Consider the following 135228-nt stretch of genomic DNA (forward strand, 5'->3'; position numbering starts at 1 on the left):
CGACACTGCGCAGCCGGACCCAACTGTGCCCCTCACCCCACCCGCCCTTATTCTCCACGTTCCTTACTGTCCGTCCTGCCCTGCATCCCAGCCCTTTGCTCCGTGCTCCCTCTGTGCTCCTCGCATTCCAGGTACGCAGTGAAGACACTGACCCGACTGCCATCAGCACAGGGATGGCAAAATGACAGCCTCACCCCAAAGAAATCATCCAACAGCCGCTCTTTCACCCCCACATCTAATGCCTGAACCCTCTCCCCAGCTTCTGTAGCCATGCACTGCTACCCCCTCAGTTTGAGTCAGTGCTGGCAATTTTGGGATCCCCAGACTCCATCCTCCAGGATGCCCAGGGAGTTGGGGGGCACCGGGCTGCTCCCATCCCTGCCCCAGAGTCCATCACTGTTCCCAGAGCTGCTCCTTCCGAAGGCCCCTGGGCAGACTCCAGGGCAGGCAATTTTTTCACTATCAGCTATTTATACAAATACTGGAACTTCTAAGACGGGCGCTCTCCAAATATGGCATTTTGAAGTTTCGGCCAAATGGGGGAATGTTGACAAAGAAGGAAAGAAAATGTGTAAAAAATTATCCAGTTGGCATTTCTTCCCATTCATGAGCTAGCAAAACAGAGCCTGCTTTTTTACAAGCTTCATCTTTACAAGACTGTTTGGGTTCTTCAAAGCAGTCAGATGAACTCTTAATGCAATCAACCCCTTCAGCTCCAGCTCTGGCACCAATTGCTGGCACGGGCTGAGTCCTGGGCTTACTATTTCCAGTGTGAGGTGTCACTGTGCTCAAAGGACGCACGGCATGAGCAAAATGTGCACAGGGAGAGCCACAATCTTCTTAGTGTGAAGGCACACGTAACCCCAGTGTGTGTTGGCACGTGGAGCCATAGTGAGTGTGTCTGAAAGAATAAAGAAGTGCTGTGGGAATGGCAATGGATAACAGAAAATGGAGGCATTTGGGTGTTTTACTGCATGTTCATGGCACGCTCTGACCACCTGCCTGCTGCCATGTGGACACCTATATGAGATCCTTCCTGCTCTGAGGGATCACTGGGACCCCTCCATTCCCAGCATGAGCACTTTGCTGGGGAGAGAAAGGGAGAGTCTCTGTTGTTTTATTAATGCAGGGGAAGTAGTGTGGCTCAGTGTTTTCATCGCACTTCTGCAGCTGGAAAAACTGAAGCCCAGGTGGCTGCTCCACCAGCACAGCATTTGGCCCCTTGCAACGAGCAGGAACCCACCAGCAAAGAGGCTGGAAATGCCTCCTGCAAAGCAGAGATCCTGCACGGCTCTCTCTTGCTTTCTCCTCCTGCCCCTTTGTCTCCCCGCTGTCTCCCTCCAGGCCCAGCAGACCATGGGATGTGTCCCCTCTGCCACCTCTGCCATGTGCCACCTGCACAGTACTGAGCAGTGGAAGCCCTGCCAGCCATGGGGACCCATGGGGTCAAGTGGCTGTTTGGAAAACTCTGGGAAAATATGTTTATGCCACAGATCAGAGCAGCTCCCTTGGCTGTTGCTGCAGAATAAACAATGGACGTTTTAAAAATACATCTTTATAGATAGAGACAGGATGGATTAGAGTAGATCCCTTCTTGGAGAGAGCAGAATTGCAGTGGGAACAGGCAGAGCAGCACAGCTCTGTGCTCTGGGAGCTCCCAGCACCCATGAGTGTGTTTGGAGGGGGGAAGCCCTCACCTGGTCCTGACAGTCTGGGCACACTGGCACTGCTGCCTAAGGGATCTAGAGCCAGTTAACTCCTGTCCTGCAGCCTTCCCCATGCCAAGGAGGCAGCATGCACACAGCAAGCCCTAACAATGTGTGTAAGGCCCACAGGGAGTGCTCAGGTCCTATTAATCCCCTGAACCCAGCGAGGGGATGAGGTGTACAGCAGATAAGCCAGTGCCTGGCACAGTGCAGGTAAGGGGGAGCACTCCTGCGAGCTTTAATCCTCCACTTCTCATGTTCAGTTTGTAACTGCACCCATGAGCCCCACAGAGCTGGCTGTGCCCTGGCTCTGAGGCATGGGGGAGGCAGAGAGGAGGGAAGGGAGCATAGAAATGATGGGCACACGCCAGCTTCTCTTCCCAGCATCATTAAAAGCAGCAGACTGAATCCTGCCAAGCCTGAGTCAGGCTGATGCCACATCAGGATAAAACAAAAGCTTTTTATAGCTGGGAACTCTTGCTCTCCCCAGCGCGTTGTCTGCATGCTTGCTGTTACAGAACAAGTGATAAAAGCAGTGTGAGCCACAGCAGCATCACCACTGCTACTGCAGGGTGGGACACAGGCTGGGTGCTGCCAGTTCCTCTTCCTCATCAGGACAGGAAAAAGAAGAGCTCTGCACAGAGCAGGGCAGAGCTGCACCCAGTTCAGCTTTGCACCAGTAAGGGATGGTGCCAGAGGGCTGCTGGAGCCAGGGCTGCATTGCAAAGCACAGTGCATCCCCAGGGCCACACGGCCGTGCTGCTAGGGCAGGAGTTGCATGGATTTACCCCAAACCCTACGGTGTGGCACTGGGATGGAGCACTGGGGTGGGCAAGGGGCCGGGCAATGGCAATGGCTGTTGGCAGTGGTCCCTCTCTGCCTTTAATGTTTGTGCTGGTAATTAGTCTGGGGCTCGCCGTGCTGAGACATTGGGAATAGTTTCCATATCGGATTCCCAAATCTTTCTTTGAAGTTGTTTGGGATAATCTGTCAGCATGTTTCCTTGTCAGCACATAAACAGGCTGTGAGGGAGCATTAACCCCTGGGTACTGCCTGTCCCAGGAAGGCCAGAGGAAGCATTGCATAAACTCTGAGCTCTCTATAAACTCTCCTCCCCGAGGGCTGTCGGATGGGCTCAGACAGCTGCAGGAAGCGAAGCATTCTCTGCACCAAACAATTAAAACTAATAAAAATGGGATGTTCTGCTGGCTTCCATACAAGCAGTCATTTTTAGAACCAAGTTGACCAAGGCATGCTCCAAATCCACCATATCTGCAAAGGATGCACGGTGTGCTCCTGCCCTTCCCATCCCAGCCCTGTAGGGTGGGCGGATGCTTCAGGTGGGAGTGCAGTCAGGTGTGGAACATAGAGCACATGGCAAAGCTTCCAGGGCATTTCCATCCCCTGGGCTGAAGGGATTTGCTCCCTTTTATGTGCTCTGCCAAGGCTTTGCAGACAAGTGCTTCTCCCTCGCTCCTGCTGACTGGTTTTCCAGCAGCTATTGCTAAAGAAAAACAGAAGTGGAGGGGAAGGAGGGCCAAGTCTGCAGTAACAGTGGCACCGATTTCACACACACACACACAAAAATAATAGTAATAATGTAGAAAATTCTGTAAAAAAAAAAAAAAGCAGCAAAAATAACATCTGAAAGCAGCTGGGTTTGCACACAGAGAGGGCAAGAATCCTTCGGGTGACAGCAGGGTGAGACCAGGCAGTGTCTCCAGGCTGGGATTGGATCCTGCTGCTTTCAGATGTCCAAAACCCCAACGCAGCGCCACGCACCACCTGTGCCATCCCCATTCCCATCTTTATCCCATCTACCACAGCCCTGCAGCCTGCCCATGCCTGTCCCTGCTGTGTTTTCTCCATGTGCAGAACAGGGAAACAACAGCAGCAATGGCAGCGGCCACATCAGGCTCAGCGCTCCCATGTCATCACGGCTATTTTTCACCCCTGGCTCTGGGAGATTTCTCAGAAATGCACTGCAAATGGGGAGAAGGTTCATTCCTGAGGGCTGTGCTGCTGGGCCCAAGCAGTGGACAGGAGTTAGCAGTAGGGATGCTCCAGTACCTGACGTGTGGCTGAACCCCACTATTTTGTGCCAAGCAGCCGTGAGCATGAGACCTGAAAACACTAAAATATCTGCCCACGCTGTGCCATTCCCTGCCATGCCCAATTCCTCTGCAGAGCACGAGCCAAGCAGCACCCAGGGTTCATTTAAGGGTGCAGAGCATCCCCTGCACACATCGTCCCCAGGATTTCTCCCTCGCAGGGCGGAGGCACTTCCCATGGGCAGGATGGGTTTGTTTACTGGGGGCAACTTTGATCTGCACAAACAGCCCTTGGGCGGGCAAAGTGGATGTGGGTTTGGCGTTATCTGCACTGGTGATCAGAGAGGAATGTAAACAGGGATGGGGTGGAAATGCCGCAGCACATAACACCCCCAGCTGCCTTCCCCTTGGCGATGGGTGGGTGCCATGGGGCACCCATGAAGAAATACCCAATATTTCATGACCCGTGGGGTGTGTTTTCTACGAGCCATAACAGGGAGCTGCCTCCAATGGGAGCCTGCCGGAGGAGAAAGATTTTCACAGCACCCCATCCCTGTTCCACAGGCAGCAGTTCCCATCGGTGGCCAAAACAGCAGTTGCTGGGGAGTGTGCAGAAAGGACAAACACCCACAAGTGCATTTCTGTTCCCAATTTAGAAGGCAATAAGGTGATAACTTTCTATCACATGAGGATGATAAAAGCTTTCCAGCTCTTTTGAAAAGATGAAATGCCCCGGAGTTGAGCACGTTGTCACCAATGGGTGCTGCCAACATGAACTGATGCTCCCAATGTAAATGCCTTATTTCCAATGGAACTACTGGGAACTGTATTGCCCACAGTTGGCTGCTCCTGCTTTGGTCCAGGTGACTTCTCCCCCTTCTCTGTGCTTTTTATCTTCAGTTCAAGTGGGAAATGAGTGGCAGGGAGGGATGAGGAGGAAGGGCCATTGTTAGGACTGTGCATTCCTGAGGCTGCTCAGTGCCAGCTCCATCCCTGATGCAGAGATGTTATCAGCACACATGGGAAGGACACTGCTGCCAGCCCAGGGCTGTCCCCTTACCCTCTGTTGGGGCTGGGGCTCCCAGTAGCCCACAGTCCTGCAGTCCTGTCCCCCCTGACCTGAGATCCCATGGGCTGCCAGACACTGGGAAACAGTGCCAAGATAGCACAGAGACCACGGCTCCCAACCCCACCCCAGCCAGGATGTGCCCCAACAGACGACCTCCCTGCAGCACCTTGACCCCATAATGGTCTATTCTCTGTGAGCAGGAGGAGGAAATGGCCCCAAGCCTCGTTAAGCTATGCTTGGGCGCCTTGCTGGGTCGGGGGTCAAGGCTGGTGTCACCCTGCATGGCCGGACGTGGTGTTTTCCTGCCCAGTGCACGGTGATTGATGCAGCAGACAGCGAGGAGAGGGGTTGGGCACTGCCACATGCGGAGACCCTGGGATAGGCAGGAGGCACTGGGAGAACTGGGAGCATTGGGAGCTCTTAAGTGGACGGAAGGGTTACTGGAAGCACTGGGAGCACTGGCAGCACATTATCCCTGTAACACCGCATTGGTTTCGCGTCCTGCAGGACCATCAGGTACCGGTAAGGGGCACCGGGAGCAGCGGGCACAGAAACCACGCGTGTTCCGCCTCTCTATAAGCCCCGCCTCTTCATTAGACCACGCTCCTGACGTCACGCCCCCTCATTGGACCACGCCTCTCACTCGACCACGCCCTCAACAGCCTAGGCCACGCCCACGAGGTATGCCCCGCCCCCTCTTCGTTTCCCATCGCACCGCGCGGCGGAAGGGGCGTGGCTTACACCGGAAGCGGCGGGCAGGCGGCGGGGCGGCCGCAGCAGCAGCAGCCCGCGTCCCGGCGCCATGTCGGGCCGCTGCTGCCAGGGACAGACACCGAGCCGCGACATCCCGGGCCCCGGCAAGCGCCTTGCCCTGCCCGACGGCGCCCCGCTGCCTCCCGGCGATTACAGCACCACTCCGGGGGGCACCGTCTTCGGGACCACGCCGGGCGGTGAGCGCTTGGGCCCGGCTGTGGACCTGGACTCGAGCGGAGGGGTCCGGCGTGGGGGGGGTGCTGTGCGGTGGAGCCGTGGGTTGGGGTTTTTTGGGGGGTTTCTCCTTAGCGGGGCTCCTCGTGGCCCAGCGGGGCCGTGCGGGGCTTCTTGGGGCGGCCCTCCAGCTCCCAGGGCTCGGATTTGTGTTTTTCTCTTTTTTTCACCTCTTATAAAATCAGTCCCGCTGCTGAAAAAGGTTTGATGTGAGGAGCGTGGATGATGAAACCGTTCTTGAAGCTGTGCCAGGAGAACAAACCGAACAGAGGCAGAGCATTGTGTTTTGTGAGCCGTTCGGACGTGCGTTTTCTTTACAGCATAAAATGTTCCCTAGGGTAAAACGTAGAGAGAAAAGGGAAGTCGGTGCTGCTGGTGCAGGCGTGTTTGGGGTTGGGAAACTGAAGGGTTTGTGTTATTTCTGCCACGTCCTCCCTCCGATGAAAGCAGCAAATAGCTGAAGGCACTTAAATAGCACTCACAGTAATCATGTCATGGAAGAGAGGAGAAACAGAATGCTTCTGAGGCGTGCTCCGAGTAGCTGAATGAGGTGGATAATAAGGCTGCAGTGCTGCACAACGAAGCCTCCAGGGTTATCGCTTGTTTTTCTGTGCTGCAGAGTTAATGAATGTCCAGAATGTGGAAGGAAAGCACGGAGCTGTTTGCTATGAGGGTGTGCACGCCTGGCAAAGCCCTTGGCTCTCCTGTGACAGCGCAGTGCTTTTGTGCCCTGGTCCCAAAGGAGAGCAGTTCTGAGAATGGTTTTCAGTTCCTTTCACACCAAACTGCCTGTGTTGAAACATTAAAGGTGCTGTGAGCCAGCTCGAGCCTGGAGAGCACCAGCAAATGTCTGCTGAGAGAAGCCTGAGACTTACTGCAAAGTTGCTGAAGTCAGAAGGAAGAAGCAAATCGTTGCCGTGCCAAACCTCGGCTCGAAATAACTGAGCACAGGGATCTCTGAAGCCCCCTCTGCCTGCAGGCAGCGCTCAGCTGAGGGGTGCAAGGAGGGCTCAGTGCCAGCCCCAGAGTGATCTACGGCTCAGCAAAGATTTGGTGGGGTGAGGAGAGTCCCTGATAGCACAGGAAAAAGCTGGTTTTCCTGACTGTGGGCAGCAGAAGTTAAAAACAAGTGCAAGGGAACGAGGAGCGTGTAAGAGGTGACGTGTGACCTCTCAGCATAAGCTGTTCTTTGGTATTCCCTTCATGCTTGCCTTGGCACCACTCCCTTTGCTGAGGGCACACTTTGTCTTTCCCCGAGCCCACGTGTGCCTGAACAACATGCAAGCTGCAGCAGAGCTGCTGTGTGCATCCAAGCCCCGTTTGGAAGCTTGAGCCCCTCTGACAGCCGCTGCTCTGCTTGCTGTGGGTGTCAGCTTTCAGGAGCGCTGGGCACGTGAACCAGCAGATGAATGCATGGGAGAGAGAGCTGTGTCTGCCCGTTATGGACTGTGCTCCTGATACTTGGTACATGAGCTGCAGTTCTAGGAACTGCTGTCCTTGCTCTCGCAACCTCCCTGTAATTTAACACTTAGTGCTCAGGCTGACAGTTGTCCTTATCGAATCCAGGCCAGCTGCCACGCTGCGGTTCTGAATTGGATTCATTCCCCTCCTTGATCAAGCAGAATGGCTCAAACTCAAAATATTTTATTGGAGAGTAGTTTCCATTGTTTTGGGAACTCATTAGCAGGGCGTCCTTGAAACGTAATATACTGTTGTTTTGGTTTTTTTTTAACAGTGCTTCAAAACAAAGTGAGTTTAATGTTGCTGGGCAGATGTTATTGGAGTTTGTTTTCCTGCATTTGTGTACTTGTAGCTAAAGCTTTTCAGGCAGTACTCAAGAAGTTGCTTTTCCCTTGTGCTGGGAGGGAAGCAGCAAGGCGGTTTGCAGCATTCCTTCTAGGGGAAAAAAGATGTTTGTCAGTAATTCCTGAATTAGGGCTGTGGACTGTTTGGTGGAATCCGTTTTCTGTGTGTGGTTTTGAGCTTTTTCCAGCACCAGTTCCTTTACTAGGAATGTGCTGTTCGTTCTGCTGTTATTCCTAGAAAACAGCACAGAGTCCCAGCTCTGCAGCTCCCTCTGTGCCTTGCTGGAGGTGCATTGCTCAGGCAGGGGGGGCAGGACTTCCTCTGGTTAAACATTCACTCTGTTTTCTGTGGGTTTTCCTGTGCTCTGGACCCTTCCACCTAACATGCAGCGTTGGTGGGAGTTTTGGAGCCCTGTGTTTCCTCTTTGCAGCATTAGCTGGTGCTTGGGAGATGACACAGATGTCTTTCGTACATCAAAATGCTAAAATCTGACCGTGTTGTTTTTTCTCTTTCCAGGAACCAGGATAATTTATGATCGTAAATTCCTGATGGAGTGCCGTAATTCTCCGGTTGCCAAAACACCACCTTCTGACCTTCCGGACATTCCAGGTGTTACCAGCCCAATTGTGGAGGAGTTAAAGATTGAGAACAACCATGTCCAGAACTACGATGAGAAAGCGAATGTAGGTGGGTACACAAGGACAAGTGAGTGTGCAAAGTTTCCTAGAAATACAGAAGCTTACATACATGGAGCCAGGAGATCCCTGTAAACCACGGACAACACTGATAAGTTCTTAATCATTTCACTGTAATTTGTGATGTTACTACTTTCCTCATTAATTAAGCATTTGGGATCTGTCCTGTGGTGAGAGAACGGGTGCAGCTGTTTTTGCCCATGTTTATCCTCTGCCACATCTCAGCTGCTCGCATTTTTTTTAATCAAATTACAATTCAGAGTAGGAATTGTTTGGGAGTTTTTGGCTGCTTTCTGCAGAAGCTTGCAGTTGTGCTTGAGATTGCAGGGTAGAAGTTGGTCCACGGTAGAATAGAGGACATTGACCACGGTGTGCACATGAACACATCTAAAGTTACTTGAGCAAAAAGAGCAACTGCTGTTCTTGAGATTGCTTCTTGAAGGAACCTGAACCTGTGATTGATAGTCCTATCCCTAAAAATAAAGGTCTGAAGACTCATTAGCTGGCTTCCCTGCTTACTCTAAGCGAAATCTTTGCAGGGTCAGTATTGCTTAATGGCTTTTTTGCACACTTGTGACCTTTAGTGGCTCACTGGACTCTGGCAAACTGAAGCACTGGCTGCATGCTGTGTGCCTGCTTGGCTGTGCCTTTTTTTTTTTTTTAATCCAGAGAAGTTCTGTTTGTCAGAAATAGAGTACTGCTATTCGTGTTGGCATCCTATCAGACTGCATGACAGGTGACAGCTATACAGGTAACTAAGGTAAAATGTACTCTCTTCTGTCACTGGCAACAGAAGTCTGTAGCAGTGAAATCCAGGTGTAGGAATTACACAAAGGGCATTTCTTCTCCTCCTGGCCGTCTGCCTGTGCTTCACTCTGAGCAGAGGGCCTGTATTCTGCTTGCACAGGCTGTTCTTGGTGCCAGACTTGCTTCCTGAATGCAGAGCTGAAGTCCAAACAAATACTTTTCTTAGGTACAGCTGAACGTTGTTTGAGTACAATATTTGCTGTTTAATTTGAAGCTTTTAGGACTCTCGTATGTTTGCTCTGTCTCAACAGGTGAAGAAGAGCAGTTTGACATGGACATCTAAAGCACGTGCCCTGAGAATGCTTCTCCAATGAAGAACCAGGACCTTGTTTGAGGATTCCCACCAGCCAGGCTTACAGCAGCCCATGCCTTGAGTGCCTTCCTGTTTCTTGGGAAAGGCAGTTTATTCCCTTCTGAGAACAGAGTATATCCTGTTACAAGGACTGAATCTCAGCCTCTCTGTGTGGGTGTGAATACACAGTGCAGTCCCTGCTGATGATGGGCCGTGGGGTGCCAGGGGAGACAGTCTCAATGATTGTTTTTGTTTCCAGTTTTATGCTTTTGTTAATCATTTTAATACTGTAAAAGTTACAGAAATGCAATATAAGGGAGAAATAAATCATTTTGACTCTCCTGGTATGCAATAAATATTGTTTCTGGCCTGTATTCATTCCAGGTTATGGAAACTAGCAGCCTGTTGCAGAATGGGGGTGGTTTTGCAGACAGCCTTAGGATCAACACCTGATGACTGCAGGAAATGTGTGCTCTGAGTGTGCTTCCAGAAACAGTGATCAAAAACTCTCCATCGTGTGCTTTCAGATCATTCTTTTGCCAGGTCATGGTGCAGATGTCCCTGAGTTTTTCTCCTACTCATCCTCTCCAGAGGGCAAGGCTCAATCAGGCCATAGGTGAAGTGTCTCACCGAGTTCAGTAGGAGCCACCTGCAGCTGAGCAGTGCACAGAGTGCCCTGACTGCTCTGTGCTGCAGCTCCTGCCCTTCCAAAACTGCCCATCTTCTCCAGCATGTGAGGAAACTGTCATGTTTCCTAGGGTTTCTTTATGATTCATGCTGAAACTCGTGTCTTTACACATTCCTCTTCTTCTTAGCATGTAATGGGAAGGAATTAAGACTTGTGAGTTTAACTGGGAGGCTGGAAGTAAGTTTGCTTGATTTTTTGAGGGATGAAACTTCAGCTCTCCAAAAAAAATGCATTTACATTTCTGGTCTCCGTGCAGTTTAACGAATGTGAATTATGCAGTAGTCTCTAACATGCTGCTGTTTCGTTGCTTTAGAGATGGTGCTAATGCCTGAGGAGGTGTTTCAAAGGAAAAGAAAGCGTATTAGGACATGGCCTGAACTTGGGACTTCCTAAAAGACAATGAGTGTCTCTTTAAATCAGTCTTGGACGATAATACTTAAATATCTGCTAATTGAGCTCAATGGTGGCATTATGATATGCAAGCCTTTAATAACAAGTAACAAAAGAAACAGTCAAAGCAATTGATGCAGATAAAACTTGCATTTCTTAAGATAAGATTAAGTGTTTTTTGAAGCCTTAATGGGAACGCATTCAATCTCGCTGCCTTCAGTGTCACTATCAGTCTTGCAGCTCAGCACCAATTGCTGGGGTTTTTTTTCGAGCAGCTGCTCTTGCTGTGTGCTGTGACCTGCAGCTGGGCCTGACTCTTCTTTCCAGCTAAATTCATACATCCAGAGAAATGGCACTGCTGAATTGCTGACAGCGCTGTGCAGCAGTTGTGGGTTCACGTGTGCTTGGAGTTAACCTGCTTTCTGCAGAACCAGGGCAGTTCCAGCTGTGCTTTCTGGTCCAGATGTTGATTTAGAGGAGACCTCAGCCCCGTGGTGTTAATTTGTCTGATCTGGTTGCTTTGGGGTAGACCAAAGAGCTGGGACAGGCTCATGAGATGAAGCTTGCAGCAGTGAGGTGCGTGCATTTGGTGCTGGAGCTTGCTGTCCTGCTGTGCCCTAACCAAAACGTTTGTCATTCATCACAAGCACGACTTTACAGTTAAAGTAGTTGCATAACCTTTGAGATCAGGCGTGGTAGGAAGAAAAAAAGTCCCTATCTTGAGGTAAACAGATGTACTTAGTTATCTGTAAGGTACAGAGATGGGCAGAGCCCTGCCACTTGCTCGTTCCTTTGAGTGCTGCCTGCTGGTGTGGCCGTGCAACGTGGTGGGTTTCTGTATCAGTACAAAAGCAGCTCTGAGGGGTTTTTTTTGAACAAGTGACAGCTATTGCAAGTAATTCCTCTAAACCCTGTTACCTTCCCCCATGCTCAGGGGGTCACAGTATGCAGCAGCACGCATTTAGGTGCTAAGTATTTTGTCCATGCCTGAGATAGCTATGCATCGGTGTCTGCGTGCATATGTAGATCTGGGGGAGCATCAAAGCCCCTGCTGCCCACCCCAGCGATGTGGGGCAGAGGGAGGAGCACCTGGCCAGGTGTGAATCGGGGTCTGTGCAGGTTGGGATTCCTGCAGGATGAGCAGAACTGGGCCCTGGGGCCATGGGCACATCAGTGCCCTCAGTGCTGCACCACACAGCTGTGGAAGGTGGTGTGGAACTGTGCATCCCCGGCACCCCTTTGCAGTGCCACATCCTTCAGCCAGGCTTTTTGGGTTAATCTCCTTCGTGCCTGGGGCTCCGAGCCGAGCAGAGAGCAGCTTGGTGCTCCCATGAAGGCCCCTTCTGGGTCAGCGTTTGCTCCTCACCCACTGCTCTGCACCAGGAGCGGGGACAGGCGGTGGTGTCGGCACTGCTGTGTGCACAGTGGGAGGTGAAGTGGCTGTGGGTGGCTGCATGGCACAGCTGGGATGCTCCAGGGTGGTATAAGGGGACAAGTGTTGCTTTTGTCACTGCATTTTCCCTCCCTGCCCCTTTTGTCTGCAGCGGAGAGCCTCCGTCCCGCTCCACGTTCCAGTCATGGGATTGGTGCTGCCTGCCCGACCTGAACAGTGCCTTAATCAACCCACTGAGCAAATATTGCCCTGTGCCTTTGATAAGCCCTTCCATCTGTTTGTTCTCACTCCTTCTTTCCCCATACATCCAAAATAAACTGTGCTTATCATCGCCTCCTGGGGTGCGTGCACCCTTGGGCTCCACAGAGCAGAGAGCAGCACCTGGGTACAAAACTTGGGGCAGGAGATGGTGCCACAGAGAGCTGTGCCCACGGGAGGGCTGCGGTGGGATTGGAGCCATTGGGCTCCTGCATCCCCTCCACCCATCCCTGCCATGCATTGCCCCTGACGGGCTGCTGAAGGGTTGACACTGGGTTAGGGTTGGGTCTGAGGTTAGAGTTGGTGTTGTGCCCCATAAGCACAGCGTGGCCGTGCTCCCTGGAGAGCAGGACCCCACAGCAAGCAGCACCAAAGTCTGCTGCTGCCCCTACAATTTGACTGTCCTGAGTCTGTCCTGCAGTTGATGTGTATTGGGCAGAGCAGCTCGCAGATCCATCCCCATCCCCAGCGCTGGTACCTGTCACGGCGCAGCTTTGATGTCCCCAGCAGCCACAATCCCAGTCTGTGTTTTCCCCCCCTGCTCTCACGGGGCCGTCTGCCCACGATAACTTTTGAACCCGAGGCTGCCCTCAGACAGAAGTGATGGAGGGGCTGAGATGTCGGAGATACGGCTCCTGGAGAGGGTCTGGGGGCCACGAGGGGCTGCGAGGGGCAGAGGGCAGGGAGCTGGCAGGCAAGGGAGGGAGATGCTCTGTTCCCTCTCGGTGCAATAGTACCTAAGAGCCCATTCCTAAAATGCAAAGGAAGGGTGAAATAATGTGGGGCCCATCGCAGGCAGAGCGCGGAGCCCAGACCGCGGGTGTGTGCCCCCCGCCGGGGGTTAGCAGCACGGCCGCCCTCTCCCAGCGCTTAACAGCTCCCGCAAATGACCCTCTAATGACGGAGAGGGGACACAGACGAGCTTTGTTTCCCCGCCGCCGGGATGTGGATTGGAGATGTGGAATCGGGGCAGGGGGTCCGACGGGGCAGCGGTTCAGCCCCATTCCCCCCCACCTTCCCTCCCCGCTCGAGGTTACCGCAGTGAGAGAGCGCAGCCCTGCCCTTATCTCCGAGGGGTAAATAAATGGAAAATCCACTCAGCCGTCCTTTTCCCTTCAAAGGCTGCAGGTGCTTCCCGGCTTGCTGTTGAGCAACCCGCAATCTGCGATCAGGGTGAGGACACCTCCTTCATCATCCTCGTTTTCCCGTTCCTGGAGCAGGCGGGGCGATATTTATTCCCATGGCATCGTTTGGGGGGGTTCCTTTGTTCTACAAAACCCTTCGTGTGCTGCACACAGGGAGCCCCCAGACCCCCCCCCCCCCCATGCCTGAGGCTGTGCCTCGTGGCAGAGCACTGGGGGGCTGCGATTGTGCATTGCTCGTGGGAGGTCGGGACACCCATTTGCTGCCCAGCTGCTCGCACCAGAGCTCGGGGGGTGCATCCCAGAGACCACCCAGCAGCGAAGAGAGGAGGGGTGAGAAGGTGGGAAGAGGCACAGATTGAGCAAGTATTGCTTAAATACATAATTTATTGAGGGATTGTACAAACATAGCTCTTTCTCTACCACCCGATCCAGCGAGGGGCTGGGAAAGTGTGAGCCCAGTGCAGATGGGAACAGCAAGGGGTGGGGACCTGGGACAGGCAGGAGGGCAGGGGGGCTCGGATATGCTGCTTCCAGGAGCACCCAGCTCACCTGGAAACTTTTAATACAAATCTGATAGAATTTTATTCAAAGTACAGTAGAAAACATCAAAGAAAATGCCCAAAGCCTTGAGGAACGCTGCAAATCTCAGTTCTTTGGATGCTGAGCGTGGATGGATATCAGTGCTGCAGGTGTCCCTCGGAGATCCTCCAGCACCAGGAGGTGTTCATGGTATGCAACACACAGAGCCCCGCACAGCATTAACCAGGAGAGAGCTCAGGGAGCTCAGACTTCTCCAGCAGAGCAGCGCCCAGTGACCTCCCCACGCATCACCTGGGTCTGTCTGCGCCCTGCAGCACTGCCTCTGCAGGGGACGTTCCCTGCTGCATCCCTGCTCCTGTCCCAGCACAGCCAGACCTGCAGGCGTGTGGGATGCAGAGGAGCTGTGGGCTCGGCGCAGTGGGGGCTGAGCTCCCTCAGTTGCAGCCGCACTCCTCGATGACCATATCCTCGTGGTGGCGGACGACGATCTCACCCTTCTCGTAGTACAGCATGGAGAGGGGGCTCATCCTGACGGGCGAGCAGGCAGGGCACGGCACCTGGCTGGGCTTGTAGAGCTGCAGCAGGCTCTGCGGGACACACGGGGACACAGCATCAGCTCCCATCCCCGTGGGGCACAGGGAAGGTGGAAGCACGGGGCAGCAAGATCCTCTTACCTGCATGTATGCGTGATTGGTGGGCTTGAAGCTCTCGTCCACAGGTGACGGGCACAGCCCCTCGCAGCGGTAGGCGTTGTACTTTTTGGGGTAGACGATCCAGCTGCCCCAGCCCGTCTGTTCAAAGTCCACCGTCATGTCCACCCTCCTGCACAGGGACCTGGCCTCGTCCCCCTGGCTGGCAGCAGGAGCATCGTTCATCCTGAGCCTCTGCCTCTCCTTCCTGGTGCGGCGGTGCCGACGGTTGCCAACATCCCTGGGACCATCACGCATGACGTGCTTGGAGCTCTCCACTGCCCTGAGGAGGCTGTGCTCTCCAGGTGCTTTGTCCTTGGAGAAGATGAGCAGCAGGACGCTGTCTGCCAGCTCCTGGGGCACTGCTGTCTCCTGGGGGTCCGGTGGGGCAGTGAGCGGGGCGGCTGCGGGATCAGGAGCTGTGTCCTGGTGCAGCCATGCCCTGAGGGTGCTGGTGATGTTGAACACTGCCCAACCGGCCTGATGGGATGAGGGACCACCAGCCACGGTGCCCAGGAAGAGCTCCTTGGTGCCCCGGCACGGCGGCCGCGGGCTGTGGTAGATGTCCATGGTGATGTTGTGGGACAAGGACAAGGACAGAGCATGCGGACGGATGCGCAGCTCAGCCAGGCTCACCTCCTGGCTGCCAGACAGGGATGTCATGTCAAAGGAGAGTGCCCAGCGGGAGCCGTTCTGCAGGGAGCCTGGAAGGTAAGTGGGGACAGTGAGCACCCACGGGGCTGGGATGGGGATACTCAGGGATGGGGAAGTTTGGGATGGGGATGTTTGGGACGGGGATGTTTGGGATGGGGATGCTCGGGGTCAGTGCCTGTCCTGAGACAGGGAGGCATGGGGACTGTGCTGTCCCCATCGCCGGTCCCTGGATAGGGATGCTCAGGAACGGGGGATGCTCACGGACAGCGCTGATCCCGCGGTAGGGGAGCTCGGGGAAGGAGATGCTCAGGGATACGGCATCGGGAGAGATGCCAGTTCCGGGACAGGGGTGTGTGTGGGCACAACGCCGTCCCAGCGTAGAGGGACGTGCAGGGACAGCGCCGGTCCCGGTCTCACTCACCGTGCGGGGCGATGCTGAGCGCGGTGGCGGAGGCTGCGCGGAGCGGTGCGGGGGGAGCGCGGAGCAGCTGCAGCATCAGCGGGGGACAGCGGGGGGGTGCAGAGCGCAGCAGGACGGGGCCGCAGAGCAGCAGCAGCAGCGCGGGGCGCAGTGGGGTCGGCATGGCTGCACCGGGACGAGCACCGCTCGCTATTTGTAGCGAGGACCCGAGCGCCGCCCCGAGAGCCCCCTCCCCTCTTTCTCCCGTCCCTATCCACCCCCCATCCCTCCTCCTCCCCACCCCTCCCCGCGCTCCCGTCCCTCTCCCGTCCCTCCTGGGATCCCCCAGCCCTATTCTTGTACCCAGGGCTCAAAAACTCGTTAATTATTATTAGTAGTATTTATTTATTTATGCATTTCCGAGCAGACCCCCTGCCTGGCCATCTTCTTCACGTTTACCAACACCAACAGATTTCTCCTCTGTATTTTGCTCTCGGATTTAGGCCAGTGTTAAGCAGTCAGTGTTCTTTGGCACAGTTCATCTGCTCAGCTTTATCCCCTGCATGCAGCACCGGCGCTGGAAGGAGCCCGGAGGGGCTCACAGATCTTCCATTGATTCCTCCCAGGGAATGATCGATCCCATCCATTCATCCACAGACAGTTTTGTAGACACACATCCCTTCCTACCCTAAATAATCTCTACTGGGGCTGCGGAGCCCCATGCAGTTACGGGGTGTTGTGCTGTGGAAGGCCATTGATGCTTTCCTCTGAACTCTTCCACTTTCACTGTCCTTACGAGAAGAGGGGTCCAGAAGAACCCGCAGAACCCATGTGGGACTCTCAGGCTGGTCTGCCTTTCTCTGCTCCTTTCTTCATGATCTCCGACACGTGATTTACTTTTTTCAGCTGCTTCTGGGCTGTTTTCATCAGTTGTAACTGTAACTACAACAGTTACAGCAGGACAGCCCGCTGTAGGTGTCCTTTCTGAACAGAGTTGTTGTCCCACGCCACCCCCGATGTCCCTTCCAACCTCAGTTGCTTTGTGATCGTTTTGGCTCTTCGTCCCATTTCTCTACCTCCTACAGGATCTGAAGCCCCGCCCGCTGGCCGGCTGGCTGCGTGACGTCACTGCCGAGCATGACGACGTCACATCTACGCGGTGACGTCACCTCCCTCTCTCCCCACCGGCCGCCGGTAGGGGGCGCCGCCGCCCTCCTGATGTGGGTCCCACCTCGAGCATCGCCCTTTTAAGCCGGGAATCTCGTGAGAGCAGCTCTTGGGAACCACGAAACCGGGAATCTCGCGAGATCAGCGCTTGGGACCAACTCTCGCGAGAGCGTCCACAGCAATGGCGGCGACGGCGGCGGCGGCGATGGCGGCTCCCGCGGAGGAGAGCGCTGAGGCGGCTCCGGAGCCTCCGGCCTCTGAACCGCCCGCCCCGCCCGAACCGAGCGCAGCCGACACCGAGAGCGGGTAGGGGGGGACCGAACGCGGGGCTGGGAGGCCGCGGCCTGGGGTTGAGCCGCGCTGAGGCGTCGTTTGTGTCCTTGCAGGGGGGAGGCCGTGCCGGGGGACGCCGCCGCCGCCGCCTCTGCTGTGGAGACCGAAACTGCGAGCGGGAAGGACCCGATGGTTCGTGGGGTACTTAGCGGGGCGGGAGGCTGAGGGCTTTGACGGCGATAACCGGCGCTGTGCCGCCCGCAGGAGGCCGCCCCCGACGGCCCCGAGGCCATGGACACACAGGCGGGGTCGGTGGATGAGGAGAACGGGAGGCAGCTGGGAGAGATCGAACTGCAGTGCGGCATCTGCACCAAGTGGTTCACGGCAGACACCTTCGGCATCGACACCACGTATGTGTGCGGCGTGGGGCTTGGGTGGCCCTCAGGTGCCCCACTGGTGGCCTGCTGTGTGGCTTTTGGGTGTTGATGGCCCTCAGGTGCCCCGTTGGTGGTCCTCTGGTGGCCCTTGGATGCCCTATGGTGGCCCCTTGTGTGGCCCTGGGATGTTGATGGCCCTCAGATGCCCCATTGGTGGCCCTTGGCTGCCCCTCAGGAGGCCTTTGGGTGCCCTTGTGTGGCCCTTGGATGATGATGGCTCTTGGGTGCCCCATTGGTAGCCCATTGTGTGGTCCTTGGATGTTGATGGCCTTCAGGTGCCCCATTGGTGGCCTTCAGGTGCCCCATTGGTGGCTCCTTGGTTGGCCTTTGGATGTTGGTGATGCTCACGTGCCTCATTGGTGGCCTTTGGATGGTCCTCAGGTGGCCCTTGGGTGCCCTACGGCCCCTTGGATGGTCCTTGGATGTTGGTGATCCTCAGATGCCCCATTGGTGGCCTTTGGGTGGCCCTCAGGTGCCCCACTGATGGTTCCTTGGGTGGCCTTTGGATGTTAATGGCCCTCGAGTCGCCCATTAGTGGCCTTCAGGTGGCCCTTGGATGCCCTACAGTGGCCCTCTGGTTTGGCATTGGCAGCCCCCACTCTGTTCTTTCAGAAACGAACCTCCTCCCTGCATACCACATGAAGAGGTTTCAGTTGGTGCTGCCCTTTCCCCTCTCCTGTCAGAGCTCACGGGTTGCTCGAGGCAGCCGACATCCACGCAGACACTAAAACCCCATGAAGACAGAAGTTTTAATGTTGTTAATGCGCTCTTTGTGCTTCTGTGCAGCACTCATTGGAGCACTGCGTGTGCTGCTCAGTGAAATTCAGTTGTTGGGCAAAGGGGTGGGGGAGGAAAGAAGTTTACTGTGTTCCAGCGATAAACTTTATCTGATGCAATTATCACTGACCCAAGAAAGTGTTATTTATATAGAGAGGGAGCATTCCTTTCTTACCTGAGGCAGCACATAAGGCATGCAGTAGAACTTACAAGCTGATCTGCTCTTTTCCAGATCTTGTTTGCCTTTCATGACCAACTACAGTTTCCATTGCAACGTTTGCCACCACAGTGGGAACACGTATTTCTTAAGAAAACAAGCAAGTAAGTGTAAGAGCTCACTCATGGAAGCCTTGCACAGGGTAATGTTCTGCTGAAGCTTGCAGAAATGACCAAAGAAGTTAGCAGCAGGCATGGGCAGCTTTGTCTGAAACGTTGCTGCTTTGCTGCTGGCTTCATAAGGTATGGAAACGCTGTGTGTGGTGTGGGCTGATGGGACAAGGCTGGGCTTGGTGCTGTGCTTTCAGTGATTGCTGTGCTTGTGTTTGTGTGCTGATCTTCTCCGTGGAATGTAACTCGAGCTTTGGCCCTATCTTTGTTTTGAAGATCTCAAGGAAATGTGCCTTAGTGCTCTGGCCAACTTAACGTGGCAGTCAAGGACACAAGATGAGCATCCAAAAACCATGTTCTCCAAAGATAAGGTACTTCTGTCATAACAGTCATCGTGTGTTCAAGTCAGCTGTGCTTTCACTGAAGAGCAGTTTCAGCCAAATGTTGGCTTTCAGACTCACTGTTTAAGACTGGATTTGGTTTTTTTTAAACAGGATATCATCCCATTCATTGATAAATACTGGGAGTGTATGACCACGAGACAGAGACCAGGGAAGATGACTTGGCCTAATAATATTGTCAAAACTATGGTACGTAGTTGGGGTTCATGGAGGGTTTTCTGTGAGTGAGAACTGCTGTCTGACACTCGAGGAGAGCAAAATGGGGAAGATTTGTTAACAAATTTGGTATGATCTTATTCTGTTCTCTGTTTCAGTGTAAAGAAAGAGATGTGTTCTTAGTGAAGGAGCACCCAGACCCAGGGAGTAAGGATCCTGAAGAAGACTACCCAAAGTTTGGACTTCTGGACCAAGTGTGTGATGGCAGATGGAAGGAGAGCATCCTGACTGGGGGGGGAGAGGAGGAGAGGGAGGCTGGTTTTGCTGGTATCTTTATGCTCAGTGAAATAAGCATAGAGCATCCGAGATGAGTCTATAAGCCAGTGTTGTGCCAAGTGGTGTGCTGGAGGGCTGCAGCATGTGGAAGTGCTGTTTGGGCTTTGTGGGAAGTTTGTCTGAATCTCTGCATCTGCTAAGTTTTGTTTCTTTCCTTTTTCAGGATCTTGCCAATATTGGTCCTGCGTATGATAACCAGAAGCAGAACAATGCTGTATCCACAAGTGGAAATTTAAATGGCAAGTTCTTTAACGAGACTTTTTATGGTTTTTTTTCCTCAGTGTTTGGGGCAGAGCTGCACTTCCCCAGTCCTGCAGATGTGCAGCTCTGTCAGTGGGTGTGCAGCAGTCAAACCCACTGTGAACTGAGGTTCTGTGTCGTACTTTCCAAACACACCCAGCCAGTCTCACTGTCCCTTTGCTTCTCTCCTCACTCTGAGACTTGCAAGGAGCCAGGGGAAGTATTTGTGATACATTTCCTTAAGCTCCCTGCTTGCATTTTGCTGCTGTTCCATTTTTATGGAATGACAGCTGTGCTAAGAGCTTTGCCTCACTCATTAAGGTTAATCTTAGTCATCGTGCTGTATAGGAAACTTAAGAGCTGATGAGGTCTCTTTGTGCACAAGGCTGTGCCATTCAGATTGAAGCCTACTGTTCAGTAGCTAGCAGGAGGTGGCTGGGGCTTTTAACAATAGGGTTTAAGCTGCACTGTGTCCATTTCATGCACTGCTTGTTGTTTTCTTTAATTACTGGAAGTTTGTCACGTGGTGCCACTTCTGTTCTTACAGATGGAGCCTCTCTGGGAGGTGAATATTTACCTTTCAGCTTCTAAAACTTAAGTACTGCTGTGTTTTTGGAAAGCTTTTGTGCTCAATTGTCTTAAAAGCTAAACTGAATTAAAGATCAGAGGCGTGTCCTGGTGTGACTGTGAGAATAATGCAAACCAACCATTTCACTTCCTAACGTTTAACAGTTAGAAGCTTTTAGTGCATCATATTCTGCCCCACTCGACTGGCTTAAGGTTTTGTTTTCAGTTATGTTGATCTTTTACTCTGTAAGATTTGACCTGATATCTTTGTATCCAGGCATTACAATTTTAAAATGATGAGGACTGTAAGCTGGTGTGATATTTGGATTGCTTGCATAAAGAAGTGATGAGAAACTGGAAAGCCTGAATAATTTTTTGCTGAAGTCCATAAAGTACAGCTCAGATTGTGTCACGTGTGTGCAGAATATGGCATCCCTTCGAGGTCTGAATCCCTCACAGCACAGGGGTGGTGCTGATAATACAAAAGCTTGCTGTAGTTACAGCACATTGCGTGGTTCTTAAAGGTGTTTGTCTGCAGTACACACACAAATCCCACAGTTCTCCTTGTAAATCAAGAGATTTTTTTATTGAATAGTGTCATGAGAAAATGCACATGCCATTTCACACATGAAAACATCAATACCTGTGTTAGCTTGATGAGATTTGACACACAGCTTGTCCTGTACATCAGCTGCTGCAGTATGAAGTGACACAGTACCAATTTGGACCATACTGAAGAGAAACACCTGCATTGCTTTTCTGTTTTATACGACTTAGGTGCATTTCATTTTAGATTGAAACAGAACATCAGTGTCAGTGTTTCTGCAGCACAGCATGTCACTGGGATGACACCTTTGCTTCAAATCAGGTGGTGTCGTGCTGTGGAGTGGGTTTTCTGCTGCTTTTGCAGAAATAATCCGAGCTGTGTGACTGGAATCTCCATGAAAGCAAATAACAGAGCTGATGGTGGGGGGTGTTGCTGTGCTCATCCTCCTTTTTCAGTCTCATAACCGTGTAGGAGAACATACGTGACCCAATGGGCTGATGGAAACGTGGCTTTTTCTGTCCTTTCTGTTTGTGGAGATTCCATGCTCGCAGGCTCTCCCTAATCAGCAGCTGCCTAACGAGCTGTTGTTTCTCTTGGAAGGAGGAATTGCTGCAGGAGGCAGCGGGAAAGGGAGGGGAGCGAAACGCAAACAGCAGGACGGATCGACCACTGGAACAGCCAAGAAAACCCGAAGGTGAGGAGGGATGGAGCAGCACAGTGACTCAGTCGGGTTGTGAATAAACTGTAGCCACGGTGAGATGCCAACCTGTAGCTTTTGTGTTTCACAGCGACCCGTTGTTTTCTGCGCAGCGCTTACCACCCCACGGCTACCCCTTGGAGCACCCCTTCAACAAGGACGGCTATCGCTACATCTTGGCTGAGCCAGACCCCCACGCACCTGACCCAGAGAAGCTGGAGCTGGACTGCTGGGCAGGAAAACCAATTCCTGGGGATCTCTACAGAGCCTGCCTGTATGAACGGGTCCTCTTGGCACTGCATGACCGAGGTATGGGGTTTGCTGATCGTGTGCAGGTTGTGCTGCCAGCTCTTCCTGGCAGCAGGAGACTCCTGTAACCCCACGTTACCACTTATTGAGCTTGCAAACATTGGCTTAAGAGGTGAAAATGTGAAACCCGCTTCTTTACATTCACTTCCTTCTGGTATCGTTGCCTGTTAGGAGTCACAAATGAGCTGTGCTGTGTATCCTCTTCCCTCGTGCAGCTCCTCAGCTGAAGATCTCAGATGACAGGCTGACTGTTGTTGGGGAGAAGGGATATTCCATGGTCCGAGCCTCGCATGGAGTCAGGAAGGGAGCGTGGTACTTTGAGATCTCCATGGATGAGATGCCCCCAGACACAGCTGCCAGATTAGGCTGGTCACAGCCACTGGGTAAATAACTTCACCAAACATTTTTAGCAGGCCTTGGGTTCTAACTAGTTGGTATGTTTTTTTTTTTTTTCTCAACAGTTTAAACCTAAACTATTTAGTGATGTCTGTCTTGCCCCTTGCCTGGGATAAACTCCTTTCATTGGTTCTCTAAACTTCAGTACTGGCAGGTCCTTTATGCTGTTGTGTGCTTGGCACTGCTTAACACTTTTGTGCTAATGACAGCTGTATTTAATAACTGAGTGTAACTGTTAGCTCAACTCCTGAAGGGACACCTTTTGGGGTCTTCTATGCTTTGTGTGTTCATGAGGAAACACCGGTTTCTGCAGGGAACCTCCAGGCACCTCTGGGATATGACAAATTCAGTTACTCCTGGCGCAGCAAAAAGGGAACAAAGTTTCACCAGTCCATAGGGAAGCATTATTCGTCTGGCTACGGACAGGGGGACGTTCTGGGCTTTTACATCAGTCTTCCAGAAGATACTGAGACTGCCAAGTCGCTGCCTGACACTTACAAAGATAAGGTGAATCACTTTGGGGCACTGTTACCCATCAGGCACGCCTTTCCCAGGGCAGGACCCCTGCAGGTTTGCCATTCTGTGACATATCACTATTTCTGAAGCAATCATTTCTTGATATTTCAGGCTTTGATCAAATTTAAAAGCTATTTGTACTTTGAAGAGAAGGACTTTGTGGACAAAGCAGAGAAGAGCCTGAAGCAAGCGCCGGGAAGCCAGGTGAGCTGAGCACTGCTCAGTGGGGTGGGAAGATGAAGAGCTCAGTAACGGGTGGAGAGCCTGCTGAGACTGCTTTCTCTTTCTCTTTATTAATTGATTCCATGTTGCCCTTGTTGGTAAGCTGCCTTTTGACATTGCCTTGTGAATCACGAGCAATGTGATGAAGGAACCAACTAAAAAAACTTCTCATTTTACTTTTCAGATCATATTCTTCAAGAACGGTGCCAGCCAAGGAGTCGCTTTTAAAGACATTTTTGAAGGAGTTTATTTTCCTGCTATTTCTTTGTACAAAGGCTGCACGGTAACAACATACTTTCAGAGATAATGCCCAAGTCCAGCCATAGTTCTGGTAATGCAGAGTGTGTGCATGCTGGGAACAGGCCAAGCAAGCCCAGTTAAGTGAGCAGAGAGGAGAGGCAGAGCTATTGTGGTGGAGCCAGTCCAGAACAATGCATTTGTTCACCTGTGTAATTTAACTTCATCAAGCTCCTAATTAATACTGTCCTTTAATGCAGAGATGTATATTTACAGGTATCTGTGCAGGGTGCAGTTATGCTCAGGAGTGTAAGAGGGTCTGGGCTGAAGAATGGGGGGGAAAAAAAAAAAAGCAAAATTGTCCAGCTTTGTACTGACAAATGTTCTCTGTAGGTTTCTATCAACTTTGGGCCATATTTCAAGTATCCCCCCAGAGATATCACGTACCGCCCCGTAAGTAACAGCACACATCTCCCCTCACAGCACAGTACTTAAACAGAAGGGGACTGGCAATTTGCTACTGGGAGGGGAGATTTACAGCAGGGCTGCATCTATCATCATCAGTTCTTGTACTCACAGCTTGATTGTGCAGCCAAAAGGAATGTATTTAAAAATCTTGCAGAGGCAATAGCTTTAAAAAAGCAGAACAATGATGAGAAAAAACTTTTTTCCTTCCTGCCTGTACTAACTTGTTGGTTAGACCTGGCTTTCTGTTTAAGGAAACGTATTTTTGTCTCCACTGTTTTTTGCTTTTTTTGGAGGGACACAAACCTTGAATGGACACAGCCCAGCAGGGCTGCTCCCCCTTTGAGGTCTGTGTGCTGTGCACTGAGCTCACTGCCTGCCTTCTCTGCTCCCTTTGTAGATGAGTGACATGGGCTGGGGAGCTGTTGTGGAACACACGCTGGCAGACGTCCTGTATCACGTCGAGACAGAAGTGGATGGAAGAAGAAGCCCTCCCTGGGAGCCTTGAAGAAGCACAATAAGGCAACAACACAGTGACTCAAATCAGGTGGATTTTATTCTGGAGGAACGTGCATCACTCAGAACAATCCGTCAACGAACAAACACCATGAAGCCAATGCAGCTCTTGGCAGCAGGTGCAGCGTACGTGTGGTCCTTGCTGAAGATTGATGCACTGCCACTGTGCTGAGTCCAAGTAAATGCTGTTCTAATGTGTATTGTGCTATTTGTGAGCATCTCTTGGAGTCTTCAGTAACTCACAGTGTAGCTAGCTGAAGAAGCAATGATTGTGTTGAGATAACTTCCCATCTGACATTCAGGGCTCATAACAGTCATCGTTCAGTGGGACCAGGTGTGTGGTTGGACCCACCTGCTGTATCCATACCTGCAGAAGCAACTCTGACACTTCTGCTTAGCTGTGCTTGGCTAAATGTGAACAGTTTCCATCCAGAAGGATTGTGTTGTAACAAGACTACTGCATGTAAGACTGAAATTTGGGCTTCTGCCCAAACTGTATTTTTTTGTTTTTTGGTTTTTTTTTACATAAACTGGCAGCCAGTTTAAACATAAACTCTTCTTTTAAACTTTCACATTGTTTTTGTCTTGTGATTTTTGTTTTAAGTATCGTAGTTCCCCTTCATAACCTGCAGACTTAAAGCACCTACTTTAAAGCTGAAGCTATCTGTGTCTACGAAAGCCATGACAAGTTTCCCAGGGACTCCTGCTAATGATAATCATTGCAGAACTTTGAATAAATAATCTTCCTGTACAGGCATGCAAAATTACATCAAATAACTTAGAGCTGCTTCACTAGGGGAAAGGAGGGGAATGCGTTTGAGGTTAAGTCTTGTGTTCTGCAGCACTGGCTGGCCCTGCCTTCTGAATGAGGCTCCTGGGACTCTTCCCTAATAACTAATTAGCCAAGGCCTTTTTACTGTAGACTAATAAAGCTTCAAGTAATTAGCTGGGAGGTCCCAGCAACATGCCCCTTCAGGTAGGGCATTTGCTTGCACACACAGAAGCTGCTGGCACTGCCTTCTGAATCAGGCTCCTGGCTAATTAGTTAAGCTTTATTAGTACAGCCTACTATTAAAGGCCCTTCTTGTTAGCACAGGCCGGAATTGAGTTGTATCTGACTTACCTAAGGACAAGATCCCTACTGTTAGCCCTGAACAAAGCACTCAGTAGCAGTCTGTGCACTCAGCAGCCCGCGCCATGCGCTGCCGGAGGTGCTTGGCAAAGTCCACCTGGGTCTGGGACAGGACTTGATTGATGATGGTCTTTGGCAGCCAGCCCTGCAGAGGAACAAGCAGCCCATCAGTGCATCTGCCTCAAGCACAACTCCTGCCTTTGCTTTGAAGTAGTTCAGTGCAGGACTTACCTTCAGGTCAATGCTAAGAAGCCACGTTAACTTGGTCTGCGAGGGGCTGCCAGCCAGCGGGCGCAGCACCATGCATGTGGGGCCGTTCTCAGCTCTGTTGTGAGGACAGCAGTGCACAGTTAGACAGCAAGAGCTGACCCACACCCTCCAACACTGCTGGAGCCCTTTGAGCTCCTTCCCAACTTTTCCCAAAACGCAAACTGACCGCTTTTAAAAAGTCGTTACAACTCTGAGCCCTCACTGAAAGCCAAGGTGTGAATTTGGAGTTCATTAAAAACCCCAGGTGGTAATTAATTACCTGATAAATCCCGGCTGCTCGGGCATGGCTCCGTGCTTGGTGGACATCCCTGCCAGCACGCAGGTGGAGCCGCGGCGCCGGGAGCACCTCACACTCACAAAGTCCCGCGGTCCGACGATGTTCCCAGGTACAGCAGCTGCTGTCTCGTGGGTTATCAGGGTGTCCTTCCCAACCTTCTGGAGGATCTGAGCAGTTCAAACAACGACATGAAGGATTTAGTGCAAAAAAAAAATCAGCTGGCTGGCTGCAAGCAAAGATTCCCCGCGTGTGTGATCGTGGCTGTAAGTCTGACATCTCCAAAGGAACAGGTGGGAAAATCCCTGTGGCTGCAGCAATGCACACAGCCATTCTTTGGCTGTTGTAACAGCACACAGAGCGGTGTGAATGTGTATCAAACAGCATGGCAGGGCAAGCAGGATTCTGCTGTCCCCACCAGCACCCCGTGCCTCCTACCTTCACCTCTTTGACGCTGGGATTCCAGTCGCCCATCTGCTCCATGTTGTCCACCAGCTCACTGTACACAGCATCCAGGGGCTGATCCACCACCACCTCCAGACGGAACACCTTGCCCACGTCCGGCAGCACTTTGCTCAGCACTTTGTCTCCGTTGTCCTGACAGGGAAAGGCAGATCAGCACCGCAGATACTCACAGGAAAGCCACAGCATCACTGCGCGGCCACAGGAGGGCTCACCACCACCGTCTCCGTCTTCCAGCCCTCCTGATCCCCGAGGATGCTGAGTGATTTCTGGAGGGCTTCCTCTCCTTGTTTGATGTAGGACATCTCCATCTCGCTGAAGGGCTTCTCCTCCAGCCTGGAGCCTGAGAGAGAGAGCAGGCAGAAGCAGGAATAAGAATGCTACCACATCACAATACCAGCCAGCTCTACCTCTATCAAACAAACCTCTCCGTGCCCCACGACTCGGGTGGGAGCTCAGTTCCCACCACCCACTGCATTTCCATTAGCAAAGCTCACGGCACCACGAGCAGATTTCCTCCCAAGCACTGACCTGGAGGAGGCAGATCCTGTGAAAGCAGCACTTACTGAGCAGAGAGCTTCGCCTGCGGACCTGGCTGATCCACGTGCTGGGCCCCGCGCTGCGGCACGACAGCTTGCTGAGCTCCTGGCTGATGGCCACTGCAGCTTGTCTGCGCAGCCCTGAAATCAGAGAGCACATCACAACACAGCTGTGTGGTGTCAGGTTGGAAAAGTCTCCCTTGTCTGCTTGTACCCAGCCCCTCTGTTGAAGTCCCTATGAGAGAAGCTTCCTCCCATTGCGATACTGGAGGATGGAAGCAGATCCAAGTAGCACATGGAGAGCATGCAACAGCCTGAGAGCAGCTGAAGAGTGACTGCCCGCTCCAGAGCTGCAGCCCCACTGGAAACATCATACAGCCTCCATCCCCCAGTCCAGAAAGAGCAGAAAGGAGTTGTGCAGACAGCAAAATGCGTGGCATGGGGCTCTCACCAGTCACGTTGCGCAGGTGTTGGTAGGAGATGGCAGCACACAGCTTGAAGGTGGCAGGCAGCATCTCTGCAGCGCAGGGGAGCTCAGTTCTGGTGACTGCTGCAAATACTGCTGTGCCTCAGCCCCAAGGCTCAGCCTTAAATCCACCAGCTGAAGGATGCTGGCTTGTCAGCACCGAGATAAGGGCCATCACTTACGGCAGTGCCCCGCGGGCCAAGGGCAGCCCCATCTCCCCGTGCATCTGCTGGGGGCTGTGGGTCACTGTGGGTGTCAGCAGCAGAGCATGCGCACATCCTTATGCAGCTGCTGCTGCCCAGATACGTGGGGCAAACTCTGCTGTCCCCCTGTGCTGCTGCACGGCACGTGGGGAATTGCACGTGGATGCTCTGTGCACGTTATGAGGCTGAGAGAATTTTGTAGCCAGCTTGCGTGGAGCTGCAGCTGAGGGCTGTGCATGCAGAGCAGGGCTGCAAGGTGCATAGGGAGGCTGTGGGGTGGGGGTCCCAGCCACGCTCTGCTGCACTGAGGGGGCAGCCCCACATCTCCCTGGGGGTGGAGCAACAGCAGCGATAACGTTCAAGGCTGAAATGACATCTGTGGAATGAGTTACAGCCCCAGCGCTGAGCGCTCCCCAAAAGCTGTGAATCACAGCTGCTTCCTTTGACGTCAGCTCCTGCACTCTGCTGCGGGGATGCTGACCTTGCTCCTCTTTGCTGTCGCAACAGTTTGGTGAGGGGGGAAGTCACCCACTCACTGTGGTGCTGAGGGCACACGGGGAACTGCAGCACAGCCCTGTGGTGCTCAGCCCTACCTGTGCCTGGGAATGGCTGCACTGCTCCTGCCCACACCCCCCAGGATGGATCTGGATGGATCCTCTCCAATCAGACTGAGCACAGCACAGCACATCTCACCTGCAATGGGACAGGGTATGGAGGGGCCACGGGAAGGCAGCGGCTGAGCATCTCCTTCCCAGATTGCTGCCCTGGCAATGCAGCAGCAAGGCACAGCTCTTCCCAGCTCAGCGATTTCCAGCTCTGCACTGCTGTTATCCTAATGGAGCAGCAGCCCCGAACACATGGCCTCGGAGCAAGGACATGCACTTGTTTTTGAGAGGAACTGAACTGCTCCCTGACAGAGCCACCCCTTCAGCTCCAGAGTGCCCCTATTCCAGGGACACAGCAAAACTTCGGGAGACCTGAAAAACTGAGATGCCCCTGAATGCTCAATGACTCCACGGTGTCACATCAGCACCTCCTCAGGTGTCCCACACCACCACCATGCCCAGGGGCTGCAAGGGGAGGTCCCAGCCCCATTCCAGCCCCCTCAGCCTCACTGTACACCCCTTACTCATCCAGGGACCTCACATCCCTTTTGACGTTCAGCATCTCAATGCACTGCCTGCACCTCACACATTGCCCACACAACGCCCTGAGCCCTTTTCTACACCCATTCCATATCTCAGTACCCAGGAGAGGCTCCAGCAGGGGAGGGCTGAAGCTGGGGCCCTGGGGTGCCCCCCCACGGTCCCAAGGCTGCTTTGATGCTATTTGGAGAGCAGAGATAAACCCACAGCCCCCCCCCCCTGCAGGGAGCAGGTGATAAGATAACATGGGCACTGCCCAGGCTGAAAGGCAGCAGCGCTGCAGAAACAGACACCAGTGGGAGCCCAACAACATCAGAGAGCAGAGGACATGTGGCAACAAAAGGCCTCAAGCTCTCCTTTTTCCTGCCTTGCCTCCAAGTGCTGGAGTCTGCAGCACCCAGTTCAGCTCAACCCTCTCAGCTCCTACCTGCCTGAGCCACATAGGTGGTCCTCCTTCAAATCTGGAGGTGCTGCAGGAGGATGAGGGGTGCTGCTGGGCAGCACGGACAGCCAGGTGAGGCAGCTCTGCTGTTCGTGAGCAACCCAGCTAATTAGTGGGCACAGCAATAGGCAAACAGCTGCACCTGGGTGAACAGGGGAGGAGGCACAGCACCTGAGCTGTCCCATGGGGACCTCACTGTGTCCTGGAGAGTCCCGCTGTGCTCAGCACCACACAGAGCAACACCCCAAACACAGGCAAAGCTGTTGCTGCTGAGATCAGGGATTTATTTACAGGTGAAGGGAAGCTCTCACTCAGCTCCACGCGAGGAGCCAGAAGACACAAACCAAAAAGAACAGAGGTGTTCATCTCTGAACAGAAACTGCCACACTCCCCGGAGCGTCCGGTTACCTCCGAGGGCGCCCTGATGTCATCTCTCCTCCTTTTCCTCAAGGAGGAACAGAAACCACGATTTCAGTGGCTGCACCACGCAGCACAGTGCTGAGTTCCGTGGGCAGCATCCCCATCCCATCAGTACTCATCCAACGTGTCAGCCCTGGGCACCACCAGGCCACGTTCCTTCAGCGCCTGCACCTTCAGCTTCTCTGATTCCTGCTTGGCCTGCAGCTCCACTCGCTGCTCCTCCAGGATCTCCTCGATGGATACTTGCTGCAGCAGCGTGTCGCTCTCCTTTTCCAGGTCCTGCAAGCAAGGAGCTATGTTAGCAGAGCTGCAGGGTGTGGGGCTGCAGGGCATGGGGTTCACTCACGATTTCCCCCAGCAGCACCACGTTCTCTCCTCTCACAACAAAGATCCCTCGAGGGATGTCTCCATACTTCTTGCCCACGTGAATGCGCTCCACGGTTTGATGCAGCACCAGATTTGCTGTAGCAATAAAAAAGAAAAAAAAACATCTTATTTTTAACTGCTTTTTCACCAAACTGAGCATCTCACCTAAATCAAACCATAGCTCAAAGCATGGGGAGCAGCTCCTGGACTGCATCAGCGCACATCCCACATGCTGAGCAACCCCCGAACCCCACAATCCCCAAACCCTGCAGCCTTTCCAGCCCCTACGGGACCCCAAAACAGCCACGACCCAGAGCTGATGAGGGCATCCCCGGTGCTGGGGGGCGTGGGGCAAGGATTGAGGGGCTCAGCCATAGACGCAAGTGCTGTCCCCATGCACTGAGGGGGGAGGATGCGCTCAGACGGTGCCGCCCCGGGGTGAGATCATAACATGGGATGGGGGAGGATCATAAATTGTGCTCCTATCGCTGCGCACGGCCACGTGGGTTCCATCAGAGCTCCGCTCCGATGCCGTTCCCGGTGCTGCTCCCCCTCCTTCCCCCCCAACGTACCGAACTGATCGATGCTGCGCAGGAATCCGATCAGCGTCCGACCGTCCCGCAGCAGGACCAGGTGTTTCTCTGCGGGAAACGGGGAAGGGATCAACCCAGGGAACGAAGGGCAAAACCGCGCCCCGGACCCGGGGAACCCCGCGTCCGGGGCGCGGTTTTGCCCTTCGTTCCCTGCTGTACCAACGGAACCGCGGTCGCACTCACTGTCGATGTCCTGGATGAGGCTGGCCGTACCCGGCATGTAGTTCATGGTGGCGGAAGCGCCGCCGCGCACCGCGGAACCGCCCCGGAACCGCCCCGCACCGGGCGGATAAAGGCGGCGCTGAAAAGTGCTCTGCCCCTTTAAAAACAGCGCCGGTCGTGCGCGCAGAACGGCCTCCTATTGGTTGAACCGCGGGGTCCTCCTATCCTATTGGTCGCTTCTGGGGGGCCTTTCATCCATTCGTCGCGCTGCGGGGTTGGCTCAGCCGTGCCGGGCGGCAGACATGGAGCCCCGCGGCCGTACCGCGCCCTGGGGCCCGGCGGGCGGGCAGGTAAGGACGGGTGGAGCCGAGCACGGCCCGTTATACCGCTGCTCGGGGACTGAGCGCACCGCGTAACGGCGTTTTCCCTACAGGAGCCGCCAGGTCCCGGCTATTGGAACCCCGCGCAGCCCCGAGCGTTCGGCTTCGGGCGTTTTCCCGGCGGAGCGGACTCGCAGGGGCGGCAGGTCGGTATGCGGGGCGGGGGGTTGCGGGTCCAGTTCCACCTCCCTCCCGTTGTGCTCCGTCCGAACCGAGCTGTGCGTTGTTTCCATGCCGTGGGATGCGCACCGAAGGCTGCTGTGCCATAAAACCCCGAAGTTGCGATGCAGTCTCCTTTCATACAAACGTTTTAAAGCCCCGATTTCATGCGGTGGCTGCAGCTCGGCGGTCGAATCCCAGCAGCTCGGGTTTGGGGATTGGAAAATCTCACCTCCTTGCGTCGTTTGTAGATTGGAAAAGGAAATGAACTTTCCTGGGGTGTTTCTCCCCCCATCAGCCACAGTCAGGGACTGAAAGAACCCAACTAACGTGCATCCCAACACATTTCCACTCTGTTTTCTCCCTTTTCTCCTTCCCAGGGCATGGATTCTCACTACACCAACGGATCCTACACCACCCCGTACCCTCCGGCCGCTCCGCATTACACAGCACTGCCACAGACACGAACCTACAGCTGCTCGGGGCCGTCCTACAGCACTGACAGCACGGCCCCGTACCGTCCTCCTCCTCCTGCCCCTCCCTGGGGCTGTGGAACACAGGACTGCCCGGCAGAGGGCTGCTCACTGCGCAGGCAGCAGCCTGCTGGGTACTCCCCGCCCCAGGTGAGACACCATGAGGCACCACTGTGGAGCATTTGGGGTGTGCACGGCACAGCCAGAGCTCCTGAGCTGCCCCACAGAGGAAGAACCTGCACTGCACACCTCTGCCGGGTCCAAATGGTTTCTAAACCCAACCGGCTCGCTCTGCGTGCACTTGGAAAAACTTGGAATTGCCCCTTTCTGCAGGGAGCTCTGAGATCGTGGGGGGTAGAACAGAAAGCAGACAGCAGTGCCAGTGCTGGGGCTCTTCCCAGAGCTGACTGGCACAGAGTAGTGGTGCTGGGAGTGACTTGGGATTAACGCCTGTCCCCCCTCTCCCCGCAGACCCCAGGGATGCCTGTTCCACAATATCCATATGGAGACCACAGCCCCGGGGCCAACCCACAGCCCAGGGCACAGGAGGAGGCTTGGGCTCCCCCCACCTACGGGGTGCAGCCACAGTATGCGTGGCCCACAGCTCCAGCACATGGGAACCCATTCCTCTCTGAATCACACCCGCCCTGGACTGGCAGTGGGGCTGCATCTCATCCTCCTGCGTGGGAATCAAAGGTACAGTGATGCTCTGGTGGCTCTGACACACAGGTTCTGGTTGCAACCAGAGCTCAGATCGTGCTGCCTTTCCCAGAACATGCATGCAGCTCCTCAGTGCTCCTTTCTACAAGCAGAGTTGACTCCCAGGAGGCAGAAACAAAGCAGCACTTCTAAGTACTGCCAGCAAAATCTCCTACTTATATATCAAAACTGTAATTCCAGAAAGCACTGGAGATAGCAGACCCTGAAGGGCAGGTCTTGAAGTGGGGCAGATCTCATCTAATGCCTCTGTAACATAGATTTTGTTTTTTTCCCCCCTCTGATTGTAGGAATCTGCTTATGACAAACCTGAGCAAAGTGCAAACCAACACAGCTACTATTCTGACAGCAATCACCAGCACTCTGGGACAATGAATGACCACAAGCCACCCACTCTGCTCAATGCCAAGTCATCTCCATCCAACCCCAAGGTGCAGTACAGTGCACAGCCTCAAATGTACAACAGCACAACTCGGAGGCAGTTGGCTGGGAACCAAGAGGCAGGCTGCAAAGCTGGCAACCACACTTCAATTAATTCTGCAACCATCCAGCCAGAGATTCAGAGAATCCTACACGTCACAGAGCAGGCTGAACAGCTAGAACAAGAGGTGGATGAATTTGTAGGAAAAAAGACAGATAAATCCTACCGGCTGCTGGAGGAGATGCTGACCAAGCTGCTGTTAGAACTGGATTCCATTGAGACTGGTGGGCAGGACGGCGTCCGGCAGGCCAGGAAGGAAGCTGTCCACAGGATTCAGGCTATACTGGAAAAGCTGGAAAGGAAGGGATTGTAAAAGCATATCAGCCACAACACAGCCTGTTGTGGAGGTTCCAAAGAGTTTTTCCACATCTCAGCTCTTTCTGCTAAGCACTATTGACAATGAAAAAGCAATAAGTCCTGATTTGAAAGAAAAAAAAAAAAACAAATAAAACCCAAACCCACAGGAAAGCCCAGCCCCAACCAACAGCTTGGCAGTGGACCAATTAAGAGAAGATGAAAGCAGCAAACCGAGTTGTTTGTACTGGGATGTGAAGAAGCAGCACCACCTGAGGTGCTCAGCGCTGCAGGGCCCTCTGGGGGTCTGCATCCTTCACTCAGCACGAAGAAAATCACTGCACAAAGTTCCCCAAACCAGGCCCAATCCATGGTACTGCAGCACTTGTCACATTCGTCACCGTGCAGCCATAAATGAAGGCTCTTGGTTGTCCGTCACTGCGTGTGCTTTCAGCTTCAGATCCCTTGCCACAAAAGCTGGTGCGTGTCATCCCAGGGTTCTTTTTGTTTCCAGTGCATTCCTGTGGCTCTGCTGATGTGCTGCAGACAGCAGCTGTTGTGAAGCTGTCCCGTGATGCTATGTGGATGTGGGAACACAGCCTGGAACTCTGAATTCTTCACCTGGAAAAAGAGAGGTGCAGGCAGAGCTGTGCAGCAGCGCAGCCCTGGACAATGGGAGGTGCAGAAATGCTTTTCAGGTCGCGTGGGTCAAATCCACTTTTTAATTGTTAACGCCTACTGTTAACCTTCTGGTTACAACATGTTAAGCGAATCATTGCTGTGTGTAATGAGATAATAAACCCTGATGGCTTTTAAATGTTATTTTGTAATTAAGTCTCTCAAAGTCTCTCTTTCTTTTTTTTTTTTAAGGGGAAGTTGTGTGCAGATTGCTCAGCTTAGAGCCTGGCAGAGCCCAGCCAGGCTGCAGCAGCAGGTGGAGCTTAGGGGTGAGTGTGGCACACGAGCACACGAAGCCCTCGTTGGGTGCTGCTGGGGGGCTCTGGGTGCTGCAGCCCCACTCCAGGACTGCTGGCTGCGTTTTGGAAGGGATTTCCTCTTGGCTGCCACCCTCAGGGCTGTGGTGGAGCACATGCACGGATTGACCTTTGCAGCCCTTCGGATGTGTCTGAGATCACGTGCAGCAGTCGGCACACTGGGGATGGGAAGGAACTGGAATTACCAAGGAATTACCAAAGCCAATTTCTTCCTCCATTACCACACTTGTTTTCTATTGGACTGGCACAGCTGTTGATACCAAGCTTCTCATTCCTTTTGGGTAGGATCTCAACGAGGACTGGAATTTGCTCTTGCAAAAACTGGTGCGTGTGAGTCACACTGCAGCCAAGGGGAGCAGATGTGAGATGGCTGCAGTCGGCCCTGCAGCATCCCCTGTTGTCTGTCGTGTGAGCATCAGCCGGGCAGGTCCAAATGCCACACGGGGCTGACAGTGCTGCTGCTTCCAGGGCTGTGAAGGCAGAAGCCAGATTTGATCACTTTAGAATCTGAGGAGCTGGGTGAAACTATTTTCTTACATTTGTTTCATTTTCAGCAGCCAGGATCGCGTTGGGAACATCATCTCCCGCATCCTCATTGCTCCAACGCTCGCTGTCAGATAAAGAGGTCGGTGGGTTCTACCCGTGCAGGGAGACACGTGGAGCAGCCCCGGTTATCTTGGAGCGGTGACACCGCAATGCAGGCAGGCAGAGCAGAAGAGCTGCGCACAAACTGCCGCGTCGGCAGCGCTCCGTGGGTCGGGGCAAAGGTTTCCTTCTGCAGAGATGTGGTAGGAAGGGTGTCTGATACCTGATACGCGTTTGTAGAAAAGCTGGGCGTGTGTACACGGCACTGGGGGGTAGGGGGGGCTCTTTTGGTGCCAAACTCATCCAGGTAACGAATTCCTCTGCAATGGCTCCTCTTCCGGCGCTGAGCCCCCGCTGCGGGAAGGGTTGGCTGAGGGTGGGGAAGGGGGTGATGTTAAGCTGCTCGAAAAGCGCGACGGGCACGGCGGCGTCCCCGACCACGCGAGAACCCCGCAGGGACCGCCGCCCCGAACCGCGGCCGCGCATCCGGCTCAGGACTGTAATTAATTAACGCCGGCCTTTAATTAACGCCGGCCCCGCAATCGGGCGCGGCATCATCGCGGCCCCCGCGGGGTGAAACGGCCGCGGTACCCACGCGTGTGCGGGGCGGAGCGCCCCGACCCCCGCCCGGCCCCACGAGCAGGCGCAACGCGGAACGGAGGCAGCGCCGGGGGCGGGGAGGGGAAGCGCCGCCCCGAGCGGGCGGAGAACGGAGCGGAGCGAGGAGCCGGGCTGGGAGCGGGGCCGGGAAGCAGCGCCGTGCCGCCGGTCGGGCCGGGGAGCCGCGCGGTGCGGGAGCGGCGGACGCAGCCGACGTTCGTGAGCGGCCAACGTCGGTGCGTCCGTCCGTGGGAGCGGAGAGAAGCGCGGACGCGGTGGGGAAGCGGAGCGCGGCCTCCCGTTGCGGAGTGCGTGCGGGTGGGCGTAGAGATCCGCGGCTCCGTCCATCCGTCTGTCCTTTCCTTTTGTCCAGGAGCGTCATGTCTGCTCAGGAGCAAAATCCGACGGTGCCCTCGCGGACCGCTCCCGAAGCTGCGGAGTGGGACGCGGGGAACGGGTACGAAGCGGTCGCTCCGCATTGGTTTTACTGCAAGGTGACCGGCGGGAGGGAGCGGTGGCTGCCGTTCAGCATTCAGGACTCGGAGCGGCTGGAAGAGGCTCACGGTGCAGGTAAGGGAGCCGCCCGCAGCCCCGGCTGCCTCCATCACAGCCTGCACGCGGCTAATGCGATCCGACACGGGGATGGTGCTGCAGCCATTGCCTTCAGCTGTCAGGGCTGTGCTTCTGCTGTAAACACCTCATCCCCTGCATGTGTGATGGGGAACCGGCCTGGTGAGGTTCAATGGGAAGCATCAGGTGCGTGCCCAAGGGAAGCAGGGTGGTGATGCACAGGGAAAGCCCACAGCTCCTGCCTGTTGCAACATTCTCCCTTTGGAATTTGTAAGTGAGACTTGTGTTTGGTGGCAGTGCATCCAATGCTGGAGCTGTAAGTGAACGGAGAGGGAGGATGGAGGAGGGAATGTAAGGTCCGGCCTCGTTAATTTGGCACGTGCTGTTAATTATGCATCGCTGTGTTGCAAAGCACCTTTGAAGGAGGGACAAAAACATGAGCAGGAGGGCAGAAATGGCAGTGGGGAGACCTGTCCGAGGAGAAACTGCTGCTTCACAGGCAGGGCATGCAGTGGGGGCTGTGCTGGGATCTGAGCAGAGCTCTCAGTTCTGGACGGGAACACTTTGAACGTGGAGATCTGCAGCTCTACAGGATCCCAGGGCCACGATTTCACACGTTGCCAACCTCGGCACAGGCAAGGAGAGGCCCTGAAAGGCTGTGCCCAAAGCTAGAAGGGAGGTGGCTGCTTACAGCTCAGTGCTTTTCCTCTCACCTGCTGCCCCTGGGGATGTTTGGCTTCGGGCATCTCCCCCCAGGCTGTATGGGCAGCGCTGATGGTTGCTGCTGCTGCTGCTGCTGCTCTTTCACGGTGTGCACCTGCAGAGCTGCTGCAGTCTCCTCTCTCTGGTTCAGCTCGACTTTTGATTCGTTCGGTTCCCTAGGGAAGGATAAAGGAGATGTGGTTGTCCCGACGTCGGGCGGGAGGTACGACGTGCACCTGAAGCAGAGGCAGCGCCTGGCAGTGTTCTGGGAGGAGGAGGCGTCCGAGGTGCGCCGCTGCACCTGGTTCTACAAAGGGGACAAGGACAACAAATACGTCCCCTACTCGGAGAGTTTCAGCCAGGAATTGGAGGTAAACACACCCGGGAGCACACAGCTCACCAACAACAGCCCCTCTGCTTCTCATTGCCAAATGCTGCCCTGCATCCCAAACTCCACATGGGGCCACTGGCGCTGCCGTTGCACCTGAGGACATGAACTCACAAGAGGCTTTGGCATGCCTTGGCACGGCATTTTCACGGCTGATTAACATAACTAAATACTCCCCTGCTTCCCCTTCTGCCCCATCCCAGAGCGTTCTGCTCAATGCCCGGTTGTTCTTTGCCAGCCATGCAGCTCTGGCCCATCCTGCAGCCTCTCCCCGCTGCCTTTGTTCTGTGTTTCCCCCCTGACCCTGCCTGGTACTACTGCGATTCGGTTCTTGCTGTCATAGGACGGTCACCCTCACCCTGCTCGCAGCTTTGTAAATGCAAGAAACAGTTCTTACTGCTGCAGGGACCCACGAAATGCTTGCTGGTCCCCGTTGTAAAGGCTGGGGGCTTTCTCTGCTGTGATTACAGTCATCTGTATTCTAACGTATGACAATACATGACTCTGGTGGGGAAGCTTTCTGCTTCTATTCCACAACAGCAGCTTTCTGGAAACTTTAGCAGGCGATACACAGATAATCCTGCGGCCTCATCAGTTTGGCCTGGATGATTTCTATGCCTCTTTCACAAAGCAGCACTTAAAATGGGTGGGAAATGTCTCAGGTGGTTGAATATTCATAGGAATACCCTCAGCTGACTCAGAGAGGACGTTCTTTTCCTCAGGAAGCGTACATGATTGCCGTAACCCTGGATGAGTGGAAGAAGAAGCTGGAATCCCCAAGCAGAGAAGTCATCATTTTGCACAACCCCAAGGTGAGCGCAGCCTGGTGGCTGGGCAGAGACAGCCTATGGCCACGAATGCCTCCTGCTGGCCCTCCTGGGAGCCCGGTGATGTTCTTGGCTCCAGCACACGGTGCAGCACAGTGATCAGCCCTCCTTGCTCACAGCTGATGGTGCACTACCACCCCGTTGCCACCTCCGACGACTGGGGCTCAACTCCTACGGAACAAGGGCGACCTCGGACTGTGAAGAGAGGAGTGGAGAACATCGCTGCTGAGATCCCCAACGGTGAGCACGGCTGAACTTTGAGCCTCCCTTACAGCTATCCAAAGCACGAAGGGAACACAGCTCTCAGCTCCAGGCTGGTGGCTGCCTGCTGCTCGCCCTTTCCCTGCTCTGCAGCCGTGACCCAGCTTTGCGAGCTGCCCTGGCAGTGAGGACAGGCACGTCTTCCTGTCTAACCCCTTCATTTTCCACTTGGGAAAGTACTTATGCAAACTGAAGTGTGTGGGAAGTAGAGAACAGGATGTTGCCCCACCTGGTGCCTGGCAGAGCTGCAGGTGGGGTCACTGGCTCAGTTCCTTTCCAAGCCGTTGGTCTCTGGGGCTGAGCTCCCACCTCTTTCTACCTGCAGGAGAACCTCTGCAGATCGACCACCTGGTTTTTGTGGTGCATGGGATCGGCCCAGCCTGTGACATCCGCTTCAGGAGCATCGTGCAGTGCGGTAGGTGGGAGCCAGGCAGGGCTGCTCCTCCCATCCCCACGCTGCTTTTAGCTGAGGGTAAAAGTGTAGACAATGAGAAACGCTGTCAGAGCGCATTCAAACCATCGTGACGCTCAGCTGGGCAGGCTGCGTGGCCCCATTTGCTGACTGCAGTGGGGAGCGTGAATAAATGCTCACTAACCCATTAAATCCCACTGTCTGGAAAGGTTTGGGCAACTGCTTTTCATCACTGCATTCTGCTGCTGCTCAAAAATGGGGTTTCCCAAACTAGATGTGGATTTTCCAGCTGTCTAAACCTGCTAAGCTACGACACAGGAACTGATTACATCTGCTTGAACGCAGTCTGTTCTTCCACACGTTCATCTAGCACAACTGTTTCCAAGGCTGCCCAATTAGAATCATGGAAATCGATCTCTCTCCCTTCTCAAAACGGAGTGATCTCTTCTCCCTCAAGCTTCCCCTTGTAAAATAGGCATCTTCACAACGTTTGGTTTTTTTTTCCTTTACGTTCCTAAGAGTGCTTTTCTTGCCCCGGGTGCTGTCTTAAAGCGTTGCACGTGGGGCAGGAGGCTTGTCACAGATGGGGCAGCAAAATCCAGTAAACACACATGTAAGGACATGGAGCTTCCCTTGAGCTTGTAGTTAAAGATTCAAGGTCTTAGGGTGGCAGCAGCAGATTAAAGACCCTGCTGGGATTTCCCCCGGTAATGATCTTTTCTTTTATCTTATTAAGCGTTGTTGATGCAGAAGCCTTGCCCTGCAGCCCTGCAGCTTTGCTAAGAGTTCATGCCTTTTTCCAGTCAACGACTTCAGGAGCGTTTCCCTGAGCATGCTGCAAGCACACTTCAGGAAGGCACAGGAGCAGCAGCAGATTGGCCGGGTGGAGTTCCTGCCTGTCAACTGGCACAGCTCCCTGCACTCCACCGGTGTGGACGTGTAAGTGCCCACAGCCCTGGGAGGCTGCTGCCTTCTCTTTGCTGCCATGGGGAGGGAGGGGCTCTCACACTCATATGGGGGCTCTTGGGCGCTCTGCTTTGGTCTCCAATGAGAAATTTCAGTATCAGGATGGCAGCGGGCCTCCTCTGAACTTAAGTTTTGCCTTAGAGATGTGGTAGGGCTCACGGGTATTTCTGACTGCAGTTTCCTCTCCTCTTTTTTGCCCCCCCCTACCCCCCAGGGATCTGGAGCGAATCACTTTGCCGAGCATCAGCCGCCTGCGTCACTTCATCAACGACACCATCCTGGATGCTTTCTTCTACAACAGTTCCACCTATTGCCAGACCATCCTGGACACGGTGGCCTCGGAAATGAACCGCCTCTATCTGCTCTTCCTGCAGAGGAACCCAGACTTTAAAGGGGGGGTTTCCATTGCAGGTCACAGCTTGGGTAAGTCCCATGGATGTCCCCGTCGTGTTGAGCAGGGACCGTCCTGGTCCTTCCAGTTCAGAAGGGAAGCACCTCAGGTTTTTCCCTAACGAGCCACTGATGCTCCGGTCCTGGTTTTTAGGGTCCCTCATTTTGTTTGATCTCCTGACGAACCAGAAGGCTGCTCCTGAGGATGAGCACAGCAGGGAGGTACGAGATCTGCAGCTGAGCACGGGTGTTCCCATGCACCTGCAGGGCAGTGGGGAAGGCAGAGAAACTCCGAAATGCACCAAGAGAAAAAAGCACAATCCCCGTGGGCTTTGTTTGCAGGAATCCAAGGAAACTTCAAGCAGCAGGGGTGCTGAGGAAGTAAAAGAAATCCTGAAGAAGTTGGATCTGTCTGAGTACTGTCCTGCTTTTGAGAAGGAGAAAATAGATGGGGAAGCGCTGGTGAGCAGCTCCGTTGTTTTGCTGTCTTTACGTTTCTTTGTTTTACATTCCAGTCCTCACCCACCTGGGTGCATCTTCCCGGTATTGAATCACCTGCACACAAAATGCCTCTTAGCACAGCAGGAGCAGAAGGTCAAAGAACAAAGGTCTGACTGCACAGGAGCAGAGCGGTGCGTGCTAATATCTGCACTGCTTACTTTCTAGCTCTTGTGCGGAGAGAAAAACCTTGAAGAAATGGGAATTCCCTTAGGACCACGAATGAAGCTCCTCCATTACATCAGCTCCAGGAGGGAGATGCAGGTATGGCTTCTGCACAGCTCAGACTCCTTTTTCCCAGCCACATCACTCAGCTCAGACTTGTGCAGGGTCCCCGTGCAGCCCAGTGCCCGTTTCCACCATCCTGCAGGACCTGCCCTCACCGGGGCTCCTCTGTTTTCTGCAGGACACCAGAGAACACAGCACTGCCAGGCAGCACAGCACCGCTGCCAGCAGGGACAGCCCATACCCAGACATCAGCCTGGGGCAGGTAACAGCTGAGCTGGGAGCAGCGGGACCACAGCAGCACACCAGCACAGAAAGTGTCTCGTGAAACAAAACCCAACCCCCTCCTCTCTCTGTAGGTCTCTGCCAACTACCCTCAGCTGCTCTACAAGCCCGCCATCTTCTTTGCTTTTGGCTCTCCCATTGGGATGTTCCTCACGGTGCGAGGAGTGAAGCGAATCAACCCAGATTACAGCCTGCCCACCTGCAAGGGCTTCTTCAACATCTTCCACCCCGTAGGTATAAGAGCTGCAGCCCTCCGGTGCGAGGCACCGCGCTCAGCCCGCGCTCACTGCTCACTGCTCTTCCCACAGTTTGACCCGGTGGCATACAGGATTGAGCCCATGATTGTCCCAGATCTGGAATTTGAGCCCATGCTGCTCCCACACCACAAAGGCAGGAAGAGGATGCACCTCGGTAAGGAGCACGGCCACCCCTCAAGCCCAGCCAAAGCCGCAGCCCCGTGCCTGAGCACAGCCCTTGCCTTGCAGAGCTGAAAGAAGGGCTGACACGTATGAGCGTGGATCTGAAGAACAACCTGCTGGGGTCCCTGCGGGTGGCCTGGCAGTCCTTCACCCGCGCCCCGTTGGCAGCTGTGGAGGGAACAAGCAGTGAGGGGGAGGCAGAGACAGAGGCGAGCACAGAAAAGCAGCCAGGTCAGCGGGCACGGGGCTGGAGGAGCACCAGGCAGTGCTTTGCTGTGTGCTGCTGCTGAGACAAACTGCTGTTCCTTCCTCCAGATCCAAAGCCAGAAGAGGCCCCGGCGCCAGCAAAGGATGATCCCTCCCTCATTAACGTGGGGAAGCTGAACGGGGGGAATCGCATCGACTACGTGCTCCAGGAAAAGCCCATTGAGAGCTTTAATGAATATTTATTTGCACTGCAAGGGCACCTCTGCTACTGGTAAGCTCCTGCCTAACTGTCATCAAGCTTCAGATTCGTGTCTGCTGTAGGCAGAATGCTGCCATTCTGAACACCAAGGTGATGAGATGCATTGCCTGCTCATGCCTGTGTCCCCACCTCCAGGGAGTCAGAGGACACTGTTCTGCTGGTTCTGAAGGAGATCTACCAGACAATAGGTGTTACATTGGACCAACCTTTGCCAGGAAGCCAATGACCACCCCGTGCTGTTCAACCACTTCTTGTAAGTCACCTTATATGCCTACACTTCCAACTTTGCTATGTCCAGAGGACATACAGCCCATTTGAGGGAATAATGTTCCTTATTTACAGCACTGGCTGGGCTTTCCTTTGGCCTGTCAGCACACAGGGCTTCCTTCCTCTTTTATCATGCACAAAAGCACATCAAGACACAAGATTTACTCCAGTGTTCTCCCTTTGCTTTCTTAGATACAATTGAATTGAGTACTCACCAGGAAAGTTCAGATTTCTTCTCTGCCTTCCTCTCTCCTCTGCTGCTGTGCCCTGCATGCTGCTTCCCCAGTACTTGCTGCTGCCTGGAGATAAAGATGGTTTTCCTCCATTTTGGGTAGGAAAAAAAAAAAACAAAAAAAAAACAACAACAACCAAACAAAACCCACTTCTGCTAACACACACACACAGCACTTACACTGTGACTCCCTGCGGCAACACGTGCTGTCAGCCCTGAACTGGTCTGCCCACCTTGTAGGTTATCACACAGGCTTTGCAGTACTGATGCAGACAGCTGCTTGGGCTAGGAAATGCGATACAAGGGCCTGAACCCAGCTGTGGGCTTCGCAAGGATACTCTTAGCTTGGGACCTTGAGAAACAAAAGCCTTAAAACACACAGCACGGAGAGAGCAATAGCAGCCTTGAGCAAAGGAGATGCTGACTTCTCACGGGGGAAGGATGAGGCACTGCTCTCCTGCTGTAGCACTGGGTTGGAGTGCTGCAGATAAGGACTATTGCTCACGGCCACACGCACAGCACCCCAGGAAAGCTTTACCTCCAGATCCAAACTGGATTGGGGAAAGCAGCTGCTCCAGGCACCGGGCCCTTTAGGGACAGCCCTCCTTTGCTCTGCAGGAGCACGCAGCAGTGCTGAGTTCAAAGTGGCTGCAGGGATCTCATGCCCATCAGGCTCCAGCCAGTGGTTTTGTTGGCAAATACAGCAAATGCTGCCAGCAAAGACAGAGCCCAGATCTGTTGGGTCTGGGCACTGCCTCAGTGACTCCACTGAAGAGATTCAAGTAGTCCAGCAAGCAGCACAGCCTGCAGCTTGCTGTCTTGTGTTAGCTCTCCTCCAAGGGCAACAGAGAGCCTCAGGTTCCCTGTGACCCAAACCACTGCCAGACTGCAGCTGGAGCCTCAGAGCAGGCAGGGGGAAATGTTTCAGTGGCATGCAAGTTCACTGCAGCCTTTGGAAAGAGCCACTTCCCTCCTGCTGACTTCAGCCCTGCATGGGGTAACAAAGCCTTGTTTCCATAGCATCCATTTGTTTGTCCTCTGTTGTATTTCGTTATTTGCACTATTCAAAAGGTGTTGTTTGCAGCCTCCAACCTCCTCCCAGCCCAAAGGAACTGAAGCTGTTCATTTACTTGACTGCAGAAGCAGACATTCTGCTCCTTCACAGTCTGAGTTACCGATTGCTAAACGCCTCCTATGGGAGTAAGAAAAGGAACAGTCTTAACATGGGACACTCGTGACCAGCTTTTTAAGTTATGCACTTTGTTTAAAAAAAAAGGATTAAATACGTTTTAAATGTTATTTAATGTCTTTTCCAGTAAAAGCCAAAACAAATAAACAGATGACTGTGATGCATTTGGGGGAGAGGGAGAGGAGTGGGTCAAAGAATTTACGTTTGCATAATTTGAAGGGAAAGAAAAGCAACGTCTGTAAGTTCTTCTATGGCTGCAGGGTTACGTGGGGCTGATGGGGCCCAAACTGATGACACATCAGTTACTGTTGTTCCCTGAGCTTGAGAGGCAGAGGCACGCATCTCTCGCTCTGCTGGTCTCACCTTGCAGTTTGCACACACACGTGTGACACAGAACACTCCCATGGATGGTGGAGGCTCCTGAGAAACCATTAACCTACAGCAGTCCTGCCAGAAAGCTGTGCTTAGATTCCTCCTTACAACTGTGTTAAAGCTGCAAGGAGAAAGAAAGCAAATAAGCACCTGCCTAGGAACCTGTGCAGACGTACCAAGGCGTATTTGCTTATATGGTCCCAGGCCCAGCCACTGAAGGAAGCTTTTGGTACCACAGCTCATTAAAATCTAAACTCCTTTATTTGCCAAATTAAGAAGAAAAAAGAGCCAGCACAATAACACAAATAACAATCATGCTAGTTGCATCTTCTGTCTCACCCACTCAATCCACGGTTAAAGGCTGTAGCTTTGCATTCATTACTCCAAATTAGTTCATCTCTGACTATGAGGTGCACTTAACCCCTGCACCACAACAGGTCCTGCCCTTCCCTTCGACACACCCATCCCACGGGAAGGGATGGGGCAGCTCAGCTGCACTGAAGGGAGACGTGAGTGTGCTTTGTTGTGGATTGACCCAGGAACACCCACAGCCACGGCACCCCACATCATCATCATCACATCATTTCTCCAGTTTTCAGTGTAGGACCTTCTGAAGCTGGGCTGTCCTGTAGTCTCACGTGCTGAGGCTCGGCTCGCTTCCCAGCAGGCCCAAAGGAAGGGACACCTACAGAACTAATTGAAATGAAGCCACGCACCCACTGAGCGGCACAGCTCACCACCTGAGACACGTCCTGTGGGGCACAGCCAGCCTTCCCCTGCCCCGATACTCACGGTGCAGGAGAGGTGCCAGCAGAATACAGCGACATCACTAAACGTCCAGGTGAAAGCTGGAAGCTGCAGGCTTTTCTTGGTGTGCTGGCAGTTGTTTAGATATAGACAGAAATGGTTTGTGGCACGCGGAGTCCATCAGAGGAGGGTAGTACTGCCTGTAGCAGAGGTACGCCAGCACAAAGCCCATTGCCGAGCCAACCAGCACATCTGCAGGCAAGGCCAGGAAAGTTACCTTCCTCCACCTTCACAGCCCCAGAGCACAGCAGGTTGGCTCCAGCCCTGGGCACCACAGCTGACCCACCTTGCCAGTGGTGCTTGTAGTCACAGGTACGGGACACGGCGATGAGTGTGGCGATGAACAGGGGGAGGAGGAAAGCACAGAGCTGCAGCGCTGAGCCTCGCCGGCCAGGAGCAAAGCAGTGCAGCTTCCCAGCCAGGTAGAAGGCACAGAAGGCGAGGCCAGCAAAGGCAACTGGAAGGAAGGTCACAAAGTGGTGTGTGTGACAGCAAAGCCACGCTGCCTTCTCTCCCCAGGCTCCTGCTCGCCACACATTGCTCTCTGGGCACCCAGAACTTACACGAGGAGTGCCCACTGGGGAAGCTTTTACGTCCTTCAGCCACCAGGTCGGGGTCACCCGTGCAGGTCAGCTCTGTGTTCACTCGTCCGTCCGGGAAGCAGCGATAGAAGAAGTCTGGCCGTGGCCTGGGGCAGAGAAGCAGAGCAGAGCAGTTTGCCCCACACTCTGTGGGATGCTTGGAGCCTCAATGTCCCCTCACCAGCCCGGGGCACATCACTGCACAGTCTTCCAAGGTACCGTTTTGCCACCCCAACCACAGCACGCAGTCACCCCAACCCTTGTGCAGGCCTCCATATGCCCTCCAAATGATGCCTGGAGAACAGCACTGCTCTAATGCTACATCTTTACAACTACAAAAAAACCTTTTGTTTCAGGCTGAGCACGTCCAAATTCCAGCATCCAGCCCTTCCTCCTCCTCTCCTACCTCCAACGCTGCACATCCCAACCCACACAGCCCGGAGCTCCTCACCTGCCCACCACGAGCTTCAGGCTGTTGGTGAAGACCCCATTGAGGACGAGAGCAAGGCTGGCAGCTGGGAGAAAGCAGAGAGCTCACATCAGCCCCACAAAGGCTGCCTGAGCTGCTGGTGCCTCACTGCTTATCAGACACATCCCGTGCAATACTGAGGTCCACGTGGACAAGTTGGAGCCGGATCGCTCAGCTTTAACCCAGCACAACATCTGTGTCCTGGCAAGGTCTCACCTGCGAGACCCCCCCTGGGCTCCCCAACCCCCCCAGGCAGCCCTGCTGGGCCCGGAGCTGCTCACCCAGGCAGGCCTCCCGTGTGTCCTCGTGGTCAGCACCCAGGAACAGCCGGGCAAGGATGATGAGCAGCACTGGAGACAGGAATGCGATGAACTGCAGCGAAGGGGGGAAAAAAAAAAAAAAAGGTTAGCAGAACAACCAAAACACAACGGTGAGAAGTTCTCAGGGGTATTTGTAAGCTCAGCTCAAACCCAAAGGGCAATCCTGGATGGTAGGGGCTAAAAGGGCTACAAAAATTGGCTGTGTTGCTGCAAGAGCGCTGCGCTCGCAGTGACTTCAGACGAGAACTGCAGGTATCTGCAAGGCTTTGTGCTCGCAGCTTCGCTTTAAAGCAACAGCTGACAAACGAAGGCAAACCGAGCGCAGGAACCGCGGCACTTACGAACATCGGCGCCGTGGGAACGCGATCCGCCTCCACGTAGGGATTGCGATAGAGCCACATCTCCTCGGGCTGCACCACGCGTTGGAAGGGCGGCAGCAGCTCCATCACCCTGCGGAGGGAAATTGCGGCTGCGGGCATCTGCGGGGCAGGGAGCGGAGCGGAGCGGCAGCCCGCAGCCCGGCACTCACGCGCAAACCGCCGCCAGCATCGCCCGCACCGCCGCCTCCGCCGCCAGCCCCGCCGCGCCCGCCCGCCGCATGGCGCCCGCCACGTGACCCCGCCCCGGGGCGGAGCGCGGCGCCGCGAGTTCGAATCCCGGCCCCGGAAGAAATGGGGGAGGCGGCCGGTGTTGGAACATTCAGAACGATTTATTGAAGTCAACCTCAAGCAAAAAGTTCAAATCGGTGGAATGTCATTTAAAAACCTTTCCAAATGAATCCTCACGGAAGCAAAAACACATCTGAATTCCAAAGTATTTGTAAAATAAAAAAGGCAACATCTCAGTAAATATAATGTACAAAAATTATATGTTCTACCATCACACACATTCAGTAAGAAGCTAAAATATTACAGGCAAGGCTAAGTACGCTAGAACCGGCTGACAATAAGCTACCTATGTACAGGGTAACCGAGCTTTACAGGCTTCACACTATGCAAGAGAACGTAGGCCGAACGACACAACCCCCAAAAATGGTATTTCTCAAAGCCTATGTGGCAAAACACCAACCATGGTACAGTAACACCCCAGAACAGCACCCGGAGCTCCGGGTCGGCTTCCCAGCTCTAGAGTGACTTCGGTGACTGCTGATGCATTGCAGGTAAAGACTGAAAGTGATTTCGTTAAAAGAACATCTCACAGAACCTACGAAGTTTGGTACAGAGGAACAAAGTGGACGGAAATGACGACGCTGTGAAGGTCGGCGGTGAGGCCCAGGATCCCCGCAGGCAGTCGTTGCCATTCCCTTCACTTTGCGAGAAAGGAGAAGTGGCACCAAATGGACGCAGAGCATTGAGTGCAGGGCTCCCATCCTCACCTGGAGAAGGGACCAAGGGCTGGCAGCCGGCACGGAGCCACGTGTGCCCTTTTGTTTTCACATTAATTACCCGTGCAAAGGAGATTAATTCCCACTCATTCCCATTAATCTCCTGTGCAAAGCTCAGATCTCCACTCAGTTCCCCCCTCCTCCAGCAGTGAGAGCCCCTCGCTGGGGCAACGAGGACCCAAGTCCGCCGCTCAGCAACACGACACGACAGGAAACAGCTTCTTTTTTTTTTTTTCCTCCTTAGAACAACATTGTGAATACATCCGAAGGATAGGAGTGTATCAGAAGTGCAAACCATTTTGCTACGCGAAGGTAAGGCAGGGGGAAAGCTGAGACCAAACACAAAACGGCCATCGCTGCTCAGGAGGCACCGCAGAGTCCAGTGCCACAGGAGCAGAGCTGACAGCAGGGAGGTGAACACATCTTCAATGCCGTATACAAAACGAGGGATGTATAAATAAAATAAAATTAAAAAAAAAAAAAAGCTGTATAAGGAATGCAGAGCTTCAAGTACATTAAACCCTGAATTCAATGAGGCAGAGGTTTCATGTTAAAGTGACCACTTCGTACCAGCGCTGGACGTCCCCCTCCCGCCCTCCTCCCCACCCACCCCATAGTTCTGTAAAGTCTCAATATATACAGATTCTATGCTCATTGTTAATTACATCTAGTAATTGTGTCTCTCGTTCTATCCTGAAACAAAGATAACAAGGTTTTAGAAGAAAGGCCAAAATTCTACATTCCAGCCCTATTACTCCATTGTAACTCTCTCAGACCGTGGTGGTGACCAGAGAAGGGAATTTGCCCATAAAAATCATCATCATGCCATCCTTCCTGAGCTGCAAATAATGCCTTTGATACTCACAGTCCATTGAACAGGACAAGTCTGATGAATCCGAAAGCTACAATAATTAATGCTTGTGTCACGTGTGCAGGAAACTGCAGTAATTGACCATTGCACCATTTGGTTGTGATCTGCAGAACATCCACACGTGCGTACTGCAGAGCACAGAGTCCAGTAAACACCAAAGTCCTGCTAACTTAGCAGAGCAGCTCAGATGCTGCACACTACAGAGAGCACGGGCTGCAGATCTGGGGTGGGCTGTGCACCTGAAGCACGGCACCCCCTCCAAAAATAAGACAGAAGTAAGGGAGAAGCATGATTTTGCACGTCCCAGCTAAGGAACAGAAGGTTGCACAGCTCAGTGACATCAGCAGCAGCTCTGGGGATTTCCTCCAGGCCTTTGCATGGCCAAGCTGCCCAGCACTGCTCCCCTCACTCCTGAGACCACACAGATGGAATCCAGCAGCTGATGCCAGTTCATCACAACACAGATCTGTCACATCTTTTTCCCCCATACAAAGGAATCGCACTCTTTCTTCTCCGTGAACCAGGATGTGGTTGAAAAGGTGTGTTTTAAAGCTCTGCATTTGGCACACAGACCAAATTCAACACAACCATCAAGCTATTCTGAATTTACAGGTACTTTCTCATATCACCCTTGCAGATTTTAGATTCGCCTTCTCTTCAGTAGCGTGACATCCAGTTCTGACTTTTGTTCATGAGCTGCACAAGCTTACAAACCAATTTCCTGCTTTCCCTTTTGAGTCCAAGCCCAGCTGCTGGCTATCATTATTACTTTTTTTTTTTTTTGGTGGAAAAAAAGGAGCACCTGTAAGAAGTTTGAGAAAAAAAAGTTAACCCGGAATCAAATGGCACAGCACAGGAGTAGCAGCAGGCCCCAATTCACAGCATTTCAGAGGTTTTTAAAGCCTTTTGCAAACCTTCACATTCTGTGCTATGCAGCATAGCAGTACATCACAGCAACAGGTTTCAGGTGGCAATTAATGCTCACCAGCTGTGTTCTGCTCACTGCCATCTCCAATAGCTGTGAAGGCTTCTGGCATCAGCACACCTCAGCACGTCCCCACGGACACAGAGTGAGGTGCACCCACACTACAATACATTTGTAATCATTGGAATGCTCTGACTTCCCGAGAGAAAAATCATTTCAACACTACCAAGACTAATAAATAAAATAAACACATCAAGCCTTACGGACACCGCAGCAACGGCTGCGTTTGGAATCTCTGAAGAGGTCAAAAAACCCCAGCAAGAGCTTAAAAAGAAACATTTATCACACAAAACGTTCAGAAAAATAAAATTCTTTCCGTAAATATTTTTGTAAAAAATATTTCAAGCAAGATTAGCGTTTGAGACATTCACTGTAGCATGGACCACGAGAAGTGCTTTATATTCCCACCAACCCCCTGTGCCATCAGCTGAGCCCAGCAGCTCTGGCACTGCTGTGCCCCCAAACACCCGCAGGCTGCAGGAAGGCTCAGCCTGCTCAGAGGTGCACTGACAGATCAGCTGCTTGGCACCAGGCTGCTTCGAGGGACTGTAGTGTATTTTGTAACTTCACAAGTGCACAAACTTTTTTTTTCCCCCCCTCCCCATACATACGTTTGAGAATGAGAAGGACAGCAGCCAGAAGCAAGACAAGCTCCACAATCCCACACGTGCCTTCCTCGCCTGTTTTCTCAGGCTGAGAAGTCACCACGTTCCTGCAGGTTTATGTCAGCAGTTTCCCAGAGACAGGGCTCTTGAGAATTCATTCAAAGGCTCGATTTAGCCAGATGCCAGCAACATTTCAAATTAATTCCTTTTGTTCAGGGTTACCTCCAAGAGCCATTAGCAGCAAGCCAGCGCCAGCACACGGCCAAAGCACGCTGACTGCAGCACTTGGAAAGGCTGCAGGCTAGGGGAGGAGATTCACCAAAGACCAACTTCAGCCTGGAGATACTAATCCCTCTAAGCTCCTTGCTTGAGGGATTGCAGGGTAGGATAGGTTTGCAGAAGAAAATCTGGAGCAGGAGCCTACCTAAGCCAACTCAGGAGCCTCACTGAAGCAGCCTGCTCCCCTGCAGATTAACAAAGGGAATACAAAACACAAACACCCCACCAGGCTGAGGGTGGCTGCTGTGAATCTCATTACCTAGCACAGCAAACACTCTGTTATGGATGAAGTGCTGTAGGGGACTCGCTTGCTTTTCTTAGCTCCATTAACAGTGAACATTATAAAGTCAGCAAATCTTTCTCACTGAAAACATAAATATTCAAATCAAAAGAAACACGAAGATGGGTTGGATTCCTTAAGCACTCGAATTTCCTCCGGAGCCAATGGGAGTCTGAGAAGAAAGCAATAAAGATTCACAATAACATAATTGCCATAAAACAAGTGCAGAACTTGGCAGATGACAAATCCACACACAGAACAATCCTCCACCAGAAGCAGTCAGAGGCTGTGCTCCCAGGGCAGCATGCTGACCTCAGTTCTGTGTGCTGCAGTGCGACCAAGGCCAGGAGCTCTCCTAACTAGGAAGGTTTTCCTAGGAAAGAAATGACCACTGTGCAATTCAGCTCCTTCTGAATTTCCACCTGTCTGCAAACACCACCAATTACAGCTCTCCAGCAAGCGACTACTTCCTTCCTTCTTAAAACATTAGCACTTGTGTTACAAGCACTCCCAAAGAGCCATACACGTTATTTCTCACAGGAAAAGCTTTACAGCAATATTCACAAGTTAACATGATATACAACCTGCCTTTAAAAAGAAGTACGGAATGGAGGCATTTCAGTCACCTGGTCTGAAACCCACATTTGTCTTCACGATACCTGAATGTTACACAGCGCAGGGAGGGTTTGTCCTTTTTGTAAACTAGACGTAGGAGTTATGTTGGCTTCTCTGTTTGTTTGTTTTGTTTTAAAGACACGCTGACTGATCCAAACCAGATCTTCAACATCCTTTAAAAATTAAATAAATAAATATGTTGCTATGCTTTGTTTTCTACACTTGAACATCTTTAAACAGAATATTCTTTTCACTGTCAAAAGGTCTCCTGTTTGCTTTAGAAGGCCGAGACGTTTGTTTTCCCAACAGAAAGAGCTGCTTGTAGCACATTCAAGGGTAAAAGACCAAACAATAAAAAACAAACACCACTGCCTGCTTCTGCTTGGTAAGGGTAAGTGGTCCCACTCCCAGTTCACACAAGACAGCGCCGATGATACAGACTGAATGTGTCACAGCAGTCTCTTCAAGTTCATCGCCTATTCGCCCCTCTTCTTCTTCCCTCCCTTCTTGTTTCTTTTGTTTGTTTTTAAACAAAAATTCACTCTTTTGCTTCTTCTACAGGACTCTGAGGTTCCAATTTGCATTTTATCTTGTTCCAGTACTCAGGTGCCACGGGAGATTTGGGGTCATGTGTGGAGCAGCAGAGACGGCCGTCCAGTGCCGATGCCACCAGGGCTCCTTTCTCGTGATCCTTACAGAATGAATGAGGGCAGAACTCACAGAACGAAACTGCAGGATTGCTACAGATGTCACACTGATGCCACGGACATTCCCACTTTCCTGAAGATAGAAGGGGAAGGGAGAAGAGCTTCAATGAGAAACAAAGAACGGGAGGCTGAGCTTCAATGAGAAATAAAGAAAAACACTGAAAACTCGAATTTGAGTTGCTCTTGGTGTTAAGACACTGTTTACTTCTTCCTCCAGCAAATAAGCTATTCTGAGGAAAGCTTCCATGCTTACAACATAAAGGCACATAACACATGATCTATCACACATTTGCGGGTGGTGACCCTGGCACATCAAGATGATGGTTGTACTTCAACTGAAAGAAAAGGAAAGTTGATCCAAGGAACAGAAGCATCAAGTTAAATAACATTACAATGCTTCCTCTCTCCACAGGTTCCTGTTGCAGGGGACACTGCTACCTGATAGATTTCTAAAGCCACACAGCACTGCAAAAACAGCTGTGCTTCATGTAAACAGATGCCACAATTCAGCTCCAGCACTGTCTCACTGCAGAAAGGAAAAGCAAGTGACAGGAATGCTCTTACCAAAAGGTGGTTGAGTCAGGTTAAGGCATAGGAGGTGGTAAGCTTTGGGACAGTCCTTTTTATCACACATGACAAGTTCTCCCCCATCTCCACACTGGAAACAGTTGTCTTCGTGCATCTGCTTCTGTTCCGTTTTTATTTTCCGCTTCTTCTGCTTTAATTTTGCATTCTTCACCTTCTCTTCATTTGCTGTTGCAAATGCTGTCTAGCAATTACCAAGATAACAGCAGTCACTTTATAAACCCCTCGCATGAAAATTAATTTAATCACCTTTGGCTGTTATTGGTGGGAATTACGCTCACGTTAAATTTGCTCAAAAAAGCTTTTAAGCTACGGAAGTCAGGAATGCACATCCACATGAATTTGAGGTAACCAGTTAGTAAATTAACTTTAACTCGGAAATGGCAGTACTACAGTTCATAACTAAAATCTCTGGAGACTTTCAAGGGAGGAAAACAGATCCAATTTCCACCCACATACCTTTGGACGCACTCCTAGGAAACCACTGCAGTTTTCTGCTCCGCAGTGACACTCAGTCCTACCATTCCCAAGGCAATCCAAATTATAATTAAATGTTAACTCCATTCCTAAAATGTAAAGAAGAACAATTTGTCTGACACTGAGGAAGACAGGTTTGCAACAGTAACATTTTACCTCAACAAGTGACCAAGTTCTGATAAACGTCACTTGGATTAAGCAGTTTCCACAAAGAAAACTGGGTGAAAGTTAGAAGCTTTGGATTTTAACAGCAGTGCATACACAAAACAGAGCTATCCCTCTTACCTGCAGGAATGTCACAAAGAGCAAACAGCCCAACTCTGATGTCACCATTCACTGTCCATTTCTGTGTTTCACAGTTTGGATTACAACTATGGTTCATAAAGCGAGAATAATTCCCCTTTGGACCAGCATCTATTATCCGATCCTTCAAATGAAAAGGCAGAGAAATAGCACAGATTATGTTTAGTACTTACAGCAAAAAAAGTTTCCTGCTGACAAGTAACTACATGCTAAGAAGGGAAAAAAAATATTCTAGCTCAAATTAGTAAGAACAGGGAAGTTTTCCAAAGCCAGTCCTACAGAAAAGGGCTCATGAAATTAAAATAGTTTCAGCCATAAACAGCTTTTATTGAATGAAATCATAGTATTCACCTTTGTAACTGTTAACATATAAAAATTGGTTACACTGTTTTCATGGGCACGTTTAATTCGCAGTCTGCACTCTTCTTCATCAATTAGCTCCCCAACGTATTCATTCACAAATTCACCCTGAAAAGGCAAAGAAACCAAAAATAAAACCACGTGTAAGGTGACTTATTGTGCCAAATCCCTACGGCTTCATCATCTTCATTGGTGTTATTTACAGAAAGAAATCATTATTCGGACTACTTCTCCAGACTGAGCTCTCCCTTTTGCCCAGCAGTCACTGAGAAAACAGATTTTTTCCTCCTAGAAACACGAGACAGTGACCTCATCCCCTCCACCCATGGAATCTGAATTCAGTCACCTGCAACTCACTTTTGTTCTGGGAGTAAATATCAAGTTTATGACAACTCTGTCAAAACAGCTGAACAGATTTCACCATTAGTGCTGCACCCACACAAGTTACAAGTGTCTTTTAAACACTTGAAATATTTCACTTGGGAGCAGTGAAACTTCTGTGTGTGTTTCCTTAAGTTGCAGCGCTCTCACTTAAGACCACACCGATGGCTACCTCAGCTTTTGTTCACTTGAATTCTACCTTTTTAATGTTCCTTTTTGTCCTGAGACCCCATCCACGTCGATCGGTTTTGATGATTTCAGCATCAGGGTAGAGCCTTTTGGTGAAGCACTGGTTCTGACACCTCTCTCCTGCTGGGCACACCTGGGGGTGGCACTCATACTGCAGCATCCTGTTCAGACATTCTGACTCCAGACCACACGGGTTCTCATCAGATGGCTTGCAGTTACAGCGGGGGATTTCTGACAGGTCAGCCACCTGAATCTGAACCTTCCCTATTACCTTGTTGGACTGCAGAACAGAGGACAAGAAGAATAAAAGCTGAGGACAACGCACAAAGATTCTGAACAACTTTTTCCAAGTACAGGATTTCTGTGCAGTAAAATTAAAAACTTCATATGAAAAATACAAAGCCTGACATGTCCAAAACTGCTGGCAAGAATCAGACTCCACAGCTCTTAAGTAGGCTGAGTGGTCAAAAACAGCCAGCAGGTAACTAAGAGGGATGAGAGCAGCTTGCAAGCAGCAAAGCTCTACCTTAAGTAGAGCTGATCTTCACCTGTTAACTTGGACTGATACTCTGCTAAAAGAATGTTTTTTGGTGCCATAAGAGAACAAAAGATTCCTGAACTGAACAGCAGAATGATTCTCGTGCATCTCCTTAAGCTGAAATTGTTGCAAGCGTGCAATTAGCTTACTCATAAACAGAAAAAAGAAAAAGAAAGAAGCCAACTCACTTTAATGTGTTTATATGGTGGAGGTTTCCTTGAATTTCTTTCAATTTCTAATGCTTCTTTGCTTTCTCTTTGTGCTTTCAGCTCCTGGAAACGCTTTGCTGCTTCTTCAAGTGCTGTTCAAGGGAGGGAGTTCAAAATAGGGAGCAATTAACACCAGCTGCTGTTAATCAAATACAAACTTTTTCTTTAAGCTAAGAACAGAAATACATATACAAAAAAAATCCAGAAAGTTAAAATGAGTTATTGCAGTACATCATGAATCTATCTTTATCAGATACTTTTCAGCAGAAACTGAGATATTGAACAATGATCCCATGCAGCTGAGCCCAAGCACCACCTTCACATTTTCCAGACTGTGAAAGAAGTGAACCTGCCCACAGCAATACACAATGAGCAGGCACTTAAATGCTTTTTATCTGCAGTTAAGGGATCTACACAATGTTTGCAGCTTTATGTGTGAACACAGAACACCAGTCACATAATACTCCCATGCAGGTTAAGTGGTGATGGAGACACAAACACGTGGAATTTTTGTCATAAACCACTATAAACTTTGTTTGATTTTACCTTTCTTGAAGGTCTTGTTAATACTAGTTTGCCCCTCAGCAAAGCTTTTATCTCCTTCAACATAAGGGAAAACTCTGCCCTGGTGTACCCAATAGTAGTCATGTGAACCAAAGAAAAATACTGGGAAGTCCCCGATATCATGTTTGAGGCCCTGTATGTTGAGAGGCACAGACCTGGGATTGCAGATCTCTGCTGGCCACCACCTGGAAGCACAAAGAAAGGATGCACGTAAGTTCTGGGAACCACAGCCTAAGCCTCCAAGCTTGCTTTGCTCATTGGAGAAATAAAAGCCACTTCTTTCCCAAAGAAATGATCTCCCTTACAGAACCAAGGCTCCTTTTGGCAACATTGCCAAGTGCCACACAAAACAGCAGAAGCCCTTTGTTATTCAAGTTCTTGCTCCACATTTTGGAGAAGTCTTGTGAGAAGATGACCTAAGAATGGATTTTTAAGACCACCTACAAATGCTTTTATTCTTGCAGGTGACAGAGTAAACACAAGCTAAGACATCATGGCTCTGTAAGGCAGTCCCTGGTTTTCCATACTGCTATTGCATTTTACAGAGCCAATGCAAGTGAAGTAAGTATCCTTCAGTGCCTGGAAAAGCAGGAGAACTCAATTTGAAGAGAAACACTGACGCCTGAAATGAAATAAATCAATCGTTATATTTCAAGTTCTTGCTTTCCAAGACTGAGCTACTTTGAGTCACCCTCCTGTAATTGCACAGGACATTAAAACAAAACAACAAGAAAAGAACAAAATGGGAAACATGCCTGTAATTTCCAAGCTTGACCCAAACAATCTGCTTGTAACGAAGCTTCTTGCCAGCTTTACAGTCATTGCAATTCCAACATCCTTCAGGCATGTCTATGTTGAGACACTCAGGGTGAAAGGAAGCTGGGCAGGACTCACAGCACAACAGTTTTCCACCTTTAAACAAAGAAACCCTGTCTGGTTTATAGAAGTAAGGATTTGCCTCCTCTTGTGCACAGCAATTGATATCAATTTTTAGTCATATATTCTCAACCTTTGCTTGCCTCACAGCGAAAATATGCCAAAAGAAAGGGATCAAGTCAAACTTACAATGCTGGATTTAAAAAAAAAAAAAGCTGCAGTGCACTTCTCCAGTGTGCAAATCGTGGCTCTTAATTGCATCAGCCATAAGCTACAAAGCAAATGCTTTTTCAAGGTGAGCAAAGTTGGCAACAGAAGCAACACTCGAAGGAAGCACTGCAGATGGAAGCAGAGCCATTAACTTTAATGTCTTTGGTGATGGTCAAAGCTTTAACGGTGACAAAAAACCGAATTCTAAGAAATACTTTCTCATTCAACATTGTTATGACTGAATCCCTTAGCAATCAGTTAGTGTGCATTACAAAAACCCAATCCCACAGCCTATAGGTCGATCAATGCTTTTCTGTAGTAGTGGCATCACAGAAAGGAGTTCTCATTACCAATCTATTTCAGAAAACAATTAAGTGTTTTGAGTAACGTGAATTCAATTACATAATGCAGTGGCACCACAGATGTTGTCCTTATCCCAAAAGTTCCTTCTGGGTGCAAAGGAACTCTCAGTGCAGCGTGGTTAACCTGCACAAGTTTCCATTTCTTTGGACAAATGTGTGGGCAGATGCATTACACATGGAGAGCCACAGCACATCTCTAAGCCATCCTCAGCAACCAGAGCAGCTCACGCAATGAGTCTCAGTAAAACACACATATATATTTATATAAAATACTACAATATATACATATGTATATATACATGTGTATATATATGCATTTAAAGAGCAGAAAGAAAATCATCAAACGTTTGTGTCCCAGGGACCAGAAATCTGGGAGATACTGAAGATCTTTTTGAAGGAATTTTCAATCACAGTATGGAAAAAGAAGTTCCAGAACACGTACCAGAAAATCTTGTCCACCTATAGACTTTCCAATTTGTCGTTACGTTAATTGATTGTTGAATGTTGCAATAAGCATTCCTTAAACAAATAAATCACACAACCAATACTGTATTTCCTCTGCTACGGACAGCAAATTCCAACTACGTGGGTTTTCCAGAGTTTCCCCCAAAGTCAAACTTCACCTTCAAGTAATTTTAGCAAATGTTATCTCAGAGGAAATACAGCCCCAGTGTAAATCATTATCCAACACGGTAAAATGCCAGGAGATGCAAAAATCAAGCAAAAAAAAAAAAATCAAACAAATCTTTCAATGCTAAGCAAGAAAAAAAATTGCTCTCAGGATGCATTAGTAAGGTATTGCTCAAGCTAAGCAGAGGGCTCAAAATAATTTTTGTTTTCAGGACTTACAGAAACTACTGAAAGCCATCAGTCTAGCAACACTGATAATAACCTAACTTTAGAATGGTTAATTGGGCACCATTTCTGTGGGGAATAAAATATAACATCTGAGTATTTTACAGAGACAACGTGTATCTCCCCATAAGGTATCCTGAGACACTCCAGCACCTCCCACGCCAGCATGAAATGAGCTCTCTCTCCTGGCAATAAACCCTGCAGTTTTCTCCACAGGACAAAACCCCTCTGCTGGAGGTGCAGCCCCTCCTGCCACTCCTGCCCAGCACAGCAGCAGTGCCAGGAGCAGCAGCAGGAGAGGAACAGCCCAAGGACTGCAACACACACAAACACAGCACGACCTCAGCGCCTTCCCCTCTGCATCTCCTCTGGAATGGCAACAACCCCCAGCAATGCTCCACCTGAAAAATCCTCCATTCCCTTGGGCTTGGCTTAGCCTACCTACAAGATCTGAAAGAGACTTCCCCTCTTCTTCTGTATATAAAACCAATTTAAGAAGTTGTTGTTCTGCACGCCATCGAGGTAAGCACTGAACTGCAATGGTACCAAGCTCTGTTTGCCTCTTCTTCCTATAGCTGTGTGAACAGCTTCCTGACAGTGGAGTAATCTAGGCCAGATACAAAACGATTTAGCCTCTTCCAAAGAGAATTTAGAGACAGCAATTATTTTAAGCCCTTTTGTAATAATAATAATAAAAAAAATTGCCAACGACATGAACACACGCTCACAATAATCAATGAGTGAAATTTACTGAAAAGCAGTAAGTGATGCTTGACAAGCAGACATATCTTGTTTGATTTAAAGATAGAGAAATAATAGAAAAAGCAAAAGTAAATTAAAGAGAAAGAAACTATTTTGGTTACCTTTCTCACATTTCTTTTTGGAAGCTGACGAAGGAGGAGGAATCATAGGTAATTTCATCAACTCAGCACGATTTGATTCATTCAGTAGGTAGTGGGATTTATAGGCATATGAACTGAACAGGGGGTCTGAATGATCCTGCACTACCAGCCCTATACGAAACAAACAGAAAGAGATGAGTTGCAATGAAACTACCCATGATTCCGTAAAGGAGAAAATAAAATAAAGCAAATGAACACCTATAATGCACATACGTGTGAATGAAAAAAAGAGAAAATGAAGAAAAAGAAAAGTCTGACAAAGCTTCTTCACTAAGAAAGAGGTTATATGTCAGAGAGACTAAATTCAGTTGTAACTGGAAAAACCTACGGTGAATAAGCTTCTCCTAACTGGAACTTCAACAGTGCTTTTACATCTGTGCATCTCCAGGAAAGCACAAGAAAAGCAACCCTGTGTCATCCTGTGCAAACCACCCTCCCAAATGAGCAAAAGCAAGCTGATGTGAAGAGCTGGGTGATGGCAGCCACTGCTTCTAAGGCAATACCAGCAGCTGGGGCTACAGACTGGAAGAACACAAACCCTCCACATGGCCCCGTAGCTGCAGAATTCACCATCCCACATCCTAGAAAGCCAAGATCTTAGCTATGGAAGCATTTTGCCTTTAGAATTGGTTTAGAATTAAAAAAAGTAACAGGAGGGCTCAGTGACCCTGCAAGCAGCAGAGGAGAAAGAATGGATGAAAATTCTGCCCTACACCCACTGTGTTTAGGTAAGAATTGCACTAACAGCCTCCCCACAGCTGCCAAATCAGACATTTTGGAGCAGTCGAGCACCCTGCTCTGCTAAATGCCTTGATTTCAAATGATGCCTGCATGCTTTTTTTCTGTCTTCCTCCACTAAGAAGAGTTTACCCACACTGCTCCAAGTCAGGCAGCGTAGGTCAGAAAGCCAGAGGTACAGGTCAGAAGCATTCAACCAATAATTCCGGGAAGTGTCACAGCTGAGATCCAAAGAAGCGTGGAGGATGAGCCACCAAGATAACCACCAACTCCTTCCCCTGAGAGAGGGGCACAGAGCTGAGTGCCGAAAAGAAGTTTTGGAATTGCGGTACCTAAAAAAGTGGTGAGATCAGAATGGTGTCTGCCTGCCTGCAAAACACAGCCTCAGAACAACTCCTCAAGCAAGGATGACCTACATGCAGTTACATGAACTATGAAGTGCTTTAATGAAGGATATTTCAGGAAGGTGAATAAGAAGACTTGAATGTTTTCTTTAAGTACCTCATGATGAATAAGTTTTAATGATGCATTTTCCCACCTCGCTCATGTTTTGCATCTAAACACAGAGTATCTCCTCCTAACATCAACTAAAATTAGTGAAATTCTCACACAGATGCCTATTTCTAGCTTGTTCAGCTCCCCATTTCCTTCTGAGCAGTTCTTCTCTCACAGATGCTGTCCTTATGTCCCTATGCTCACCACATACGATTAGACAGAACTCAACCCAACCCACCCAGTGAGTTTGCTCTTGTAGCCTCAGCCTTTCACCAGAGAAAACAATGTTTCTGCATTGCTTGAGTAACTGGTGTTGCTGTAAGTTAGCAGCTTGCTGTTTGGAACGACACAAGTGACAGGAGAGCCAGAAACTTAAAAAAATGGAAAGAAAAAAAAAGGAAAAAAAAAATATGGACACATGGAAAATCCTAGCATGGAGCTTGTTTACATGGTATTGAAAATGCTTTCTTTTCAAAGTTCTCAAACATGATGGTACTTTGAATTTAAAATGATTTTTTTTTTCTAGCTCATGAGTAAATCCTCACCCCCAGTCTTAAACACTTGCTTATATTTGTGAGTGGTGAAAGAATCCCCCTTCTGCTTAACAGACAGTGAATAATAAGTGTTCATTCTCAGCTTGCAGTGACTAGAACTGGGGGCTCAGCATCTATTTTCTTCTGGCAACAGAAGCACGCCTTCTGAGTGAGGGACCAAAATAGCATTTGAAGCTTAACATGAACAGCTGACTACACCAAAAATCACAGAAAGCATTAAAACCCCTCACAGCCCTAAGAGATGTTTCCTTCACATCATTTTTATCATTCAACTGCACAAATGACGACAGAAGAACTATAAAACAGAGGGAGGAAAAAACAGTTGTGCTCACCTCTTGCACAAACGAAACAAAAGCCTACATTTACAGCTGATGAGGAGTGATTCCTTTTGGAATGGTTACTACAGATGAGAATGTGGGATGACACAAATAAGCTTCCTGCAGCAATACAGCCATCTCCTGAGTGATAGGCAATGGGACATCTGAAACATCTCACCATGCGACCTGTTTAATATAAATGCAAAAAAAAATGCACCATGTCACCCTGGAGTCGAGATACGGTACAAGATAGCACAGACAGACGCAGGACTGACTTTTATTCCACGTGGAGAGCTAGATTACAGACATTTACATCTTGGAAAAAGTTTCACAAAAGTTAGCTTTCACTTCAGAACCCTGTTGGGAAAAAAACACATGGTTGAAACATTCTAGAGTTCGCTTTTTTGCTTAATTATTTTAGTTGATTTCTACAAGGATTCTTTGTTCCCTGAATTGTTCTAGCAGCCACTCCCAACCGTCTTCAGAAAAAAATGAACTCCTCAGCCTCGTGCCACTAACCCTCAGCTTACATTAAACTCAGCAACAGAAGACAAGGTCAGCACTGCAGATCCAGGTGCGCTCAGACCAATGGTCTCAGGCTGCTAGCTGCTTTCCCACCCACAAAGATTCAAAGACCTCATTAAGAACGAAGCCCTTCTTCCTCGCTGCGTTACTGGGAGTCAGACTGATTGCGGTGACGCATCTGACGTTTCTCCTGCCGGTCAGAGTCAGCTCTGCTCTCACCTTTGCTTGCTTTATGGATGTCCTTATCCACGGAGCAGGCAGAGCAGCAATGCTGAGGGCACCGAAATCCTCGTGATTCAAACAGAGCTGTGGCAAACTTGCGCACGCACGCCTCGTGGTAGAATTTACCGCACGCGCTGACAGAGCAGCGCTTCACATCTTTGCCAGGAAGCTTGCAAGAAAAGCACGTGTGTTCTCCTTGTAAAAGAAGGAATAAAAAAGCCCAAATGTAAGCGTCAGTACTTCAGGATACAGATGCTGTTAAAAAAAACAACGTCCTGAAACGAACAGAACTTCGCTGCTCTGATCAATGCAGCTGTTTGTTTGCTGCTATAATTCACAGGCTCTACTGAACTACTATTAACCTGAACTGCTTTATGCTGAGTACTCTTAACAGTTTGTCACCCTTTCTCTCCCATAGCAAGGTACTTGCTATGTGGAAAGTGAAAATCTGGCCTCAGAGGTTGAGAAAAGTAACAGAACAGACCAAACTTTGAAGGTTCTGTAAGTAAACCCTACTTGTTCTGATCAGGACAGAGCAGGAAATGTTGCCCATTTCTCAGCCATGGGAACACACTCACCATTTTTACACTCTGTGCAGAAGAACTTCTCCTCCGGCATCGCCTTCAGGCCCAGACACTCCATATGAAAGGTGCTGCAGCACTCGCCCTCACAGGACACCAGTGACTCACCAGAGCTCTCACAGATCTTAAACAGAGATACAATAAGTCAGGAGAATTGCTTTACATCCCACAGCAGACTTGACAAAATCTATGGGCTGAAGACAATCCCAGAATTTACGGCAGCTTTCTCTTATAACAGTGTGAATCTCTCCAAAATAGAAGAAGTTCTACAGGATCCACTTGGAGTCCTAGTTCTCTCACACTTAAATAAAAAGACGAGTTCCTCCTTAATATTCCTAATCCATAAGCTCTCCTAGGAACTATTTTCAGATCACAGAGTCCTGGAAGCCTTAATATTTTAAGATATGGTTAAAGCAAACTAGTATGATTTGCTAAGTTCATCACCTCAAACTAAAAGGAACAGCCAAAGCATCTTAACAGTTCTTTCTACAGTGCCATCATTTACCTGACAAACGGTGTCTTTTTTATTTGTTCCAGTTCCTCTCCTGGATAAGCTGGAATCCACTGACTGCACATCAGAAGCATCAGCATCGACAGCAGCTGATGGGCTGTCCGAACGCTTTCCAAAACTACCCTACAAAGAGGGAAAGTCCAAGGCACTCAAACAAGACACTTTCAAAGGACAATCACACTGTGAAAAACAATATTTACATCACCACTGATTAAAAGATTATTCAGCACATCAAGAGGTTCAAACATCTTTGAAAAGTTGTTGGACTTCACTGCAATGACACAAGAAACGCTGCCTTTCTGACACATCTTTCACCTGGACGAGAAAAAAAATTCGTCTATTTCACTCTTTCCAGAAACCTCTTTGTTTCATACTGGCATCCCACAACTCCCAAGGAATCCAACGACTTTTCAGAGAGCAAAAGGAGTCAGTGACCAATTTGTTCTGCCAGATGATGTCAGGTGCAGGTTTAGAAATAAAAGGTAATTTTAAAAAGCTTGTGTTTTACTTTTTAGACAATAAAAGGCAGAACTTGAAGGAAATACAGTTCTCATAATTAGCAACAGGCAGCTGAAGAGACTGAGATATTGATCGGACACATCTGTGAGAAACAATATGCCTTTACCTGTAAATCATTGAGTCCTCTTGAATCAGAGTCAGAAGCATCTCTGTAAGCTGAGCTCGTCAGTTCCACATCAGTTGAGGCTCGACTCCTCTTCTTTAAAGGTTTACAAGAATCTGAAATCTCGCTGGCACCTTAACACAACATGCTAAAATTAGTCTTAGTGTTTGTTTCTTCGTTTTCTTTTCTCAGCAAAGGAAAATGAAAATGAGACAACCTGAAAATGGACTCTATTTGCTATTTTTAATTCTCAGCTTGCAACTTTGATACTAGTTTAATCCTCTGTAAAGACCTAATTAACTGGACATCACTTTAGGAAGTCCTCGTAACAATCTTCTGGATATGCTGACATAGCAGAGGAAGCTATAAGTTGTGTGTAACAGAGGATAAGCCCTTAGGAGATTATCTCTTCATCATTCATCTTTAAAATAGGGCTAAGCAAAAGCATCATCTCATAATCATACTAAGTGCTTACAGCACATGAACAACATAACTACCTTCCAACCAGCAATGCAAAGCCAAACAAACCAATCGACCAAACCAAGCCACGTTCATCACTAGAAAGCTTCAAGACCTCTGGAGCTCACACAGGATGAAAAGCACTGCCAAAATGTGATGAAGAGCCAGGAATTTTCAGTGAAGTTTAAGTGTGTGACTCACCTTTCTGCAGGCCTGTCTTCACTGCTGCCAGTGGAACCATTTCAACCTGTTTGAATAGGAAAATCCATAGTTAAAAACAAAGGAATTTTTTCCCCTAGTATTAAAAAGAAAACATTAAAGTTTAAGCAGTTAGCATCTCTGAACTCATGTGCAGTCTGCCATCCCCTCCTCAGTGCAAGCCTTCTTGTCCTGTTGGATTTAATCCTAGCTGCCTACGCTGAGTACCAGGAGACAAGGCAGCCACGTGTTTGCTAGCAAGGTCCTTTCCAGTCGCTCCCTTTCTGCATGAAGACGACAGAAAACTTCAGCCGTGTCCAGCAGGCAGGAGCGGGGTTCAGTGTGGCAGCCAACCCTGATTGCTCTGTACAACCCCACACCTGTGTAAGCACAAGTTTACCTTAACAGGCATGACACTCAGGTTAGCGAGACACTTAAGGTATCGCCACTTAAGGCACATCCACCAAGCATGCACTCCAGGCTCCTGGGAACACGGACCTTCCCTGTATAGAGTGCTGCAAGGCCACAGGGATGGGGGTATGGACTTGGCACAGAGCATTGCAGAGCTCTATACAGCTGGAAACTCAATGTCAGTACACACCTAAGCAGACCAAGTTTACAGTCTTGCAAAAGTACTTCAGGCTCTTGATCCTCTATCAGTAGGGCACGTTTAGAATCTGCTCTGCCAATGTACATGTAACATGAGAATTTGGTGAAGGGATAATAATTAGAGAGAGGAAAGTCGTTGCCTTAAATCCTGCTTTTAAGGTTAAGGGTTACAAGTTACTGCTTTACAATGTGGTTACATATGCATGTAGAAACACATTTAGTAAATATTTAAGGATTATTCTATAATTTTTTTAAAAAATATTTTATTTTGTTGTACAATAGGTAAAAACATACAATAGAAGGATTTGTATAGGATACATTTCATAATACAAATATAAAATCTAAACAATCACTTTTATTTCTCCACTAGTCACTGTAACAGTAGCATTAACATTTTGTTTTTCCCATTAATTGTACTCGTTCCAGTTATAACTTTATACCAAGTCGTTGCAGACTAATTTGGGAATCAGTTGCAAGAAAACTTGACTTTGGGTAACAAATATTGTTGCATAATTGTAAGGAGTAATTATTATTTCTTTTTTAATATAACTTAATACATTCAAGGTTACGCGCATTACAGTGCATCTGTGTTTAATTTTTAGTCACACACTTTTCCTGAGAAAAGCACTTTAATGTTCATAGTCTTAGTTAGCTAAGTAATATAAACAAGCAAAGCTAACTGGGATCCATGAAATTCATATTGTTGGTTCTTAAACCTTTGTTAAATTAAGAAACACTTATAAATGTGAAATAACATATGAAAACACGGAGGCTGCAACACCCCCAGACAAGAGGCTGAAAGGAACGTTGGGTGCTTCACACCCAACATTTCTGTTGCTTTCAAGTTTCTTTCTGCAGTTTTCCAGAGTTAGAACACTCTTCTGCTGAGCACAGGTGTAAATGCTGTGGCACCAAAAGAAAAACATGAAAAAAAAAAAAGGTCTGGTCTGCCTTCAACCTCTGAATGAATGAAGTGCAAAACAAGGTGTAAAGGGCAAAGAATAAATTAGAATAAAAAGAGCTAAAAACCCCCAAATGTTCCCCCTTCCCATATAAAATCTGTAGCCCAATCACCCCTTTTAAGAAATCCTCACTGGAAAAAACTATCCTATGAAACATTTCACATAGAATTCTCTGGTTTCAAGAGGAAAGCGGAGAGTGAAAAGTGACCACGTAAGGAAAAGAACCAACAACTTTGACAAACTTGTTAAGAAGTATTCCGTTTTTAACATTATGTCCATTCACTGAACTTTCCTATTCATTTTCACGCAGAATTTTGTTTGTTTGTTTGTTTTAAAGCAACAACATTTGTCTGTCTGACATCCAGATTAAAGGAATGCCCTGTACATGTTAGATCTAGTTAAGGGGGGAGAAAGTATATCCCAGAAGAACTGTTCTGCTGACGTCTGCCAACACAGAAGTCTGACTATTAAATCATTCCCAGAGTCCATTTTCAAAAGTGGTCAGATTAATCAGTCTAACTTCATCTGAAAAACAAAACCTCAATACAAACCAGCAGCTAAATCGAGAGCAAAAGGAAGGAACCTGGTGGTAATTCCATCAAAGAGAAGTTACTGAAACAAAATCATTTTGCTCGTAACAGAAATCTCAAAGAAAACATGGCAGGTTCGTTAGGAGTCTTGCATCATTGAGTTCCCATTTTCCATAGCCTGACTGATACTGTGAAGATGCCAGTAGCAGAGTCACAGCAATGGTATTGACAAGGGGATTTCATGAAGGATAGTCCAAAACGAAACCCGATGGGGAAAAAAAATGGAGAAAAATAAAAAGGCACCAATATAAGCCACAACATTTATGAATACAATATATTTTAACTCTCTACATGGAGGAAGCCAACCTGCTCCTTTTTGATCTTCTTCTTTGGCACAACTTCGGTGGATTTCTCAGACTCTGAGCGGGTTCGAATGGATCTTCTCTGTTGCTTCTTTTCTACAGAACCTGAAGAAGGAAAAAAGGTTTCTATTACACTATTCCTCCTACCTCTGTGCCACAGCAACACCTTCAGCACCAAATCAACAGCTGAATTAACGAAGCCAAGACCTTGTCCTCTTCTGAATGTTTTATTTTTCAATTCAGTTCCGAGCTATTTGCCAGCTGGTGCTGTGGTTTGCAGATAGCATGTTCTGATTCCATGGACAGAAAGAAGCATTGGTGACAGTACAAAATAACAAGCTGGCATCCAGGTCAAGGGAATGGATTTTCAAAACACACCTCTCAGTCTTCGCTCTGGTTAATTTTTAACCAAACAGTCCATATTTTGGTATTTATGGAAGGCAGCCACAATCAATTTCTTCAACTAAAACAAGCCAGAAACCGAAGATGCAAAAATCAGGTTCCAAGTTTTCATTCCCACAGATAGCTGTGTGCCCTACAGGGGTGTGAGCCTTCACCCAGGACTCTGGCTACCACAGAACAGTAAAGCAAGAACCCCTCTATTGCATGTGCTATCACTACGAAATCTAAATGCTCAACAGAAAGCACAGAAGCAGCACAATCACCATGCATTACTGCAATTAATGAAAGCAAAAACTAAGCTTTTGAGAACTATTACTACAGAAAAGAAACTCGGATTAATGGCAGTGATTATGATATTTCAAGAGAAAGTATGAATTACTTTTTTTTTTTTAAAAACAGGTGAATTCAGAAGATCCCTCTATGCTACAGTATCTCCAAAAAGGTCATATTGTGAAACAGGTACACAGCATCTGATCCCACGTACAGTTTGTTTGTTTGTTTTTGACACTTGGAGCTCTTTAACAGAGAGCTGAAGTTTGACATTTCACAGCTTTTATGAAGCATTATTCTTGGTTTTCAGTTTGGGTGTTTTACCTACAGAAGCAGCAGTGTAACTTCTGGCTGCAATGAGAGACATCCAGAATAGTTCTGGATCTCAACACTGAAGCCAGAAGTCTTTTGTCACCTCTGCATTAGGCTGAAATTCTTTGAAGCAGCTGAAAGTCAGTTTGGGCAACTGTGACCAGAGATTTGATTTAATCCATCATGCCTTTCCTCCCCGTGCTGCCTCACTGTGAAAACAGAATTAAGATGCAAGCCCTGTATCAGAGAAGAAACTCTCAAGTTATTGCCTTCAGCCAATATTAAACTCACTATCAATCAAAGTAACAGGCACTTTTTTCCTGTCCCTGCTCTCCAAGGATGCAGCACATCACCTCCACAATGCTCCTACCCCATCTGCGTGTCTGCTTTGATCCAGAGTTTCAGGACAGGTTTCAGCCCAGCACTCTACCTCACCCTGACAAGGTTAGGTCAATCCTGTTCCAGCTGTAGGTGGAAACCAGAGGCACTATGAATTCTCACGGTTGTTCTCTTGGTAGCAGCTTTCAGGTTACAAAATTATTCTCCCAGCACTATAGAATTCTGTATATCTAACTGCAGGTTATTATTAAGGATTCCCAAAGTCATTCTGTAAAATATTTAACATAAAGGCACCCTGAAACTCCAGTGACCTTAAATCTGAAAAAAGGACTTTGTAGTTATGTTCCATGAGAGGCGACCAACAACTGTCTGGACTTTGGGAACAGCTTTGAAAGTGACTGCATGCTTTAGTGTGTACAGAAGGAAAGCCCATGCACTGTAGCAGGTGTTATCAGGTGGAGTTTTACATTTCCAAAAAGCTATAGAAGTGAAAAAACGAGAGGCTCAGAATTCTCACCAACCCCTCCATCTGAAGAGCCACTGTGAAGGTGAAGCTTTTAGTTCCAAGGAAAACAAAACAGAGATCACCTCTCTAGCTATAAGGCAACCGAAGTCACAAGTGTTTCAAAAAGCTGAAGCAACTATAGCAACTAAAATTGGAAAAAAGAACCACTGCCAAAACCAGCACAGGAAACCCCGCTCACACTGGGAAATCCCACTCACACCAGAACATCTGGTCTGCTCAGCCTGCACTGTGAAGCCCTACACAGCCCAGAACACAGCAGATACTAAATAAGCTTACCTAAAGGCTAAGGAAGTACAGAAACTGCAGTAAGTATGCAGAGGAAACTGTTCCCACCAATGCTGACCACTGAGGCGTTTGACCTGGAGACTCATTTATATCCAGAAAATACAAACAGTTAAAGCAGAAGTGACACCAAGTAACTTCACAAGATTTTCCCAGCATGTTTTGTGGTTGGGTTCCTTTTTGTGTGTTTTAACTGCAATGAGTCCACCACTTTTTTAGGGTGTTTTTTTGGTCCGTATCACGAGCATTTGCTCATCCTGCTACGACAGCAACTCAGCATGCTCTTCTGCAACCTAAAAATTCACTTCTACACACCTAATGTACAACTGTTTGAGGCTATAACCAAGGCTATCACTACTAGCACACTAGCAAACAAGCAATAGCTAATGGACTGTACAAAAATGATGAAAAACAGAAGACACTACAGGGACTGAAGGAACCTGAAAATCTCTTGGTTTAGAAAGATCTGAACTACATCTTTTCAGGAACTTCCATTTGCTCTCCAGAGGGATACGTGCCTCCTTCTGATGATGCTGAGAGAACACACTGCTGAATGAAATTCCTGCTGGTGGGGAGGAGATAAAACCGTTTGGATAAATTCCCATTAGCTATTCCTCAGAATCAAAACAAAAAAAAAACACCACTGGTTTTCTGTTCCAAATCTAGGAAGCACTCAGTCCGTTTTTCCTCTCATTCTTCTCTACTACTGTACTACAAATTAGGCTGCAAAAAGCTTGTTCCAGGCTCTCCCTTTTCAGTCTCAAGTTTCATTATTCGCTTCAGTGGTTTTCCTCAGACAGTACTTCAAAAATATCATCGTTTTATGATGGGGCCCCTAAAACACCTTCAGAACCAAGCACTGCATCATTCTGCTGCTGGAGTGAGCTGAAGCAGTTAGGGGAAAAAAACAAAACAAAAAACACTGTCCTCTACAAAGGTCATAATGAAATTCATCAGCAAAGTTTGGTAAAGCACCCAGCACATTTCAAAACCATTCCTTGCTAAATTATGTCACCTCCAGATTGTCTTCTTTTGATCTCCACTGTCATATTTTACACGCAGTGCCAAAAGCCATTACAATACTCTAACACATGCCTACTATGCTGTCCTGTCTTCTAAAACAACTTGCCATCTGCTCCCCACAAGGCATCCAGCCTTCTAATAATTTGACTTGGATACTGCAAGCTGCAAGGGCTGAAAGTTCAGAGGCTTAACCAGCTGAAGTGCATCAGAAAGACATCCTGTGCTCCTCAAACACCTGGCCTCATCGTGTACTGTGTTTGGTAGAGCTATAACGTAAATGAAAAGACGTTCAAAATCATTTGTATCTAACAAGAAAATGCCAGTTTTCACATGTGAATTTAAATGCCAGACTGTTAAAATTCAAAGCCCCTGCACTTTGCCTACCTGCTGACCCAGAAGTTGTTTCAGGAGAGGATGCGTTTTGCACATTGCACGTTGCTTTTTCATTCCTCTGACTGGATGAAGAATTAAGCTTCTCTTGTCCTTTGACGCTTATTTCTGCTTTGTTACCAACTCCCTTAGGAAAAAAAAACAAACCAACAACACAATACAAAAAGATTTTGTCAGCCTACTTCAATGCATTATGGCTTCCAGGCATACTAATCTATCTGCAGTCAGAACAGAAACCCTTCAATGCAACACATGTGATCTATACTACTGAACTGCTTCTTTGCAAAGCTTTCCATCCCTCTCCATCTCCCCTTATATACAAGGAAAAAAAAAAATCCAGCGACTTTTCTAAACATTACCTTCTCTATAATGCTTAGGATGAAATAAATACTCTCCAGGTAGAGAGGCAGAAGAAGGAGGCAGAGAAATAGTCCTAAACCTTTTCCTTACACTGACTGCGAGAAGCTGCTGTGCACCTGAAGGAAGCTAGGAGGCAGAACTCATTTTAGAAGTCTGTTATGCAAAATGTAATAATTAGTTCTCAATACTTTAAGTAACACTTTTGTAATTTCATCTGCTTTCCCCAAATAAACTGATTTTTAAGGTTTTCAGAGAATTGCTCTGTTATTTCAACTAGAATTAAACAGCTTCAGTATTTTGAACATCTCATCAGCAAATGTGACCGTCTGCAGGGAGCTCCTTGGCCAGCAGTCAATACAGTCACAGCCAGAGGCTTTGGGATGCATTGAAATTAAAAGCTGAATGCAACAGAAGACTGTTGGAGCATCCTGTCTTATGTCAGATTTCATCTCTCCAACCAAAGAAACGTGCACTGTGAAAGTATGGCAAGTGCTGCTTTAAGCTCCACAACAAGAAAAACTTGGAATAACTTACGAGAAAAGGAGTCACTGCACAAAGTACATACCTTAGTGGAATAAACAAACTGATCGATGAGTTTTCCATCCCCAGCAGCATTTTGAAGAGCAAAAACCTGTTCAATTTTAACAACCGGAGACATGTTACATTTTTGAAGATCCAAGTTGTGCATGGTTATCGAGGCTGGTAAGGATTTTCTAGCTGCAGCTGTTTTCCATGCAATTTTCACAGGTGGTGGCTCCTCCTCTTCCGCACTCGACTGCCTCCGTTGGCTCTGCCTTCGCAGCTCTGCACTGGAAGGTGATCCTGTTATCACATTGCCATGCTCTGCCTGGGTGTTCAACGCTGGCTTTGGACGCCGGTTCTTCTTGGTCTCCGATTTAGAAGCAGCAGTCTTTTTGGCTTTTGACAAAACCTCCTCTGGCTCTTTGTCTATATAAATGAAGGTGTATTGTTCTATCCTTTCTTCCCGAGTCATTTTCAACGCTTTCTCAGCGTGGGCAATACCAATATCCCACTGAGCACGCTCTCTTTGTGGCCTTGGTTTGCGAATCTTAAGGAACAAAGACAAGCTGCTAATTACACTGAAGCATCCTGAGGGTCCCTACATCTCTAAGGCAACAGATATAAGTTTGCTTTCCATTTACGGGATACATTTGAAAGGTAGACAGCGAACCCCGTGCTCGGAATATGAGCAGACAGTGGTTGGATTGAATGACCATCACCACTGAAAGTGCCTGCCCTGATCTATAAACTCAGGAAAGACAAGAGCAGACAGCATTCAAAGTCCAGATTCTGCTATGAGATGAAACCTAGTTTATCTACATTTTAAATCCTCTGTATTTTTCCATACAAATCCTTCTCCTTCCACAACAGTACTCTGATTAGCATAACTACTGACTTAAGTTCTCCGTCTACACAGAAAAGCGGTTAAAAGTGAACACACAGATCCTACTTTTATTTAATATTCTCACAAAGATGTAAAGTCACCTCCTCGCCCAGGCTGACAGCTGTCACAAGGAACAAAGTTGAGCTATCAAACTCCTCAGCGGAAAAGAAGGAGCAGGGTAACATTTTTTAGCTACCTCCACGAGTAACACTTCTGCCAGCAAAATGCAGACAACCCTTTACACAATAAAGCACTGCTGTTTCAGAACTGCCCCCACGAGTTTCACTTTCACAGGCACCGCAGATACCCCTCTCCACAATTAGTGTTCATCATACCTTCTGTTTCTCAGAATGGTTGCTGGCTTGCTTAGCAGCCTCTGCCAATAACTGCTCGTATTGTTTGTGTCCTTTGTACTCCCGAACTCGCTTCTCGTGCACCCACGCCCGTTCTGGCTGGTTGCTAAAAAACTGAACATGGTATTCACGGGCACCTGAAATTGAAAAATGCTAGTAAGCAGTTTTATGAATGCTTCTTTTGGTTTAGTTTACACTTTCCTCCTCCGCACCGCTCAATTGCTGCAGTTGGAAATACCAAGGTTAGTTTGGAAAGTTCAGAAATAAGACAGGCCTAGACTCAGAGTAGTTCAGGATGGGAAGATAAATGCACCCTGCCCACACTGGATGTTCTCAGACTTACCAGATGTCTTCTCATAAACATACTGACTTCAGAAAAGTGCTCACACCTGGTTTGCATAGGCTCCTTTGTGGAGGTAATTTTAAAGGCACTATTTTTATGCATTACAGTAATAGCCCTGTTTAGCACACGCACCAGCAGACTCCATCCCACAAAGGAAATTGAAAGATGAGATTTTCTTTTAGTGCAGAAACAACCAGAGACACCTGATGTATTCTGGCAGTGACCTTTCTCCCTTACCTCTTGTATTGATTTTGGTATGAACATCAAGCTGTGGATCACATGAAACCATGCAAGGCCACCATGGGTATGTTCCCACCTTGGACCAAACCAGATCGCCAACCTGAAACTTGATGTCATGGCTGGCTTGTGTTGGAAGAGAAGGCAAGAACTGCTGCACCTAGAGAGAACAAGACAAGCTTAACAGCTCGGATTTACACACAGCAGTCACTGATAAAACAAGACAACAACAGTGGAAAAAAAAAACAAAACACAAACACCAACAATCCTAAACAAACAAACAAAAAAACCCCACGACAGAAAATCAGAAATAAAGGTCTCCTCTGTAACTTGATAAAGAATGTTGCTTTTAGGAGAAAATAAGACAATAAATATGGCAAAAGAGAGACTCTGACACAACAGCAACTAAAAAGCACTTCAAGGAAATGGTGGCTCATTTATCTGACAAACTAAAGAAGCCATGGTATAATTGGTAGAAAAACAGTGATAAACCAGAAAGTGTTGATGAGTAATGTACTAACCGGGGCTTCCTCCAACACTGCATCTTCTCTTGGCCTTTCAGACAGCATGCTAAGCCTCTCATTTGGTCTCTAGGAAATGGGAACAATGAAAAGGAAAAAAGGAAAATAAACACCAACAGCATAAAGGGCCAGTAAAACCAAAACAAGCACACGAATGAAAACAAACAGGAAAAATACATAGCAAGGAGAAAAGCAACCACAAGCCCAAAAACCAAGTGTGATGATTCCTTATTCCAACTTCAAAGTAGCCCTGCCATCCAGAAAACACCCTTCCCACCCCTGCAGAGAACAAGGTTCTGCTTTAACAAGCAACAGAAAAACATACAGATAGTAAACCCAAATAACCTTCCAGCTTAATAAATGTGCAGCCTCAGAGAAGCAGGGAAGGACTGATGAAGGATATCCACAGAAATGTGACAAGTCCCACTGCGTGTTGGTTATTTGCAGAGACCGCATTACCAACATCATGTTAAAAACACAACACGAAAATCATCAAACTTATATCTAATCACACATAGACCCAGAAGAGAGGAAAAAACACTGCTGAAGAAGCATACTCCACCAACAATACCAGGCATACAGATGGTTGAAGCTATTATCACACTTACATTTTGTTCCTCTGGTTCTAATTTTGGAATTTTGTGCGACTTGCGCTCTTCCGATCGGGAAGAGTCATGCTTGCTACTTTTTTTCCTTTTCTCTTTTCTCCCTTCATGTTTTGCCTTAGCATACTCACTCGCTTGTACTTCATTTAAAAGGTCCCCACAAAGAGAGGACTCAAACAATTCCCTGCCGTTCTGGATAGTTTTGGTTATTTTTAGTTTGATTTCTGGTGAGCCAGTCTTCTTTGGAATCACCGTCTGTGAAACTGAAGGTGGTGGTGGGGGTGGCTGCGGAGGGGAAGGCTTTTCCAGAACTTCGTGTGGCCTCGCATTCGAGTTTTCCACGTGGTAATACTCTGGGGGACTAAAGTTTCTAACTGTACCAAAACCATTGGCAGAACCATTGGGATATTGACTGTACGTCTGGAATTTGGCTTGAGGTTCGTACACGTTGATGGTGGCCGGGTAGCCGTTAGCAATGGGGGGCAGATCCTCCGCCGTGGGTGTTGGGTACTGAAAGCCTTGCTGTAGGGCAGCTTCGTATGGTGTCTGTCCACCATCTTCAGCAATGTCACTGCTGGCATCAAAGGCATCCTCCTGGCGGATGTTGGCTGAGTCAATGAGCTGAGGTGGTTGCTGAATTGTGTTTCCCATGATCCCTTGCATGAAAGAGAAAGAGAAATCCATTGTTCTGCTCCAGCATCCTTAGCTTTCCCTTTTTCTCATAGGGCCTAGAGTCAGGGGGAAAAGGAGTTCAGTCAGTGTAAAAATGATAATTGAGCAAATTAAAATGTTGAGAGAAAGCAAATGTAACGACCAATTCCCCCCTCTCCACTCATGCATTTAAAGAAGACTGGTATTACAGAATGTGAAGGAAAAAAAAAACTATTTACCTATTTACTCATTGTTGCAGAACACTTTTTTTTATTTGACACATCCACTTCTTCCTTTTTTCCCCCCCAGTACACTTCAGGAATCAAGATAAGCACCTCCAAACACTAAGAAGATTATGAGCCCAACAGCTGCAAAGTCAGAAAAACAGTGCTAAAATTCAGACCATCCCCTCAGCCTCCCTAGCGAGGCACCAGGAAGCAATGCTCTGATGTGCTTCCATCCACAAGGATCCCCCAAACAACAGAGAAACAACTTCCTCCCCCTCCATGCTGCCGCAAAGTGGGGCCACAAGCAGCCCGTCAGGCAGCTGGGGACCAGAGCCATGGATCCTCCCTATGCTGGGACCACTGGGAGATGATGTGACAGCCTCAGGACGACCCTCCCCACCCCTTCTCTCAACAAAAAGGCAGAGAAGAGCTTGCCTGGGGACAGTTATTTTCCTAATATCAAACATGTGGGGTTCTAACACTATAAAGGTTTGATTCTGAAAGCTCAGCTACTGGCTCAAAGTGTGGTAATAACCTCAGTGTTCAAGAAGGAGAAACATACAGTGACTCAAACTACAGCTAAGAAATACAAATTTGCAAGGTCAGTTTAGCCCTTCCAAAGTAAATACAGCTTTGTGTTTTTTATCCCATCCCTGTGCAGGCACAAAGGAGGGTTACTATGTCCTTCTGGTCAGGGTTTGAAATGACACTGACACAACCCATTTTGTACTTATTACAATCTGCACGTACTCCCCTACCCCCCACGTTTAATTCTTACCTTACAGCGCATCTCAATACCCTGAAGTTGCAACAGCAAAAGGATTTGATCAGAATTTTGTTACAAATGCTTTGCCAGCTTCGTCCTTGAACGATACTCACGTTTGTGTCCATCCTTGCTGCCCAGTGCTATCAACCACAGGCACACCTGTCCCCACAGTGAAGTGATTTAGGGAAACAACCCAACAGCACAATGCTACGCAGCAATATTTGCTAATTGCAGCAACTTTTAAATCTCGTGGCACTAAAACCATCTTTTTCCCCAGCTGCTCTCTGCTTATCAGCCACAAAAGCCAACAAGAAGTGCTGCTGCTGATGGGAGGGACACACGTGGTGAGCAGCACTGCCTATCAGGGTCAGCCAGCCTCAAACCACCACCACCCATTCTAGGAAGAGGAAGTGGAACTGTTTGTACTATCTACAAATTAATTGCTCCTTTACATCTGCCAAACCGAAAAGCAAACAACAGATTTCTCCCACTAGGAAGAAGTTTCACCCTAGGCTTTTTTCGTTACTAAAATCAGAATCAATTTCTTTCTTTTTAAATACCTCAAAAAACCCAACAACTCGCCTTACAAACCTGCGACTGTGCTTCAGTCACCAGGCACATCCAGTGCTGGATGAACAAAGCAGAAATGCTTTAAGAAAGTTTAGAATGGATCAATTTTCAAGTTTTGTTTTCGTTTTAAAGAAGAACTAATTCACTGTCTGCTATCCAAACACTCCAAAAGTACAATCACCCATCGAGTTTAGAACTAAGGACCAGAATATCAAACAGGACACCATTCAGAATGCTGTGCTTCACTAAAAACACACCGTGCTTTATGTCAGTATAATCATGCTTTATATTTTGCTGCTGCTAAGTCAGACTAAGAATGGAAACTTGAGATGTTTTGGGTTCTGCTGGATGATACATATTATAAAATAGCAGTAACACACTCTGCATCTCTTCCTTGAGAAAGAATCCCACTGCCTTTAGAGGACATTTTCCCTGGTGCAAGTCCTTTGTCCTCACAGTGTCTGATGCCAAAAAATGCTGCTCGTCTCAGCACACAGCACAGCTCCACTAAGCAGCAAATATGCCATGGAGTAAAGAGGGGAAAACAAAGAAGGACCTCTCTGCACAACTAATCCTCACCTGGCCAACATCGCCAGAACCAGAGAACCTCACCAGCCTTCCTGTCCTTAAATCAGCAACGCTGCCCTACCCCTTACCTGTTAAATAAGACTGTTCCCATTACACTGGCAACTCTGCTTTTTCTTGTAAGACCATCCACACTTTCAATGATGGGCTATAAACCAAGCCATGCCGTGCAGCATTTCAGCCACCACCACACCAGAGCTAGGCAGTGATGCAATACCTGATCAACACAGCCAGCAGGAGCCCTTACCCACACACAGCCGAGGAATCCTGCTGCCAGGACAGCTTACTTTGCTCAGAAGGGCTGACATAAGGTACAGCAGCACAACTGCAGTTTGCATTGAGAAGCAGAAGCTCCCTGCTAACATTTCCTTAAAGCCATCTCACCCAAGTGATGGGAAATGAGACTCAGATGCAACACTGACAGAATTCAAAGCCTGCACGACAGTGCCTGGCCCTTATCTCCTGCACACAGAGCCCTCAGGTCAAAGTCTGCCCATGGTGCAGGGAGGAGCTCCCTGTATCATCCTTCACAGGGCATTTAGGGCTGGAACAGGTCCCAGAGCTGTCACCAGCCTCCGCAGGCACAAACTGCAGGGGGTGTGTGCATGGGAAGCTATCAATGCACTTTATCTTGTTACCTAAAAAAAACTTGTGGCTTGCAAACTTCCGAATGCCACTTAAATTGGATTTAGGAGGAGTCAGTAAATACATACACATAAACTTCCTTTTCTTTAAGCACTGCTTTTCTGGAGCTCACCTGCATAAAAACAGACCTTGATTCCAGTCAATGTTTCTCAATGGGGACAATTTCTACACCTGCTTCATTCTGTGCGGGCTGCAGAAGCTCCTCTCAAGCCTTAAAGCCCAAACAGTTCTTCTCCTCCTGCAGAGCTTACAACACCAAGAGCTTCCTCCTCCCCAGTCCTGTTCTGTCACCACCATAACACACCCAGCTTTTCCCACCCTTCTCCCTTTCCACATCTCTGTATCAGCCTGCTCATTTCTGAGGCTGGACCGTCAGAGCAAACCTGCAGCCACTGATAACAACACAACGAAACCTAAACACGTCAGAATCAGAATTTAAACCTCAGAAAGGATTACTAAGTAGAAGTCACTCAAATGCTGCAATGCAAAGAACGTACCACTGTCCACAGAATACCACCAACAGCCTGGGTCTGGCTCTCCTGAGCACTTCTTAACAGAGCACTGCCTAAAAACACAAGAGAAGGCAATTTGCAGTTCTGTGCGTTCAGCTCACAGCAAAGCATTTCAGGCAGTGTACATCTTCCTCAGTGGCACAACTGTTACATTATCAGATGCCCCATGTAAACATTTAGCTTCTAAATACAACCTGCAATAGGAATCGCCCTGATACGATGCTGGAAGTGGGCCAAAAGATAAGAATACAACATAATTATTTCAAGCAATTCAGGTACGAAGTGGATACTTTTTAGTAGTATTGGAAAAGAATTTAGAAACAGAGATACCTTCAACACTGCAATTTAATTTACTAATGAGAGAACAAGAGTTTGCTCCCCAGAACCGTGCAGCCAGCACTCCCCATGTGTCCTTTCCCAGCAAGAAGGAAAACAGGACCTGTCACTGATAAGGGAACTGCAGGCTGTTCACAAATGCAGACTGCACACGGCTCTGCTCGTGTAAGTGCTTTCATGTTGCCTGCAGGAGAGTCAGAATGCAAAGAATCTGAAGAAAAAAGTAAACAAAAGAAAGGTTTCACTGCAAGGTGAATTGGGTCAGCCCAGCACAGCTCCTACAATACATTTCCTTATACCCAACACTGTGTGTTTCGCTGCCCATCCGCTGAGTGCTGCTCAGAAAGCTCTGCTGCACACATTCCAGCAGTCATGGGCTGACACTGGGAGTCCCTCTGAGCTCAGTGTTCCACCAACAAGCACAGCAAGCGAAAGCTGTTTTTGTGATGAGCATTTTGCATTTCCTTAGAAAACAACGTTCTGAGATGCTGCTACCATGCTGGAGAATAGCTGCCATCTGACACGACCAAACCGTTCTGAATGCTGCTCATCACATTTATTTATTACTCAAGGAAGTTTTTCATCCTTCCAAAAAGAGTTCTGCGGGTTTGTATAAAACACAGCAACTTGTGGGCTTGCCCACAAAACACACAGACGTGCATCTACTCACTGTATTATTGCTCAATCAGAAAGAGCTCGAAAACAAGCGAGAAAGGATTGGGTCAGTATGCAGCACACAAAGGAAACTCCCAAGCATCAGAAAATCCCACTGCTACCTATCAGCAACCAAAGCAGCCCCGAAAAGGACCATCTCCAAAGGAAGGGGTTTCAGCCAATCACAGTGGGCCACAAGTTGGACACAGGGACATTTCTCTGTGCCACCAAACCAAGGAGAGGCAGCAGGCACCTGCTGACGAGGCCCCACAGCAATAAGTGGGGGCTGCACGCACTGATAAGAAAAACAGCATGGCACGCAAAAACTTTCAACAGTTTCCATAAATCTTTTCTGAATTAAGGTTACACTCTGCTGACAAGCACCGTGCAGATAACCCTGCCTAAAAGTGGTTCAGGAGTTGTTGAATTTCAGGCATTGTTGAATTTGAAGCATTAAAGACTGGGCGCTACGCAGAGATGTGGAATGTCTGCTCTGAGAACAGAAGCTGTCCTGCTGGCTCACCAACAACCACAAGCAGCACTTTGAGTCAGCCCTATGTGCCACTGCCTCGTCAGCCTGAGCTGGGCTTTCTGTCACAGCCTTGAAAGCAGAAGTTCCAGGCTGCCTGCACAACCAAGCCTGCAACAATCAAGCTCCTCTCTGCACATATATAATCAGAAAGATTCTCAGATCTGCTCGTGTCCTACAGCCCCTTAATTACCTGAGTCACCAGACGCATTCACTCTCATTTTCTGCACTGTTCCATTCCAGTGCGTGCCTGCATCTGCGCTGTGCTGGCACTGCTCCTCTCAAAGCTCCACGCAGCAGCCACCCCAGCACATGCTCACTGCTATGTTTACAAACACAGCTGCTGGGCTGAAACAGACCAGGTCGTTGGGTTTGAGCGATGGAAGATGAATTCTGTCACATTTCCACACTTCCATTCAAAATACTCTCCTGCAGTGTTCAAATGATACGGATTATAGGCAGAAGTAAAATTCACATTTCTGCATCCTGTATCTGTAGTCTGCTTTGTCCCACTTTGTTCTGAACACCCCAAAAACCACAGGCGTAAACTTTTACTTCCATCCATTAGGACAAGGCCCAGCTTTCAGCTGCATGCAGATTCATTAGCAAAGAGAACTGCAGCCTGGGGATTCCTCCTGCCTTCAGTGGGCCTGTGCCAGCAGAGACTAGATGGTGAATCAGAGGCCTCTTGACAAACTTGCCTCAGTGTTTTAAAGCATGTGGTAAGGCTGATCACTTCCCTGCGTACCTTTCTAAGGGCTCTAAGTGCCAGAAGAAACAGTCATCTCTGTCATATGGTTTTGATAAAGCAGCTCTTAACAAGTTTCCCACGAGGAAATGGAAAGAAGCAACTCGGAGGGCAGCAGTAAAAATCCTATGTACTAAAAAAGCAGTAAGCTGAGTTTAGTGTAGTCATTTGGTTTTGGGAGCCTCAGGGTTGAAATGAGAACATGGAAGAAACTCTTTTGTTCTTTGAGGAGGCTCAAAAGCTGTTGTTCACATAAAACCAAAGTCAGACCCTTGTCAATTCCAAACATTGCAAGAACAGTGACGTGTCACACAACAAAGCCAACACAATAGCTGTAATGCATCTCATGTGTACCGCTTCAAAGTGAGGCAAAGCTGCAGAACTGAGAAATGCACAACAGTTGTATGGAACCAAAAGATGCACTCCTTGATCACCACCCCGTCTGAGCTCACACAGCACACACCTGCTTGCTGGAGCAACCTCCTTTCGAGCAGCTCTTTAAGAACACCAATGTATCCAAACCACCACAACATTCTCCATGCATCCCTACCAGCCACGGGAAGACGGGAACGGGCACCAGGACAAACTACAACCTCTTCCTACAGCTGCGATCGCACGCTGCCTCCGGTTCAGCACACACAGAACGAAGTTATCGCTGAAATCTCTACTGAAGAGCTTCAGGCCGCCCTGACAGCTCCCGGGAAGCACGGCCGGACCGGAGAGCAGCGCAGGGCCCGGATCTCCGGGTAAGGCACGACCGCAGCCTCGAACCCGGGGCCGCTCGGGGGCGGCAGCGCGCGGTGCAGCCGGGCCCCGCGTCCGCCGCCCACCGCCTCCCGTCCCCTCCCGCCCCGGGGCCGCGCCGCAGCGCCGGCAGCAGCAAACATGGCGGCCGCGGACCCTTTAAAAGCCCGAACGAACGGCTCGGGCCGCCCCCGCCTCCCTCACCTTCAATCTGTTCCATTCTAACTGCCCCCGCCGCGTCCTCCGAGCCCAGCGGAGACAAAGGCCGGCGGCGGGGGCGGCGGAGGCCCGCCCGCCTCCTCCCGCACGGCAGGCCCGACGGAGCCCCGGCCTCGATTTCCGCGCCCCCGCCGCTGGCGCCGGGCTCCGCCCCGGGAGGCCGCCCGCCCCCCCACCGCCCGCTCCCAGCCGGCGCGGCGGCCAAGGGGAGGCGCTCGGCGGGGCGCGGGCGACCGCTGGCGGCGGGGGAAGGCGGCGCTCCGTGCCGCTGGGCCCGCGTCCCGGCCCCGCTCCGCGCCCTCCGCCTCCTCCCCCCCCACCGGCCGGCGCCTCCGCGCATGCGCGCGTCGCCACCGCCCCTCTGCTCCCCATTGGCCGCCCAGAGCGGCGCCCGCCGCAAAGCATCACGGGGGCTGTAGTCCTGCCGCAGCGTTCTGCGCGAGCATCAGCCCCTATCGATTCAACAGCAGCCCGCTCTCTGCCCGTGCAAACCCTGCAGCCCAACAGCAGCCTGCTCTCTGTGAGGGCACACTCGCCATCAGCCCGGCTGGAAGCACAGCAGCCCATCGTGTCACTCATCTGTGCTGCAAAACCAGCACAGCAGCTGAGATGCATTTAATTACTACTACTGGATGGTAACGAGGCCTGGCAAACAAACACCAGTTCTGCTGGGGAGATTCCAGCGTGCCTTCACGATTCTGGGTTGATCTCTTGAGGTCTGGCATGTGGGTTGGATGGAGAAAGAAAAAGTCATCGTCTTCAACAGCTCCTAATCCTAATTTGGCTGAAAAATTAAGCACTCGCAATTAATTCGCTTCCTCCAAAGTCCCAAAATCTTTTTTCTTTTTCCATGGAAGAAAACACAGCCCAACTATGCACAATAAATCTTTCCCGCAGCGCAAAAAAAAAAAATAAAAAAGGAAAGCAAGAAAAGCACAAGGGAACAGAAAGTAAATAAGATGGAAAGATAGTCAAACGTCTGTTAGCAGAGGAAAAATATCAGACAGTAAAACACAATGCATTGGGTAGCAAGAGAGGCATGATCCAACATGAAAGAGGAAACTGAAGGGAGAGGAGCTTCACGAGTCACTGAGCAAAGACTGAGCAACGATTTCCAAACTCACAGCACTGCCCAGACCCTGAGGCCCAGAGCCCACAATAATGAGGTGCTTCTCTCTTGTGCTTGGGGGTGGGGTAAGGGGGTAATTGCTGTAATAAAGTGAACTTAAAAGGCAAATCTGCTCCTTCTTAAATGCAATAAGCCATCAGAAATGGAGGTGACCTAAAAAAGCCCTCTCTTTTTCTCAAGTCTTCTCTAAATGTTGCAGCTCAAACTGCTTATATTACTGAGGGGGTACTGACGTTCTTGCAGCTGAGGTAGTCAGGGATGAAAATGTATTTTTTCCTGCATCTTTTTGACAACTAAGCAACATACTGACGGGAATTCCTGTTTTCCTTCATTTTTCTCCCATTCTGCCTTCTTTCACACCATTTCTTCCTCTTCCTGACAGTTTTCACTATTGTTTTGAAATGACCTGATGGATAAGCAACTACACACAGGGCTAGAGCAAGTTTTAACTCATTATAATCGAGGAGAAAGCAAAAGTTAGCGAGAGATGATAACCTCTGCCTGCTAGCAGAAGAAATGATTACAAGCTGTGAACACAGAACTGTTGCTTAAGCACACATTCTTTACTCACGCTGTGTGCAGGGACTACAAGGAAGGTACAAACAGCTGCTGGGAGAAGAACATGTACTTACAAGTAATTAGAGATGCTTATCGGGATCGCTGTTCAGCCTGCACTGACTGTACCCAGCAGCCCCTGCCATCAGCTCAGCACAATGCTTAGAACGAGCTTTTTGCTCCCCTCCAGCCCTCGGGGCTCTCTGGGCTTTGCCTCTTCCCAGACACTGCGCTCCTGCTCACAGGGCTCCTCCTGAGCAGCTCAGACCTACACAAAACTGCAGTTCCATCAGCACCAGGCCCAGCATTCCTCCTATGACACACAATGCAGTGCTTTACAATAAGCCAGAGAGAAAACAATGATCTTCAGCAATCAAAGAGGTGCTGCGTTCTCCCTGAAGAATGTTCTGCTTTAAATAAAGCTGGGTAATTGCTTCCAGGAGCCGTGCCTCAAATCACACACAGAGCTCCTAAGCGTGGGAGCAGGTCTGCTTGGCTCTCCTTAAAAACAGGAGCACCCAACCCTCCTTCACTCAGAAAGAAGTCCTGGACACTTCCCTTATGATGCTTAAATCACAATCAGGATCCAAACTGTACTGCTGTGTGGCACTAACAACGCAGGAGTGGTTTTGACAGTAATAGAGAACGTAGATTAATGGCAGAGAGCTTTTATCCCCAGAATTTAAAGGAGCTGAAGGCCAGCCCTTATGGGCAACGTGCTTTTCAACCAACGGGCAACACTGAGGCAATAATGAGAGCCCTGCTGCACACCCTGTTGTGCTTCTTACCCAGCCTTCCCAATTTCTCACCTTAAATACCATTCACCTGCCTTGACCCCAATAAGAGAAACCCGTTCCTCGTTCAGAATGCTTTGTGAGGCTGACACGGCATCGCCCAGGGCCTGCTGGCACCCCCAGCAGGTCGCAGCTCCACACAAACCTCCTCTCAGCCCTGAAGGCGTGTGAGGAACCCGGCGCTGCCTCCCAGCTGCTGCAGGTGAGGACACCAAAGGCACGATCTCACAGCTCCGCACGGCTGTGAGATCGCCTGCAGGGCGACTCGAGGCTGAGAGAAGGAGGCAGGCCGCAGCCCTTCGCGCCCCGCAGCGCCATACCTCACCTCACAACTTCCCGCCACCGCCTCGCCGTGGCGTCACGCATGTGACGTCACCCGCTAAGGCCCGCCCCTTAAACCTTACCGCCACTTCCCTCGCAGCCAATGAGAGGCCGCTTTCAGGGTCACCTCGGGTCATGCCCCGCCCCCGCCCTTCCGCTGTTGTGTCCTGCGTTTTGATTGGTTCCCGCCGTAAAGGTTGTGTCGCGAAGCTATGGCGCGACGCGGAGGGAACCATAGAGCTCCGCTTACAGGGCTAGAGCGTCGGGAGCAGGGCGCGATGGGACCGCCCCGGCGGACCGAGGCCGGACGCCCGGCGGGGAGCGGGGGCGGCGGGGGCACCGCATCATGGCACTGCGCAGCTGGAGCGCGCTGCTGGCGCTGGCCAAGCCCAGGCTGAGGCCCAGGTAAGGCGTGCATGCCTCGGACCTCGCGGGGACGGAGCCTCGGTACCGGGGATCGCAGGGCTGGGTTCATTTCATGGGTTCTGCAGCTGGCACAGCGCACAGCGGGGGCTCAGCACCCAGCCGGCCGCAGCAGCTACCCGTGTGCGCCCTCAGCACCGAGGGACGGAGGGCACGGGGGGACAAAGGGCACCCGGCTCTGCCCTCCGTGGCTCAGGCGATCCTGGCAGCCCGTGGAAGCTCTCCCTGGGAGCAGTGAGAAGCCCCGTGTTGCCCTCCTGCTAAATTAAAGTTGTTGCCTTGGGGTTTTCGGTGCTTTACCTACTGCTCAGTGCTCGGAGCTGCAGGCATTGAGGCAGCCGGGAGGTTATTTTCACAAGCTGTGGCACCAAGCACACAAATTGGTGTTCAGGCAGCTTAGCCACAGAGCACCGTGCTTTTCTTAACCACCTCTCCGCTTCCAGAGGCTCCCAGCTCCTCCTGCACTCCATCTCTCCGTGCTCTCCAGCGATTGCTTTGGTCCAACTGGTGGATTTGCACTTAAACCAGACTTGTGGACGTCCCTCACAACGCCAGCGCCGCGCACAGCCGGACCCCCGCCTGCCTCACCCTGCAGCTGAAGCCGTGCAATGGTTCCACACATCCACCTGTGTGCTCCAAGAGCCCCAGGAGCAGCCTGCACCCACCCAAAGTGCTGCACCCACCCCAACAGCAGCACGAGGCACAGAAAGCCCCGTAGGGAAAAAATCCTGGCACCAAAAAATTGTCTGTGAACTGAAGCATTATTACAACGGGTTCCATTTGCTCTGGATTGATACTAAGGTTGCTGCCAGGATGGTGTGGAGGCTGCTGCATGGTCAGGTTCTCACTAGGAGAGAGAGACGAAGGGTAAGTGGCAGACATACAAACAACAACTTGCTAAAATGGTGTATTCAGAGGCTTTCTGTAGCTGAAGACATTTAACCGCGTGGTTTCCGTGCTTCTTTGGGACAGTTCTTTTTTTTCCCTCCAGCTGAATAATAGCTTCTGCTGTGCTCTTCTTTGTGCAGTTGCTGAGGACCTGTGCAGATCTTTTCCGGCTGGTTCCCTTCCTGGTGTTTATCATTGTTCCCTTCATGGAGTTTCTGTTACCAGTGTTCTTGAAACTCTTTCCTGAAATGCTGCCCTCAACTTTTGAGACAGAGTCAAAAAAGGTTTGTGTTGTTCTCAGAGATTCCAGCAGTCTAGTTAGGACATCTATACAACAGCACAAAGGGTTTTATTTCATCTTTGTCCTACAACCCCTCTCCCTTTTGATTTTCAAGTGGAAGTTCTAATTATGCTTTATTTCCTTAAATGAAGGAAGAAAAGCAGAAAAAGAAATTAAACGCAAAGCTGGAATTAGCAAAGTTCTTGCAAGAGACCATTGCAGAGATGGCCAAAAGGAACAAAGCAGATACAGGACAAGGAAAACAGTTCTCTTCCTATGTGCACCAGGTAAAATGTGCCTTTTAATTCTATCATTCTGTTTCCAGTGAGAGGCTGGAATGCCAGCGTGAGAAACAGAAAGGGATTCTTTAGAGGGGCAAAAGGATTCAGAAGGTGGGATTTTGTTTTAATTGGATTGGCTTTTTTTTTTTTTTTTTTTTTTTTTTTTTAATTAAAGATTCGTCACACTGGCCACAAACCCAGCACCCAAGAGATTGTGAGCTTCTCCAAGCTTTTTGAGGATGAGCTGACCCTGGAACACCTGGAACGGCCGCAGTTGGTAGCACTTTGCAAATTGCTGGAGCTGCAGCCCATTGGCACCAACAATCTGCTCCGCTTTCAGCTTCTGCTGAGGCTCAGGACTATCAAGACAGATGATGAAGTAAGTTGAAATCAGCACAGATGGAGGAATGGAAAAATCCAAACTGTGTAAAGCAACTTCTAGTCTAACTCTGTTTTGAATAGGAGGTTGGACTGGGGATCTCCAGAAGCCACTTCTAGCCTACATCTTATGATTCCATAGGAACTGTAATTTGAAACGGTGTTAATCCTACTGGGATTTAGAGGAAAGAGTAGAGAGATTCTTCCTACAAAGAAATGACCCCTTCAGAAGTACATATCTGACTAACTGTGGGTTCAGCTTTAAAGCATGCAATCTTCACAGTTCTCAGGGCCGCCTGCAGGATTGCATATAAGAGTGAAATTCTCCGTACTTAAAAAAATCTGGACCAGCATTTTCATCCTCTGTAGCTGGATGGATACTGTCATTTTTCAAGGACACAATTCATTGGTCAGAAAGTCAGTACTGTCTTGCCTCTGCCTTGCAATGACTTTATGCACGCTTATCTAAACAGACATTTATTTAGCCTCAAGCTTATCAAGTTTTGGCTTACTGTATGCCTAGATGGGAACGTTTCATTTCAGATGATTGCCAAGGAAGGAGTCAATGGCTTAAGTGTGTCTGAACTGCAGAGTGCATGCAGAGCCAGAGGAATGCGGTCATTGGGTCTCTCAGAGGAGCAGCTGAAGGAACAGCTCAGACAGGTGAGTGATTCCTGTTTAGTTATTCAGTAAGGTTTCACCCGGGACAGAATGCTGCAGTGTTCACGTGGAATAGAATCAGATTTCTCTTTGAATTCCTACAAGTGTTTTTAAATGGATCCTGACTTGCATAGCTGAGATCTAAAGCATGAAATATGCATGTTACTTTGTAGAGCAAAGAGCTGTGGGTGGCTGGTTAGAAGCAAAATAAAGACTGGGATGGGGGAAAAATTGTTTTAAGCTTCTGAAGTAGCCAGAACTTCTAGTAGAGCTAACACCAGTCTCCTACAAACATTCAAACAGATTACAGATATTGCTGTAGGTACTGAATGATCTACAGCTTATCTGAAATACAAAGGAAAGAGGAAACTTCCTCTCTAGTGTCCATTCCGTAGGTATTCCAAAGTCATCAAAACTCTCTTTTCTCATTGTGGTAGCTTAAAACTTCATTAGCCAAACTCAAGGTAGCTCTAAGATCTTGTAAGCACAAAGACTGCTAAATAAGCATTGACTTGCAGCCAATTTTCTTTTCCCAGTGGCTAGATCTGCACTTAAAAGAGAATGTTCCACCTTCTCTGCTCCTGCTCTCACGTGCCTTGTACTTAATAGATGTAAAGCCACAACCTCTTCCAGAAAATAAGGTGAGTTATTTGAATAAAGCTCTCAGGTTAATGGTTGAACCATTACACAAGTGAGGCATTGTGACATGAATCCTTTTTTTTCCACCCTCCAAATGAACTGAAATTCTGCCTGTACTGAGCTCTATATTCTTCCTTAGGTAGGTGAAACTGAGGAAGTGATGACATCCATTCCTGAAGATCAGGAGACCCTGGTAGATCCTGCCCCCATTGCACAGGGAAGAAAGGTCAGAAAATAGCAAAAACACAAAGTGAGCTTCAACTCAGGTTCATTTATCTTAGTTGAAGGTGGCTTCTTTTCAGCTGTCCCAGTAAACATGGGCTGAACTGTCCAGGACAAAATGCATCCAGGGTTACAAAGCCAGAGCTCTCAACACAAGGCTGAGGGGAATTCCTTGTATTAGTCCAATCTGATAAAAGCAACAGAAAACTAAAGGAGGATATGGTGTCAGCCCTACTTTCACAATAGCCCTACTAAATAGTGTAGGAGAAATATGGAAATAGCATAGGTTTCACAAAGATGCCTTGCAGGGAACAGCCTTGTTCTGACAAGGAAGGGGGCTGTATGGGGTCTAGCTAGAGCTTTGTTTTCCAAGAAGGTTCTGTGACTTAAAGTTACCTTTTTCCTCGAAGAATGAAGAGTTTGTACCTCTGCCAACAGAGAAATTACCAGTCTCAGAGGTGCCAGTTAAGCCACTCCAACAAGAGGTAAGCTTTTCAGAATGTTTAGGCTTTCGAAAGTAGCTTGTTTGTCATACAGCTTGTAGTCCAGCTGTGGAAATTTGTGCTACAGGATGTTCTGAATGTTAAGCTCAGCAGTGACTGGAGAAATTGTGGATCAGAGCTGCACAGAGGGCTGTTGAACACAACACAACACAACACGTTATTGAGGCAGACTCCAGGCAAATTGGAGGGAGTTGTCACTGTGCCCTTTGTACTCTTCCCTAGCAGTCTGCTCTAAAACACTTGGATAGACTCATCTTCAGTCAGAAACAGTGCAGTGTTAAGTGCCTTTCTGTATCTTTATATATGTATGTATGTACAGTAACTTGCCTTTTCCATTACTCTTTCCTTTCTGTGAATAATACATTGCAATACAGCTGCTTACATCTTGATTTAGGATGTCCACTTCAGGCAAGTTTGGGTGTCCAGGCTGAGCTCTATCGACAGTAAAATGCTCCTTTAACCTGAAGAGCTTTGATCTCAGGCAAATATTGTAGTATTTTAAGAAGCCTTTGTATTGGTATGGCCTAAAATCTGCAACTTTTACACTCAGACTAAACTGGAGGCATCTCAGAGCAGCAAGGCTGGTGCCAATGGAGTCTAGCCTGAAGCCAGCAAGGACAGTCAACACTGGAAGAAAGGAGCTTTCATCTCTGCACCTCCTTAAAAGGAAAGAGTGACTGTCCTGCAGACTGCTTTACAAAGAGGTGTCAGTAGTCCTAAGGGGCCCTCTCCCTCTGTCTCAGACTTACTAGCAGTCAGACAATGCTACAGCTATGAGGACAGCACCAGCTTCTCTAAACTGCACCCCTACCCCCACCATTTTAACTTATGTTGTAAATATCTTAATATTTATACTGCTGTCTCTGCTGTTACTCACTGAACAGGTATTTGTGCTCCTAAATATTAGGAAAGACAGCTTTTCATTTTCACAGGGGTCCAGGTGCAGAATGAACTAGTCTGGAAGTCCAGGACATCCTGTTCTGCAGTTTAGAAACCTGTGCTGGAGCACAGCCACACATCCATGCCTCCCATCTTGTCCTGCTGCTGCTTGACACTGCCATGGAAGACAGAGGTGTGCATTATTCAGCATCCCTCTGGGTCTTGCGAGGCAACAACCTGCAGAGCCACGTATTTCACAAGCTGAGACTTGGTTAAAACCTCATCCAGCTCAGCACTACGTCATAGCAGCTGCCCTCAGACTTTTTAAAAATGATTCTTCATACACTCCAGTGTCAGCTGCTGGTCTGTGGTAGACTCGACAGGAGGATACTGAAACGGTGTTTTTAGCATTTGTTAGTTTTTGGTGTATGTAAATATTTAGAAATTATTTTATGGACTGTAGATATTTATACTGGCTGTAAGATTAAAGCTAGACCTGGTGCTGTGTCTTTTTTAGAGGTCAGACAACTTTTAGAACAATCAGACGAAAAAAATTCAGTCATCTCAAGGTCGGGGCATTATCAGCACTTTAAACGTGTGACTTTGGGCTCTTATTAGCAATACAGGATCAGAATGCAGTACAATGATAGCTGTCTTCTGCAAGCTTAGCTCTGTACCTGCACCTCTGCCATGGCAATAAAACCAATGTGCAATCCTGGATGTCTGTATTTAATTGTGTCATTTCAAAGGGCAGAAAAAGGCACTTCCCAAGAGCAGCTGCCACAAGCAGGGCTGTGCCACAGGACCAGGAGCAGAGACCTCTGTGTGCAGAGCAACTGCAGCTCAGGTGCTGCCTCCATAGGAGGAGTAGCTCAGCAGATCCTAATGTAATTTGAGGGAATTGATCCCTGTCCCACGGTAACACATACATGCAAAAATACCATTAATATTGATGACTTCTTCCAGCTCTGCTCCCTGCCCTGAGCTCCCACTCCTTGCCAGCAGTCAATAGTTTACATTACTATCATCAGGGGACGTGTTTTCCTACTACAAAGGGGCCACACTGTAATTACTGCTCACCAGGCACACACGAATCTCAGCCAACCTTTTCCCTAAGATGCAAACCAGTGAAGCTGGTGCAGTTCTGGAGCTCTGCACCTCAAGGCAGCAGCACAGCCACTCCCAGCCAGCAGGCAGCAGCAAACTGCAGTGTTTGTGCTGCAGTTTTTGCACTGCAGGCTGCACCTGGGCAGCACTATGCCTGCTTGCAGTGCCTTTCAGCCTGCATTCCCTGCAGCATAGAGCAGGGCTGGCAGCTCCAATGGGCTCCACAGCACTGTGCCCAAAATATAAAGCTGCAGAATAGCAGATGTAAAGACCTTCCCAGTATCCATGCAGCCCTTTTGCTTCAAGCCAGGCTCCAGTTTTCCAGATACAGGCAGCATTCAGCAGCCAGCACACACAGCTCAGCCCTGCAGAACTGCAATGGTGGCTGCACACGTAGTGGTGCTCTCAGCACCAACTGGTCACAGGCAGAGCAGGAACCCCTGGGTGCAGAGAAATCCCATAGCAGCAGGTGAGCTGCTGGGCCAGAGCTCCATTCAGCAAAAATAAAATGAAATAAAATGGTTTATTCCCCATCGGCACAACCCCAGAGCAGGCTGCACTCTGCAGGACAGGAGCTGCCCTTCTGCTCACACCCAGGGTTTATGGGATGCTGCCCAGGTGTGCTGCTCCCACAGGTGTCCCTGCTCAGCACAGGGCAGAGCAGAGCTTTGCAGAGCTTTTCAGAATGAACTGCAAGTCGTTGGGGGTTTCAGTGCAAGAGGTGGGTAGAAAATGTCTGAGATAATAGTCTTAATTCCCACAAATGGGTGATGTTCCTGAGAAAGACTGCTGCTTTCTTTCTGATAGTCTTTAAATACAGCTGAAGGGAACAGCCAGTCCCACCTAATACAGATAATGGGAGCACTTGCACCCTGCAGTCTGAACCCATTGGCACCTCTGGGTGGGTGCAGCTCTGTGCTGCTGAGCGATGTGTCCAGGTCAGGGCTGATACCAGGGCAGCCCTGTGACCCCTTCACTGCTCAGAACAAACCCTATGGCAGAGCCCAAACCCGCAGCCATACCCCAGACCCGCAGCCATACCCCAGACCCGCAGCCATGTCCCAAACCGGTTGCCATACCCCAGACCTGCAGCCATACCCCAAACCTGCAGCCATACCCCAGACCTGCAGCCATACCCCAAACCTGCAGCCATGTCCCAGACCTGTTGTCATATCCCAAACCTGCAGCCATATCCCAGATCTGCAGCCATATCCCAAACCTGTTGCCATATCCCAAACCTGCAGCCATAACCCAGACCTGCAGCCATGTCCCAGACCTGTTGTCATACCCCAAACCTGCTGCCATACCCCAAACCTGTTGTCATACCTCCAACCTGCAGCCATATCCCAGACCTGCAGCCATACCCCAGACCTGCAGCCATGTCCCAAACCGGTTGCCATATCCCAGACCCGCAGCCATATCCCAAACCTGCAGCCATACCCCAAACCTGAAGCCATACCCCAGACCTGCAGCCATATCCCAAACCTGCAGCCATGTCCCAGATCTGCAGCCATATCCCAAACCTGCAGCCATGCCCCAGACCCGCAGCCATATCCCAAACCTGCAGCCATACCCCAAACCTGAAGCCATACCCCAGACCTGCAGCCATATCCCAAACCTGCAGCCATGTCCCAGATCTGCAGCCATATCCCAAACCTGTTGCCATATCCCAGACCTGCAGCCATATCCCAGACCTGCAGCCATATCCCAGATCTGCAGCCATACCCAGACCTGCAGCCATACCCAGACCTGCTGCTGTCTGACCCCACAGAACTCCTTGAAGATGGAGCTCTGGCCCTGCAGCACTGCAGAAGCAAACCAGAGGAAATGCAGCACTGTGCTGCACTGAGAGCAAGGAGGAAACAAACTAAGCAGAGCCCCATAAATTACTGCATTCTGTTCTGCAACATCGGGCAAATTAAATGGCGCAGAGCTCCAAGGCTGTGTGTGCTTTGGCGTGGGGAGAGCTTTTCCAGCTGCACCAGTGCCAAACACCTTTCATCCCTCACTTTGGCTCCCAGGAGCCCATTTGATGGCTTTTGTCCTACCCTGGGCATCCCTATGCTGGTGCTGCTACGGCACATGGCTGGAGATGCTCCAGGTCCTGAGCCACTCCAGCACCAATCCTTGCTCCCTGCATCCCCCTGCCCTGCTCCCCCCATCCCTGCAGCACCAATCCCGTGTCCTATGGGGCTGTGCCACAGCCCTTACATCAGCCTTTCCCCTAAAAGCCATTTAGGAAAGATGCACCGCTCAGCACTTTTAGAGCAGATTAATATTCAGAGGGAAAAGCAGTGATTTAGTGAGGCCCAAGCACAACAAAGGCTGAGATTTATGGCCTCCTGTATTAGGGCATTACATTCCTAGCAGGCTTTCTGTCTCTGTTATAAATTTGTAACAAAGACGAGCGAGCCTTACACCAGCTTAAAATAATGTAGAACACTGGGCTGGAGAACCAAACCTCATGGGGAGGGGAACGGGAGAGTTATGGGGTGTGGACAGAGGGGTCCTGGGGCTGTCCTGGACCCATCCCAGCTCTGTGCATCCTCACACTGGGATGCAGGAGGACCACGGGATGCTCAGGGACGTTCTTCCCGTACCCACGGGTCGGGATTTTGGCACATCCCAGCATCAGTCTGTGGAGTGGGGCCGTGGGATTGCTCTGCACAGTGGCAGCGCTCGGGTTGCACACAGGAGTGGAGTTATTGCAGGCAGCCCAGGGCAGAAGTGACGTTTTGTTTGGATGAAACCACGGCCCAGAAGCGTCTGACAGTGTCTGCTGTGCAAGCTGACAAGGAGTGATGTACAGCTGAGAGCACGGCTGGGTCTGGCTGCTGGGGGGGGAGGGGAGGGAGGAGAGGGGAGCATCCCCAGTGCCACCCATTAAACCTGCATGGAGCTGCACGGAGGTGGAATTACAAACACGGTGTGTCGGTGTCTGGCAGCGAGACAAAGCAGAGCTCAGGCAGAACCTGGGCCAAGGCCAGGAGGTTGTCTGGGTCCTGCGCAGCCGGAGGGCTTTAAAAGGAGAGAAAAAGCAAAGGGAGAGGACGAAGAGTTCTGCAGGAGCCCAAATGCACTGAGGGCTGAGGGAGCACGGTGCTGCTGGGGCTCCCTTTCCCATGTACTTGCCGTAGGGACAGCACACAGCATCTCCCTTTGCGGGGCTGTCTGTGCCCCCCCCGCCCAGCAGCACCTTCCCTGCGAGGCTTTGCGGTGCTGCGGGAGCCGCTCTGCTTATTATCATATTTAATTGCCCTCCTGCTCACCCCAGGAAATGAGCAGAAGATGGTGATAGCAGCACTTTCTGATGATGTAAACACGCGCTGCAGAGCTCCCTTCGCCAAACCGCTCCCAGGGAGAGCACTGATTTATGGCCCCCCTCTTTTCTTCTCCCCCCTCCTGCTGCTGTGAGCTTAATCCCGGGCTGCGGATCCGACATAAATCACTTGATTAAAAGCCCTATTTAATTTAGGAGAGGGGGAGCGCGGCTGATCGATTTCATTTACACATGGAAATAGCAACAAGCAGATGCTTTTAAAAGGGGCCGATGAGACAGAACTGCGACCAGCAGCCTTGCTGTTTGTTAACCAACACATGGCCACGGATGTGGGCGCACTGCCATGGGCCACCAGTCCAGGACTCATCTCCTCGTGACCCCCCCCGGGGGGAACAGCGACAGGGAAAGGGTTAACCTGACCCTAACACTGACCGTAACCCTGATCCTTATCTCCCATCTCCATCACTGGAGCCAGAGCCCAGCTGGAATCCCGAGCTCTTGGCGAGGACATCGGTGTGCAGCATCCAGCACATCTGGAGGCACCCCCGCATCACGGCCACGTGCGCCGACTGCTTTGGTAGCAAAGGAGGAGAAAGTTGAGGGTTTCTGGTTGTTGGAAAATGGGGTGTTTTTATAGGGAGCCGACCCCAAACCTGGGTGGAGGGGAGAGGGGGGAGGGCAGTTTCTGCCTCCCCGTACCCCAAGCATCTCCCAGCACATGGGATGGAGATGGCAAAACGCACCGCTTGGTTAAAGTCTTTAATAATTACAAGAATTCCAGATTCATTACAGAAGAGTTTACAACAAATAATATTTCTCCATACAAAGGCAAAATAAACTTTTCAAGTAATAGCGCCCTGACTCCGCGCTCCCAGCGCCAGGGACTGGAGGTGGGGGTGGGGGGGAGGCGGGGGGGGACAGGATGGGGACACAGAAGACCCCATGGCCCCTCCTCCCCATGGGGTGGGCCGGGTAAGGCACAGCCCCGGGGTGCAGAGCTCCGTGCCCAGGTTTGGGGTTGAACCCGGCCCCACTGCAGCCCCCCGGGGGAGGGAAAGGCCATTGGCACCTTGGCCGTGTGCTCCCGAAAGGCATCGACACGTTATTTATTATGGTTTAATACAACCCCATATAAAACTGAAGCAGCAGCAGCAGCAATTCTTATCGAGGGATCTAAAACTGAAAGAGGGTCGGGGACATAATTTAAAAAAATAAAAACAGCAAATGTAGCAAAATATATGGATTTTTTTTTTTTTTTTTTTTTCTTTTTTTTCTTTTTTTTTTTTATATATATATAGCAACTGATATCTACCAGCCACTAGTACCTTCCTACCAAACTGGTATAGCTCTGGTAACAACCTTTTTAAAAAGACATGTAAATATATATTCATATTTATACATATTTTAGCTATGTACACGGGACTTCTGCTGTCAGCACTGATGCACGGGTGCTGCACACCCCACACGCGTGGGTTTGGGCAGCACTGGGATGTGATGCTCACAAAGTGCATCAGCCCCATAGGGACAATGCGGCACCGCCACGTGGAGATGTCCAAGCACAGACCTCGTGGGAAAGGTTTAAATGGGTGATTAAAAAAAAAGAGGAGAGCTAACCAACAGGCAAACAGCAAACGAAACCTTTGGGCAGAGTTCCCTGCGGAGGTGCCGGGTGGGCACAGCTGCGTGCGGAGCCTCAGTGCCGCTTTAGCACCCCTTGGCTGTGCGGGGGGCAGCGTGGCAGGCAGGGCTCATCGGGCAGTGGGTCGTGGGAGAACACTGAGTCCTCCCCAGAAGAGCAGGTGGAGCTGCGTGTGGCTGGGAAGCCGGGTGAGTACTGATCCAACGGCACCGACAGGTCCAGGTATTCCTGCAAGGGATGGGTTCAGGGGGGGGCTCTCCGTGGGGCACGGAAGGGCAGCGCAGGGGCTCTCCTACCTGGTTGGATGTCATGGCCACGATCCTGTCCAGGTCCTCCACCAGCTGTTTGAAAGTGGGGCGCTGGGAGGGCACGGCGTGCCAGCAGTCGCGCATCATCATGTACCTGTATGGGGTGGGGGGAGCTGAGCGCATCCGTGGGTGCACAGCTCTGCCCCTGGCAATGTGCAGGGTGTGGGGCTCAGCCCCCTGAGGAAGGACGTGGGGCAAGGAGTGGGGCTCAGCCCCCTGAGGAAGGATGTGGGGCAGGGAGAGGGGCTCAGCCCCCCGAGGAAGGACGTGGGGCAAGGAGTGGGGCTCAGCCCCCCGAGGAAGGACGTGGGGCAGGGAGTGGGGCTCAGCCTTCTGAGGAAGGATGTGGGGCAAGGAGTGGGGCTCAGCCCCTCGAAGAAGGACGTGGGGCAGGGAGTGAGGCTCAGCCCCCCGAAGAAGGACGTGGGGCAGGGAGTCGGGCTCAGCCCCCTGAGGAAGGATGTGGGGCAGGGAGTGGGGCTCAGCTCCCCAAAGAAGGACGTGGGGCAGGGAGTGGGGCTCAGCTCCCCAAAGAAGGACGTGGGGCAGGGAGTGGGGCTCAGCTCCCCAAAGAAGGACGTGGGGCAGGGAGTGGGGCTCAGTCCCCTGAGGAAGGATGTGGGGCAGGGCATGGGGCTGCTGTGTGAAGGCATAATCCCAGGGTCATTCTGGGATTCACTCCCGCTGAGCAATAGCAAAGGGAGATCTGACATTGGTCATCGCAAACAGATTTAGCTGACGTTTTGCAGGTAAGGGGATACTGCAAAAGTAATTCTGCCTTCCCCATCGTGCACCTGCCTGCACCCAGGACAGAGCACGAGCTCAGCACGGATGGCACCGCAGGCACGGTGCCCATGTGCCCACTGCCCTCCAGCACTCACAGCTCGTTGGTGCAGTTGCTGGGCTTGTCCATCCTGTGGCCCTCCTTCAGCAGCTTGAAAAGCTCCTCCACAGGCACACCGGGGTACGGCGAACCGCCCAGAGTGAAGATCTCCCAAAGCAGCACGCCGAAGGACCAACTGCAGGCGGACACCGTGAGCCACCACGGGCACCACAGAGAGCTCCGGGTGCACACGTAGAGCTTTGCAATGCTACACCAGGAGCGGCACCCTGCAGTGCTTGGCATACTCACACATCACTCTGATGAGTGTATATTCGGTCGAACAGAGCCTCTGGGGCCATCCACTTCACTGGCAAGCGACCCTGTGACAAGAGAACCCCATCAGCTCAGTGCTGCCCACGGGGATGGCCAAGGGCCGCTTGGCACAGCGGGTTAAAACGCTCACATTTGTCGTCTTCTTGTAATAATCGATGTGGTGGATGTCACGGGCCAGCCCAAAGTCAGCGATCTTCATCACGTTGTCCTCGGTCACCAGCACGTTCCTGGCTGCCAGGTCCCTGTGGATGCACTGTGCAGAGAGCAGGGCCGTCAAACGGCGCCCGGAGACCCACAGCCTCATCCCTGCACACCCACCGTGATGGGGCTCACACCTTTTTGGAGGCCAGGTACTCCATGCCACGCGCCACCTGGTATGCACAGGACACCAGGTCCTTGAAGGAGAGCTGCTCCTCGGGGACACGGGTGGGGTTGTAGCAGTACTCCATGCCCGGTGGGCGCCGTGCCTGCAGGTACTCACGCAGGTTGCCTTTGCTGGCGTACTCCACGATGACATAGAGGGGTCCTGTGGGAGAATGGGGCTGAGCCGTGTGCCGGGACCCCACAGTCAGCCCTATGGGGGCACAGTGACGGGAGCCCCCTCCTCGCCCGCTCACCATCCTGCGTGCAGGCCCCCAGCAGGTTGATGATGTTCTTGTGCTTGCCGATCATCTTCATCATCTCCATCTCGGAGATGAGGTCGGACAGGTCCTTCTCTGTGGCGTCGGCTGTGGCAGCAAAAGCAGCAGTCAGGGAGGCTGGCCTGCATCCCCCCACACCATGCACACACGTGGGTACCACACATAGACCCACTCCCATCGCCTCTTACACTTGAGCATCTTCACGGCCACTTTGGTGACACGGTTTGGCTTGTCCTTGTCCAGGCCGATGGCCTCGGCCAGCACCACCTGCCCAAAACAGCCTTCTCCCAGCGGCTTGCCCAGGATCAGCCTGGTGGGAGGACAGACATAATGCCATGCTGGGACAGCAGGATGGCCACTACACTCAGTGCCATCACCTTGCCCCATCCCCATCCCATCCCATCCCATCCCCATCCCCATCCCATCCCATCCCATCCCATCCCATCCCCATCCCCATCTCATCCCATCCCCATCCCCATCTCATCCCATCCCATCCCATCCCCATCCCGTCCCATCCCATCCCATCCCATCCCATCCCATCCCATCCCATCCCCATCCCCATTCCCATCCCCATCCCATCCCCATTCCAATCCCCATCCCATCTCACCCCACCTTAACCCATCCCATCCCCTTCCCCAAGCCATCCCACCCCATCCCATCCCATCCTCACCTGTCCCGTGGCAGTTCCCAGCGCGGGTCCTCGGGCAGCTCATACTCAGAGACACCAGCCAGCATGGGGGTTCCACTGGAGGAGAGCCGTGAGGGCCTCACCAACATCACACCCGAGTTCATGGAGGAGCTGGAGTCAGCTGACACCTGCAGCAGGGCTGTGGGTTACCTTCACGCAGCGCTGGGGCCACGGCCGCCCACTCCCAGTGGGGAGACAACGACCGGGACCCCCCCAACTCCTGAACACTGCAGGTTCCCTGCTGCTCCCAATTGGAGCACGACTGTATCATCTGCAATTGATTTCCTGCTTGCTGATACCACAAAACACACAGCCTGGGGGTCGTCGGTGCTCAGCACGTGCTCTTCACCTCAATATTAAATTGCCATAAATCCTCCTGGTTACTCTCGTTGCCACGGGGCCACGCACACAGCATGGCGAGGGGAAGCCATGGTGCACCATCCATCCCAACCCAACCCAGGGAAAGGGCAATTCTTTGGGGAGGGGCAGTAGGAGCCAAGAAACCCCCTCTCTACTTTCTGTTACCTGTCTGCGCAGTGGGATGCTCTTGGCCAGCTTGTGCACGGCCAGCTGGCTGTTGAAATCTGTCTTCTTGGTGGTGCTCTTCATCTTATAGATGATGACTGTCACCACCATGCAGGAGATGAGGAACGCGCCGGTGCAGTAAATGATGATCTCCAGGTAAAGAGGGGACGTCATCATGGCTGGTGAGTCCTCAATAGCTGGGTTGGCACAGGAAAGGCATCAGTGGGAGCAGAGAGTGAGGCTAGGCAGAGCCTGGTTCCTCTCAGCAGAGGTGAGGGTTGGTGTGGGATGCTCCCACATGCAGCAGGGAGTGGTCAGGCTGCTGGGATGCTGCACTGCACCCATGGGGTGGGCACTGCACCCACACCCTTGGGATAAGCATCGTACCCATACTCTTGGGATGCACGCTGCACCTGCAGGTGCCTGGGGCTGGAAGGGGTCAACTGCAGGGTGTGAAGGAGGGGTCCGTGCCCATCCCCACTCTGTGTGGGACGGCACCATGCAGTCTGCATGGGGACCACGTGGGGATTCTCCCCTGCACCGTCCTGTGGGGCTGAGCTCTGCCCACGCTGGGCTGCACACCCATTGGGATCTGTGGTTACAGTGGGCTGGAAGGCACCGCTGGGTGCTGGGAGGTGGAGCTGAGCAGCCAGAAGCACCTGCAGCAGCAGCAGCAGCAGCGATGTACTGCAGGATGGGGGCTGGGAGAGGGGATCCCATCCCTGCGCACCACAACACAGCCCTACTTCGTAACCAGGGGGGTGGCAGCGCTATGAATGGCACAGCCACAAACCTGGGAGCTGCCATCACCCCCCAGCAGCCCAAACCTGACTCCCCCCCCCCCAAGAGAACAGAGCCTCAGAGAGAGGCAGAAGAGCCAAAACCTTGTGTTCCCAGCAGCACCACCCAAGCAGCGGCTGATAACAGGGCAAAGCTTTTGGCAGAAGAGCGGCGCCCACGCAGCGCCCCAAAAACTTTCCCTGGCTGCTGTATCAGGCGTGGATCCGCACAGCATCGATGGCCCAGCAGCCCATCGACACACACAGCAAAGCGACAGCCCCAGCAATGCATCCGACACACGTGGAAACAAGGGAGGAGAGGGACAGGAAGAAGAATATATACCTTCGAGAACTGTCAACCATGCAGAGTGATGGGAGATCCCAATAGAATTACCCGCCAAACATGTATACTCCCCAGCATCCTCAAATGAGACATTCCTTAAGTGAAGGACTTCCATCTCTTTGTCTGTCGTGTTAACGCCAGCCGTCTAGAGGGGAGAGTGGAAGCAAAAAACGGAGAGGCAAACGACATGAGATCTTCTGGGGGAGAGGCAGAGAGGAGGGAGCAGCCTCATTTGGCAGAGCCCCGGGAGCAGACAAGAGACCGTGGAGACCCCTGGCAGAGACCCTCCGGATGACCCCTCATCCGGGCGGACCTAAAGAGACGCCACTAAAAACCCTTCACCAATGGTTCTGCCCATCGGAGCATGCTGGCAATGGGCCACATGGAAAAATAGAGCTCGGGGAGGGCCGGCTGGGCATCAACGGCGTGGGAGCACGAGGACGGGGACACGGGGACAGCACAGAGCAGGGAGCACACTGGGGGGGGTGGGGACACAGCACGCAGCCCAGCCGGTCCCACGGGGTATTTTTCCATGGCTTTTTGCACCAGAAGTACAGCAGAAACGAGAGAGCCCAGAGTTGTGTTTTCCACCGCTGGGGACTGGAGGTCCCAAAGCGTCCCACTGGGCGTCCTTCCGATTACCTTTTGCCAGAGGTCTGGTGACAGTGAGCCACGCAGACTGGTTGGCCTCGCCAATATAATTGGAAACCTTACAAACATATTCCCCGCTCTCCGCCTCTGTCACATTATACAGGGTCAGCACCTCCGCATCAGAGCTATTAATTCCCGAGTGCTGGAACAGACCAACAACAGAGGAGTCACATCGATGGGGTCAGAAACCACAGCGCCCGGAGCGACGGTGCCAGCACAGGGCTGGGGGTCATGGGGGGTTGTGGCAAGTCGGGAGGCAAGGGACCATAAACCTGCAGTGATGCATCAGGGATGTGGGTAGGGACAGTCGTGCACCCTGGGGAGGGGGTGGCCATGTGCCCTATGGCTGGGGATGGCCATGTGTTTTAGGGCTGGGGATGGCCTTTGTGCATTAGGGTTGGGGGTGACTCTTGTGCCTTAGGGTTGGGGGTGGCCATGTGCCTTAGGGCTGGGGGTGGCCATGTGCCCTAAGGCTGGGGATTGCCATGTGCTTTAAGGCTGGGGATTGCCATTGTGCATTAGGGTTGGGGATGACTCTTGTGCCTTAGGGCTGGGGTGGCCTTGTGCCTTAGGGTTGGGTGTGGCCATGTGCCTTATGGTTGGGGGTGGCCCGTGTGCCTTAGGGTTGGGGGTGACCATGTGCCTTAGGGCTGGAGGTGGCCGTGTGCCTTAGGGCTGAGGGTGACCATGTGCCTTAGGGCTGGAGGTGGCCCTTGTGCCTTAGGGCTGGGGGTGGCCGTGTGCCTTAGGGCTGGGGGTGACCATGTGCCTTAGGGCTGGAGGTGGCCCTTGTGCCTTAGGGCTGGGGGTGGCCATGTGCCTTAGGGTTGGGGGTGACTCTTGTGCCTTACGGCTGGGGGTGGCCATGTGCCTTAGGGTTGGGGGTGGCCATGTGCCTTAGGGTTGGGGGTGGCCATGTGCCTTAGGGCTGGGGGTGGCCCTTGTGCCTTAGGGCTGGGGGTGGCCCTTGTGCCTTAGGGTTGGGGGTGGCCATGTGCCTTAGGGCTGGAGGTGGCCGTGTGCCTTAGGGTTGGGGGTGGCCCTTGTGCCTTAGGGCTGGGGGTGGCCATGTGCCTTAGGGCTGGGGGTGGCCCTTGTGCCTTAGGGCTGGGGGTGGCCATGTGCCTTAGGGCTGGGGGTGGCCCTTGTGCCTTAGGGCTGGGGGTGGCCCTTGTGCCTTAGGGTTGGGGGTGGCCATGTGCCTTAGGGCTGGAGGTGGCCCTAGTGCCTTAGGGTTCGGGGTGGCCATGTGCCCTGGGCCTGGGGATACAGCTGAGGATGGCCAAGTGTCCTGGAACCTTGGCATGGATGGGGAAATGCACACACCCCAGGCTTTGTAGAGGAGCTGAGGGCACTGCTCATGCCTGGATTGAGCCACCCACCCTGTGCTTGCCCCCAGCACCCACCCAGCTCATGGCATACACCTTCAGGGATCCAAAGGATGAGCGCACTGCTGCCTGCTGCCCACTGCCCACCTCTCACCCAGCTCCTCCAGGACAGCCCAGAGCGGAGCAGGCAGGGCTGGTGGGGCTCCAGATGCCTCGATGCCACCTACATGTCCCCAGCTGTGCCCAGTGAGGGCAGTGACCCCGTAGGGACCGGGGCTGGGGCAGCCCGTTGTGTGTGCAGCGTTACCTTCAGGATCTGCACGTAGGGCAAGTTGTCGGGGCCGATCTTGCTGCCGTTCACCTCGATGTGTTTCAGCCATTGGATGTGGGGCTGCGGGTCGCTGTAGACCTTGCAGACGAACTCCACGTTGCTGCCCAGGGCCACCGTTTTGTTGGCAGGGAGCCCTGCCTGCAGGATGGGCCGGTGTGGGGAGCGCTCTGTGAGGATGGAGGGATGGAGACCTCAGCACGGGCACCTCACATCCACAGGAGTCTCATCCCACAGCTCCAGAGAGCGGGTGACAGGTGACATCTCAACAGAGCAGGGGACAGGTGACATCCCAGCGCAGGGACATCGCTATCTATTCAGGGGTCAGAGGTCAAATAAACCTAACGAGGGCCCCAGCCGCTGCCACTGTGGTGAGTCAGCATTAACAAACCCCTTTGTTCACCTCGCTGACTGTTCCCTTCAGTTTGCTCAGTGTAATCAAATTAAATCACATTCTTAATGGTTCATTTACTGGCATTTAGAGCAGCTCCACATGTGGAACTGCTCAGACCAGCCTTCCCAGCTGGGAATTATGGCTAATAAGGCGATTAGAAAAAGTTTCTGTCTGGTCTATGAAATTATCTCCACCACAATTAAAAAGCCCCAGAAGGGTTCGAGGTGAAGCTCGCAGGGCGCAGCACTGCTGTGCAGGAGGCAGAGCAGCCCCAGAGCCATCCTCACCCACAACATCCAGCTGATAGGTGTGGTTGATGCTCCCGTATTTGTTCTCCACGATGCACGTGTAGTTGCCTTTATCTGACGGCACCACCGAGTCCATGATGATGCTCCAGGTGGCATAGCGGACCTGGGGGCAGGAAGATGGGGGTGGTGAGTGAGATGCGTGCACATCAGAGTGGCTCAGCCCTTTGGCACAGCATAAATCTGCTCGTGGTCACCTACAGAGGGACCATAATTGCTCCCAGCTCCCCCAGCACAGAGCCAACTGCCGAGCACCATGGGCTGGGTGCAGGGACACAGCCCTGGGTGGCACAAAGGGAAAAGCACCCACATCCACGTGCTGATGGCACGCTGGCAATTCCCACAGCCCTGCGTTTCCACTCCATTTTCTACCAGGGCTTTGCACACAGATGGGAAGAACCAGCACCCTTCTGCTCTGGGGGGCACATTGAGCCCTGCACCCCAAACGCTCCAGGCTGCGCCAAGGCTCTGCAAGAAGAGCAGCACTCCTTCATCCTCCAGGGGATCTCCTGTAGGAGATGTGCGGTGCTCCTGGGAGCTGCAGTTGCCCCAACCCTCCTGGCTCAGCTCTGGGATTAGTGCAACCAAGCTGGGCTCGTCCTCCCCCCTCCCCCAAAGGTTGAGGCTGCTGCAAACATGACCAAGAAGCAGGTCACTGCCGTGGGTCTATTTTGCAACAGGAATGTCAGGGGGCCCATCTGCCCTTCCAGAGGCACACGGCTGCACCAATGGGCAGCTCAGGGCCTCTGAAGCCCATTCATTTCCCCCCTTCCCTGAGTGACTCCCAGGCCCAGACTGCCTGGACAGGACCCACTCTGTACCTTGTACCCCCCGATGCGGTGGTCAGGCTTGAATTCCTTGCCATTCTTCAGCCAGCGCAGCGTGGGGTTGGGCGTCCCACCTGAGGGGCACTTGAATTTCACTGTTTTGGCAGCAGGGACGGCGTGCAGCTTCTTCTCCATCTTCTCAGGATAGGTCCAGTAAGGAGCTACAGCCTCTGTGGGGCACAGAGCAGCAGGATCAGCCATGGGGAGCACTGATGTTTGCTTATGGTTAACCCAGGGCAGGACCGGGGTGAGGAGCACATCTCCCTGGCACATCCCCACGCCCCAACCAGGCTCTACCAGGGCTGCAGCAGGATTCTGCCCCTCCTCTCCTGCCTCTCAGCCCCTGGATGCCGTTCACATGCATGCCTGGCTTCCCTTCACCCCCACCCACGTGCAAACCCATCCCACACGTACGGTTCGGCTTGGTGTTATCCGCCTCTTTCTCCTCTGAGGAGGAATCATCTTCATCATCATCATCCTCTGCAGAAGGGAGTGCGTCTGCAAGAGCAGAAACCCCCAACTAAGCACTATGCACAGACCCCTCCTGTGCATCGTGCTGACACATGGCATGAAGCTCTGAGAGAACGCTGCATGGCTGGAGCGAGCGGTGCTGCGGTCACTGCGTGTGCTGTCCCAGCTCACAGAGCCCAGGGAGCAGTTTGCCCACAAGGCCGACTTTGGACTCAGGAAGCAAGTGCCCATATTATGCTGCCAGGCACCCAGGGACATCCATCCATCCAGGTCTTGCAGACAGAGACAGCCCTGACCCTCAGCCAGCACCTCTCGACCGTCAGCACTCATTCCTCACCACTGTGCTTCGGAACCACCAAAGAAAACCTCAGCTCCAGTTCACCCCGGTGCTCAGTTCCATGCAGACTCACACGTCCCCACGCATGCACCGCCAGCGTGGAAGAACACTCATGGACACATAGGGTGCTGGGCACCACCTGTGCAGCTCTGAGCAGAAAACCCAGCAGTGCTGACCCCGCTGCAGTGCACTGTGCCGATGTGTCCCCACGCTGAGCCACAGGGCACAACCACCCCACGGGCACCACACTGCACAAATTTGGTGGCACATCCCATGCGTGCCAGCGTGGGCTGTGCAAGACTGCACCCCACTGAACCAACCTGTGCCTGGCAGCCAGCATGCAAGGCGTGCACACAGGCACGCTGCTCCTCGCTGCTGCCCCTGCACCGCTACGAACCTGAGACGTTGACGGAGAAGTAGGTGGTCTCACTCCCCGAGGGGCTGTTGGTCATGCAGGCATAGAGCCCCGAATCCTCGGGCACCGCATCCCGCACCTCTACCTCCTCGCCGGTGATGCGTGTGCGGTTGTTCTCAGGCAGCTGCACTCCATCACGCACCCAGTTGATGCTCTGCACGTCATCGCGCAGCCGGCAGCGCAGCTGGAGGAGATCTCCGGGGTGTGCAGAGTGGGATTCCACCTCGATGTTCGTTTTGGGAAGAGCTGGAGGAGTTTGGGAGAGAGGGAGAGAAAGGGAAAAAAGAAAAGAAATAGAGACAACGGGACACCGGGCTGCTGAGAGTTGGGTTAATGAGGCGACATGCGCTGCGGGGACCGAAGCAGCAGTGAGGCATTGCCCCAGGGCACAGCCACGGAGCCCAAAGCTACGCAAGCTCCCCCAGTCTCCTGCCAAGCGCTGCAGAAGGGGTTTGAGATGGGGAGGAATTTGCAACCTGAGGGACGTTGGGCAGAGCTGGCAGCAGGGCAGGATGAGGAGCACCAAACCCCGCGCGGCTCCACCCCAAGGTCTCCCTGCCCAGCAGCAGACAGCCAGCAAAGCAGGCCGGGACCCCTCGCTCTGGTCAGTACCAGGCAGTTACAGGGCTACGCCGGGACAGCAGGCAGAGAGCAGGGCTCAGAGACAGTGCTGGAAGCTCAGGTAGGCAGGCTGGGGCTGTCGGATGCTTCCTGCCCTCCGTCGTCCTGCGACGTCCTTCCAGCAGCACAACGATCCAATCCATCCCAGTGCTGTTCTCTCTTGGTCACCGGTGTTGCACAAACCGTTGTTTTCCCCTCACTCCGTGGTGTTGCACGAGGATCCTGCACTGGGTGCAAACGTCCAGGTTCCCAGCAATCTCTCCCAGTGCTCACGCTCAGCCTGGTGCAATGCCTGCCCTCCTTCCTGTGCCAGTCTGCTCTCACACCTTTGCTGCTATCTCCATACGCTGTGTTCCCACGACTCCTCCTGCTCCTTGCTGGGCAGCCTGGCGTTGGCTCAGAGCCTCCTCTTCTCACTCCATCTCAGCATGGTGATTTCCCACGTGAAGCCCCCAAAGCAAATCCTCAGGGGCAGCCCACCTGCAGGGCCTTTCCAGCTGCAATCTGGTGCTTCCCAGGGACTTCACACCACCCGATGAAGGCATTCTGGCCCCAACCACATGCAAACCCATCAAGCTGCGCTCAGAGCGGAGCCAGTGTGCAGCTCCAGAGCCTCAGCCCTCCCACTCCTCACTCCTCCTGCAGCCCTCACACACCTGAGCATCTTCAGAGGAACACCATCCACCAACAGCTCAGGAGTTTCTCTGAACACCTCCATGAGAACAGGGTGTGGGGATGAGCTCAGCGCTCTCCTCGATGGCAGGAGGGCGAGAAGCAGGGCTGCAGCTCCCGCTGCCAGCTTACAGAGTCCTGCAGGTTTTGGGGAAGAGCTCTGCTTTTGCAATCCCAATTTCCCCACGTTTTTCTCCAGCTGCCACACAGGACGGCGCTCCGTGCAGCTCTCATTTGTGTTTCAAAAGATTCGTCACAGGCACATACAATGCCACAGCCGCGTCCCACCAAGGCACAGCCCCACGGCATCCTCCTGCCCCTGCGTGAAGACCACGGAGAGAACCCAAAACCAGAGGGTTGTGATGCCCTCCACTCTCAGCTGGGGCTCAACGCTGCCCGTGCCCATGAGAGAAAAGCTCTGTGGAGGGCGCGCAGCTTTGGGCTGCATCCCAGCTCACGGCGATGCTCTCTGTGCCATTCAAAGGCCACGTCCTCCCTCCTCCCCCCCCCCACCCCCATCTCGACCCAGCTCTTAACACGAGCAGTGTGATGGACAGCACAGCACGGGGAGGCAGAGGGCAGGGCGGGATGCTGCCCTTTGGTAACCCAAAGCGCATCTCTGGCACTCGGGGATAAGGCGGAAAACGCGGCATGGTGGGAACGGCCCGAAAACGAATTCACAGCCTAATGAGCATGTCCAGGTTACCCCCCCCACCCCCCCGGGGTGAGAGCAGGGACAATGAAGCTCCCAGCGGCTCTGGCAGCCGGACAGCAGCAGCCCACAGGACGGCCCGGCTGGCACTGCCATGCAGCAGCCCTGGGAAACGCAGCTACTGCAAAACCGCAGCGCACACAGGGTGGGAGCAGCTCAGCCCACTCTCAGTGCCCCCTCGGATCGTTGTGCTCCATCAGCCCGGAGTGCCTCCTCTATTTATTTTGCTTTTCTGTAACCTAACCCACGCCGGCAGGTGCAGCCCCTCACAGCAGTTCTGAGCATGGTGCTCACAGCCTGGAGCAAGCAGGAGCTCAATGGGCCGGAGAAACGCTTGGCTCTCCTCCTCTGCACCAGGGGGGGTGGAGGGGGAGCACCGCAGGGAGCCAAATGTCTGCAGCTCCAGCCCCAAACATAGAGGGCACTGGGGATGCCCAGAGGCTCTGTGCCCACTGCTGTGCACAGGGGGTTGGTTGTTGTGCACAGGCTGAGCTTGCTGAGGTCTGGCACGGTGCAGGTGTTCAGTTGGGAGCAAAACGCCCCACAGGTGGGCTCCCCAGAACACGTTGGGCTCAGAAGAACAAATGCAGCCCCTCTACAGCCCAGATGCTGAGTGCTGCACCCCCAAGCACCCAGCAGTGCACAGCCTGCAGGCAGCGCTGCAGGGAATTTGGGTCCGGGAGCACCGAGTTGGGATGGAGACGTTCAGCTCACAGAGATTCTGTTTCCATTTGCTGTGAGCTTTAAGGCGAACCCACCAAGCGATTTTATTGCTCAGTTCCAGCTTTGCAATGAAAGCACCGGGCAGATGGAAGGTGCCACTGCTTCCTGTACCCAGGCCTGGCCCACAGGGGATGGGGATATCAGCAGCATGGCTTCACCATTCAGCCGCGCTCTCCTCGCTCCCTCCTCTCCCTCCAAAAGGACTTTGCATGCAAATGGCCCCACGCCAGAGCTGCCCATCAGAATGGAGCAGTTCTGCATTCAGGGCTGACAAAACGGCGCGGAGCTGTGTGTGCCCGAGCGCAATAAAGCGGCCAACAAAGCAGCACAGCAACAACCCGGGTTGAATGGCCGCGAGCAGCGGGTCCTGCCGCCGGTTGCCCTGGAAACCCCACCAGGGCTCACTGAAGGTATTTCCTGAAGAAAAAGCACACACATGCCCCACAGCTCTGCTAATCCCAACAGGAAGCGCTTACCGGGATGTGGGGATTGGTTTCTTTCTTATTTAAAAAGTGCTTCTCTCCGCTGTCCCCCCTGCAGCCGCCCATGGGAGTGCTGGGGAGGTGGCCAAGTGCCCCTTCTGCAACCCTGATGCATCCCACTGGACCCCACTGCAATCCACTGCAATCCTGCTGCACCCCACTGCAATCCTGCTGCATCCCACTGCAACCCTGCTGCATCCCACTGCAATCCTGTTGCATCCCACTGCAACCCTGCTGCATCCCACTGCAACCCTGCTGCATCCCACTGCACCCCACTGCAACCCTGCTGCACCCCACTGCAATCCTGTTGCATCCCACTGCAACCCTGCTGCATCCCACTGCAACCCTGCTGCATTTCTACTGTGCACCCACTGCATCCTCACTGCAACCCTGCTGCAACCACGCTGCAGCTGCACTGCTTCCCCACTGCCCTGCACCCCAAGGAAGGGCGATGCCAAGCACAGAACGCAGTGCTTTCTGCTGGGCTTTGCCCATCCTGCAGTCCCAGGCAGCTCACTCCAGCAGGAGCAGGGAATTGATGCACTGCCCCAGGCTCTGTTCCTCGGAGCAGCACGTGAAATGAAGCAGCATTTAATTACCCAGCATGTCTGTCGTTTGCAAAGCTGTCAGGATAACCACCCGCCCATCCCCCGGGACACCCAGCCATGCTCAGAGCTCAGTGCAGAGCAGCAGTGCAGGACAGCAGGACCTGCACACTGCAAGGGGCACCAGGAGTGCTGCAATCCATGCACATCTGTGGCTCTCTGCAATAAGCAATGGGTTTGCCCTGCAGCAGGAGGGTGCCCAGGGATCTGCTCCTTTCCCAGCAGGGGATGCAAAATGGGTTTGCACGTGGGGGGGCTGCACAGGCAGCCCCACAGAGCTGCCCCATAGTTGCAGCACAGCCTTGCTGCCTTTCCCAAAGCCTCATATTTCTTTTTTTTTTCTCCTCAATTAAGGGTTGGAGTGACAGCATCTGAGTGGAAAGGCGGGAGGTGGCGAACAATGCCTGCAGACGGGCTGGGAGGGGAAGGGAGCAGCGTGGTGCCCCACAGCACACAGCCATGCCTGGCAGCACCAGGATGGGGATCTGCACCAGGAGATGGGCTTGGGGAGGGGGCTCAGAGCTGCAGCCCCTCAGCCGCTCCGTGCCCCCACGTTCCCCACACACAGCAATGGGGCAGGGGCAGAGCAGTGGGAACAGCGGGGAGGACAATAGAGGACAGGGAGGGAGGAAAAAATCCCCTCCACAATTTTCTGCAGGTTTCTGTTTAACCTGAGGACAAAGAGCGGCTTTGTGAGGGAGGGAGACGGAGGCTGCTCATGGAAATTTCTTGGCTTTTCCCCTTAACTCGGGTTTTTTTTTTGTTTTTTTTTTTTGGTTTTTAACCACCTCCAAATTTAGGTAACTATAAAACGCAGTGAGTGCCCATTAATATTTTATTTGCAGCAGATTTTTCAATAAGTTCCTGACAAAGGCTGAGCTCCTGAGCCCCCTCCCCAGCCACGTGGAGGGGCAGCTCTGAGCCCTCCTCTGCACTGAGGTGGGGCTGCCCTGCATGGGGGAGATTACGCACTCCTCACTGCCAGCAGTAAACTGAACCACCACCAACACCAGAACAAAGTCTGGTGCTGCATCTGCTAAGGAGGGGAACAGCAGAGCTGCCTCCCCTGGGTGATGCTCATGGGGGGATGTGGGACACGGGGACACGACACGTGGCCTCGGGATGTGATGCGTGGCTCTGGGACTGATGCACGGCTCTGGGTTTGCTGCACCATTGCCTCCCACACAGCCTGGCCTGGACCTGACTCTCCGTCCCACCCCGTGCGGAGGCACATATGGTGTCGGGAACGCGTTGTTCCCAGCAGCCAAAGCCAAAGGGCTGGGCTCTGCGCAGCCAGGCTCTGTGCAGCCAGGTTCCTGCTGTGGCACTAATTGGGCCATCCTGGTGAGAGCAGTGCTGGGAGGCATTGCCAGAGGTTACTGGCAGCCTGGCAGGCACCCAGCTCCATCCTCTCCTTGTCCCCTCCACCTCCACCGCTGCCTCCCCAACCCCTCCAGGGCTCCCTAAGGACCCCAAAACCCCACCGTCACCCCACACTGCCTTTGCTCTGTGTACTTGCATGGCTTTCATGGGGTTCACCAGCACGTGGGGCTTTCAGTGGGAGGAAAAGGGAAAGAGTGAGCCTTAAAAAGCAACGCCGTACCGCTCGGACCAGACATTCTCAGGTAATTAGAACCAAAAGGCAGCAGCTAGGCAGCAGTCCCTGGCTGCTCTGGTTATTCTCCGCCTCACCAAGGGAAGGGGCCATGCTTTGAAATGCTGCAGCACTCCGTGCAGCTGTCCTGGGGGCTTGGTGACCCCGGAGGCCCATGCATGGCAGCTCAGCATGTCCCCAGCCCGGAGCTCAGCAGTGCCACAGCCTGCCTGCAGAGAACACATCCCAGGCTGTCCCCCTGCAACGCCTTAGGGGTGACTGGTGACCTTCTCCAAAGTCTCCCCCCCGCCTTAAGACGCCCGTAGGCAATGTTGGAGGTGTGTCCCGTGCAATGTTTCGTTTTCATTTCAATCATTTCATAATTCATTGCAGACAACACAGCCAGGTTGCACCACGACGCATCGCACACCCCTCGCCGGGCCCCAAAGCTCTGCCTTCTGCAAGGCGAGAGGTCCCAGCTATCTTATCAACAAGGAAAAAAGCAAAGAAGGAGATCTGTTGGCCTTACCTTGGTCAGGAAGCGTGGGGGCCGGTCTGGCAGCTGACAGCGTGGCTGTGACCAGCACAGCCCAAAGGATGAGGGACCTCCAGGTAAACATCCCACTGCTGCGGCTACTGCTCGGCGACTGCGCTCAACCGCCCCTCCATGGGGCCCCGTCGGCCGCTGTGAGCTGCAGAGGGGGAAAAGAGAGTCAGGGCAGAGTTCAGGGCATCCCCCCACGTCCCTCTGCTTTATGGGCATCCCCTGCATCCCACAGCCCCTTTGCTGTATGGGCCCCCCCCGCCCCCCGCATGGTGGAGGTGAGGGTTGAGCTCTGAGCCACCCCCCAGTGATGGCTGATGTGTTGGGAGCAGAAGTGCTGGCAAAGCAAAACTGAGAGCAGCAAAACGCTGGGAGAAATCCTCAAATGCTGTTTTAAGAGAAGGGAGGTTTCTGCTCTCCTCTTTTTCCTCCTCCTTCACGCAGTTGGCAATGGAAACAGCAATTCTCATACAAATCAAAATGTTTGCAAGGAGCTTCGATCGTCACGGCTTGGCAGGAGCAGCTTTTGGGTTCCTTGAACTTTCTTTGCTCAGATGCAAAATGGAAAAGGCTCCAGCCTGAGGCTCTTTGGGATGGGAGAGGTGCTGCTGCTCAGCTCCGGAACCCCTTTGTTTTCACATCTTCCTCTACAGATATCCCAGGCAGCTCCAGACTGAGAGCAGCACAGACCCTGGGGGCAGGGCAGCAGGTGTTCACATGGTTAACCCAGGCTGGGGGCACTTGGAGCCCTTTTGGGGTGCCGGGGTGACCCCACGGGAGATGCCAGAGCCCCTCTGCTGTGGGAACAGTGCTGTGACCTCACAGCCTTTGGTGCACAAGGCAGCAGAGCCACCGGCAGAGCTGGAACAGGAGGAATACGTTCCTTAACCCTCCACTTCTCCCTGCCTTCCACCCTTCCCAGCACTGAGCCGTGCTGTTCTGCTCTGTGCTCCAACGCAGCCAAACCCAAATCAAGAGGTCGGACCCCAAAGCCTTTGGGCTGCAATCCAAGTGCTGCACTCCTCCCTCTGTGACATCTGCAGCTCCACAACAGCCTCCGGCCGAGGTCCCGACGCCGGCGGTCACTAATGGTCCCCCTGGGCTCCCGCAGGGCTCCGTGCCCCATCTTGCACAACCCTGGGATGGATGGCTGTTCCAGGACCAGGGGACAACTCAGAAGTGGGGATGCAGCCATGTGAGCTCACCAGGTGCTGCTCTGACATCACCCCAAAGCCCCGTTCGGAGCGCACCGCGTGAACAAGTGCTTCTTTGCCATATAGGATCTGGCTCAAATGCACATTACTACAAGGTGAGTAACCACTGCACTGAGTAATGGGCCACCACTCATCCCCCCACGTGCTCCTGGAGACTTGGATGCCATCGTGTTCCTGCTTCCCAATGAACCCTTTCCCACCACGGAGCATCCTGTGTCCCAAAGGACCGCATTTAACCCCAGGGCAGCTTTGGCTTCTTCCCTTGCCAGCTCTGCAGCATTTGGCACCCAAACTATTCACACAAGGGCAGGGACACCCAGCAAACACCAGCATCATCTCCACCGGTGAAAACACTGATGGAGTTTGAGCAATTTATCATGGGTTGGAAGGAGGAGGTGGTAACGTTTCGCGGAAAAAAAAGTCATTGGCATTTCTGGAAATTATTTTCTGTCTCTCTGTGGTTTTGTTTATTAGCAGCACCCCCCGGAACATGCCCTAATGTGGAATGGCTGCAGCCCCCCCCTCCCCTCCGGCACAGTGCACACAGCAGCTCCCAGCAGTGAGTCAAGGCACAGAGTGGGGCTCAGCTGCAGTGGGACGGGCGCTGACTCAGGGGCCGACAGCAGAGAGTTTCCATTGCAGCAGTGATGGTGATGCACACAGGGCAGAGCAGCCCAGGATCCCTCCAACCTGTGCACAAAAAGCACAGCTCTGCTCTGTGTGGAGATATGGATCCTCACGGGAATCTGCATGCACCGAAGGGCTGCAGCCTCAGCGTGGGTTTCCAGCTCCTTCCATGCATGCACTCTCCCTGCACGCTGCAATTTGCTGGTTGGGGTGGATTCAAGTGACTAAAAATGGAAGCAGAAAGCGAGGAACCAGAACGAAGGGCCCCTTAGAGACCTGCAATTACAACGGCCACGACACCCACAGGGCTATTTAGGAGCTGAAGGAACACCCCTGTGCCCACCTGTGCGCACTCCCACCCGAGCACAGCCTTTGCCCACGTGCCCACATGTGCAACCTGCCTTCCCTGCTGTCCTCAGCACGACCCTGGACCTTCGCCCCGTGCTGTGAGTCAGGGCTGAGCCAGCAGCACGCACAGCCTGGCCCCTGTGCTGAGCAGAGCACAGTGGGGAAGCCCCTTCCCAGCACATGGCTCATCCCTGGGAACACATCCAAGGTGAGGAGAGAGGAGCGGGGCCCACGGCACTGGGGCACCCCGGGTGGAAGTGGGGCTCAGGGGGTCACCGGGGCATCTCTAGGGGCTCTACGTGCCCCAGTGTGAACATGGGGACCCTGAGGTGATACCCCTCCCATGGGCAGGAGGTGGTGACCACAAACGGGAGACCCTGACGGACACTGATGTAAGGAAGGAGGATGAATTTGGCTCCAAGCGCCCTTGCAGCAGAAGGACGCAGCAAAGGCAAAGCTCCTGGTGGCACATGGAACCTCCTCCTTGCCCTGCACTCCTTGACCCAGCCGCATGCTCAACCAAGTATTTGCTGAAATAAAAAGCAAACACGACTGCAAATGTAACTATAGGGAAAATCGGTAATGCTTAAAGCAGACGCATGCTTGGAAAAATAAATATCCAACTGTGCGGGCTGCATTCAGTGTTAACCCTTTGCAGCCACGTGTTGCATCCTGCTGCACACCAACAGCACTGAGTTACAGCGCACTGCGTGCACGCAGTGGTGTGAGTGGGGGTCTGGTGGGGCACGAGGATGGGAAAGGCTCAGTAAAACCAGATCAGGTTTAAAAGCTTCCCGAAAGCAGGGATCCCCACCCGAGGGCTTGATTTTCAGACATGCTGAGCACCCGCAGGTCCCCCAAAGGCTGCTCCAGGCTAGTAGTGCTGAGTGCTCCGGCACAGGGCTGTCCCAGAACGGACACCAGGTCGCAGCCCCCACTCCCTGAAAGAGGCAGAGTAGTTCTCCAGCTGGGAGGGAGCGGGATGGGGTTTGCTGAACTCAGCTCCTCCCAGGAAAGCTACTGAGGGCGGAAGGACACGCACTACTCCAGCAGACCTATCCCCTGCTGCTCACATTTGCCTTCATCCCCAAAAGCAGAAGGTCCCAATGAGGGGAAAGGCAAACTGCTGGGACGAGCATCTGTGCTCCAGGCCCAGCTGAGAGATGGGGCTTGGAGATCCTCGGCTCCCAGTTCAGTTTATTTGTTTTCAGGCAAATAAATAAACAGAGAGATCCTGTTTGCACCTGAAAGCAGCTTGGGCTCCTTCCCAGCAGGCGCATTGCACACAGCGCAGCACCGCTCCTGCCGGGGCAGGGACGATCCTCATTTATTTTAATCCTCTCTGAGCAACACAAGGAGAAGGCAACGGTGCATGCCAGGCACGGCGGAGATTAAGGGAGGAAGTGCTCCTGTGCGGGGAAAATGGCTGCTGGCCGGAGAGAGAGGTGAGGGGCTCCATCCTGCAGCATCCCCGGTGTGGGCGCATCCCCGAGAACCCCGAGATCTCATGAGAGCAAATCACAAAGCCCGATCTCCCTCCTCCCGGGACTCGAGCAGCCTCCAAACCCTCAGTTTTGTTAACGCAAGCATTCGGCAGAAGAGCACTTTGGAGGTTTGGCCGTTGAGCCGTGACGCGCGGAGCACCGCCGAGTTATCCAACAATCCACACGGCGTTCGGCCGTAATCTGAACGCGTTGCAAACGGACGCGTAGCGTTCCCCGCTCGCTCCCCGCGGCAGCCGCCGGCTCTCGTCCAGGAACCGAACCGCGACCGCAGAACCACGCGGAGCCCCGCGCCCGCCGGTCCCGCACACATCGACCCCGCAAACGTCGCGAGCGCCGCGGCGTAGGGCGGCCGCCACGCTGCGCACACGCAGGAGCCGTTCCCCGACCCTGGCAAAGAGTTCGGCAGAAGAACGCTCCGATCCCCCTCTCCTCCCACGCCAACACGCACAAAGATCTCAGCCCGGGTCATTTTCATCGCCTCCGCCGCCGATTTTTACCGAAAGGCCCCAACATCTCGGAGTTCCTAACGCAACAAATCCAGCTCCTTCTCCATCTTCTTTTGGAAGCCGCCAGGCTCGCTCCCGCCCAGCAACTTTTGGTGGCCGCGGGTCGGGCAGCAGCACCGAACCCGCACCGGATCCCCAGCGCTGGGAGTCCCGGAGCTCGGCACCGAACCGAGCAGCGCGCACCGACCCGAGAACCGGGCACCGAGCCACCGCGCCTCCGAAGTGCCGCCGGGCGGCTGCGGGGTGCCCCGGGGTTCAGAACCGGACCCCCGCCGGACGCACACCGCGGAACCGCTCCGGTGTCCCTAAGCCCTCCGAACCCCCGGTACCGCAGCCCAACGCCAGCGGTGCCCGCAAGCCGCAGCCCCGCGCTGCCCGCAGTGGGGCCCCGTCGAGCCGCCCCCCCGGCGGATGGGGATGGCCGCGATCTCGGAGCGATCCCCCCCGCGCGGAGCACAAAGCCCGGCCCCGCTCCTTCTCCCCGTACTCACCGGAGTCCCGCGGGGCGGCGGCGGAGGCGCGGTGCCCGCCGCTCCCGGGAACAATGGAGGGGAGCCCCGGCCGGGGCGAGCGCGCAGCCCCGCCGCCGCCGCGTTCACTGCGGCCGCCCCATGGCGGATCCCGGCCCCGAGGTGGCGGCGGGAGGCGCTCCCGGGAGGCGCGGTCCGCCCCGACGGCCGCCGCTCAGAGCTGCCCGCACCGCCGCGTCCCCGCCGCGCGCTGCCGCCGCCAGACTGAGCCGCTCCCGCAGCGCCCCGCCGCCTCCCGCCGGCTCCTCCCCCGTCTTCATCCCAGCCCTCCTCCTCCTCCTCAGCGGCCTGATGGGGCTTGTAGTCGCCGCCGGGCCGCCCCCTCGGAGCCCCCGTGCTGCGCTGCCGGCAGCCGCTCCGGAACGGACTCCCGGGTGTGGGGCGGGGGGGTTGAAGGCGGCTGCTGTCCCCGAAAACTCTGCTCGTGGAGCGGGGTGCTCGAGGGACTCTTGCTACGTTGCTCTCGGCCGTGCCTCGCCCCACTGTGTGCCCTACACTGCAGGGCTCCCTTCCCCAGCACACAGGGAGCAGGTGTGGGGCAGCCCTGTACCCCAGATCTTTTGCAGAGCAATAGCCCGGGCACCCTACTCCTATCCCTACCCATAACTCACATCATGGGGCAGTTTTGCACGGAGTTTCCAGACCCAGCTCCTTCCTGGGAGCCACCACCGTTGCTGCAGTTCGTGCTGTGTGCTCCCTGAGCTCTGGTGCAGCTGTAACACTCAGCACCCCAAAAAATCTCTGCATGACACAAGGCAGCATGTGTGCTTTTTGCTTAGGGCTGTGCTGAATGCTTGAGCTGAGGACACAGAGATGTACGGCCGTGCCATGGAGCCCAGCCTGGCCTGACCCACAGAATGCCGAGTTGGGCAGCCAGGCGGAGCTCAGCACAGGGTGAGCTCCCCAAATCCAGCCTAGGGCTCAGCCCAGCAGCCCCCAGTCAGCCTCACACCAAGGCAGCCTGAAATAAAGACATCTCCCGGCTGGCAGGGAAAGATCTGCGCGAGGCAATGTGCAAGTGATTAAGTTATAACAGGGAAGAGGACAGGCTGAATTAGCCCTGTCAATCACCATCGCTATATTTGAACCAAATGCTGGGCATCCATCTCAGGAGCAGCCTCTTGCTGCTTCAGGCAACTGTTCAGAACGCTGTGCCAAGACCCACGGAATACTTTCTTTCCAGGATGACAGATGTGTGGACAGAGGGAGGGGAAGGTACCATGCGTTCTTCCCTTGGCAAACCAAGGCTGCTGAGAGCAGGGAGGGCAGGGATAGGCAGAGGACTCATGTCCCTTTTGTTCTTGCGATGGTTTTCTGCTGGACTCCATCAACGGACACCAGTTCATGGGCCCTTATAAGTAAAGGAAACAGGGAAAGCATCCCCTGCCTCATGAGGCTCAGGGACAAACCCACATCTCTTGCCTCAGAATCACACTGGGGCTCAGCGTGGGAATGACCACGAGCTGTCACCATCTGGTGGCACAAGTGGAGCACCTGGGTCCTCCTGGAAGAATGGGGAGCCCAACACCACCACTGAGAGTGATGGAGACCACTGGGATGTGGGGTGGGCAGAGGGCTGGGATGGTGCCTCAGTGCCCTCTGCACACTCAGGGGGGTTCTCCTGGTGTTGCCACGATGTGCCATTCCGTACCACGTTAGCAGTGCAACCTGAAGGTGGTGCAGATGGGGATTTCACAGGAACCTGGGCTTGTTGTTTAACTGCCCTTAATCAAGAGCAGCATTAAGATAAACGGGACGTGGGGTTTCATTGGCAGAACAGCTGAACAACTCCCTGTGCCAGCAGCTGGGGACCTGCGTGCACGTGCTGCTGTGCTCCTGTTTGGGCAGCAGGGACAGAACTGAAGGCGCTGCTGGGAGAAGAGGGGCGGCACAATGGAGCAGTTCTGCCCTGACCTTCGGTTTCCCACTTAAAGCTCTGCAGCTCTCCCCTCCTCCCCGCCACAAAAGGGCTCCTTTCAGTCCCTACTTCTGCATTTAGAAAACAAAAGCAGATGCAGCTAGTTTAGGTTTGGAGAGGGGGAGGCAGGAGCGAATGCTGAATAACAAAGAGCTTTCCCTGAAAGATCCCACTGACAAAGACTTTGCAGCTTCATCCCTCCCTGAAAAGGCCGGAGCACATCTGGGCTCAGCCTGGCTGTGGGTCTGCCTGCTTGCAAGAGGGGCTGCGTGTGCACACGTCTGCGCTTTGCAGTGCATGCATGAGTGTGCTGGAGGCTGGACGTGCACCGAGCAGGCACCTGCACCACGGCAATGTGTGGGGCTGCAGGACACCCAGACCGTGCTCTGATGGGAGTATGCGCTTTGATAGGAGTCTGCACCAAGGCACATCATCTTTACTCTGCTTCTTTTTGCTGCACAGCCTTTGCAGGACCACGCACTGCTCTGAAGAGCTTCCAGGTGCACTGCCGACCTGAGCAGCAAACCTTGGAACATCTGAGTCACAGCGAGCAGCTCAGCCACGCTTCCCCAAGGCTGGGGCTCTCCAGCTGCAGAGCTCTGTGTCTGGTGAACCATCAGAAGGAGAAACCCAGCCCCAAACCCAGTCCTGGCCACCCTGCCACCGGCCACAAGGACACTGCGGAGAGCTTGCCTGGCAGCCTGCAGAGCACCAACTTTCCCAGGGAAAAGTGACTCATGAAAACCAGCAGCACCAGGGAACAAATACTAGCTGCTGGGCATGATTTAGGAGCTGAGTACAGCTTCTACAGGAAGCCCCCTCTCTCCCTCTCTGCTCTGACTCAATAAAGCATTATTAGCTGCTTTGGCTGCAGCCACATCGCTGCCAGCACTGCTGGATTTCGCCTCCCTGTGCCCCACTCTGACCACACTGGCTCCAGGGTGCTGCTGTCCCAGGCTAAAAGGTTGTAGCACTGAGCTCAGCCACTGCAAGAGTTCTCTCCTCTCTCTTGAGGTTCCTCTGCTATTTTCATCGACCCAAAGCAGCTCTTTCCTTTGCTAGTTGCATCTTAACAGCACTGAAATATCTTCTGTCTGTGCTGCTTGGCTGCCTGTCTGACGGTGATGGAGGGAAATGGCCCCAGGCGTCGCTCCCAGCCAGAAGAGAGGGCCAGAGGTGCTCAGGGCACCCACAGAATGACTCTGGGGGTCACAGATCTGACATCTGGGAGGCTGAGCAGGAGCCATAGTAAGCACAGCCAGGGAGAGCAAAACACGAAAGCCATCCTGCCTTGCATTCAAAGGTCCTGAGCGCAGCTTTTCTGCCTCTCCCCCCAATGTTGTTCCCAGCTGGCCGTGTCCCCATGGCACCTCTCGTCCCCAGTGAGCACTGCCCAAGCAGGGTGCACTCCTCCAGCAGTGCAGTGTGCTGCTGCCTTGCAATTGCCAAATTCCACGGAGCCCATTAACACGTCACATGCTATTTTACTGCCTGCAGACAGCAGTTGGGGCAGACTGTTGCACGGTGGTGTTTGCAGCCAGGGCAGCAGCCAGTGCTTCCCCAAAGCAATGGGGAATAGATGCAGCCCACTCGTGCTGTGGGTTCTGCACTGCATGAAGCCCTCTGCAAGCAAAGCTGCAGCCTGCTCAGTGCTATGCCAAAATGTCTGCCCAAAAATCTGGGTTTGGTTCGTGCATCCTTGTCTTACACCTGGGCAGCTCTTGCCAATGCTCAGTTGTTACTGCAGGGGAGAAAGCACTGCAAGGGCTTTGCAGGCTCCTCTCACCTCCATCCATCCCACAGTGGAGGTTTGGTTTGCTCAGAGCTGAGCAGCACACAGAGGAGCATTCAGTGCTGTGCATCCTCTGCACAAAGTAGGTGCGACTGCTGTTCCCCATTGATTTGCAGAGGGAAATTAACAACGTTTGCTTAACGCTGCCTCTCATATTGAGCCGGGCTGGGTGGATGTCATGCAGCTCTCTCAGTGCTGTGATGTTCAATAAGGTGTTCCAGGAGGCAGCCAGCACTTTCATCAGCTGCAGTGATGCTCTGCTCATCCTGCACTGCTCTCAGTGACGGTGTCAGCACTGCTGAGCCCAGTGTTTTGCCTTCGTGTTGCTGCAAAGATTCCTTCACTCAGATAATCTGATAATAGCGTTTTCTGCACGCTGTCATTTAGGAGCCCAATGGCAGCTCCTTTCATCAGGAGAAGGGCTGCAATTATGTGTCATTACCCATGGGCTATGATTTTTCTCCCACTACCTAGAGTGGTGGTGTCGGGTGTTGTTTTTTTCTTCTTTCTTTCAAGCAACACTCGGATATTTATAGTGGGGAAAAAGCCACAGCCTACAACAAACAACGGGGTGATGTTCCCCTGCAAGGGTATAAAAGGAGAGTGGAGCAGAGCAAACTCTAAATAGCTTCTGAGCCTGGAAGGAAGGAGAGCAGCCCTGTGAGCTGGGCAGAGTTGCTTCCCAGGTTCTGATGAGCCAAGGAGAGAGGAAGGGCTGGTGCCCTTGTGCTGTGATGGTGGTGCTTCCTCTGCTCCCTCCAGCACCTGATTCATGACCTGGGGTGAAGTGTTGGCTTTGCTATCCCAGATGTGGCAATGGGAGAGTTTTTTACAGCCTGAAGGATCCCCATCCACGCAGCCCAGCACCGACCCCTGTGCATCCCTGTGCTCCTTTCGGAGGAGCTCCCTGTGCACATCTGAGTTTTCGGGAGGTGACTCCCCTTGTGTTCCCTGTCCCCTTTAACACCAGGACTCTCCCTGCTCGCAGGCTGCCTTCCTGTCTAGACAGCCCTGTGGAAGCTGCAGTATTTATAGCCCGGGGCAGAGCTGTGCCCGCTTGTTGTGCCAAACCCACACGAGGCTGCTGCTGCCGGGCCGGAACGGAGATGCCTCCCACATGCTGGAAGAGGAGAGGAGGAGGAGGAAGGCCAGGCAAACCACAGGCAGACCCTAAACTCCCTAACCCCCGACAGATTGCATGCTGCTCCTCTCACCTTCCCTTGTGGGGTCACTGGGCTCCTCTGGCCTTTTCCTGCTCCCACAAGCACCCGGTGAACGGCTGCATCCCTCAGTGCAGAGCATCTCTTGGCCCACGTTGGGGACCTGGCACAGCCCGGACCCATCTGCATCACCAGGACCTGAGCACTCCGTGGTGACAGCCTGGGCTGTCATCAGCAGGGTTCTGGGGGCAGAATGAGGCCGGTGCTCCCGGCTCACATTTCCCATTGACACAGGAATGCAAACCCAGGGGAGCGGGGTTAACCCCTTGGTAGGGGCAGCAGAAGGGCAGAGCTGGTGCCTGCAGGGATGCAGTGTGCTTCTGCACACAACTCCAGCCCCGGGGTGCCTTGCACCTGCCTGCAGCCACTGCTTTCCTTGAGGACTCCGAGCATCAGAGCTGTCTGCAGGGATGGAGAGAGCAAAAGTGGCCCCCAGAGCTCCCCAGTCTCTTATCAGCAGTTGGTGAGAGCACCTGCAGTGACGGGGGTATATTCAGAGAGAGCAATTGCTGTAGAGGTGCATAAAAGCTTCTTAAATTAGATTCTTATTGATTAATTCCTCTGGGCTTAATCTGCAAGGCTAGGAAGCATCCTCTGTGCGCTCACTCTCCAGCACTTGACTTGAAAGTGTTTACCCCTCCCTTGGCTGATGGATGATGATTTCCAAGAAGGCTCTAAGCCCATTCTGTCTTCTCAGTGCTTAAGGATAGATGAGCACAGCGTGGTGCGGAGATGGCCCAGGAGGGGTTTCTGGCTTGGACGGACCTCACAGCTCTGATCCCCACTGCTGAGCAGCCCAGAGGTGATGCAAGGAGGGAGGGACTCAGAGAAGGAGCCCCCAGTTCACCCTGACATCAGCAGGCGTCTGTGCACGAGGAATCAGAGAAACAGGAGCCGGATTGGGCGTGCAGGAAGTCTCCCCATGATGGATTTATAGGGACGGTGCCCTTTTTACAGGAGTTCATGATGAAAACAAGCTGCAGATGCTCTCCTTGGGGTCTCCAGCAACGAGCCCAGATTTACTGCTGCTGTCTCATGCTCCAGCAGTGGACAGCAGCTGTGCTCCCAGACCGGGGGCAGGGGCTGCACGTGGCCCCCCAACATTGCAGCTACCAGGGGCAGCTCTACAGAGGCTGCTGTCCCACCAGGGAACCTGCAAGACCCTTATCCTAGCTGAGCAATCCACACCCTTCACAAAGCATCCTTCCTGCCTTTGGCTCTGCCATGCCACTTGGTGCTTCTTCCCCAGCCCCTGGCAGGGTTGTGCTCCTAACCCTGACCCCAACCCCAACCCAGGGCAGTGGCCTTGCAGAGAAACACCTGCTGGACTCCCAGAGCTGGGCAGCCCCTGGGAACCAGCAGCTGGCAATGGAGGTGAGAGGAGCTCTGCATGCAAAGCAGGCAGGCTCCATCACAGCCTCTCAAGATGCAAAGCACCTCCTGCAGGCAGACAGGGGGTGACCCGTGGTGCAGGGTGCCCCGACCCCATCTCCGGCAGCTCTGTGGCACTGCAGCTCTCTGAGCACCGTCAGGGCTGGATGTGCCCTGTGCTGTAATGTAGGCAAATTCATGCTGAATCATCATGCAAATCACTTGCCAGGAGCAAAGTGCCCGTGTGAAGGGTGAGCTCCATCTGACAGGTGTCACTTACAGAACCTCTCCCACTTTTGAGCTGAGCAATTCCCAGCCCAGACAGCCACCCGTGCACTTGTGCAACAAAGCAACCACGGGGCCTGAGCCTTTCCGTGGGTGCAGCTCTGCAAGGACAGTGCTGTGCATATGTGAACCCCGAGTGCTTGAAGCTGAACGCCTGTGGACTGGCTGCATCCAGGCAGATAATGAATGCTCGCTGCCATGCGGTCAGCAGCTGCAGCCCCAGGCGGGAGGAAATGCTGAGCCTCTGGCAACTCACAGAAATTCCCCAAATGTGCTGTTCTGTCCGGCTGGGACAGGCACGAGGCAGCACAGGGAGGGGGGAGAAGCCAGCAGGAGGGCCAGGGCAGCAACAAAGTGCTGGGGAAGGGTTGCAGAGTCCTCTCAGCACATCGCCAATCTGGGTGAGGAGGGGAAGAGCCCCGGGAGCTGCCTGCTGCGGGATGGGGAAACCAAGGAGATTAACACTGGGATTGGAGTGAGTGTGAAAAGTGACTCCCATTTGGAGAGGATAAAGCTGCTTTTCTCTCCTGTGCTCTGGGACTGCGGAAGCAGAATCAAAGTTTAATCCCTTCCGCCTGATCCTTCTCGTTAGGGGTAATGTAATTAATGGGACGGCGAGGAGCTGCAAAGCTGTTTGTGCTGTAGGGTCACACGGGAGAACAAGAGGGCACCAACTGCTGCTGGGGCAGCCGTGACAGTGGGGGGATTCGGGGGGGATTTGCACACATGGGGAGGGCACCAGCACCGGAGACATCGGCTGCAGCAGAGCCAGAGTTGGGCATGAGGCTGGCCGTGAAGACGTGGGGCTGGTGTTGTGGGTTGGGGATGTGGGGTCTCAGTGCAGCCCATCCATGCCCAGCCTGCAGCCCCGGGCTCAGAATGAACCCCCGGCCCCTCCCCACCTGTCACAGTCAGCCCCCCGGCCCCACTGCTATAAAGAGCCCATTTATGTCCAGCATGCCAAAGAACCCCACGGCCTGGCTGAAGGCACCCCTGGCTGTCCTCGGGAATGCTCCCGAGTGCCAGCTCCAAAGGCAGCTGTGGTGGGCCTTAGATCTTTATGGCCAGTAAAGGGGTCCGTGGCTAATTTATGCCCCTCCTATAATTTACAGCCTCTTTACAGCTGCTGTAAAATGACCTATAAATCATGGGCAACATCATAGGGCAGGGACAAAGCCTCGGCATCGTCACCTGCCGGCTGGCCCCGAGGAGGGGCAGTGGCTGTCTGTGCAGAGGGGACATCCAGAGTCGTTGCAGCACGGATGGCCTCAGGTCTCCTCATGCAAAATGTTGTCACACGGGGGCACCTGGCACCACCTGGTCCTGGGGAAGGAGCATCACGGCAGCCCCTGAGGTGGGGATCGCGGATGCAAAATGCCCGGCTCCCTCCAGTTCTATGGGTTTTGCTTTGATTTGAAGGGAGCTCAGCACTCTGGCTGAGGCTTTGTTGTCTCTGTGCCGTGGAAAGGGCTGACTCACCCAGCCATGGGGAGGAAGCAAAAACCCCCAAAACCACTGCATCCGAACAGGCAGGAGGTGGTTTGCATTGGGACTGGAGCACCCGCTCTGTGCTGCGGCAGCAGCCTCTGTTGGCTTTGGCAGCTCTCTCTGTTGCGCAAATCCTGCGGCCGCATTCAGCTGGCGGTGTCAGATTCCCAGCACAGTGTTGCCTTTGTGCCCAGGTGTGAGGGCAGAGCAGGTGCTCTGCATACGGCTGTGCAGGGCACTGCACTCTCAGGGCAGTGGGGCCGTGTTGGCCGCCCCTCTGCAGGGCAGGTGTCACCTCCGGTGTTTATTTAGACTTGCTCCAACCTCTACTTACAGCCCTATTTTTGCTGCTCCGTGACCCCGAGGCACGGACAGAGGGATGGGTGCGTGTCCTCGGCGTGCACCCGTGCCCGTTTCCTAAAAGAGGGGCTTGGCATTGGTCTTCCTCCTTGCCTGGGCTTTAAATAGCTCTGCTGGTCAGCTGCGTGTGTTTATATACACATGTGGGTATTTATATGCACCAATTACCGCGTTTGCAGAAAAAACGCAGGTGATGTTTTTAGGTGATGGGTGATCTGGAGGACATCGGTCCTCCAAGCACACGCGGTGCTGCACCGGGGAGCTTCAGCCCAAGGGTGCGCACAGGAGTCAGGATGCAGTGATGGGGAAGGGTTGGGGGGGAGCTGCCCCCCTGCCCACCCCTGCACTGGGCCACGTCAGGGCTCGATCAAGGCTGCTGCCGAGCTTTAATGCAATTACCGGTGACATGCGCCAGCAGTAAAGCTATTACCGAGCTGCAGTGTGCGTGCATTGCTGATCAGGGAGCAGCAATTAGGCCAGGAATAGCACCGCCACCGCGGGGGTGCACGGACCCCACATGTCCCCTCCTGCACTATGAGCACCGTTCGTCCTTTGCCACTCTGGAAACGGCACCGCAACCAACGCGGGCAGGAAGGGAAAAGCAATTTTGCTCTCGATTGCAGTGCCGTGGAAACAAGAGGTGGGCAGGAAGCGGCTGCCCGATGCCATGGCCGAGTGCCTCGGGACGATGCCATGGGAGACCACAATTGCATCCTGAGCACAGCTGTGCCGGGGTGAGAGCTCCGGGGATGTGCTGATGGGATGGAGATGCTCGCAGGCGTGTGGGGCTGGGCTGCGGGGCGCATTGCTGAGATGCTTTCGGTTATTTTGGTTTTAAGGAAAAAAACAGAAAGTGAAATTTTATCTGCAGGAGAGAATGCGAGGTTTCAGTGGAAAGAAAAATCCAGATTTTTCTCTTCTGTTTTGTTTTGACAAAAAGGCCAACTCCGTGTGAAAGCATCCCAGGCCTCCTCGCTGCAGGTTTGCTGGCAGCAGTGGTGCAGCCCCAGGGGTTTCACTGCACAGGTGAGGACTCTGCAGGTGTTTCTCCACAGGAATCCCCTGCCGCCCTGCAGCTGTGCCCTGCTGGATGCAGGCAGCAGCTCCCATTCTCCTGTAGGGTTTTTTTTGGACAAACTCGGGTGCTCTGTGTTTTCTCTCTGTAGGACAAAGGTTCCTGCGGCTCCAAGTTCTGCAGATGTTGCTGCTGCTGGGGCACATGGGAGCAGCCACTTGGCTGCAGGGCCAGCAGTACGGGAGCCAAATGCATTCCTGGCACAGCTGTGGAGAGGGACTGTGCCAAGGACAGGGGCTGCAGGGCCAGGATGTGCCCACACTGCCTGGCACAGGCCGGGCAATCCCTGCTGCATCTCATATCTGTCTGGCAGAGCTGGCAATCCCTCTGCACGTGGGGAGGGCACAGTGCAGGGCAGTGAACAGCCCCATGCCCCACGCACACATCTATCTGCTGCAATCCTGCACCAAGTGATGGCTGCCAGTGAGGGGCTGCAGCCCCCTCTGCACCACCCATGGGCAGGATGGGGCCCTCCTGCCTCGATTTATGCCCAGGAGGAAGGAGCATGTGCAGGATGTGCAGTGCAGGGCTGCGCTTCCAAGGCGAAGCTCCTAATTACAAGGGCTGCTCCATGCTGTAATTGCAGATGAACTCAGCAGACACGTCTCATTTGTGGTCTGAGACAGATTTAACCTGCACGAGGGGAGCCAGGAACCTGCCAGCAGTGCCCCTGCACAGCGTCTGGCTGGGGGCAGAGGGACACAGGCAGATGGGTCAGGGTCCCACTATGTCTCCATGAGTGTCCCCACAGTGTGCCATGCGGGGACCCCGCAGTGCAGCTGTGCCACGGCCCCCCCTGCTCACCACAGTATGAAATAGGGATGAGAAAGAGAGAAATAAGGGGAAGATGATGTCACAAAAGTTACTGGAGGGACAGAGGGAAAACCAGCAGTGTTGTTGGAAGAGAACCACCCAGAGTTTTCCGAGCAGCTCTTGCCAGCACAGCTCATTGCGCAGAGGACAACACAGTGCATCCTTCTGGGGGCTGCACACGTTCAGCTCCGTCGGGCTGCTCTCTGCCTTGCTCCTGTTTGGCCCTCTTCTGATAAATTATTTAGCAATTACGCTCTCTGTTGCTCTGACACCTCTGGTGCACGCAGTGTCTCTGGCAGATGGGCGCTGATGAGCTGACGTGTACAGCTCCCTGGGCTGGAAGGTTGTGGTTTCCAAAAGCAGAACCTGTTTTTCCTTCTCTGCTTGCTTTCTGACTCGCAGCAAACCAAAACCACCGTGTTTTTCCTGGAGTGTGACCCACAATTCTGGGAACTTCTGCATTTTCCCAGGTGAAGCAGAGCTGTTTTGCACAGTGGGTGCAGGGCAGGGGCTGTGCAGGGGCTTTGGGGGGGATTTGTTTCTTAAGGGGAGAGCAGCACTGCTTGGGGGGCTCCTACAGGACCCACAGTTACAGAACACAGAGCTGGGCTGCTCCCAGTGGGATCATCCTGCTAATGCACAGGGTGCTCTGAGAGAGGCATCGTCATCCCTGACATTTGCTGGCTCATTAAATGGGAAAGTGGATATTAAGAGTAAAAAGCAGAATTTGTGGGGAGCAAGGAGCCCCAGGGAGAGGGAGATGCTGAGCTTCTGCCTCTGGGAAGAGTCGCTGAGGGAGCAAGAGCAACCCTAGCAGAAACACAAACAGTTTTGCTGTGTTTTCAGACCCTTGTAAGTGCAAATAAATGCATTATTTACAAGAAGCAAGCAAGGCAACTCCACACAGCTCTCCTCTGAAGGAAATGGCACAGAAAAAGGGGATCAGAGGGAAAAATCTCACCCAGTGCCCCTCAAGATCCACCGAGCAGCCGACATCATCCCTCTGGGAGCCACCCTGTATGTGTATGAGAGTGCTGCTCCAGCATCTGCAAAGCCCACCTATAAACCGAGGTGGAGGTGTTTAATTGCTGCCTTTAGCAGGTGCTAACAATGCAGCGGTTAACACGATCTGTTAAGCTGCAGTTCTGCACAGGCTTTTTCCAATGGATGGTGCCAGCCATCAGCATTTTGGATGCACACAGAATGGCAGGGCACGATGCTGGATGTGTCCCCAGGTCCCTTCTTGTGTCATTCAGCAGCTGGAAAGCAGCCCATGCAGTCCTGCAGCTGTGCGGGGTGTGAGAGGTGCATGGGAGCGTTCCTTTCCACGCACAGCCGTGCTGTCCCCATCCTGCAGCCACTCTGTGCTCTGGCCCTCATCCAGAAGAGCACTTAGGAGTCTCTCTTTAAATACAGAAAACTCTTTGAAAACACGTGAAGCCATGTGTTGTGTCCTCAATGGCCAGAGGCAGCATGCCTGAGCCCCCAGCAGGGATGGAGTTGGTGCAGCCCTTCCTGCTCCCCTCCTCACCATCACTGCTCCCTGTGCACGCCCGGCTCTCGCTGTGCCATCTTCTGCAGTGTTTGATTGAAGAGCTCTCCAGCACCCAGCATGTGCTGTGCACATCTTCAGCCACCCCAATCAGGGCAGTGCTTATGATCCCTTGATTAGCACAGACTTTGAAGCAGCTCCCTGGGAGCGGAAGGAGCTGCGCTGATCAGGCTGTGCCAGCACCATGCAGGGGCTCTGTGCCACACTCCTGCCCGCCCCAACCATGCTCCCACTTGCTCTCCTCTCTGCCATCTTCCACCACCTCCCACCCCCAGCACGGTGCAGGGGTCTGTGTCAGTCTTACAGATGCTGAACTCCCACCTCTCCGCCCCCTGCACACCTTGCCAGCAGCAGAGAGCTGCAGCCACCAGCTCCACCCAAACAGAAATACAAAAAAAAAAAAAAAAAAAGCAGCTCTTGGAACCAATGCAGGAGGCCTCCAGGTACCTCTGAGACACATTGCCCATAAATCAAGGTGATTAGTGGCTTTATAGCAGCAGGAGCATCGATCCGGGCTGGCGTGCTGAGCCACCATGCCGTGCCGCCCATCGAGCCCTAATGGGCAGTGATGTATTTGTAGAAACATCTTATTGGATTGTTGCTGTGTACTTTTTTGTTGTTGTTTCTGTTCCAGAATTGTTCTATCAATGGGGGCTGTTTCGGTCAAACGCTCATGTTGGTTTGTCCACAGCCAGAGACAGGGGCAGGGATAGGAGCAGGGAAAAGGAAAAGGAAAGGGACAGGGATAGGGGCAGGGGCAGGAGGCTTTGCACAGCTGAAAACTGCCAAAGCTCTGAGCAACGCTGGGACCCGTTAGTGAGCATTACCTAAGCAGCACTATTTCCTTTCCTGAGGCCTAATTAGGGTCTGAAATCAAAGGCATAACAGCCCTACTTCCTCTCGCTCAATGGAGCTGTGAGGAGGAGGAAAGCAGCCTCCTGGCTGGTAACGATGTCAGCAGGAGCGCTTGCTGCACGGCGTGGATTTTTGGAGTGGTTCCGTTTGCACACCCAAACAAGGACCAGATTTCCCAACATGCTGCTTCACGTTGGAAGGAAATTGGGAAATTCTCCATCTCTGCTCTCAATGGGAACTGTTGTGCACTAATCTGGTGCTGGAAACATGAACCCATGTGACCAAGAATTTGTTGGCAATGGTATAAAACAAAGGCTCTGTCCCAGAAAGTCAAAATGCCTGCAGAATTATTGAGATGAATACTTCAGATTATCCCAAGAAGAGACACTTTGCAGAGGCAGCTTATGCAAGGGAGCCATGCAAATTGGGCTGATAAATATTCAGCAGCAGGGGAAGGCAACAAAAAGTGGTTGTGTTCTGCCTTCAGGATGCTGCAGCAGTGCGTGGTGCACACGGTGTGTGCAGTGCGTGGAGTGGGTATGGCATAGATGGTGCAGAAGGGTGTGTGGTGCATGTGCCATGCATGGTGCAAACAGTGCACACAGTGTGCGTGTCATGCGTGGTGCAAATGGTGCACACTGTGTCATGCATGATGCAAATGGTGCACACTGTGCCATGCATGGTGCAAACCGTGCACAGAGTGTGCCATGCATGGTGCAAACGGTGCACACAGTGTGCCATGCATGGTGCGAACGGTGCACACAGTGTGCCATGCATGATGCAAACGGTGCACACAGTGTGCCATGCATGGTGCAAACGGTGCACACACTGTGCCATGCATGGTGCAAACTGTGCATACAGTGTGCCATGCATGGTGCAAACAGTGCACACAGTGTGCCATGCATGGTGCGAACGGTGCACACACTGTGCCATGCATGGTGCAAACTGTGCATACAGTGTGCCATGCATGGTGCAAACAGTGCACACAGTGTGCCATGCATGGTGCAAACGGTGCACACAGTGTGCCATGCATGGTGCAAACGGTGCACACAGTGTGCCATGCATGATGCAAACGGTGCACACACTGTGCCATGCATGGTGCAAACGGTGCACACAGTGTGCCAGGCATGGTGCAAACAGTGCACACAGTGTGCCAGGCATGGTGCAAACGGTGCACACAGTGTGCCATGCATGGTGCGAACGGTGCACACACTGTGTCATGCATGATGCAAACGGTGCACACACTGTGCCATGCATGGTGCAAACGGTGCACACAGTGTGCCATGCATGATGCAAACGGTGCACACAGTGTGCCATGCATGATGCAAATGGTGCACACAGTGTGCCATGCATGATGCAAACGGTGCACACACTGTGCCATGCATGGTGCAAACAGTGCACACAGTGTGCCATGCATGATGCAAACGGTGCACACAGTGTGCCATGCATGGTGCAAACAGTGCACACACTGTGCCATGCATGGTGCAAACGGTGCACACAGTGCATGTCGTTGGCTGCAGCACTTCTGGCAGAGCCAGGAGATGCCAGGTTTTCTCTATTCTTTCCAGTAATCTGTTAAAATAGCTGGAATAAATCGATGACTGCATGCTCCATTCCCCGCCTGCTCCTGGCTCTGCACCATTGCAGGCTGCTTGCTGGCTGAGTGGTGCTCTGCAGGGTGACAGCCCCAGGCAATGCACACTCACAAGGACTCCCAATTTGCTCTCCATCTTGGAAACACCTTGTAAATCCTAATGTAACGTGGCAGGAATAGGATCTTGTTTGATTGTGCTGCACCCTGAGCATCTTCCTGGGAATGGGAACATTACGATGGTGGCGTCTGCTCTGCTCGCAGCAGTGGCACAGACCCACGGGGGTGCTGTGCACCTTGCTGAGACCATTCTGCTTTATAGGAGCTTCCTTTCAGGCCAATACAGATCTGGTGAGAGTTGTAGAGGACAGGCTGGGGAGCAGCATCCTTGCAGGTAGGCAAACAACCTGGGTGTGAGGCAGAGGAAGAGACCTGTGGGATGGAGACCCATCACCTGGGAGCAGGGATGGCTGAAGAATCGCTTCCTTCTCATCTTCCAGCAGTGTTGAAATATTAGTGGTGGACAGAGGTGCTTGCCATCAGTGGGCACATGGAGCAGCCCAGCCCTTGGCAAGGGGCTGTGCCACTGGGAGCAGCTCCTGATGCACCTGCACTGTGGGAGCCTGGCACGAAGCTCTTAGAGCAGACGTGAGTTAGATGGGGGGAAAAACAACGGGATTACAGCAAACTGGGGGGCTTCAATCACAGCCACGAGGCAGCCAGTAGCAAAACGAGCCTGGAGAAGGAGAAAAACTCAAACTCCAAAGGGAGCTTGGAGCACATTCCTACAAAACAGCCCCGCACAGCAGCGAGGCTTTGCTGCTTCCCCCTCTGCTACCATCGCAATTAGGAGAGAGCTTTTGTTCCATTTGCCCTGCCTCATTTCACCGTCTTTGTTTTTTGTTTTTTGTTTTTTTTTTTTGCAAAGCCGGCGTTCCCGATTTATGCTGAATTCTGCAGGCTGGGTGATGCCATGTGTGCCTGCATAAGTTATCACCTCCAGCCTCTCACACCCGAGCTCAGGAGGGCTCAAGCGGGGCTCCCAGCAGCTCCTTCCCCGCAGGACAAACGCATCTCCTTCACCCGAGGCTGGCAGGTTTTGCGGCCCATCAATCAGCGTTCCCGCAGCAATCATCCATCTGGTTGGGGGACACGGGTTCCCACGGGCTCACAGCCCAGCGGTGGGGCTGAGATGGGGGGGTTGGGGATTCATCCAGCTCGACCCCCGCCCCGGCAGCGCCGTATCTTTGTGGAAGGGTGCAGAGCGAGCCCAGCTCCCACCATCCCTCCTCCCAGCCCCAGCTCCGTAGCAGCACGGCTCGTTTTCTCCTCCGTTTTTTCTCTCCATAATTCAGGCTTGCTTGCGGTTTTTGACACGCAGATCACTCCAGATAAGAATTCTCCACCATTATTATGCAGATGAGCTTATGAATGCCCCTAAGTGCTTTTTGCTTCTGCAGCGAGGGGCTTAGAACAATGCGGTGTTTATTTGGCAGACGAGGGGTGAATGCTAAGTGGCAGCACCGGGTGAGCATCTCTCAAACACACCAACGCTGCCCAAGGCTGGGGCTGCCCGCTGTGCTGCTCTCAGAGCATCTCCCATAGACACAGCTCATAGGGAGAAAATGCCTCCTTCCTCTCTCCCGATGGCTTTGCCCAGGGAAGAAGCAATCCGATATAGTCTTTGAGTTTGGTGGAATGGAGTGGGATGGGATGGGATGGGATGGGATGGGATGGGATGGGATGGGATGGAATAGAGTAGGAGAGGGAGAGGAGAGGAGAGGAGAGGAGAGGAGAGGAGAGGAGAGGAGAGGAGAGGAGAGGAGGAGAGGAGAGGAGAGGAGAGGAGAGGAGAGGAGAGGAGAGGAGAGGAGGAGAGAGGGAGAAGGAGAAGATGGAATGCAGTGGAATAAAATGGACTGGAATGGGAAGGGATGGGAAGGGAGGGGATGGGATGGGATGGGATAGGATGGGATAGGATAGGATAGGATAGGATAGGATAGGATAGGATAGGATAGGATAGGATAGGATGCAGTGGAATGGAATGGAATGGAATGGAATGGAATGGAATGGAATGGAATGGAATGGAATGGAATGGGATGGAATGGGATGGAATGGAATGGGATGGAATGGAATGGAATGGAATGGGATGGGATGGGATGGAATGGACTGGGATGGGATGGAACAGAGCAGAATAGATTGAAGTTTTTCTCAGATGAGTTTGGAGCAGCAGGGAGGGGGCTGAGCTGCCTCCCCTCCCCACACACCCCACACTTTCTACACAGGCGGGAGGCAAACTGGATTTACAGTTTGGAGAACCTGGAGTGAGATGGATGGGGCAAAAGAAGTACCAGACTGTTTCCTCCCCACTGGTACCTCCCTCTGAACTCACACAGAACACCTCCAGTGCTGATAAATAAGAGCAATGTGCTTCCTGCCCGGCGTTGCAGCATCCATCAGAATTACGGCGCTGCCGGAAGGCTGCAGAGCACAACTCTGCCAGAGCTGTGTGATGATAGATGGGACAGGAGGGCACTTTGTTCAGGAGAGATGGGAGAAGTGAGAGATGTTAAATGGCAATAACCCCTTGATGAAGCATTTCTCCATGTCAGGCAGCCGTAAATGATGGCAGCTGTATCCAGCCTTGATTATTTCGTGTCTATTTGCAACCCTCCATTAAAAAACGTGCATGCTGCCTAATTCAGCAGCCCTCCCCATATATTACCTGCGTGGTCGATGTATCACACAGATGCCTCAGATAATGAAATTATAAGCAGGAGGAGATCACATTTTAATAGAAATCTCAGCCAGCAACGTGCCGTACCAAAATCCCATTAACACAGCAAATGTTGTAGGGGGGAGTTAACTTCCCAACCTGGAAAACACAACAGCCCCACTCGGTGCCATTCCCCCCCTGCCCTGCTGCAGCCCCACAGCTGCAGGGCCAAATCCCACTTTCAGGGGCTCGTGCTTACCTCCAAAACCAGGTCATTTTCATGGAAAGTTTTGCTGCAATGCATGCATTCTTTTGAAGCCAATCTGGGTCCATTTTCCAATTTTCCATTGGAAATTTGGGCTGTTTTTCAAACAAGGCCCATTTCCAAGCAAATATGGACTCGACTTTGGCCTGCTTTCCAAGAGAAAAGGGGATTTTTGCCTTAAGAACATGCCAAATGTTTGCTTTTTCAAGTTGTTTTTTTTTTTTCTCTTTCTGTGTGAAAACTGCAGTTTCATTGAAGTTGGTGGAAGCGGGGAGTGAAAATCCACACCCTGAGCTCTGTGAAAGAGGAGCCTTGAGTGCACCGAGGTGCTCCCCTGGTGGCATTAGCCATCATGGTCACCAGTGAATGGCCACCAGGACATGAGCATCAGGACATGAGCATCAGGATATGACCACCAGGACATGGTCTGGTGCCCCAAACTGCATTGGCTCTGGGATACCCAATGCCAACCATCCCCAGGAGCTCCCCAAAGTTGTGTCAGGCTGAAGGAGCAGTTGACAGCAGAAGTACTTGTCTGACAGGAAAAGCAACGCTGGGCTGCACTTCAATGTGCTATTAATAACGGGCTGCTGCAGAGAACGCCTGGCAAGTGGCAGCAGTTCTAAATTACGATGAGAACTACTGATAATAACAACCACCTGAGTGCAATTGGCTCCAGTGGCTGCGCCTCTCCTGGGGAGCTCCGATGAGCCCAGGGGTAACACAGGGTGGGCTCCTGGGAGCCCCCTGCACTGCAGTTCATTGAGATCACGGCTCTCCTGTTGACCTGCGTGGTGCCACCTGTGTGGCCCTGTGGCCCATGGCCAACAGCAGCTGTAGGTTTTCATCCTGGGCAGGAATGGCAATGAGCTGCTGGCTCTCTTGGTGTTTTTACCCCAAAGCTCAACCCCCAACCCTTCACCTCTTGCATAGAAGATCAAACCCTGCAATGCCTGTTAACATTTGCACAGATGTTCCGGGTGGGAATTTCATCTTGCCCCAGTGCACAGGTGGGAGCAGAGCCTCCCTTAGCACTGCTGGATGATGCAGGGTACCAGGCTGCATCGCTGCTTCCAGTGGGAAGAGGGGATCCCACTCCTGGAAGTGGGATCCTATAGTCCCTGCAGTCCCTGCAGAGCTCTCAGCACACCAGCCATGGTGGCAGCTCTCCTGGAATGCTGAATTCTCACACCTCTCCAGCCTTTATCTCTTGCTGTCTTAATGGAGCAGATGTTGTGTGCACGACCATAGGGCAGGAATTCTCTGACTGGATCTACAGCCCGAGTTTAATCAGCCACCTGAGCCCCATTCTTCCTCTTGGCAGCATGCTTGCACTTTAATTAATCATTTCATTTTATTTACAGTGAGAACACGCACTCTGCTTTGCCCTGCCTGCTGTCTGCTTTTATGGCAGCGCAATCTGAACGCACGGCATCGCTCCAGGCCACAGCACTGCTGCATAGGACCTGCACCAAGCTGCTCTCAGCCCCAGCACTGCTTTGCAATGCCGGGGGTGCAGATAATGCCCTCCCGAGACGATGCTGGAGTGCTGAGCCCAAAGGAACAAAGCAGAGGGCTGTGTTTGCAACAGCCCTGAAGGTGCATCCAAGCAAAGGACCTGCAGCTGGCTCCAGCAGTTGGCACTCGGTCTCTTTGCAAAAGAAAATAGAGAAAAAAAGCCCATAGGAATTTGTTCCGTTGTCACAAGAATTTGAGTGTGGGGTCATGGGTGGTTTCAGTTGTGTCAGAGCAGGAAGTGCAGGGAAAAGTGCAACCCGTCCCTGTGCCAGGAGCCTCAGCAGAGAGGACGGGACGGGGAGCACTAAAAGCTCCAACTCATTGCAGCAGGAGTGCAGCTGCTCTGCCTGCCCCTTCCTTCTGATTTTGGTGGCTTGGGCTCCGTGCAGTGACTTGTACTCAGCAAAGCCTCTTTGCAGGGGGTGATGTGGGCTCTGCCTTGGACAGGAACAGCACTGAAAGGCTTCTGTGGGCTCCCATGTCAGAAGAGAAGGGAGGAATGATACGGAACCGTATTGGGACTGAAGGAAAGAAGGAAAGGGTTGCAGAATGATGGTTATAAAAACGTAACCCATTCCATATGTGAGCAGCCCAAAGCCCGCAGGGTGCTGGAGAGAGGCAGAGGGGCTGGCAGTGCTGTCCTGAGCGCTGAGCACTGGCACCAGGAGGCAAACAAACACAGTGCAGGAGCTGCAAGGAGACCCGGCTGCCCCAACCCCAGGCACTTCCCAGCTGCAGAACTTTCCGTGACAAAGAAGGGTTTGCAGGAGAAAAACACTGCTGCTGCAGCAGGAGGAGGGAGAGCGGGATGGGGATGCGGAGGGAAGCTGTCTGGCACTGCACACCTTGCCCTGCCCTGGAACACACAGTGTGGCACCAAACGGATCCCAGACCCTCCAAGCATCCCAACCATCCGTGCACAGACATCTTGAGCAGAGCTGCTTGGGGCTCAGCACGTGAGGCGGTGCTGGCCGGGCTCATAGGTGGCTTTCTGGATCAGATCCTGTGCCAGACCTTCCAAAAATAGAGCCTCTATTTTAATCAGTTCGTTATTTCTTCATGGTTTCCAGAGCACTCGTTATTTATATGTGCCATGTCCATTTGTCTTCTCCTTCCAAGCATTCCCGCTGCCAGGCGATGGGAGGTGGCTGCTGCTGGTGAGCCAGACTTGCACCACGTGTTTGGCAGCACATTGCTGCAGAGTCCCAGCATGGTGGGTGCTGTCTGCATGCTCCTGTGCTCCATTTGGTTCCCCTGCATCCTTCTGTCCCCGTTCGAGGACCGAGCATCACCTGCGAGCTCCGGAGTGCACATCCTTATGGCTGCATGAGGTGATGTGCAGCTCTTGGGGCCGTTCTGCTGGACACAGACCGACGGTGAGGACATCATCCCACCCCGTTTGGAAGTGGGACTGCCCTTCCCCGCGTCCCCTCCCCACGGGTTCCCCTTCTCCCGGTGTCTCCGGAGCACGCTGCCATCCGGGGAGGGGCTCAGAGCACAGCGGGACCCGGCGCTG

General features: G+C 52.1%; 11 protein-coding genes across 36 annotated transcripts; 5 read left to right on the forward strand and 6 right to left on the reverse strand.

Annotated features, from left to right (window-relative positions):
* The first annotated feature begins 5533 nt into the window (after nucleotides 1–5533).
* EIF4EBP1 (eukaryotic translation initiation factor 4E binding protein 1) lies at nucleotides 5534–9769 on the forward strand. The gene is made up of 3 exons (XM_010723164.2): nucleotides 5534–5776; nucleotides 8136–8306; nucleotides 9373–9769. Exons 1-3 carry the CDS (start codon nucleotides 5629–5631, stop codon nucleotides 9402–9404), a joined length of 351 nt encoding a protein of 116 aa, XP_010721466.2. The 5' UTR covers nucleotides 5534–5628; the 3' UTR covers nucleotides 9405–9769.
* Nucleotides 9770–13681: 3912 nt separating this feature from the next.
* NODAL (nodal growth differentiation factor) lies at nucleotides 13682–15706 on the reverse strand. The gene is made up of 3 exons (XM_010723165.3): nucleotides 15592–15706; nucleotides 14502–15220; nucleotides 13682–14414 (listed from the first exon to the last, which is right to left on the reverse strand). Exons 1-3 carry the CDS (start codon nucleotides 15665–15667, stop codon nucleotides 14262–14264), a joined length of 948 nt encoding a protein of 315 aa, XP_010721467.2. The 5' UTR covers nucleotides 15668–15706; the 3' UTR covers nucleotides 13682–14261.
* A 1162-nt stretch (nucleotides 15707–16868) lies between these two features.
* Nucleotides 16869–24728, forward strand: ASH2L (ASH2 like, histone lysine methyltransferase complex subunit). Of its 2 annotated transcripts, XM_085242943.1 has the most exons (17): nucleotides 16869–17043; nucleotides 17124–17202; nucleotides 17275–17420; nucleotides 18457–18545; nucleotides 18828–18922; nucleotides 19046–19141; nucleotides 19267–19362; nucleotides 19608–19683; nucleotides 20232–20249; nucleotides 21399–21492; nucleotides 21587–21804; nucleotides 22020–22187; nucleotides 22514–22707; nucleotides 22828–22920; nucleotides 23123–23221; nucleotides 23569–23628; nucleotides 24041–24728. In XM_085242943.1, exons 1-17 carry the CDS (start codon nucleotides 16919–16921, stop codon nucleotides 24146–24148), a joined length of 1854 nt encoding a protein of 617 aa, XP_085099069.1. In that variant the 5' UTR covers nucleotides 16869–16918; the 3' UTR covers nucleotides 24149–24728. The 2 variants fall into 2 exon arrangements, with proteins under 2 accessions (XP_085099069.1, XP_085099070.1); XM_085242944.1 differs by lacking the exon at nucleotides 20232–20249.
* Nucleotides 24179–27436, reverse strand: STAR (steroidogenic acute regulatory protein). Of its 2 annotated transcripts, XM_085242951.1 has the most exons (8): nucleotides 27285–27436; nucleotides 26861–26974; nucleotides 26510–26637; nucleotides 26271–26429; nucleotides 25818–26002; nucleotides 25520–25613; nucleotides 25280–25433; nucleotides 24179–24410 (listed from the first exon to the last, which is right to left on the reverse strand). In XM_085242951.1, the coding sequence occupies exons 1-7, from the start codon at nucleotides 27346–27348 to the stop codon at nucleotides 25320–25322; spliced, it is 858 nt and encodes a 285-aa protein (XP_085099077.1). In that variant the 5' UTR covers nucleotides 27349–27436; the 3' UTR covers nucleotides 24179–24410; nucleotides 25280–25319. The 2 variants fall into 2 exon arrangements, with proteins under 2 accessions (XP_085099077.1, XP_003212480.2); XM_003212432.5 differs by having other exon boundaries at nucleotides 24179–25433.
* A 1914-nt stretch (nucleotides 27437–29350) lies between these two features.
* Nucleotides 29351–30786, reverse strand: LSM1 (LSM1 homolog, mRNA degradation associated). Its single transcript, XM_003212458.5, has 4 exons — nucleotides 30652–30786; nucleotides 30448–30516; nucleotides 29856–29971; nucleotides 29351–29788 (listed from the first exon to the last, which is right to left on the reverse strand). Exons 1-4 carry the CDS (start codon nucleotides 30695–30697, stop codon nucleotides 29618–29620), a joined length of 402 nt encoding a protein of 133 aa, XP_003212506.1. The 5' UTR covers nucleotides 30698–30786; the 3' UTR covers nucleotides 29351–29617.
* On the forward strand, nucleotides 30786–33964 carry BAG4 (BAG cochaperone 4). Its single transcript, XM_003212433.5, has 5 exons — nucleotides 30786–30980; nucleotides 31064–31156; nucleotides 31550–31792; nucleotides 32114–32338; nucleotides 32650–33964. Exons 1-5 carry the CDS (start codon nucleotides 30933–30935, stop codon nucleotides 33151–33153), a joined length of 1113 nt encoding a protein of 370 aa, XP_003212481.2. The 5' UTR covers nucleotides 30786–30932; the 3' UTR covers nucleotides 33154–33964.
* A 1142-nt stretch (nucleotides 33965–35106) lies between these two features.
* On the forward strand, nucleotides 35107–43558 carry DDHD2 (DDHD domain containing 2). Of its 6 annotated transcripts, none has more exons than XR_014887999.1 (18): nucleotides 35123–35550; nucleotides 35688–35884; nucleotides 36767–36957; nucleotides 37697–37786; nucleotides 37921–38041; nucleotides 38388–38477; nucleotides 39278–39413; nucleotides 39655–39863; nucleotides 39985–40292; nucleotides 40497–40592; nucleotides 40735–40818; nucleotides 40913–41068; nucleotides 41147–41249; nucleotides 41324–41488; nucleotides 41573–41735; nucleotides 41859–41976; nucleotides 42183–42321; nucleotides 43307–43558. XR_014887999.1 is itself a non-coding variant. In XM_085242942.1 (18 exons), exons 2-17 carry the CDS (start codon nucleotides 35695–35697, stop codon nucleotides 41947–41949), a joined length of 2073 nt encoding a protein of 690 aa, XP_085099068.1. In that variant the 5' UTR covers nucleotides 35158–35550; nucleotides 35688–35694; the 3' UTR covers nucleotides 41950–41976; nucleotides 42183–43558. The 6 variants fall into 6 exon arrangements, 4 of the variants coding, with proteins under 4 accessions (XP_085099067.1, XP_085099064.1, XP_085099068.1 ...); XM_085242942.1 differs by having other exon boundaries at nucleotides 35158–35550; nucleotides 39985–40052; nucleotides 40173–40292; nucleotides 42183–43558; XM_085242941.1 differs by lacking the exon at nucleotides 42183–42321 and having other exon boundaries at nucleotides 35120–35550.
* Nucleotides 38964–46659, reverse strand: PLPP5 (phospholipid phosphatase 5). Of its 5 annotated transcripts, XR_014888001.1 has the most exons (9): nucleotides 46490–46659; nucleotides 46302–46410; nucleotides 45922–46012; nucleotides 45623–45686; nucleotides 45154–45278; nucleotides 44877–45047; nucleotides 44576–44782; nucleotides 43775–43904; nucleotides 38964–42289 (listed from the first exon to the last, which is right to left on the reverse strand). XR_014888001.1 is itself a non-coding variant. In XM_085242950.1 (8 exons), exons 1-7 carry the CDS (start codon nucleotides 46657–46659, stop codon nucleotides 44613–44615), a joined length of 900 nt encoding a protein of 299 aa, XP_085099076.1. In that variant the 3' UTR covers nucleotides 38964–42289; nucleotides 44576–44612. The 5 variants fall into 5 exon arrangements, 4 of the variants coding, with proteins under 4 accessions (XP_085099076.1, XP_085099074.1, XP_085099075.1 ...); XM_085242950.1 differs by lacking the exon at nucleotides 43775–43904; XM_085242948.1 differs by lacking the exons at nucleotides 38964–42289; nucleotides 43775–43904 and adding an exon at nucleotides 44026–44468.
* On the reverse strand, nucleotides 46649–81079 carry NSD3 (nuclear receptor binding SET domain protein 3). Of its 5 annotated transcripts, none has more exons than XM_085242936.1 (25): nucleotides 80722–81079; nucleotides 77492–77559; nucleotides 73554–74278; nucleotides 72946–73014; nucleotides 72425–72584; nucleotides 71827–71981; nucleotides 70652–71155; nucleotides 69721–69853; nucleotides 66187–66287; nucleotides 63723–63768; nucleotides 63066–63196; nucleotides 62435–62563; nucleotides 61927–62053; nucleotides 61346–61543; nucleotides 60617–60787; nucleotides 58459–58608; nucleotides 56048–56204; nucleotides 55275–55477; nucleotides 54708–54820; nucleotides 53992–54261; nucleotides 53403–53519; nucleotides 53034–53175; nucleotides 52731–52837; nucleotides 52251–52455; nucleotides 46649–51759 (listed from the first exon to the last, which is right to left on the reverse strand). In XM_085242936.1, the coding sequence occupies exons 3-25, from the start codon at nucleotides 74232–74234 to the stop codon at nucleotides 51518–51520; spliced, it is 4311 nt and encodes a 1436-aa protein (XP_085099062.1). In that variant the 5' UTR covers nucleotides 74235–74278; nucleotides 77492–77559; nucleotides 80722–81079; the 3' UTR covers nucleotides 46649–51517. The 5 variants fall into 5 exon arrangements, with proteins under 5 accessions (XP_085099062.1, XP_085099061.1, XP_085099060.1 ...); XM_085242935.1 differs by lacking the exon at nucleotides 77492–77559 and adding an exon at nucleotides 79219–79454; XM_085242934.1 differs by lacking the exon at nucleotides 77492–77559.
* Nucleotides 81080–83705: 2626 nt separating this feature from the next.
* On the forward strand, nucleotides 83706–89408 carry LETM2 (leucine zipper and EF-hand containing transmembrane protein 2). 6 transcript variants are annotated; one of them, XM_010723126.4, is made up of 10 exons: nucleotides 83706–83940; nucleotides 84402–84825; nucleotides 84987–85130; nucleotides 85279–85413; nucleotides 85583–85786; nucleotides 86329–86448; nucleotides 86982–87086; nucleotides 87224–87310; nucleotides 87717–87791; nucleotides 88360–89408. In XM_010723126.4, the coding sequence occupies exons 1-10, from the start codon at nucleotides 83882–83884 to the stop codon at nucleotides 88408–88410; spliced, it is 1404 nt and encodes a 467-aa protein (XP_010721428.2). In that variant the 5' UTR covers nucleotides 83706–83881; the 3' UTR covers nucleotides 88411–89408. The 6 variants fall into 6 exon arrangements, with proteins under 6 accessions (XP_010721428.2, XP_010721429.2, XP_085099071.1 ...); XM_010723127.3 differs by having other exon boundaries at nucleotides 88742–89408; XM_085242945.1 differs by having other exon boundaries at nucleotides 88750–89408.
* Nucleotides 89409–93821: 4413 nt separating this feature from the next.
* Nucleotides 93822–114996, reverse strand: FGFR1 (fibroblast growth factor receptor 1). Of its 6 annotated transcripts, none has more exons than XM_085242826.1 (18): nucleotides 114855–114996; nucleotides 110149–110311; nucleotides 104193–104456; nucleotides 103402–103485; nucleotides 102982–103157; nucleotides 102143–102266; nucleotides 101441–101631; nucleotides 99155–99299; nucleotides 98033–98229; nucleotides 97490–97635; nucleotides 97008–97129; nucleotides 96796–96906; nucleotides 96514–96704; nucleotides 96309–96431; nucleotides 96155–96225; nucleotides 95904–96041; nucleotides 95011–95116; nucleotides 93822–94942 (listed from the first exon to the last, which is right to left on the reverse strand). In XM_085242826.1, exons 2-18 carry the CDS (start codon nucleotides 110237–110239, stop codon nucleotides 94769–94771), a joined length of 2454 nt encoding a protein of 817 aa, XP_085098952.1. In that variant the 5' UTR covers nucleotides 110240–110311; nucleotides 114855–114996; the 3' UTR covers nucleotides 93822–94768. The 6 variants fall into 6 exon arrangements, with proteins under 6 accessions (XP_085098952.1, XP_085098950.1, XP_085098951.1 ...); XM_085242824.1 differs by having other exon boundaries at nucleotides 97490–97634; nucleotides 98026–98229; XM_085242825.1 differs by lacking the exon at nucleotides 99155–99299 and adding an exon at nucleotides 99797–99947.
* Between the last annotated feature and the right edge of the window lie 20232 nt (nucleotides 114997–135228).

This window comes from Meleagris gallopavo, chromosome 24 (genome assembly GCF_905368555.1).
Source record: "Meleagris gallopavo chromosome 24, MGAL_WU_HG_1.1, whole genome shotgun sequence".
In the NCBI taxonomy this organism is placed as follows: domain Eukaryota; kingdom Metazoa; phylum Chordata; class Aves; order Galliformes; family Phasianidae; genus Meleagris; species Meleagris gallopavo.

Coding starts and splice junctions, on each gene's coding strand:
- PLPP5 (XM_085242950.1), bottom strand. CDS start 46,659: ATGTTCCAACACCGGCCGCCTCCCCCATTTCTTCCGGGGCCGGGATTC. Junction 45,687..45,921: donor CACACGGGAGGCCTGCCTGG/GTGAGCAGCTCC, acceptor GCTTTCTCCCAG/CTGCCAGCCTTGCTCTCGTC. Junction 45,048..45,153: donor CCCCAGTGGGCACTCCTCGT/GTAAGTTCTGGG, acceptor CCTTCCTTCCAG/TTGCCTTTGCTGGCCTCGCC.
- NODAL (XM_010723165.3), bottom strand. CDS start 15,667: ATGCTGCAGCTGCTCCGCGCTCCCCCCGCACCGCTCCGCGCAGCCTCC. Junction 15,221..15,591: donor GCTCAGCATCGCCCCGCACG/GTGAGTGAGACC, acceptor CTTACCTTCCAG/GCTCCCTGCAGAACGGCTCC. Junction 14,415..14,501: donor CCAATCACGCATACATGCAG/GTAAGAGGATCT, acceptor TGTGTCCCGCAG/AGCCTGCTGCAGCTCTACAA.
- ASH2L (XM_085242943.1), top strand. CDS start 16,919: ATGGCGGCGACGGCGGCGGCGGCGATGGCGGCTCCCGCGGAGGAGAGC. Junction 17,044..17,123: donor GCAGCCGACACCGAGAGCGG/GTAGGGGGGGAC, acceptor GTGTCCTTGCAG/GGGGGAGGCCGTGCCGGGGG. Junction 22,921..23,122: donor AGCAAGCGCCGGGAAGCCAG/GTGAGCTGAGCA, acceptor TTTACTTTTCAG/ATCATATTCTTCAAGAACGG.
- LETM2 (XM_010723126.4), top strand. CDS start 83,882: ATGGCACTGCGCAGCTGGAGCGCGCTGCTGGCGCTGGCCAAGCCCAGG. Junction 86,449..86,981: donor TGAAGGAACAGCTCAGACAG/GTGAGTGATTCC, acceptor TTCTTTTCCCAG/TGGCTAGATCTGCACTTAAA. Junction 87,792..88,359: donor TTAAGCCACTCCAACAAGAG/GTAAGCTTTTCA, acceptor TTTTACACTCAG/ACTAAACTGGAGGCATCTCA.
- EIF4EBP1 (XM_010723164.2), top strand. CDS start 5,629: ATGTCGGGCCGCTGCTGCCAGGGACAGACACCGAGCCGCGACATCCCG. Junction 5,777..8,135: donor CTTCGGGACCACGCCGGGCG/GTGAGCGCTTGG, acceptor TTCTCTTTCCAG/GAACCAGGATAATTTATGAT. Junction 8,307..9,372: donor CGATGAGAAAGCGAATGTAG/GTGGGTACACAA, acceptor CTGTCTCAACAG/GTGAAGAAGAGCAGTTTGAC.
- FGFR1 (XM_085242823.1), bottom strand. CDS start 110,239: ATGTTTACCTGGAGGTCCCTCATCCTTTGGGCTGTGCTGGTCACAGCC. Junction 103,158..103,401: donor GGATAACACCAAGCCGAACC/GTACGTGTGGGA, acceptor TGTGCCCCACAG/AGGCTGTAGCTCCTTACTGG. Junction 97,130..97,489: donor TGGGAACTGCCACGGGACAG/GTGAGGATGGGA, acceptor TCCTCCCACCAG/GCTGATCCTGGGCAAGCCGC.
- BAG4 (XM_003212433.5), top strand. CDS start 30,933: ATGGAGCCCCGCGGCCGTACCGCGCCCTGGGGCCCGGCGGGCGGGCAG. Junction 30,981..31,063: donor GGGGCCCGGCGGGCGGGCAG/GTAAGGACGGGT, acceptor TTTTCCCTACAG/GAGCCGCCAGGTCCCGGCTA. Junction 32,339..32,649: donor CTCCTGCGTGGGAATCAAAG/GTACAGTGATGC, acceptor CTCTGATTGTAG/GAATCTGCTTATGACAAACC.
- STAR (XM_085242951.1), bottom strand. CDS start 27,348: ATGCTGCCTGCCACCTTCAAGCTGTGTGCTGCCATCTCCTACCAACAC. Junction 26,638..26,860: donor CAGGCGAAGCTCTCTGCTCA/GTAAGTGCTGCT, acceptor TCTCTCTCTCAG/GCTCCAGGCTGGAGGAGAAG. Junction 25,434..25,519: donor TTCTTAGCATTGACCTGAAG/GTAAGTCCTGCA, acceptor GTTCCTCTGCAG/GGCTGGCTGCCAAAGACCAT.
- LSM1 (XM_003212458.5), bottom strand. CDS start 30,697: ATGAACTACATGCCGGGTACGGCCAGCCTCATCCAGGACATCGACA. Junction 30,517..30,651: donor CCTCATCCAGGACATCGACA/GTGAGTGCGACC, acceptor CGTTTCCCGCAG/AGAAACACCTGGTCCTGCTG. Junction 29,789..29,855: donor TGGTGCTGCTGGGGGAAATC/GTGAGTGAACCC, acceptor CCTTGCTTGCAG/GACCTGGAAAAGGAGAGCGA.
- NSD3 (XM_085242934.1), bottom strand. CDS start 74,234: ATGGATTTCTCTTTCTCTTTCATGCAAGGGATCATGGGAAACACAATT. Junction 62,054..62,434: donor AAAAAGACACCGTTTGTCAG/GTAAATGATGGC, acceptor TCTCTGTTTAAG/ATCTGTGAGAGCTCTGGTGA. Junction 58,609..60,616: donor TTGTTTCGTTTGTGCAAGAG/GTGAGCACAACT, acceptor TGTTTCGTATAG/GGCTGGTAGTGCAGGATCAT.
- DDHD2 (XM_085242941.1), top strand. CDS start 35,695: ATGTCTGCTCAGGAGCAAAATCCGACGGTGCCCTCGCGGACCGCTCCC. Junction 36,958..37,696: donor GTTTCAGCCAGGAATTGGAG/GTAAACACACCC, acceptor TCTTTTCCTCAG/GAAGCGTACATGATTGCCGT. Junction 37,787..37,920: donor TCATTTTGCACAACCCCAAG/GTGAGCGCAGCC, acceptor CCTTGCTCACAG/CTGATGGTGCACTACCACCC.